Below are 144,179 nucleotides of genomic sequence, written 5' to 3' on the forward strand. Positions count from 1 at the left end.
ACTACTTTAATTGCATTATTTGAAGATATGTGACTACAATGTGTACATTTTATAACACTTATTTTTTGGACTTTTTATCTTTTTTTATAAACTTGTGAAAAAAATGTGTGACTCAATGTCAATTTCTACCTTAAGTATGTAGTTCTAAAATTTAAATTTCACTCAATAGAGCAAGCATGATTAAATTTCCTAAAATGTTAATTATCAATGTTTATTAAAAATTTTCAAAATAACAATGTAGGAAAAAATGAGATTAATTATTTTTGTACTCTACCAAAAATCTCCGGCCTCTTTCTTAGAATGAACCTGCAAAGTTATTTAATGAGCTAAAAAGAGGGGGGGTGGGGAAAGGGTAATGACTTGTATAATAATTTAATAAATTAGGGTAAGAAAATAAGTTTATGGAAAATGCAATGGCAAGATATCTATCGGCTATCACATTTTTGTGAATATATGTTGAAAACTATAGATTTATGATTTGGGTGATTTTATTTCCAACAGTTATTTTCATTATTCAAATTGTTTTCTCAAAATTGTTGTTAGGGATTGAGGATGGTCCAGAATACAAACACAAGCAACCAATCACAAGGAACGCCGAAGTTACGTGGTTCGGTCAAACTCAGTCTACGTCCATAGTCAAAACAATTATACAAATCAGATGTTTCGATCAATGGCAGACCAATCAACGAGAATTGAAAATCATTTAGAATACCTTTCTGAAATCAAAGAAAATAGTACTTATGAAGTTGGAGAATCCAGTAAAAAAAAACCCAAATTAGAAAACCTAATACCAATTGCTACCTTAGATAAGAGTTTAAAAGACTTTAAGTTTGAAAAGCAAAATGAATTACTTACTCAAAAAATTGACGAACTCATAAATACAACCACAAATTTGAAAATCAATATGCTATCAAAAGATGAAGCTATTAATGCTTTAGAATCCAACTTTAAGGACAACGAAGAATTTGAAATTAATAAAATCACAAATTGGAAAAATCAAAGTCAAAGAACTTATTACAAAATACCAACACCTCCAAGCCTCTAATTTGAAGAATCAAATGATATGTTACCACAAGAGATATTTCAAGAAAATGAAATTCATGAATGGAGAATTGATGGTCTAACAAAACATCAAATTCATGCACTACTACATCAAATGTCAGTCGTAGCAACAGCCTTTAGGCTACATTCTCCAAGAGTTAGTGAAAGTCAAATTGTTGCCCTTATAACACATGGTTTTGTCGGAACTCTTAAAGAATGGTGGGATCATTATCTCACTCCTCATGAAAAAGATCAAATAATGGAAGCAAAAAAGGTCAAAGAAGAAAATGGAGTTTAAACTCAATAAAGTGATGTTGTCGCAGCACTCATTTGGTCAATCTTTAGGCAATTCATTGGAGACTCAACAAGTCAACACGAAAAGAGTAGTGTCATACTCTTAAATCTTACATGTCCAAAGTTATCAGATTTTCAATGGTATAAAGATATTTTTATTGTAAAAATAATGAGTAGGCTAGATGGAAGATCTGGATTCTGAAAAGAAAAATTCATTAGTGGATTACCAAAATTATTTGCCCAAAGAGTCAAAGATCGAGTCAAAGAAACCTTAGGATCAAATTATGAATCAATTATCTATGGTCAAATTGTTTGTGTTAAAAATCATGAAGGACTTAAGCTCTACAATGAGTTAAAAATTCAATCCCAAATGAAAAGCGAGTTCAAAATAAATAAAGGAGAATTAGGTGATTTCTGTGCTCAATATGGTTATGAAAGAATCAAAACACATTCCAAAAAACATCATAAAAAACCTTCACATAAAAAATATAAATCATCAAAAGGATATTATGAGAAATACGATATAAATTATTATAAGAAAAGAAAGAAAAGAAATTACGATAAACCTTCAAAACCTCAAAACAAAAGAAAAGATCAAACCAGAAATAAGAATCAAAAGACCTGTTTTAAATGTGGAAAGAAAGGTCACTATGCAAGAGATTGTAGTGTTAAGCAAGAAATCAAAGAATTAAACATTGGAGAAAAACTCAAAAAACAAATATTAAATCTTATAATCAGCAATGAATCAGAAAGTTTTGAAGAAATCTCATCATTAGAAACAAAAAATGACTTGGTCAATGAAATTCAAACAAGTTTTAGTTTTGAAGGACAAAGTAGTTCTGAAAAATCATGTCAAGAAGATATTGGATTTTGCACTTGCAATAAATGTTTTAAATCAATCAATGTAATTTCAAAAGAAAATGAGATCATTTTTAAAATGATTGAACACATCAATGATCCAGAAATAAAAAATAGATATTTGCATCAACTAAAAAAGAATTTAGAAAAAGATAAAACTCCAAAAATCAATAAAGGATTTGATGTTAACGAAATTATTAATAGGTACAAGAATAAAGAATTCAAAACAAGTATTGAACCAAACATTCAAGACCTGCAAAGAGAGATAAATCAAACCAAAGAAGAAATTAAGTCATTAAAAGAACAAAATGAAAAATTTAAGCATAATATGTATCAATTACAAGCAAGAGTTGATAAAATTGATACAAAAGGAAAATCAAAGATTGAAGAGATCATTGATCCAAATGAAGAAGAATTTCAATATCAAATTAATCCAAAGGAAGAAATATTCCTTGGATTTTTATCAAGAATCAATATTCACAAATGGTATTCAGAAATAAAGGTTGTAATCAATAAATTATTTGTTCTTAAAGTTCGTGCCCTCTTAGACACAGAAGCCGATATGAACTGTATGCAAGAAGGACTCATACCAACTTACTATTACAAAAAAACAAAAAATGCAATTATATAGTGCAACAAATTCAACTTTAAAAATCCAATACAAAATCTCAAACATTCATGTGTGTAAACAAGATATTTGTCTCAAAACCACATTTGTACTTGTAAAAAATATGCAATAGGAAATCATATTAGGCACCCCATTTTTTATGATGATTTATCCTTTTAGAGTTGATGAAATTGGAATTCATACTTCAATCGGTGGACAAAATATTTCATTTGAATTCATTGATAAAATGCAAGAGAAAGAAGTCAACATGCTAAAAGACTTATCCATTAGTAGAGTCAATCTTATTCAAAATAAAAAGAGTAATATAAAATCTTTAACCAAAGAAATTCATCAAAAAAGGATAGAAGAACAAATTCAAAGTCCATAAATTAAAACTCAAATTGGTTTATTTAAAGAGAAACTTGAAAAAGAAGTTTGTTCAAATCTTCCAATGCCTTTTGGAATAGAAAAAAACATTTTGTCAAATTACTTTATACCAAAGACTTTACAAAAGACAAATACCCACTAAAGCAAGACCTATTCAAATGAACAAAGAATTACTTGAATACTGTAAAAAAGAAATACAAGAATTACTTGACAAAAAATTAATCCTGAAAAGTAAATCTCCTTTGAGCTGTGCAGCCTTCTATGTTCAAAATCAAGCTGAAACAGAAAGAGGTGCTCCACGGCTTGTTATAAACTACAAACCATTAAATAAAGCATTACAATGGATTAGGTATCCAATATCTAATAAAAGAGATTTACTCAATAGACTGAATACGACTTCAATATACTCAAAGTATGACACGAAATCAGGATTCTGGCAAATTCAAATTGCCAAAGAAGATAAATACAAAATAGCTTTTACGGTACCGTTCGGACACTACGAATGGAACGTAATGCCGTTTAGTTTAAAAAATGCACCAATTCAGGGATTCTCTAGAGAGGATCTAAGACGCCTTAAGCTCCACCTGAATTCTCTCCTCCCTCTCTTCACTCTCTCATTCATCTTTAGGATTTTTGTCAAAGTGTAAAATTAAGTAAGCTTTAATAAAAAAAGTTTTCTTTTATTTAAATATCTTGTATGAAATAAGTATGCTCTGTCGTTGCGTCCATCGGATGATCTTCTGCATCAGAAATTTGCTTTAATTTTATCAAAGTCACTTCATAACGGATACCTGTAACCTGCCGAGTCACGGTGCTAGCGCAAGGCAAACCTCAGGTTTAATGAAGTTATGATGGGATATTATTCAAATGCCTGATTGATTGCTTGTTTTTTATTCAAACTATTTGTTTTTGCATCTGAGATAGCGGCCTGGGTGAGAGTAGTATCAGAGCCATGTTTATTCATTGATCTTTCAAAATTTTTCAAAAATTGCATATTTGATTTCACTAAGAGTTGGTAAGCCAATGAAAATCCATTGGTCAACCCGCCAAGCCGAGAGAGCATTTAGGGTGGTCCCGGTGGTGTTCCCTTTTAGTTGAAAGAAAACCTGCAAGACTAGGAAAATTAAGAAAGGAGATGGATAAATTGGTTCAAAGTATAATGAACACCGGAAAACTATTTAAAGAAGTAAAAAACAAACAAAATGAATCTTCAAGCAAAAGATCAAACAAAAGGGAATTACAAATCTCTTTAGGAAAAATTGAAAGAAGACTTGCAAATTAGAATGGTAAAGATATACCTAATCAGGATTCAAACAAAATTTGGAAAATGTCTAAAATAGAGAGTCAAATTATCAAATAGAAAGGTTCAATAGAAAATAATGAAGAATATTTTATCAAGGTTATCAATAAATCAATCTCTTTAACTACAAATGAAACAAGACAACAAAAAAAACATTTAGATATTAAAGATCTTGAGTCACTAAGTTCAAAATATGATCGAATTCATATTAGAATGGTCCAAGTAGGATTATTTCCTCTTACAAGAGTAGGATTAAACAAACCAGTTTGTGTCATTCTTTGTGATGCTAGGCATCATGAATTCAATGATTCCCTATTCGGGATGAATAGGGAATAAAGACCCCCACGCGTGGTCACGTGACCCACTCGAACTCATCCGAGCTCTCTCCCCAACTCACTCCGGGACTCAGGTGAGTCAACCTCCTATGACCCACCGAGTTGAGGCGAGTCCACTCGTCTTCAACCTCAATCCCGTGACCATGCCTGTAACGACCTCAAAATTCGATTTTTTTATTTTTATTATTATTATTATTTTTTTATACAGTAAACATTCATACGCAGCGGAAACATATATCATGAAACCATTTATACATAAACTGTACAATACTAGACTCTAGAATATACAGACCATACAAAAATGCCACTCCAGTATCATCTATTCCAAAAACATACACAATTTTGCCAAAAACTCACCCTATAACCAGGGTGACCAAACACTCTCTCTATCCGCGAGCCTGATCTGCTCGCCTATCTGGCTCACCTGAAAAATGTTAGAATAAAGGGGTGAGTCGACGCTCAGTAAGTGGAAATATGTAATTACTAGTGTGTGACAACTAAGTTAAGGATACTTTTAAAATAATGACTGAACTGTAATGCAATAAATCATCTATAAATCATATCTTTCAAGCATATCTTTCTTTCTTTATTTAAAACATATTGTATCATCTGTTTTCTACTTTTCATACTGGTAATATCATACTATACTGTAAAAACTGTAAACATATAAATATCTGTACTTTATCCCTAGGACTCTGTACGTCATGATTTGACCCCTCATGACAGGGTTGTGCGGCCCGTAGACGGGACTCTATCTGGTCGGCCCTCCAGATAGGTCATCATACTCTACACTACCTCAGCCCGGCCAAATTGCATCCTCTCCTAAGCTCGGGACTGGCTACTACCTCGTCAAACCGGCCCCCTCAACCCAGTGTATTGGGGAGTTGCATACTCTCCGAGCACGGCTGACGATACCCACATACTATCTGAGCTATGTGGTTGCACTCTATCTGTATCTAGCAACGGTACCGTGCTCTGTAATCTGTATCTGTCTGTGTAACTTTCCTCAGGGATCTGATACTATATATATATATACACATATATATACTCTTTTACTGTTTTCATCGTGTTTCCAAAATTACCATAACTTTGTCTATCTATACTATAAATACTATATCTGTAGCATTTTGATGCTACCTCTGTATATCTATCTGTGTATTCTATATATATACTCTATCTGTGTTCTGTATGTTATGGTAATAGGAAAAACATGGCATGTTAAACTCTGTATTTACTGTTCTGTATAAGCTGTGATATAAATACTGTTCTGAATAACACTGTATACATGTATGTGTATGTATATTTCTCTGTGAATATAAATCTATATCTGTATATTCTGTGTAAGTCCACATACTAAAAAGCTTTATAAACTACATATACTGTTATTAACTATGCACTCAGTATAGTATGATACATCACAAAACTATATAAATTCTTTATCTCATGAAAATCTACTCAGGCCACACAAGCATTTAATTCATATTCTGTATAAACTAAATAATAATCTGGTATGAATCTATGTCTATAAAATCTCTGAATAATTTATAAAAAAATTCATGGCATAGCATATTTCCCTTACTTCAACTTTGAAAAGCCCCTATAAAAAATCTGGCTGTATACCCACAGGATTCCTAACCCGACATCCTGAAAACGCAATCCCCCAGAACAAAACTTCAGTATTTCCTAGTCTACATCATTTTCTATAACTGTCAGAAAGTCAAAAACTCAATAAAAGACCTTACCCAGAATTTGGGATGAAATCCAACTTTGTTTTCTCGACGATCCGCTCCAGCAAACTTGTAGGGAATTCCACCAGGAGCGTCGTGGTAGCCTCTTATCGTCGATTCGGTGACTATTGGGGCCAACAACGAAGAGAGAAGGGAGAGAAAGTTGTAGGGAGAGAGAGGAGAGAGAGAGAGAGACTTTTAAAATGAGATATTTCTCGAATTCCGCATATATATAAACCAGGGGATTTCGTTGACGAAACCTTGTGTTCGTCGACGAGTCCTTCACAGATTTCGTCGACGAGACCCTATATTCGTCGACGAAATTCAGGTTGCCTCAGAACCCCCTCTCGGTATTTTCTCGTCGACGAAACCCTGTGTTCGTCGACGAAATTATGAAGGCCTTCGTCGACGAGACCCTGTGTTCATCGACGAAGTTTGGCAATTTTTCTGAGATTATTTTTATTTAATATTATCTCCAAAATGCAATGTCGTCGACAAATGCAGAGCGTTCGTCGACAAAGTCTACGGCCTCCTTCTATTTCTGTATCTATTTTACTCTCTCTTTAATATTTGAATATGGATATTTTCTGGATCGTTACAATGCCCTAATCCCAATCAAAGTACCCGAAATCATTAAAACCAACAATCACACTCGAGTCATCGCCCAAGTAACAAGCAACATTTAGAATGACCAGTGTTCACCACACACGCCCATCCAATCAAAAATATATATATAGAAATGAAAGAAAAAAAAAAGAAAAAAAAAAGGGATTTAGAGGTACTTAGCTGCTACATCTTCAACCATCCAAGTAGACCCCGATTTGAACTTGAATCTAAATCACGAACTGCAGCTTCTTGGAGAAAGAAGGAAACTGTGAAAAAGGAGCCTGAAAGGATGTGTTTTAGAATCATAGGAAGAGAATCTCCAGGGGTGGTAAGGTAAAGTCGTAGGAAATCTGAGGAGCTGAAGGATATTAGAAGGATTAGAGGGTTCGAGATTTAGGGCTTCAAAGAGAGGTTTAGAAATCTAGGGTTCGTCGAAGGCTCGAGTTAGTGAGAGAGGTCCTGAGGGTGTTAGGCTTTGGATCCATGGATACAGAGGGAAAAGAGGAATGGAGAGTATAGCAAAAGAAGAAATAGGAGAGTTTAGAGACGAAGAGGATGAGAGAGGAAAAGGGAGAAAGAGAAAGGGCATTCGAGAGAATGAGAGGTGAAAAATGGGTAGAATGAAAAATGTTGGAATTAGTGTGATCCCAATAGAGGGGGTGAATTGATTTTTAAAACATTTTTCACTAGTTTAAAACATTTCGTTGATTCACCAAAATTCATATCCCATTCAACATATATACGTGTATGTAAAGCGAGTTTAACAATAAAAACAAACATACACGTGTGCAGTATCTTATTTAAATCAAATGTGTGCATGAGAATAATTTTGACATTAAATAAACATTTATACCCATGTTGAAATTAAAGTGCATGAATTTAAATAAGATAGAGCAAGCGACACCAGATTTGTTATCGAGGATCGGCCAAACCAGCCTACATCCTTGCCTTGAGCACACCTGCAAGCATTCCACTATACCTGCTCACTTAACCGGGCGAAGCAAAAGCCTTTTACATCCTCTCCTTTCGGAGCGAGGAAAACCCCAACTCAATTACAAGGCTGAGTCAAACTAGTCTCACTTACGGGGCTGAGACTCCCCAGTTCAATTTCGAGCTGAACCGAACCGATCTCATTTACGAGGCTGAGATTCCCTAATTCAATTAACGGGCTAAACCCAACCATTACAACAAAACCATTTTTGTACATGAAAATGATTCTGAAAAATACAAGCAGAAATGTACACAATAAGCTCAATAAAAATATGCACTCCAATGATATGAAATAATGCTCAGGGAAGTAAGGGTGCTTAACTATATTTAAACCCTAATAAAAAGTTTTTTTTCCAAAAAGGTATTTCAATAAAGATATAGGAGAACCTAGGGTTTTTTCTTTTTCAATGATTTTTACACAAATAAAATGTATATGAAAAATAAGTATTATGTTCTCCAACAAAGATTTATGTAAGTTAGAATTACTTGGAGAATCTAGGAGTAAAGCTCAATAAAATATTTGTGCAATGAATAACTTCCCCCAAAATATATTTATTAAGGAAATAATCTAGGAGAAAACCAAAGCTATACTCTCAAAACGATTTTCAAAGAATAAAGAATAAGTGAGAGTAAGCATGTAAAAATAAATACCCAACTATAAATTTGCTCTCTTCAAAAGTAATTTTGAAATGAAAGAGTGAAGAGAGTTTGAGAGTTTGTATAAAAATTTGGCCTCAAAATAATGATTTAAAATAATAAAAACATTTTGGGGGAACTTTGATTAACAATGGATTAGAGAGAAAATTTAAGTTAATCAAAGTTGCTAATCTGGAGTAATGAGGGGGTATTTATAGATTTACTAAGAATTTTGACCGTTGGGGACACGCTCGGTATTTTCAAAAAGTTTAATTAAATTTTAATGACGTTTTAAACACTTAAAAAATATTCCAAACCGAGAGCACCGGTCGACCAGGATGGGTTCGGTCGACCGAAGCTCTTAAGGCTCGGTTGACCAAGCCAAAAATGAACTTCAGGTTCGGTTGACCAGACAAGTATGTCTGAGGGTGATTTTCCACATTTGCGAGGTTCGGTCGAGCATGGTCATTTTGAACTAAACTGGTTGATCAACCAGACCGTTGGGTTCCCACACGTGGGAATTCGGTCGACCATGTTGGTGGTGTACAAATTGTGCTCAGTCGACCAAGAGGTTAAATAGTTGACTTGGATGGAGTTCGGTCAACTGGGAGATATATACTTAGCTGGGCTCGGTCGACCGAATTGTGGTCAAACTATTGACTTGGTTTGGGTTCGGTCGACCAGGGCATTTTGCACATGAGAGTTCGGTCAACCGAATGTGCACATTTTGTGCATTTTGGTCCTGTTTAAGCCACCGGTCACCCTATTTCAAATGGCCAAACATGTGTATGCATGAGTGAGTGTCCTAGGGTCATTTTTAGGTCTTTTCGAAGACACCGAAGTTTTTATAAACTTCGTTTAGCCTCGATTTTAATCCTAAAGCTATTCCAAAAGTTTTGTATGATTTTAGTCTATTTATAAAAAAGTTTTTGGTGAGATGTGTTGGTCCTTAGGGTCTATCTACGGTTGTTCTAAGCATTCAAACACGGCATGCTGATGCATGCATTATTATAGACCAAATATATAAAAATTAAATGCAATTACAACAAGTAAACGTCTTGTTCATCTTTTTGCTATTATGACTTCATGGAATGCGCTTGATCATATAGTGGATTAAAGCATACATCCTATGTTGATAGATGTTGTCATGACTTTGTACTATTATACAAAATTTTTTATACTTTGTCTATTATGTAATTCTTTGTTTGAATATCCAAGGTTAAGGATTTGTAGATTGAATTGTCCGTGCAATCTAACAGGTTATCAAGATAACAGTTGAAATATATAGGGTCATTTCCCATATTTGTTATTATTAGTCCTATTAAATAAGTTTTGAAGTCATGATGTCTTGCATCTCTTAAGCATAAACATATAGGTCGATCTAAGCCTTTCCGATGAAGGGCTACTTGAACTGCACTGTTGGAGATGTGGCTCATATTTGAGTGGAACACATACACTGGGGAAGCATAGTGTTGCGAAGAATAAAGAAGCTGGCTATAGGTTTCAGTCTCGGGAGATAACCATCCACGATTTCAGTCTGCAGAGGAATCAACTTTCGGTATTAAATCGTCGACGGTTTCATTCGGCGTAGATCACGGATTTTGAATTAGAGGATCAATAGATTGGGAGATTTTAGAGGATTTTCCTTTGGGGATTGCTACATAAGTGTTTTAGATGTAGTCTAAGTCTTATGTTTAGCATTTAATCAATATTTTGTAACCCTTTATGCAAACTTGAGGTAAGCTTCACATGAGATAGTGAAAATCCAGCCATTTGCTCTCGTGGACGTACGCAAATTGCCTAACCACATAAATTCTTGTATCGTGTGTTCTTATTGTTTGATTTTATTCTCTTTCTGGTTGATTGTTAACTTCCATATATTCATTGTTGAGTGCTTGCACTACTTGTTACAGATTGTTTCGAGTTTGTGAGGTTTCTACTGCGCATTCGCATCAACAATTGGTATCAAAGCTATTGGTTGTAATGGTTGGGATCTCTTCGGTGAAGTTCGACTTTGATAAGTTTAATGAAACAAAAAATTTTGGACTTTGGTAGAGAAGGGTTAAGGACTTGTTGGTGCAGCAAGGTATGGTGAAGGCACTATACCAAAAATAGTCGGAGGGCATGGACGACACGAGTTGGAAGTGAAAATTGTGTCTATTATCAAGCATTATCAGATGTGATATATCACGTCATGGATGAGGAATCACCGACAATGGTTTGACTGAAGCTAGAGAGTTGGTAAATGTTTAAGTCATTAATGAACAAGTTGTATCTTAAGCAAAAAACTATATTGGCTTAAGATGACAGAGGGTTCGGACCTGACTCAACACATCAATGTATTCAATCAGATCATTAGTGATATGAATCGAGTTGATATGAAGTTCGAGGAAGAAGACAAAGCATTGATGCTGCTTAATTCCCTACTTATGTCTCCTACGTACGAGAATCTAGTTACGACTCTAACATGGGGGAAAGAAACCCTAGATTTGGAGGATATCACAAGTGCATTATTGGGGTTCCATCAGAGGAAGAAGGTCCGTGATGAGAGTTCACAAGGTGAAGGACTAGTGACGAAGGGTAATCGGGATCATGAGAGAGGCAAGTTCTGGTGTGGATTGAGTGGTAAACAATCGCAGTCTAGGAGGAGGAAAGATGTTCATTATTTTAAGTGTAGGAAAAAAGGGCACCTAAAACTAGAGTGTCCAAAGTGGAAGAAGGGGAATCCAAAAAATCAAAAGGGCTTATCAAAATTTGCGAATGTAGTGAAAGAAGGAAACTTAGGGAGCAGTGATTGTGATATGCTTTCTATTTCATCGGGTTAAGAACACCTTATGGATTCTTGGATCCTATACTTGGGATCTTCTTTTCACATGACGCCCAACAAAGCCTGCTTAACCACTTACAGGTTGGTGAGTTATGGTTCCATTCTGATGGGAAACAATGTTTGTTTGCAAATTTATCAGAATGTGAATATCAGAATCAAGATGTATAAATACATGAATTTTTGCATATCATCATGTATAAACTACGACCCTTACGCCGGCATAGTAAAACATGAAAACCACAGCCCTTACGCCAGCATAACATATCATAAAACTCACGACCCTTATGCTGACATATCATATCATGTAAAATCACGGTCCTTACGTCAGCATATATTTTAACATACATAGTTTGAAATCTCTGTACTGTTTTAATACCATACTCTAAACATAGTTCCCGTATCGTTTTTAATATCTTCCTGAAAATAGTAATAACATGCAGATTCTAGAAACATAATATTCTGATAATACATAAAATCATATAATTCCATACTTAAGGCACATAAAAGTGAATATTGTTCTATTCATAAAATCTGCACAGAATCGTATTCCCTACTGAATTGTTTTAAAATAATTTTCCTATTAATAACAGTATTTCCAAACTCAGTTCTATTGCATACATAATTTCCTTGAAAATAAAAACTAAATATTAATAAAAAATTTCATGGAAATACTGACTTAGTTTATCCCCTTATCTGACTTATGGAAAAGCCCACAAATTACTCCAAAATTACACATGTGTGTTCCCCAACTCAACACCCTGAAATTGCATTTCCCCCAACAAAACTTCAGTATAAACCCATCTAATTTCTTTCCTCAACTCAGAAATACCAAATACCTTAATAAATATTAAAATAATAAACTTACCCAAATTTTGGGATGGTGCCCAAGTTGGCTTAGCCAATAAATCGCTCTAGCAGATTTGTAGAGAATCTTCCCAGAAGTAACGTGGCGGTTTCGGATCGTCGAACCAGCAAAAGACAGAGTCGAAATCAAAGAAAGAAGGAGAGGGAGCGTAGGGGAGAGAGAGAGAGAGAGAGAGAGAGAGAGAGGGTTTCTATAAGTTGTTTTTTTTTTTTTCACGGGAAAATGAGTTCTTGAGCTTACATAGAAAACTTGTCCACATGGCCTCGTCAACGAGTCGCATTTCCTCGTTGACGAGTCCAAGCGGTAGTCTCATGGACAAACACCTTCTTCTCGTCGACGAGTTTCAGGCTCTGAAATAAGTTCTTGTGGCAACTTCTTGTTGACAAGGCATGAGCTCCCGTTGATGAGCCAAAGAGCATTGCTCGTCGACGAGCACTTCTTCACTCGTCGATGAGACCCTGCTGAAACTCTTTTTGAAAAATCTTTTTCTCTCATTTCTTTTATTATTTAATTACTGTAATTTTTCGGATCTCTACATGACCGAACCTCGATAACATTTCTCGTGGTTGTTTTTAATTTCCGCATTTTAAATTTCAGTACTTGAATGTTTGTGTCTACTTTTTTTAATATTTGATTAGACTAATGATTATCTAGAAAGATCGTAAGTTTGTGCAATACTGTTTGAGGAATCTAAATTGACCTAGACAAATGTTTTAAAATTCAAATTCACCCCCCTATTGGGAATACACCAAAGTCAACAAAAACTTACAATGAGATTATACAATATTGAAACTTAAAAAGAGATTAAGGAAACAAATTCTTACTCTCAATTTGCACTTACTACTAATATCAACTGATACCCTTCCATTGAAACATCTTCCCCACTTATAAAGGTTGCCCCTTATAATAATTGGACGATACAATAATTGAAACTAAATTATTAAAGTAAAAGCTACAAACTGAATTATTTAAGTAAAAACTATTTTTATTCAAGTGGTTGAGACTGTCAACCATTAAAACATAGAATATTTCTTTTGAAAAGTTTATTAATTTTGCTTTTGAGAGATTTGACGGTCTTGTAGTATTGATGTGTCAGAGACTTCGGGAGCTTTGCTGACTCATTGATAGCTATCTATCTCCAAAAGATCCTAAGAGTCTTGGGAAACTTTAAAATCATCATACGATGGGTTATTTATTAATTATAAATAAAAAATATTAACAATAATAATTTAATATTTGTATTAAAATATATTAGTATATATTTACATTTAATGATGTTATAGTATGGATGTTATTTTTAAAATTTATGTGATCAAAATTGATATATATATATATATATAAATTTATGTGACCTAAATTAATATAGACGTACAAGCATATATAAATATATATATATATATATATATATTTATGTATTCATATTACAATGAGAGTAATAAATATTTTATTTTTAAAAGTTAGAGTTTGATTTTAAATTAAAAACAAAAATTAAAAAATAGATAAAAATAAAAAATTCCACTAGCATGAGAACCGGAATTAGACTATTTAAGATAGACTGGAAGAGTGAAAATTAATTGAATTTAAATACGTAAAGTAAAATTTAAATAAAAAACCAAAAAAAAAAAAAAAAAAACATTGACGCACGCAGCACCGTTTTCTGAGTTTTTTCCCGTTTAACTTTTTTTTAAAAAAATATATTAAATAATACCTCATTCTGGGAAGTATTTCCCAGAATGATTCTGACATAATCTCGCTAGTCCAAGTAGCGACTTTTAACAAAATCTCGCTACTTCAAGTAGCGATATTTACACGTGTCACTGGGGTTTATTTTTTCGTAAAGCACAAATCTCGCTACTCCAAGTAGCGATTTTTAACCAAATCTCGCTACTTGGAGTAGCGAGATTTACCACGTGTCACTGCAGATTATTTTTTGTAAAACACAAATCTAATTATGTGTTGTAAAAAAAATATTATTTAATATCTATATTTTAAAAAATGATAAAAAAGGAAAAAACTCGGTTCCTTGTGCTGTGGTGTTTTTTGGTTCGTTGAATGAATTGTCTCGGGTGGACAGCCCCAAAAATGATAAATAAAGATGCAGTCATCGATTCTCCCGAGAGGCCGCGAGTAAATATTGATGACAAATGACGCATTTTTTATACTAATACTTGTACTTGCTCCGCTATTCAGCCCAAGCCTGGCTGAGGAAGAGTTACGAGACGTAAAACAAAAAAAATATGCAGATTGGCCCGTGCATACTATATTGAATATAATGATTCCATCATTCATGATAAGATCAATAATAAGATAAATAAGTGTTGGAATATTGCTTCAAGAATTGAACAGTTGGAACTGAAATCCAAAGCTACGCAAGTTAAATTAGAAGAAGAGAAGATTAGCTAATTAGTTAGCCTGATTAGTTAGTTTTCTTTATTCTTGATTTTTGTATTATATAAATACAAACATATACTCTATATTTGAAGCAGATATAGAGAAGAATTTTTCAACTTATGTAAAAACTTCACATGGTATCAGAGCACTTGCTTCCCTTCCGCAATTTTTTTTAATTTTCAAAAAACCATGAAAGCTCTGTTTTTAGCCACACTGCGCCTCCAAATTCTGAGCAGTACGAATATTCAGAAAAATTCTGACGCTGATCAAAAGAAGCTGATAGATTAGTATTATGTATCGGCATTATTCTGGTATCAAATTGCAAAGCCTCAAGTGAATTGCTTTTATCTCTGGTCTTTACAAAGAAAAATTCATTGATCTGCAAATTTTTTATATTTCTTCGAGAAATTCCATATATGACTTCTACTGATAATTCTACCAGTTCTCAAAATTGTCATCGTATGATCAATCTTTATGATGATTCATCCAGTCCATATTACTTACATCCAAGTGATAATCCTGGTGCATTACTGGTTTCTGAAATTTTTAGTGGTGATAATTACATTGCATGGAGTCGGTCAATCACCATTGCTCTAACAGTTAAAAATAAGGTAGCATTCATTGATGGCTCGACTCTTGCTCCTTCTATAAATCAGTGTTCTCTCCATACTACATGGCTGCGTGCAAACAATCTAGTTTTTTCATGGTTAATAAATTCCATTTCCAAGGAAATAAGAAATAGTCTTCTCTATGTTACATCTGCTGTTGATCTTTGGAATGAGCTGAAAACAAGATACTTACGAAATGATGGTCCCAGAGTTTTTCATCTTGAAAAATCTCTTAGTTCTATTACTCAGGGTTGTTTATCAATTACTGAATATTTTAATTCATTCAAATCATTATGGGATGAATATATTAACTACCGACCATTCCCTACATGTAGTTGTGGTAAAATGGCAACTTGTACCTGCAACCTGTTTGATTTTTTGTTGGTTAGACAGCAATCTGATTATGTGTTGAAATTTTTGATTGGTCTGAATGATTTCTATGCTCCAATTCGAAGTCAATTGCTTATGATTTCGCCATTACCAAGTATGGCGAAAGTATTTTCTTTACTACTTCAAGAGGAAAGTCAAAGACAACTAAATAATGTTGTCAGCAGTGAAACTCATGCTTTGATTGCCAAACAAAATATTCAGCCATCTGGTTTTTTGAAATTCTCAAAGGATAAACAGAAGAGATTTTCTCTATACTGTACACATTGTGGATACAATGGGCATACAATAGAAAAATGTTTTCATCTTCATGGTTTTCCTCCTGGCTGGACTGGACCAAAAGGAAAAAGGAAGCCACCTACTGCACATGCTGCCATGACAACTCCTGAGCTTTCTCTTCAACAGAGTAATGAGGATCCAAAGTTTTCTTTTACTTCTGAGGAATTCAATAAATTGCTAGCACTTGCAAATTCTACTTCATCTCCTAATATCTCATCAAACATCTTCTCCGGCTGTTAACATTGTTACTTCTCAATTTTCTGGTAACCCTTCAAATTTTTGTTATTTAGTTTCTTCATCTCTGCAGAATGTACATTCATGGATTCTAGATACAGGTGCAACAGATCACATGATATGTTCACCTTTATTATATTCTTCTCCACCTACACCAATCAACACTTCCATAAATTTGCCAAATGGAAACTCTTTTCCAGCTTCACACATTGGCAGTATTTGCATTTCAAATATACTGTCTTCACATAATGTGTTGTGTGTTCCCAGTTTTTCATTCAATCTGTTGTCTGTTTCTAAACTAACAAAACAATCTAACATTTGTGTTTCTTTCTTTAACTCATATTGCCTTCTACAGGACCAATTAACAAAGAAGATGATTGGGACCAATTAACTCATACTGCCTTCTTTAACTCATATTGAGAAACATGGACTGTAGCATTTATCTCAAGTTCCTTCAAAGGCTGCTACTCACAATCAAGCCAAGTTTCATTCTTCATCTTTGGCTTCAACCATTACCCAAAATCAATTAGATACCTGGCACTACAGACTTGGTCATGTTTCCAACTCAAGGTTACCTTATCTTAAACAGCTGGAGTCATCCATATCTTTTAATACCACACATGTTTGTGATGTATGTCATTTAGCAAAACAAAGAAAACTCTCATTTCCTGTATCTTAGTCTAGTTCAAAGAACAAATTTGATTTGATCCATTGTGATATATGGGGCCCATTCAATGTTGTTTCCTATTCTGGTTTCAAGTATTTTCTTACTATTTATGCGGTTCGTGTGCTAAAGATATCTCGTCATACCTCGACAGATCTTTTAATGAAATAAAATTTCATCAACCCTATTCATCTTTGAATTCACCTAATTGGACTCTTTCCTTTTCTTCGGGGGCCGTTGGTGGACTTTCAATATTGTGTGAAATTAAAGTAAAAATAAAACCTAAGAAACATACATAGAGAGACTAAATTATATTTCAGAACGTTACATTCACGAGACTCGTAGACATTGAACTTGTCAAAATAGTAACCTAATTTCAGCAGAGTCTTCTGTTTAAAAAATTGAGCATATCCATCCACGCACCTGTGCAAATAAAACATTCTTCCAATACAGTTGATACTAGTATGTTCACAACATTACATTCACGAGACTCGTATACATTAAACCTATAAAAATAGTATACTCATTTCGGCAGAGTCCTGTTTAAAAATTGAGCATATCCATCCACGCACCTGTGCAAATAAAACATTCTTCCAATACAGTTGATACCAGTATGTTCACAATATTACATTCACGAGACTCGTATACATTAAACCTATAAAAATAGTATACCTCTTTCGGGCAGAGTCCTGTTTAAAAAATTGAGCATATCCATCCACGCACCTGTGCAAATAAAACATTCTTCCAATACAGTTGATACCAGTATGTTCACAATATTACATTCACGAGACTCGTATACATTAAACCTATGAAAATAGTATACTAATTTCGGCAGAGTCATGTTTAAAAATTGAGCATATCCATCCACGCACCTGTGCAAATAAAACATTCTTCCAATACAGTTGATACCAGTATGTTCACAACATTACATTCACGAGAATCGTATACATTAAACCTATCAAATTAGTACACTAAATTATACCTGCTTTTCACTTTACCTATTGCTGCTCTATAGATTCAGAATTAAGTAAATTACATTATGTACAAATGATACTCCAAACAATTACATTATGTACAAATGATACTCCAAACAAGTTGAAATAAAGGAGAAATGATATATTCTATACAAATAGATGCTGTACAAATGAAGTCATTAGTAAATACATTATGCCCAAATGAATAATGAATAAATACATTATGTACAAATGAAGCTGTAAACATATATCTGATGTACAAATCAAATTATGAACTAATTCACAACTGCATATATCGGCTACTCGGTACCGCATGGAGGTCGTCTCCGGTGTCGGGGTGGCTGCCGTCTGTGTCTGCCCTCACCTGGCTGCTCCTTCGCATCTGGTGTCCGGTCACGTCGAGGGGCTACATGTCTGTCGTCTCCGCCCACACGTACTGGAGAATCCCTCTCTAGGTGAAGCTGACGGTGAGCTATGTCGTATGTAGTCTCTGGACGAGTCCGAGCTGGCAAGCCGGGTGCGTCCACCTCCTCTGCATCGAGAGGGTCGTCTAGTAGGTACGACATCGACGGCGTCGCGGTAGAGTCAGATCGATAATCCGCCGGTCTACTAGAGGTTCCCGCAAAATCAGCAGCGGACGGCCCAAACACATACTCCTCATGTACAATGGGTGGTGAGAAGGTCGGACTCGATGGACGGTTGGAGGTAGCTGCTCGACCCCCTCGTACTGGAGCTGCTCGACCACCTCGTAGAGCCGGCGTCCGTCGTGGGGTAGGGATCTATCGCCCGTCCTCGTAGACAATGTCCAAACTAACTCTCGCTAAATCGCTCACAACGGGGTCTGATGATAGCGACTCGACCTGGTGTAATACGTCAGCCTGCATCATTCGAAAATAGTGTTTAAAACATTGAACTACTAATCATCACGGTAACAAATTAAGTAAACGTTTGAGTAAGCGTACGAGGCTCATGTAGACCGCCGCAGTCCTATCTACGAAGCAACGTGTGATCGACCTGTACCACGCGTAATATGGATCCTCCGGACGCATCGGGCCATCTACCCGGACTCCCTCGACAATGTAGTCGCGCCTATGTACCCACATACTCACGTACATGGCGTGCTCCGCTGCCCAATCTGTGTTCCCCCGACCGCGACCATCAATCTCGTGCAAGTCCTCCCCACGTACATCCACCCCTGAGGTACAGAAGCGACCGGGAATGCCCTGTCGAAAGCCAAACTGGCGCATCACTCGGTCTGGGAGATGCCACTCGACAATATGAAAACATATGAGTGGCACTCGGGCAACCCAGAGGTCCGACCCAACTGCATAACCAGGTGGTAGGTCGGCAACAATATCATCCGTGTAGGGCGCCCATACGAATTGCGTGTAGACATATAGTAAATGTCAGAGGTGGGACGGGAATATATGAAAATCTTGAAATAGCCCTAAATACACATAACAGAGACTACCTCGTGCTCTCGGTGCATGTCCAGCTCGAATCTGTACCAGGGCAGTGTGTGTTGCGCAACATTAGGCGCCAACAACTGATCCCTCCACCTGTACACAATAGAACGTACGTTAGCAAGGTCTAATCACTACTACGTACTACAACTGAAGCAAATTATTTTCAGTTTAGTTACTAACCTCCACGCGAGTGGAGCTGGGTCAATCGGTCGTCCGTCCTCATCCCTCTGAATAAGACGTCGAACACCGCGGCGCGTAGGAGCTAACGACGTGAATCTCTCCCACGCCCAAACCTGTAATAAGCGGAGTGCTCCTCCGATCTGTGAGTGCGACACGTTAGCAGCACGGCACATCTCCCGGTACAGCCAAGCTAACGTCGCAGCACCCCAACTATAATGGCTTATCTCTGCTCACTCCGCGAGCAATGGAAGGAACATCAAGTGTGCGTAACTCCCCGATAGGTCACAGAACAGCGTCCCACATATCAATCGCAGCATGTGGGCACGTGCGTGACACGCTATAGTCTGATCATCAGCATCAGCCGGAAGCTGGCGAAACATCTCCCCCTCTAGAAACCGCATGCGAATGCGGGCACCAACAAGCTCACTGTCTGGGGGCACTACTCCTAACAATCTCTCACACATGTGGCGAAGTCCTCCCCCCTGACCGACGCCTCCATCCTGTACTGGTCCAGCTGTACGACCAGTGACGAGCAACCCATCAATCGGTAGCCCGAACAACACCGCGACATCCTGTAATGTGATAGTCGCCTCCCCGTGCGGCAAGTGGAAAGTGTGTGTCTCTGGCCTCCATCGCTCGACCAACGCGGTCACAAGATGCCAATCCAACTGGATATGGCCAATCTGATATATCCCATAAAAACCCGCGTCACGTATCCAATCAATAATGCGAGGGTCTGCGCCTATCCTATCCTGTACGCTCTGACTGCCCCCTCGGCAATATAAGACGTCAGCATGCGAATAGGACCACGCCCGACTGGACCGGTGCCGATCGCCCATACATAGTACAGTAGTATCGGACGGCCCTGGATCGATCCTGCAAACAAGCCAGAATATTGAAAGCATTAACATAGAAAGCATAAGGATTGAGTATCTGTCTCAGGTGCTTTGTATGGTGGAAACGAACAAAAATCTCAAGGGTTATCCTATATGTGTACAAATGAAAATGTCTCACCAAGTTTTCATAAGGAATTAGCAGGTGAAAACTTGTCGTCACGCGAGGAGTAAGAGTACGCAAATCTCGAATCACCTATAAGTCATAGGTCAGTGCGAAGGTCCAGCTGCATCCCCAGGTTGGGTCCTTCTCGGACATCTTGTGCGGTTATGTCCTTTTTGACGGTATATGCTACACGTGATATGTTTCTGACCTTCCCGAGCATCCATCTCGTTATGTATATGTGAGCTCCTAGGCCGACCTTTATGTCTAGCGTATGTAGGATTTGCCTACAAGTTTGGCAACGAGCAAGTTGGCCAATATGCCTCATGCATGATTGGATAAAATTCTGCAGCATATGTTGCGTAGTGCTCGGCAGTGCTCCAATATGGCTCAACAAACTGGCTCACATTTAGTCGTGTCTCGGCACAAGCTGCAAGAAGGTGCGAGCAGGGATAGTGTAAAGATTGCCACTTCCCGCAGGAGCATTCGCGCCTCTGGATGCTCAAAGTTTGGACATTGTTTCCTTTATGGGATCCCCGCTGCGCGGTCGTGATGCTAAAAGTACCCCTAGATCGGTTGAACGTCATGACTCGTTGTCCGGTCGCCTTCAGCTTCCTTCTTTCCATCGCTAGCAATATATGCGGAGTTAACGTATTTCCTCCAGATATTGCGTTACGAGCAGACTCCCGTCGGCTATTAAAGTAATAGGCAACGCGATAAAATGTTAGTTGCACGAGAGCCGTAATGGGAAGGCTACGTGCGCCTTTTAGGACGGCGTTGAAACATTCGACGAGGTTGGTGGTCATGTTTCCATACCTCTTTCCACCGTCGTGGCACTGAGTCCACATATGAGGAAGGATCTGATCGAAGAACGACTTGGCTGGCTCTCCACCCTCGTCGAATATCCTCTCCATCCAGGTGTCAAATTTTCTCACCTGATGCTCCCTTCCGACTCGCTCAGCCATTCGCTTCATATTCACACTCCGCACTTTCGTATTAAAGTTGCTTACGACATGTCGAAGGCAAAATCAGTGGTGCGCACGTGGTGGTTGCCAATTAGGATTGTGCTGTACCGCAGCGATAATCCCTGGATGTCGATCTGATATGAGGCAAATGTCATCCCTGTCGGTAATCAAACGCAAAGAACACAGAAACCAATTCCATGTGTCGAGACTTTCCTCTTGCACAATAGCGAATGCAAGGGGAAATATTTGCCTATTTGCATCGGGGCACGTCGCAATAAGGAGTTTGCCCTTGTACTTACCGTACAAGTGTGTCCCGTCCACACATATAACGGGAGGGCAGTGACGAAAACCCTGAATAGATGCTGCAAATGACCAAAATACGGATACGAAGGTTGCGCTGTTAGTGCTACCTGGAACTGGAGTTGACCTCCACCTTACTGTACTCCCAGGATTGTACGCGCGCATCGCTTCCATCCACTTCGGTAACGTTTCATATGATTTCTCCCAATCACCGAAGACTTGGGCTATTGCCTTCTGTTTGCCCAACCAAACCTTCTTATAAGATATTGAATACCCGAATCGACGATCAATGAACTCCTTCAATGTAGCGATCGACGTCGACGCATCTCCCCTGATCATAGTCACTATCTCCCCAGCAATAAGGGACGACGTGATTTGGTTATGGTCCTGCGATATAAGTTCATTCAGACACGTATGCGGACCACTATATTGGGTGATTTCGAAAAAACGGTGTATCATCCGATACATGGCACGCAATCTCCATGTGCAATCGTGGTCCTTACACCTAGCAACCCACAACTCAGGAGTAGATCGCACGACGTGGAAGTCATGGTGGGTGCGAGTGTGATATATTCGCACTGCGGCGATCAACTGATCCTTCGAACCGAAGAGCATCCCCTTACTCAACTCAGAGGATTCTTCCCAACGAGTGACGCGTATGGGAAGCTCATCGACTGCAGTTAAATCTGCAGCAGCTAGGTCAATATGACCGTACATCGGAAGCTTGCCGATGAATTGCGTGTCAAACGTTGCGTCGTCCGTGTCATGGTGAGGTAAGTTCACATCATCGGGGACATCATTTAACCCTTCACCCATTTCCTGCTCGTGCATGTGGTCGTCTTTAATATGAACATCATTTGTAATGTTCATGCCCTCGTCAAATGCGTCGTTCGCAATGGCAAACAACGATGCTAGTACCGCACTTGGGACATCTTCGCAACCTCTCTGCGGAAACATCTGAGGAACAGGTGCTTCGTACTCCGACGGTTGGAATGACGATCCCTGATATTCATTAAAATCGACCGTGGACGTAGCACGAACCTCCCGACCAACATCGACCTGATGTGTTTGTTCGGTGTCTTCACCGACTTCACCCAATTGCTCCGCGGGCTCATCTGGTTGCCTAACTGCAATTACACCCACTTTAGGAATAGTCTCGACATACAATTGCATCGTCAAATATGTCTCACCGACACAGTGTGCGTCCAATACAATGCGCAACCCATAATCATCTGAAATCGGAACAGCCTCGTAGAACGCTATATTATTTAACTCTCGCGCAGGGTATCTTGTGGTCACCCGCAATGCATATTGATCTGGATCAATATGCAAATATTTATATATCTTCGTATATAATTTACTTAATTTACACTTACGGCCAATTCGAATTAGTCGAACTGGCCGACTACTATACCTAACACCATCTGTTGCGGTTATAATGTTCCCCCCTATATATAAAAATACCGTGACTGGATCACTACTTGAGCTTCCTGTCATTTGGATCGCGATCGGGAAATAAAACAAACCTACGCAATACAAAATTATATGTATAAGTGATGTGTAAATGAGACGAAATAAGTAATAACTATAAACCAAATAGATGTATACAAATTCTAATGAATGAATGAACTTATAGTTTGGACCTAACTTTCCCAGAAAGAATATAAATAGATGAATTCAGGGTCTATGAATAAACAACATGAATATGTATTGATTTTCCCCATATGACATATTCTTCAGATTTTCCCAAAATTTTAATTCAACTTAGAATCCAAAGAACTATGAAATGGTGCTCTTAAGAGTATTTTTTCCAAAATAGTACTTCGTACTCTGCCTCATTATGGGTTGGGTTGCCACTTAATTTGAAGTTCAATTTTGTTAAGTAGCCTTTTGAGGATTCATTGCTAATCCAAACACCCATACTCAAAGGAGTTGAAGGGATCTTTTGAAAAAATGTTACTTAGAACGCATAACATCCCGATTCATGAAATGGGAATGGGATTGTCTTATGGCAAGTGCTTTAAAATGTGAACACTGCATTTATATCGATATATTGGTGAAAAATACATAAATTCGGGGAGGAAAAAACTCATTACTACTCTCCTTTAATAATGTGACCTTTTAGCTATCATCTCTACAGTGTTCCCAGTCAGCGTCATCGACGGTGACTAGTTGAGGCCGATTTCGCCCTCGTACCGTTGGATCTTTAATGGTGCTCTGTCGACTGTGGCCTCCTCAGGCACCCCGCACCCTAGGATGTTATACATATGGGGCTTTTTTCATGGAATTTTTTATTTTAATTTGATCCCTAAGGAACCGCATTTTTTAGAACTACTGCACCTACCAAATAACTCGGATAATCCAACTAATTGTCTTCTGCTACTTCAAGATTCTAATGATGGTCAGCTGTTCAAGCACCTTTCTTTTTTGGCAGTTTATGTGCAGTGTAGGAGTTGCCTCTATTTTAATATTCGTTAAAGTCATTGTTCTATTACATAGGATGGACTAATGACAGAGGATGGGTGAGATAACCTTTCATAGCTAGCGCTGTGATTCTGTGAACATTGCCTCTGTGTATGTGATTTTGGGTGAATTAGAATTGAGTAGATTATTGGAAACCAAGTAGTACGCTTGTCAGTATTAGTGAACAAAATATAACATAAATTTAGGCTATGAGCTTGGAGAACTAAGAAAACTCTTCACTCGAAGAGAACTTGTCAAACCTTGCCCACATGATCATCTTAGTCTAGGAGAGGGAGAACTCATTGATGTCCAAACAGCAATTCACATTATAGCTGGATTCTTGAGTAGGCAGACAAAGAGGTAATAAATTTTATTTTATTTTCATAACCTACACACACACATTTCCAAAGCAACATTTTTTTCATAGCCTACACACACACATACATATATATAAGTATGGAAAAAATCCCACCCGAAATACTATTGTCAAAAACAAGTTTTAACATTCTTCTCGAGATGGGTTAAAATTGGAGTCTCATGTATGAGAGAGAGATTATTGGAATTATTGTGAAAGGTACTAATAATCAATTATTAAGTATTTGGAAAGATTTATCCTATGAGTTAGTTTTTGAAATTGAGAAGGCGTAGCATCCAACAATATATATATGAATCATTGTGCTGTGCTGGCCCTAATTTTTTTTTTTATTAGTTTTTTGAAGAACCAATTCATAAATCTAAAAATAAAATAAAACTATTTAGTTAAAGATTAGAAAAGTGAACAAGAAAACATATTATATAAATATGTTTCTTTATGTGGTCATTTTTTTGTTTTTATTTTCAATTTTTAAGATATATATATATATATATATATATAGATATATATATATATATATATATAAGCAATAATATAATATTTTTAACACATTTTCAATTGTCATATAAAAAAATATTTTATTATAAAATAAATTTGGATAGTACAACAATTAATTAAAATAATTATAATAAATTGTTTCTTCTTAATAATATTTTTATTATATATTATTTGTAATTTTATTTTTTAATTATATATTTAAAATATCAATTGATTTAAAAATAATACATAAATATTATTTAATTACAAAAATTAACTTATATTAATTTTCATAAATATTAACCAAACATATTGTCAAATTTTAATTTTTCAACTAGTCCTAAATTAACTGGTGAAAAGAAAAGAATAAAGGGAAGAGAAAAGCCTAAAGATGTGTTCAATGTTTAGAAAATAATTCTCAATTTTCAAATTCTTCTTTTGTACATTATAAAAATATCACATATTTTTTTTTTACTTCTTTAACATTAATATAAGAGTCAGAATTTTTTTTTTTAAATTTTCAACATAATTATTAATAACCGGAAAAATAAGGTATAAGATCCTAAGATCTTATATATATGACAATACAATTTATAATTAGAATGTGCACTCACATTAACTCAAAGTATCAATTAAAACCATACAATTTGCATGTTATGTTCACAACTTTAGTGGATGTGCCCAATTATATTAAAAACAGTAGAAGATAATTTAAGAATTGAATAACAAAATTTCACACTTTTAAAGTAAACCATATGATCTAATTATAATTAAAGTAAACAATTATATTCAAAAGACTAGAAGGAAATTCAACATATTTAGTGAGTAGGGGAAACATTTTACAATTTATAGGGCACGAAACATAATGCATTTTACAATGAAATAACAATCGTAAAAAAAATAAATAAATATTAAACAATAGTTTGAATGGAAAAAATAACATATTATCAGCAAAAAATTAAATTCAAATACCAAACCAATGAATGAAATACAAATAAAATATTATCAGCAAAAAAATTAAATTTAAATACCAAAACAATGAAATACAAACCTTCATAAATGTTTGTCCACCAATCTTTTAACACAAATCACACACTCTTTCTTGGATTATCAAAGCTTTCGATGAAATCAAAATAATGTAAAAATATAAGCACTGAATATGAAAAACATAACTTACCCCATTTCCTTATATAATTTTCGATTTGATAAAGCCTGCAACGGTCACTTGCTCCGGCTCTCTTCAACGGTCACCTGCTCCGGCTCCCTTCAACGGTCACTTGCTCGGCTTCTGCAACAGGTACTGTGTTTGCGCAAGAAAGGAGGAAGAACGGGCGAGGTTAAACTGAAGCAAATCTCGCTACTTGGAGTAGCGAGATTTGCCACGCGTCGAGAGCCGGGTGGAGGTAATTCAAAAGGCAGGTGGCAGAGCATTAATTATCCCATTAAAATCTCGCTACTTGGAGTAGCGAGATTTTCCACGCGTCAAATATTGGTTGGCAGAGATTTACCACGCGTCGAAAGCGGCTGGCAGAGCATTAATTCTCCCAATTAAATCTCGCTACTCCAAGTAGCGAGATTTGTGCTTTACGAAAAATATCCCCAATGACACATGTAAATATCGCTACTTGAAGTTGTGAGATTTGGTTAAAAATCGCTACTTGAACTAGCGAGATTACGTCAGAGTCATTCTGGAAATTACTTATCAGAATGAGTTATTATTTAATATATTTTTTTTAAAAAAAGTTAAAACGGGAAAAAACTCGCCGTTTTCTCGTAGCTCCGCCCAATGTTCTGTGCTCCGCTCAGTGCTCTTGCTCCGTGCCGCTTTGAGCAGCAGGTGCTCCCTCGTGAAAACATCCTTCTTATTTGAGTTTTTGTTGCTGTGAAATTTCTACAGATAGTCTGTTGGGGTCAGAAGCTGTTTCTCCGCCAAAATTCAAATTTTATTTCTGATTGATTACGCAAATCGCTAACAATCATCTACAAAGAGAAGAAAAGTTCTAATGATCTTTCATTTACCTATTATACGATTCTCCTGCGGTGCCTTTGATATCAACAATTTCAAAACCTATCCATGAGTTTGATTTCCGATTTTAGTGCAAAGACGTCTCCATCCCTCGCAGGTACGAACCACTATTTCGAAAAATTTTGAAACCCAGGCATCTAAAAATATACTCATTCATGGTGTATGGGATTCGATCTCCTGTAAAATTTGCGACGATGGTCGATGGTAGCTTTCTCCCAAATCAGAAGCATTTCTTTTTCCATCTTGGTCCTTGGTGCAGGTTTTTGCTAACACGTATGCGGGACACACTTCTTTGGATTTCGGTGGCACCCTTTGCTTTTGGTACCATTTTTTTTGGTTGCCGTGTTGTGACTTTTACTCTTTCAGGCTGCCAAACATAGCTTGCCAAGAAGGTGAGAAATATTATTCCCAACTGAGTAACTTGTGATCGAATTTTTTAGTCTAATTTCGTGATATTCCAAATTGCACGAAGTAATCTTTTTACCCCTGCATTTTTGATATCATGCCCAGTTCCTCCGGACAGGGAAGCAGTAGCTGCTGTTGATGCCTGATGGCAGCTGTTCCTCCTTCTCAGTTGTTCATTGCCCATCAAACACAACAGGTTGGATATCAGGGCTCACAAGATGTAGCAGCGAAACCTCCAGAAACAGAAACAACAGCCGTCTTATTGATTCGGCACCTTCCTGAAGCCATTCCTTATGACACCCTCTTTCGACTCTTCTCCCATTATGGTGCCACTGGGCTGCGTCCTTGTAGTAGTGGAAGGTATGGTTTTATTATGGTTCAGTGCACGTTCAGTACTTTACTAATCATATCAAACACTTTCTACCCATCTTATTTGCTGAGGGCAATCATAGTTTTAGTTGCACCTTTTGTGGCATCAAATCCATCAAGGCTGTTTAGCTAGGACATGATGGTAATTTGCTGCTCTTCATGGGGAGTCTGTCTCGTGTTGGACTCATGTACTATTTGAAGCAACTAACCTATGGCACTGCTGCACTTATCACTAATTGGTTTATCTATAAGGGGGAATTTGGTGTGGGAGGTCCTAAATGCCATGTTGGAATCACTTTCATATGTATCTTATGCTTGACAATGCGGTTACGGTAAAGAAGAATATATATTTGGTTCAATCATCATATTCCACTTACAGTGTTTGGCAAACCAAGGACATTTTAGTGTATTTCATTTAACATTACTAGAATGCCCTTGATAACATTAGAGCTGTACTGATAATAATATTACAGATATTCTTTTTATGTACACATGTACATGTCAATGTTTTAAAAGGCTCAATCAGGCTCTCCTTGAGGATCTCCTCAAGATGAGGCATGACTAAAATGCCTCGAGGCTCATTTTAAAATGGGATATCTTAAAAAGGCAATGACATTGCACATTGAGGCTTATGCATTTGTACAAAGGCACACCTTTTGCGCCTTTTTATTTGAGGCTTACATATTATAGGTGCGTGAATCTCAAGTAAGATTTGGCTAGAAAATTTTAAGTTTGTATGAAAGGAATGTCATAATATGACTTGATTTCTAGAACTCTTGAGCCTCAACCTTTCATAATAATTGGGAGTTGTATCTTTGATCATGAAAATATTTGAACTTTGTAATGCTATCACTATCTCTTGACATGATTTACTTAATGAATTCTGGTTAATATTAATTGAATGGCCAAAGAAATTTACAAAATTATATTTGATTATTTTTATATTTATTTGTAATTTTGTTAATTTTTTAATATATTTACATCTTCTTCAAATTTTCCCTCAGCTTGCATAATAAATCCAAGGTATTGAAATCTACTAATTCTATTGATTTCTTGACTATCAGGTTTAATCTTTTCTCCAATATTCCTCCTACTGTAACTGAAAGTACATTTCATATATATATATTTTCTTATTTCTACTTATCCTAAAACTTTTAGTTTCTAAAGCTTCAGCCTATAATTCTAACTCAAATTCTACTCCATCCCTAGTTTCATCAATCAAGATAATAACATCTGCAAACAATATACACCATGGAACCTCATTTTGGATACTCTGAGTAAGTTCATCCATCATCACTAAGGCAAAAAGATAAGAGTTCAAAGCAAATCCTTGATGTACGCCTATTGTGGTTGAAAATTCCCTAGCCTCTCCACCTGTAGTTCTCATATTAGTCATTACTCCATCGTATATATCTTTAATGACATCAGTATACCTATTATATATGTCATTTTTTTTTTTTAAAACCCACCATAAAACCTCCTTAGGTACCCTGACATACGCTTTCTCTAGGTCAATAAAAACCATATGCAAGTCTCTCTTATTTTCCTTGAACTTTTTTATTAATCTTCTTAAAAGATATATGACATCAATAGTAGATCTCCTAGACATAAACCAAATTGATTTTCTAAAACCCTCGTTTCTTACCTTAGGCTTTGTTCAACTACCCTTTTCCCATACCTTCATTGTTTTACTTATAAGTTTAATTCCACCATAATTATTATAATTTTGAATATTTCCTTTATTTTTGCATATAGGTAATAAGTGCTTTTCCTCCATTTGTCTAACATTTTGTTAGTGTCGTGTGATTATCGAATGCCCTTAAAATTAAAAGGAAAGTTCTATAAGACGGTTGTAAGACCAGCTATGTTATATTGATCAGATTGTTGGGAAACTAATAAACGACATATCCAAAGAGTAAAAGTAGGCGAGATGAGAATGTTAAGGTAGATGAGTGGTATAACGTTAAAAGATTAATTAAGAAATGAACATATTTGCGGTAAGTTATGCGTAGCTCTTATAGAAGATAAGATAAGGAAGGTGCGTCTTTGATGGTTTGGGCTTGTGCAATGTAGGCCAATAGTGCACTAGTAAGGAGGAGTGAGCTAGTTATTGTAAGGGGTTGTAGAAGAGGTAGGGGTAGACCTAGCATAACTTGGAATAAGATAGTAAGGATTTAATAGCTCTTAATTTGTTAGAGGAAATTGCCTATGATCGTGTAAAGTGGAGGAAAAAGGATTCATATAACTGACCCCACCTAGTGGGATTTAAGGCTTATTATTGTTGGTTTTTTTCTTTTTTAAAATCTAAAAATAAAATTCTCAAAAGTCTTATGCCTCGTCTCTTTAGTGTTAGAACACCTTGCTTTACACCTTTGCCTTTTAAAACAATGATTTTGATACAAATGAGTCCTAAACATCATTATCATTCAATGTTCTCTCCATGAATACTTAAAGGTGGATGTTTGGTCTTGCATTTTGGTTTAAATTGTGAGCATGTGACATAAACTTGGAACTTGGAGCTTGGAATTTTGAAACTGACTCAAGCATTTTTAGTAAATTTTGTGGGATCTTGAAAATGGAATTTTTGGTTTATAGCTTTGCCAACTTGAAATCTTTGGACTTAGGATTTGGAACTTGGAATGTTTTGTATTTTGTTGAATTTTTGTTGGATTGACAGGCGAAATGAATTAAGCACATTAGATTTGGTCAAATTAAGCAACATGCATCTCTTTTGTTGTACTTTGTTGAAAATGGAGTGTTAACCTTACAATTGTGTTTTTTAAATAATAGATTAGTTACTTTAAGGCTAAAAGGTCCAATTTCTAAAATTAATTTCTGTCATTAAGCCATTTTTAGCTTATGTTTTGAAAAATACAAAGCTTGGTTTCCCTGGGAGCCAAACCAAATCTAACAGAAACATTTTAGATCGGTCAAGTTCAGTTCCAAGGATGTCCCAAGAATGGTTTGTGTAGGTTTTAGTTCCAATTTTTTGAAACCAAAGTAGTTCCCTTGTAATGGAACTGAAATCTGAACCATTTATATAACCTTAATGTGAACCACATGACAATTTCCAATTGGCTTTCAAATGAATAGGCATAAGCATGACCAGAACTTCTCAATTAATTCATGTTTACTTGTTCAACTACATAGACATTCTGTAATTTGTCTTGTATTTTTGTGCAGACTGAGAAACTGTGCATTTGTGGATTTTAAGAATGAAGGTTTGGCTTCTCAAGCACAACGTCAGTTAAATGGGTATTTATCTCTGTTACTATTATGTTTTTAAATGGGTATTTTCCACATAGTCTGATGAGCTATTTGAAAAATTATTGAGTCATGAGGCCTGCCTTTTATGATGAAGGTTTTTGTGGGTGAGAGAGATCCAAAGTTCAAACTTTGCCAATCGATAAGAGAAAACTAATTTGAGAAGTTATTTTTCTATTTTGTTTTAGCATCATTTTATTTATTCTTGTTATTGTGTTATAATTCATTCTTGTTTAGTCAATATGTCAATGGATACATTAATAAATAACAAGTAAATAAGGACTCTGCGTTATTGATGTCTTATTGTGGTTTGTCAGGTTGCGGTTCCTTGGTAAAGTCTTGTCAGTGGAGAAAACAAGTAAGCCAATTTGTGTTAATAAAAATCAACAAGGGGAAGCTCCGGATAGAAAGGATTTTGCTCCACCCACTACTTTGTTGAAGCATGGTACTGTAACCAAAGATGTTAGTGAAAGTTCCAAATCAGGATCCCTGCCTGGCAGGGAACCCATCGCTGAAAGACTTGGTGTTGACTATCCATTTCCTCCTCACCTTGAGTAAGTTTCTTCTTTTCACCTTCTATGGGATTTGGTATTTTTTATGACTATGTGTAATGGTCTTGGCCCAACTCTGGTGATGTATTTTCCGCTGTGGGTCTGCGGCCCGATGGGCTTCACTGTTTTGTTATACAAAAGGCGTCTCAATTTTGAAGCCTAAACTATCCTTATACGCCCTTGCTGGAGTGGCCCATAACTCCAAATCCAACTCCAAGGAGGTATTGTCAGCTTTGACCCAATAAGCTTCACGATTTTGTGTTACAATGGCACGGTTGAAGCCTAAACCATAATTATATGCCCAAAATCTCCCTAGTAAGCGTCCGATGCGTGATCATGACATTATGATTATAGTATTCTTTGGAGATACCATCAATCTGCATGCCTTAGGTTCTGTATTCTGTACATTAGCAGTACCTGCTCGCATGCTTAGTTTCACATGTGAAGTTTAAGATCCAAAATCAAGATCATTTAGTGACATGAGCAAAAGAGGCAAGAATAACCGGAGCATTATTAGATGACACAAAATGTTAGACTTCCGCTGTTAAATATGTTGCATCTGGACTTGAATATTGTGCATGCTGCACCATCAGACCCAAAAGCATGTCTAAATTTTAGAAAGAGGGTGAAAGAGAGGGAGTGTCAATAATAATATAACCATTATTATGCCTTGTTCTCACTGTTTCTGTTTCAAGTTGGACAAAATTACACTTAGCTGCATCCTTCTCCGACTTTTTCTATTGATTGGTGCCAAATGGGACTTTTTCTCGAACACAGGTGTGGCTTATCATCAACCTTTGTATTAAAAGTTACATGATAATTCTCTATCTGATATTGATTGTGTAGTTGATAAAATTATTTTGATGTGAAGGGTAGAACCAGGATCATGGGATCTAGTAAAATTAAAGCAAATGGTCTGGGCTAAATGGGTTTTTACATGTGGCTGCCTACTGATTTGATAATGTACTTTTTCCCTCTGCTAATATATTTGGGCTATTCATTCTTTAAGAAAAAAAAAACTTTGCATCCATGCATGGATTATAACGGGATCTTACACGCAATCTGACAATGGGGGCTTTTTTCTGGTGACTTCGTGAGTTGAAGCTGCTGATCATGGGTTTGATTGATGTTGCAGCAATGGGATGAAGGGTAAGGACTACAGATTGGAGGAGGTGGAACGTGGCTGGGTGTAGCTTCTTGTATGGGAGAAGGAGAATAAGGAAGAGGAGGTAGAGGAGGCTGTTGGTGACAAGGTGTCCTCTCATTGCTGGAAACAATGGTGGTGACAGTTTCTGCAGTCTGCTAGTGGTTCCATGGTTATTAGTTGTGTCAATTTGGTTGAGGAGCATAAGAACAGAGGCTACATTGCAGATGCAAGAGTTGCGCATTTCCAGCACCCGACCATTGATTCTGGTGCTTCCTAGCTGGCGGAGAGAGAGGAGAGATTTATATGTGCATTAGGTGTGGGAAAGGGAAGGCAGTAAATTCTTTTTTATTTTTGAACCCGCAGTGATAATAAGCTGCAGAAAATAGTTTGTGGGTATTTTGTTTGATAGAAAAAGAATTTCATTGATAGATTAAGAATGTACAAGCAGGAGCAAAGACATCTACTTGACAAACTCTGGGATACCCCAGAGAAAACAAAACAGAAAAGCCAAAAGGCACAAAGAACAGTCCAGGAAAATCAGCACACCCTAACAAGTGAACAAAGTAGTTTGTGGGAATTTTTGTCCAATTAAATTTGGACTGAGTGATAAAATGCCATCATAGAGGGTCCACAATGCATATTATTGATTGCATAAAAGCTGGTTATGTGAATGAACACACACACGCATGCGTACCCGGTAAGCGTATGCAGATGTTCTGTGACCTTGTGATTTTAATAATCTATAGGTGTTCATCAAAACTAGTATTTTTTTGCTAGTGAAAGTTGAGGTGTAATCCCAAGAGGAGGGTGAATTGGGTATTTTAAAATTTTATGCGCGGAAGCTTAATCAATTTTAAAGCTGATTTTACACGTGCTCTAACTTCTTATCAACAAACTTCTCAAACGATAAACTTAGCAATTTATATATCGTTAAGTTCTAAAGAGCATGAGCTAAGATTTAAATATGAAACCAAACTACAAGATATTGACAATACTTGCAGCAGATTAATATTGATAAAAATATGCTCGGCCACACAAAAATTTATGCTATAACTTGAATGACTAATGAACCAATACAATAAAATTTTAGCAGATTAAATCAAACTTATATTCGCAACTACAGCAGAGTTTGATCAATAAGAGCATTCACAACATTCATGAAATACACAAATATGCTTTGAAAATAAAGGAGATAAGGGAAAGAGTGACACCAGAATTTTTTACAAGGTTCAGCAGCCGTGCCTACGTCCTTGCCTCAAGCAACCTGCTATGAGGATTCACTAATCCCTCCTTTAGTTGGTGGAGACATCTCTCTCCTTCAGTAGGCGGAGAAGTCTCTCAAGCGAAAACAATCCTTCCTCTTGTCAACAACTCAATCGCAAAGCCGTTAGTCTTTAACAAACAAATAAGAATGGATTTGTACAAAGATAACTCTCCAACCAGAGTGGATTTGTACACAATAAGCACTACAATACTCTCAGAAGATATTTGCTAAGAAGCTCAAAGAGTTTGGCTCAGTTTTGTGGGTTTTGAAAGCTTTGAACTTTGAAAGAATAACTTAGAAAATTAGTTTCAGCAAGAACGGCTCGCAGCTAAATTTTCAATGTAAATCGATGTGTTCTGGTTGCCCTAACATGATTAGGGTTGGCTATATATAGGTAGGTTTGAATTATAGCCGTTTGTGTGTGTTTTGGTAACATTATATTTGAAAATCGGAAATATTTCTTGCCGTTTGCGAAACTTATCACAGTGCTTCGGTCGACTGAACTGGCAGTTCAGTCGCCCGAACCAGTTAACTTATGAACTTTAAAATTGGCAGTAGCCATTCGGTCGGATTGAACCGGAAGTTCGGTTGCCCAAACCAACACTGTCTGGAACTTTAACAATGGCAGTAGCCATTTGGTCGACTAAACCTTTGGTTCGGTCACCCGAACTCTCTGATGCCAGACCAGTTTGTTCAGACTCCGACATTCGGTCGACTGAGCATTAGCCTCGGCCGCCCGAACATCCTGAAATTCAATATTCTTTATATTTTTGATTCCAAAATTGAATTTTATCCTTTTGAAATAACATTTGGACTTTGTAAAAATATTTTCCAAGTCTTTAAAAGGTATCTAGGTCTAAGTAATTAACCTAAGAGTTTTATAACAAATATCAATTGAAAAGTACTTACATGAAACCTATTTTACAATACACATGAGAAGCTAACTAGATCTTCATATCCTTAAGCTTGGTCTTCATCCAAGCTTATCTTCAATAGCCATCTTTCATTTACCTGTGTTCTTAATGGCTTTCCATTATGCATCTTGCATTGTGCTTTTATATTGAAATACCTGTAAACAACTTGATAGCACAATTAGATGCCTTGGTTTGTCATTATCAAAACGAGATTAACCCTTGTTAAGCCAACAGTTAGGTGAATCAAAACTTAATTTCCTTTGGTTGAAGACCATTTTTTTTAATCCTTGCTTAATTGTCTAAGCTTTTTCATTTTTATTTTATATATAACAAGTGCAGAGTTGTTATTTTAGGAAAAGTTCATGTTGTAAATGCTGCTATTGACTTTGACTTTGCTGATTTCCACTGCATTAAATGATGAACATTTCCTAAAATTTTGCCTGGGCCTCCACCAGCTGTTTTCCGGGTTCAACTAATAGGTTTTTAGGGGTTCTAGCCCCAGGAAAAATATAACCACCTATAGAAAAGTAGTAAAGTAGTAGACTTCGAATTTGCTGATTTCCACTGCATTAAATGATGATCGTTTCCTAAAATTGTAGCATAGAGATGGCATTTGGGCTTGGGCCTCCACCAGCTGTTTTTTGGGTTCAACTAATAGGTCTTTGGGGGTTCTAGGCCTGGAAAAAATAAAGCCACCTACAGGTAAATAGTAAAATGTGGGCTCCCATTTATGGGCTTAAAAATGAGGCCCACCCACAACTTAAAAGGGCTTCTAATTTTGTTGGCTAGAGTGGGCTTTGGGTTACAGGACCACCTTCTTTCGGACAAACCTTCTTGTTTGAGGGCTAGATTTTTTTGGGTTAGGAAAGGGTAGATGCTTAAGAGGCCCTTTCTGTAATTAAGAGAAGTACAAAATGTTGAAGAACAAGACAAGGGACAGAAGGTGGGAACATAGGAGTTCAAGAATGGCATAGTAGAAGGTACCACTAGCAGTATTTTCGAGAATGATACAGTGAAGAATGGTTCAGGGATACCAACCCAAACACTATGGAACTTATCGATTTTCTACAAATGGGTAAATAGGAAGATGGATGATGAAGGTTTAATTGACAAGAAAAAAGGGAAGGGAGTTTTGAAATCAGATTGTCAATCTGAAGAGTTTTTAAATTCCATAGATGATGAGGATGAATTACTGTCCTCTTATGATCTTAAAGCAGAAGAACTGTTCATTGAACAGCTGAGGAAGGTGGGAGATGGAGGAAGGGGTGATGAGAAGAGCTTGAAATTTATGGAGGTTTTTTGGGGGGGGGGGGGGGGGGTCAATGATGGCATAAGATCATAGGATTCTTTATCTGGCAAGGGCCGAATTAGCTCTGATTGGAGAATTCAGAGCTCAGAGTCTGGATGCCAATGGGAATTGATCTTTCCCTAGCAACTATAATTCTCGTCATTCTGATAATATCATGGTTCCAAAAAATCCTCCAAGTCCTAGCATAACGACAAAGGACCTTGGAATTGATTTTTTGGAAGCTCAGTAGGGGAACAATGCAAATCCTGAAGGTAACACTACTATGTTGTTTCTTTCAAGCTCTGAATTACCAAAATGCCATGGGGAGTTAGAACCTGAGGGGAACCTTAAGACTTTTGACCTCTTTGGGGATGAGAGAGAAAACTGGGCAGACCAGGAACTACTTGATGATTTGTGTTTCAGTATGGTGATTCTGGTTGGGGTAAGGTTAGGCTTAAAAAAGAGGGCATTTGTGAGAGAAAAAAGACCAACAAATTGAGTAGAGAGCTGGTAAGGTTAGCTTCATTAGTTAACTATGAAAAAGGGAGTAGGTTTCTGGGGGTCATTAGCAGGATTAAATGAAACTTCTTTCTTGGAATGTTGGAGGTGGGACGTGGGAGGTGGGGGGGGGGGGGGTAGTAAAGGCAGAATTGTGAAGGTTTTGGTCATTAGAGTCAGTCCAGCTATTTTGATTTATTTTGATTTTATAGGAGATCAAAGTAGGAGAGATTGATACTCTTTTCTTTAGGAGTGTTTGGGGTTGTAGATTTAAAGAATGGGTGTCTTTTCCTTCATTAGGAGCCTTGAGAGGCCAGATAATAGCTTGGGATACCAGACTTGCCCTTGATTAAAGACTGTATCTTGAGGTCTTTTTCTTTGACGGTCCTTATAGAGGTTAGGGGTGTTGACGAGTGGTGGCTCACATCCTTATGGTCCTACACAGTATTCGCAGTGTAATCATTTTTCTGAAGAGTTGGCCAATTTGTTTGGACTTTGTAGTTTGTAATAGTTTTTTTTGAAGAGTTGGCTAGTTTGTTGGATTTTGTAGTTCATGTTGGGTGGTGGGGGGCAATTTTAATGTTATTATAAACTTGAGAGAGAAGTTTTGGGGATCGAGGATGACTAGTAGCACAAGGAAGTTTGACTTTTTAATTTGGGATTATGGCCTCAGAAATGTCTTTGAATAATGGCTGTTTTACTTGGGTGGCTTTTGGGAATAGACAAGCTTAGTGTAGTCTTGATATATATATATGTATGTATATTTTCCAATGCTGGGGAAGACTTGTTTCTGAATATTGTGCAAGAGATGTTGGTTTGGCCCACTTCAAATCATTGTTTGCTATGTTAGGATTCCAATCCTATTTAGTGCGGCCTTACTCCTTTTAGGTTTGAGAGCATGTGGCTATTGCACCATTCGTTTCACGATGCATTGGGGATTGGTGGAAGCAATGCCGTGTCAAGGGGTCAGGGGTGAGGAGGTTTTAAAAAAAATTAAAATGATGATGAAATTGAAGTATGTTAAAATAAGCTAAAGGATTGTAATAAAGAGGTGTTTAGGAATATTAAGAAGAAATATAATATTCTTTTTGAAATTGCTCGTTTGGATCGAAGGAATGTGGTTTGCTGGGAGAGACACATATAGCTAGAAGGGTTCATCTTTACAATAAGTTGGAGGCGATTATGTTGAGGGAAGAGAGGAGTTGGCATCAAAGTCAAGGATTAGCTGGGTTAAAGAGGCTGGTCGTAATTCTAGGTTGTTTGACTTGTTTCATTGAATTGCTAGCGTGAGGTGGAGAAAACGTTTTCTTTAGAAGTTGGAGTTGAGACTTGGGGAAGGTAGTTACGGATCATACGCTAATTGGTGTTGAGATCACAAATTTCTATAAGTTGTTGTATATTGATGATTGTAAGGTTTGATTGATTGTGGAGGGGCTTGATTGGAGACCTATTTAGAAGGAGGCTGCAATTTGGTTGGAGAGGCCTTTCGAATTGGAGGAAGTTAGAGGGCTGTGTTTGACACGGATGGAGGCAAAGAAAGCACTAGGTTCAGATTCTTTTACAAATTCCTTTCTTTTAAAATATTTGGGATGTGTTGAAAGAAGAGGTTTTTTGAGTAGTTCCATTGTAATGAGTTGGTGTGCAAGTGTACTAACTCTACATTCATTACCCTCATTCCTAAAAGGGATTGGTCTAGGAGGGCAAAGGGTTTTAGGCCGATTAGCATAGTGATCAGCATTTATAAGGTGTTAATTGAAGTTCTGTAAAGAAGAAGTTGTTAGGAATTATAGTGTTGATGGCCCAGTATGTGTTTTTTAAAGATGGACAAATTTTAGTTGCATGATTGGAGTTACTGCTCTCGCGATGGTTTTCTCTCTCGTGAGAAGTCCTCTCATCACACATCTCTCTTTTGATTGATATCATGTTGCTAGAAAGAATTGATGGTTGGGGTTTGTTTAATATAGATAGAAGGGAAGTCCTTTGATCTAAGATTGGATAAGGTAGGGAAGGTTGGAGCTCTGTTTAAGTGCAACTGGTGGGTACGAATTTTTTCAATTGCAGCTTCATGGTTATCTCAGGGGTTCTCGTCTCCTGCTGATAGGTTGAGCATGGTTTTTGAAGATTATGAGTGGGCTATGTCGATTACTGGGTGGGGATTCGTGTGACTAGGACAGAGAAGTTTAGGGAAAGAGGGCATGGATGGAGGGGTAAAAGGTATTCCATTTTTGTTCTTGAAGGGCTGAAAGGGGATGGTGGGTCTTGATTTGGGGATGCTTTCTTTGCTTTAAGAAGATTTTGTCGGTTAGGCTCTAATGTAGGAGATAACAAGAAGAATGAAAATCTCTCATGGAGTCAGATTGTTTGTGGAAGCGTAGGTGATGGTGGAGGTCGATCGATCTCTAAGAGTGTTCAGGAGGTGGTCTGTGCTTGTTGTGCTGTAAGTACGCAAGAGAAGTTCATTTAGTCAGCTACGCACGATCAATTGAAGGTGGTTAGGGCATCGCTTCTGGTTGAGTAGTAGAGATCAGAGGTAGCTAAGGTTTCTTGCAGGGGTGATGGGTTGAGGGTTGGGCCTAGTTTGTCGATTAATATAGACTTGGGCTGGTTGCTCAAAAATAGAAAAAAATCTTTTAAATTCTTTGCTGGTATTGCTGGTTAAAGAGGCCCAAGGGCAATCTTTTGAACTATAACTAGGCTTGGGTAGTGAAAAAGCCTAGATGGGTCAAGTTAATGGGCAGGCCCAGAAGTCTTCACAGGTCCCTATCCATAAGGAAGCCCTTCTGCCCAAGTTAGGAGAGGTTACAAGGTACATGTTGTTCCGATCGTCCCTAAGTTGTGTTCCTTTTTGATCAACATCCTTGGCGGTCATCAGAAGGGATGTTTTGATAACAGTAAAGAGCAAGCGACAGAAGTAGGAAGTCTTGTTGCTCCTCCTCGGTAGGAGAAGAATGATAATAGGGGGATTTTTAGGGATGAAAAGGGGGATTCCGTTTCTAAGAATCTTAATTCTTGGGAGTTTGAAAACTCATTGCTAGGTTGGTTGAAAACCTAGTTGGTAAGGGAGTCAATTTGGATAGCTTGAGAAGTAGAAAGGTTTATGCCCTCCGCAAGGAAGTGCAAATGGGTTTTGAAGGCGGGAAACTTTATGGAGATAATCAAGATTTGTCAGGAGAGAAAGCACAAAATTATTAAGAGAGATTCCAAAGTTGTTCTAAATATAGTGGAGGAGCCAATTAGTGAGAGGGCCAAATTTTGCAAGGATAGTAAGAGATGGGGAGATGTTTCAGATGAGGACAGTGTAGGGAGTAGTCATTTTGAATGCGAAAAGGGTTTACTTTCGGATCATATTCGGGATCAATATGGATTTTCCTCCGATTCTTCTATTGATCGACTCGAGGATCTATCCTATGCGTGGCGTCCTCCTTTAGAAGGCTTAGAGGGAATTAATATGTTTGAGGATGAGATTATTAAAGATGAACACAGGCTTAGGGATGGAATTCTGTCTACTCCAGTCCAAGAAGTTTCTAGAAAAGATATTGAAGCTCAGATTTTGCTGGATGACTTGGGCCTTATGTTGTTTGATCAAGGAGGAAATGAAGGTAGGTTCGATGGCAACAAAACTAAGGTGAAGAAGGGTCAGAGGGAACTAGCTAATTTGAAGTGAAGTGTTCAGTGAACTATGATGGGAAGGGATAAAAGAGGGGTTTTCTTGGCTAATAATAGCAGATTTTTTGTTTTGCCTTTTTTATTATTTATTATTTATTATTTATTTTTTGAGTTTTTAACTTTGTTTTGTTTTGTTTTGTTTTTTTGTTTTTGTTTTCTTTTTGAGGATAGTATGCTTGATATGATTGAACATTCTCTTTCTAATATATTTTCTTTTATTATCCAAAAAAAAAAAAAACAAATTTTAGTTGCAGTTTTGCGAGCTAATGAGGTGGTTGAAGATGCGAGGAGGAGGGGGAAGAAGGGCATGGCTTTTAAATTTGATTCTAAGAAGGCCTGTGACATGGTTAATTGGGGCTTTGTAAACTGATGTGTATGGTTTGGGAACTTTATAGTGTAATTGGATTAGAGGATTTCTCAGCTGTGCTAACATGTCTATCAATGGTCAACTTAGGCATTTGGTTATGGTTTCTCTGAGTTTAAGAAAATGGGATTCATCATCACCCTTTTTGTTCACTTTGGTGGTGGATGGTTTGTGTAGGCTTGTTCTTCATGCCCAGGATTTTGGGGTGATTAGGGGTCTTTTTGTTGGAAGGGAGGAGGTGGAGGTGTCTTACCTTCAGTTCGCAGATGATATTATTTTTTTCCCTTGAGAAGTGCATTGAGAAGTTTTGAAGGTACTCACCTTATTGAGAATTTTTGAGAAGATTTTAAGGCTATTAATTTTTCAAGAGTGGTTTAGTGGGAATTAATTTTAGTAATGGGGAGTTAGAGAGCTTTAAGTCTTTAGCTGGCAGCAATTCCTTAGCTTGGCCTTTTCATATCTTGGCCTTCCTTTAGGGGCAATACTTAATTGGATGCTTTAATTAAGAGAGTAGGGAGGGGATTAGAAGGTGGAAGAGGGCTTTCCTTTCATTGGAGTTAGGATCACTCTCATTAGTGCTTCCCTCTCCAATATTCCCATTTACTTTTTATCCCTTCTTAGAATTCCTACCAGAGTGACAGGGACCTTAGAGAGAACTATGGGAGGTTTCTTGTGATTTGGTTTTGAGGAGTATTAGAGGGGCCAACTTGCTAGTTGGGAGGTGTTTAGGAGACCCAAATCCCTGCGCCCGGGGGGGGGGGGGGGGTGTGGGGTGCTGGGGATTATTGTGGTTTCGAAGAACATCTTTTAATGGGAAAATAATAATGGGGGTCCCCTTTAGAGTCTAGCTCCTTATGCCATCAGGTTATTAAAAGTAATGGGAATGGGTGGGATACCAAGGGGACTGGCAATGTTACCATGTGAGTCCTTGGAAGTTTGTTTTTCCCGTGTGGCTTGCCTTCTATTTCTTCTCGCTTTAAAATCAGCAATGGTAATAGAATCCAGTTTTGGGAGAATATTTGGGTGGGTGAGACTTTGTTGGAGCTGTTGATGCTGCATTTGTTTAGATTTTCTTCTTCTCATAGTTTCAGCTTTCTGCCATTATCAGGAGGGGGGAGGGGCATTTTCTTTAGATTTCCATTTCTTTAGGAGTCCTAATAAAAGAGAGGTTGATGAGCTAACTCTTTATGAGGTCTGCTGGATTTTGTTTTCCTATTTTGAGGGGGGGGGGATGTTAGGTTGTGGATTGGGGATTCTTCGATGTATTTTTCTCTTCAATGTCTTTTCTTAATCATCTTTTAAATTCTTCAATGCCACATTTATTATGGGATAGAGTGGTTTTCTTGGCTTCCTTTTGGGTTCACTCTCCTGGTTTCTTTTTGGGTTTGTTGCAGTCTGATTTTTGAAGGGATTGGAGGACAGCTCTTGTGCAATCTTTTGAACTTTGTTCATCATTCTATATGGACATCTTTCCTCAGACTTCTTGTACTTTCTCTTATCCCAAGATGGGAATCAGAGCTCTTTTTGGCTGAAAAGGCTGTTTAGAAAGCAAAAGTTTCCTTCAAGATCCGGGCTTTCATCTGGACTCTTGTTCTTAATAGGGTTAATATGAATGACTTGCTACAGAAAAGGACAACTCATAAAGCTTAGTCCAGATGTTTGTGTGCTGTACCATGAGGCAAACAGTACAAGTGTTTGCGATTTCCTTCACTGCTGCATGGCAACTTATCTGTGGATTCCCTCCTTACTGGTGAATTATTTGGCCTTCATTGCAAGTTGCCAAAGCATATAAATCGCGATTCCCTTATTTTATCTTCTAAGGTGCTATGCCTAGCTTACTGCAGAATCTTTACTTTATAGTGCAACATTCTCCTACCTGGAAAGAGGTTATTATTGCATTCATGCATTCTACTGTTATATTCATTTTTATCACTGTTCTTCCTGGTTCTGTCTTGTTTCGTCTTCCCAAACACTTTAGAAACCAAATCAGTACCTGCACCTGTATTTTCAAATGTAAAGAACTTATGGCTATGAATAGTTTCCAATTTCTTTTGAGTGTCAAAGCTTTAAAATTTTTAATAAATTTAAAAGCTATGTGATAAATTTTTAGGAAAATAGTCTCATTTTGGGAATTGAACATAACGGCGACAATCTGCTGCAGAGTAGGAGGCCTTCAATGGCTTTATCTCCTGATGTGCATTCTTATGATTTGATAGTTCGGAAACAGCTTCTCATATTTTTCTGCATTGTTCTTTTGATGGAGGGTTTGGGAGGAGTAAAGATGCCTTTGCTTTGTAGAGGCATGCAGTTTGCAGTATTTTGGTGAATTTTATTAGAACTGATTGTGCGCGTCTTTACAGGGAAAAGGGTGCTGTGTTCATTGCTGGGATAGGATTCATTGTTTGGCCCTACACGATCTACTGCAGGTCGTTCCTTTAAAGGAGTGTGTTTTTCGGATCTGCAGCAAGATTTGCAGGCTTTACGTTTTTTTTCATTGTATTTTCCTTTTATTGTTATCCTTCACAGGAGGATCTCTTATTTTCCTTGTTTTTTTTTTTTTGGGTACACTCTTCTTCTTTAGTGAATTCTCCTTTTTGTTTTGGTTTAAAAAGAGAACAAGAATAAAAAGATATAGATGTTCTGGCAACTACTAGATTACGAGCTCAAGCTAGATCTTTGATTTGGTATTAGAGCAGGAGTCCTAGGTTAAATCTCCAGTCACTTCACTTCCCAACTAAAACCAGAAGACCCATCCCAGGTATTAGGCCCCTAGGGGAGTTCGAATTTGAGGGGGGCTGTGAGACAGTTGATTTGTTGATAAATAAAATTACTGACTACCAACAAGCTTAATCTTTTTGGAATATGCTCTTGACTGTAAATTGACGGAAAATGATTCATGTAGCCAACCCTCCTAGTGGGACATAGGGCTTGGTTGTTGTTGTACCAACAAGTTCAATCTATTTGGGCCTAGTGTTGATTTAGCAGTTCTAGTGATGGTGGAAAGTTGAAAGGCATAGCTGTGTATAGCACAAGCACTTCCACGGGATGCCGCATTCTTGTCATGCCTAACAGTCCTTCGATGTGTTCATCACTTTTTTATAAACCTGTTCACTATTTTAAAATATATTTTAATTTTTGCATGCTTTCTGACGCTCACTGGACACTCCTTGAACACTTCTCTAATGTTTTCTCAGCACTTAATCACACATTATGACATGCCATTTTTCTTATTTATGAAAAAGCAGAATTATAAGAGAAGAAAAGACCCAATGTTGGTTTTTTTATTTTTAAAAATATAACGAACTTGTCCTATTTGCTGTTGAAGAAGTGAGATATTTCAATTTTTTTTTATCAAATGGCAAAAGAAAGAGATAGAGGCATATGCATTTCCATTGGATCTTTTGGTTCATATGTTTATATACTACATTTATATTATATTTTGTTAATTGTTATGTCCTGCCATATGCCCTTCATTACTATTTCCCAATTTCCATTTTCCTAAGTGTTATGTGACTTATGTCCCTGACTTGTGTTTTGCATACATGCTACGTGGCACTCTTACGAAGCTGGGATATTTGCAGCAATAAAACTTGCACTTTATTTCTCTGTCTGCCTGGATTTCTTGTGCAATTAGTTGATATAACATTTACGGTTCATTTGGTTTTGTAGAATAGTTATTCCTTAGAATAAGATGGAATATAGTTTAAATTTTGAGAATCAAGGGAATAGTTATTCCTTGTATACTCCTAATTATTTTATTCAATATGTAATAAGAAAGGAATAGACATCCCCGTGATAAAATTTAGGAATAGTTATTCCTTATTATGGACTCAAAATGTTTCACATTATTGTTTGCTTTATAGTAACAACATAATTCTTGTATAACTAATTGTAATTAACCTACTAAACTAATCTAATTCTGAGAATAGGCATTTCGCAAACCAAACGTAATCTTATACTTTCCCTTGATTCTCTCAATCCTCTATCTATATTCTTTTACCTTAATAAATTTATTTTTTCTATATAAAAAAATTGAATGATAATTATACCGGGGTATTTTTTTTAATAGAAAAAGAAATTCATTAGATAGAGAAAGAATGTACCATCAAGAGAGAAGACATCTCCTTAACGAAATCTGGGAATCCCTAGAAAAAAAAAACACACAATGTGAAAGACAGCAAAAGAAAATCAGCATGCCTTTATAAAGAGACTTCTAATTACGCTGAACGTATGAAATACACACCTCTTTGAAATTTCCATTGCCCACACACAATAAAGAAGCCATAAAAAGAACCTTTTCCCACACTAACCAATATGGTAACTTCTTCCCTGAAAATATACGCAAGTTATGTTCCTTCCACAGAAACACTGCAAATAAAGCACAATTTCATAATGCCATTCCTTCCTTCTTCCTACCAAACTCCACAAAGATATTGCCAAGAGTTCCTCCACTGTTCTAGGAAACCCAGCTTTCTCCAAAATAATTGAATAGCTTGTTCCAAACCTTCCATGCAAAATTGCAATGCAAGAAAAGATGTGAAACAGATTCTGAACAATCAAAACAAAACATGCGCGTATGTCAGGAGAGAGAGCCTTTAAAGATTTCCTCATCTGCAGCAAGTCATTAGTATTTATCCTTTAAGCACAACCAACCAAAGAAACACTTTGATTTTAGGTGGGGATTTTGACCTTCTAGATAACTTTGTACAGTGGAAAGGAGAAATTGGTACCAATCAAGAATTCACAAAAAGATTTACAAGAATAAACACCTAAAGAATCCAACAATCAAGATTGACTATCATCTTCAGAAGATACCCTACTATTACCAAGAAAGAAAATAACTCAATAGTTTTCCTATCATTCAAGGATCTCCTAAAGTGAAAAATCCCAAGAAGGTAAAGGACTGCCCAAGTCTACTCTAAAAGAAGAAATGGGGTAATTTTTCCCTGAGCTCAAGCTAAATAGGTGAGGAAAAGAGGTGGGCAAAACAACATTCCCCATCCAAAGGTCTTTCCAAGAATGGATATTACAACTAGGGGTGTACTCAGTTTTGTTCGGTTCGGTTCGGTTATTGCCAAAACCGAAAACCGAACCGATCTCCTTGGTTTTTAAAACTACTGAACTGAAGCCGAACCATAAACCATGGGTTTATAAAAATACCAAACCGCCAATTTTCTGGTTCAGTTCGGTTATTTTCGGTTTTATCAAAATTTGAACTATCAAGCAATGAAAGAAATTCTTGAAAGCCCAAGACTTTGGGTTAGGCTGCAACCATAGCCCTTCTTATAATTTTGAAATGGTTTCTAACTGGGCCAAGGCTTTGAATACAAATCCAGCACATGAGATAAAAGTGAAGGGAGGATACAGCTTGAATATATGATGTGGGGAAACTTGTTTCCTTCCTATTTCCAACTGATGTGGGATAGGGAAGTAGGAAATAGAATTATGGGCAGCACTACCCGTGTAGGATTCTGGAACTGGAAGGCAGGGCAGGCGGGCAAACTTTCCATTTTGCTTGAAAAAATTTGTTTGTTTCACTAGACAATCTTACAACTGGGGGCTGGGGCAGCCTCATATATAATCCCACTGCCACCCCAAGATTCTCATACTAATTATTGTAAATTGCTGGTGATGAAGTATTTCATTTTTAAGGGTATTAGCCATTTTTATTTGTAATTAAAATATTAAATAATAATAAATTGAGTAATGAGTGTACAACAACTCTAAATATTAGTATTATATAAAATTATGCAATTATAATTTATTAATTCGGTTTCGGTTATCTTGGTTCGGTTTTGGATCAAAACCGAAACCAACTGAAATTTTTTAACTTTCAAAACCGAAACTGAAGCCGCAAACCAAAAGACCGAACCGAGATGTGTTTCGGTTTGGTTTCGGTCCGATTTTTGGTTTTTCGGTAATTTTTTGTATGCCCCTAATTACAACCCTTACCCAAAAAATATTTAGCATGGGGAATAAAGAGAGAGTATGGGAAATTACTCTACACGGGCTTTCCAAAGAACATCTAGAACCTAAATTTGTATTCCACCCACTCCCATCAAGTCCAAATTTACTTTTGGTAACTTTATGCCATAAGGAAGAAACCTCTAGCGTGAACTGCCAAAGCCGTTTAGCCAGAAGAGCCGTATTCTTAGACACCAAATTTCCAAGATCCAAACTAGTCCTACAAACCACCTCCCAACTCACTAAATGATCCCTAAAACCCTCTATTCCCGAGCAAAGAAAATCTTTCATAATTCCCTCAGTGTCTAACTAGCGACTCCCATTGGAATTTTAAAAATAGAAAGAAAATACAACAAAATACTAGAAAGACAAGTCTGAATTAGAGAAATCCTCCCTCCCAAAGAAAAGGGATCCCTTCCACCCATCTAAACGCTTGGACACTCTCCACCACCAGATCCCAAAACTAGCTGATCTAGGATTACCCCTCAAAGGAACCCCTAGATAGGACAATGGTCACCTGAACGCAGCACACCCAAATTCCAAGGCTAATTCCCTTGCACTTTCTGCAGGCACGTTAATAGCCGCGATACCACTCTTTCCCATATTAATCTTAAGCCCCAAGACCCTTTAAAAAATTTGAAAAGCTTGGTATATTTAGGAAAGAAGGCTTATGATCCTCCAGGAAAAAGATATTACCATCCACAAACTGAAGGTGTGAAACCATGATCTCCTCCCTACCCACGCCTAGACCTTTCTCACCAAAACTCTCTCCGCCGCCCTATAAACCATCCTACTCAAAACATCAGCCACTAACACACACACACACACACACACACACACACACACACAAACGGAGAAAGGGGATCCCTTGTCTATCCCCACTCCTATCCCTAAACAAGATTTAGGCTTACCATTCACTATCACTGCAAAATTCACTAGACGTACAACCTTTCATCCATCCATGCCATCTCTCTCCAAACCCTTTATTTACAAAATCTTATCCTTAAGATTCCAGCTCACTCTATAATAAGCATTTTCAAAACCCAACTTAAAAACAAGCCCCTTCTTCCTCCTCCTCCTTGTATCCTCAATGGTTTCATTTGCTCCCCTCACAAATGCGCTCTGGGCATTAGAAATAGTCTCATCAGGCACCACACATAACCTATTATATAGCACTTTAGTGATTATTTTATAAACACTAGAAACTAGGCTAATCAGTCTATAATCAGAAATCTTGATATACCAACTTTTCTTTAGCACCAAAGTGATAAAAGTAGAACTAATACTCCTAAAACCCCATTCCAATAGAACTTTCATTAAATGTTTGTTTGTTTGTTTTTTTTTTGTTTTTTTGTTTTTTAATAATTTGGTTGCAAAATTTTTTATAGAATGGTTAACATTGTTAAACAATCTGCCCTTGTTATAGGTATGCGTATCCTCCACCCGATGGAAATATTCTGACCAATATTGTAAATGCTCTTATTGCTGTTCCTCGATTCTACACACAGGTTATCTTTGATCTCATGCAGAATCTTTGAAAATCTATTGGATGTTCTTTCTGCTTCTATAGTTTACATCTTTTGCTTGGTGTTAATCTAGTTCGGAACATGTGTGCGGCTTTTTATTTTCATTTTTTAAAATTGTTTTAGCTTCTCTATTGTAGGTATTGCACTTGATGAACAAAATGAATATACCGGCTCCATTTCGGATGGCACTGCCCACTCCACCTCTACCACCTCCTTCAGTGCCCAACCCCCTACCACCACCTCCCCCTCCTGTTCCTGCAGCTCCAGAACCTTGTCTGGCAGATTTATCTAGTGCAGAGTCAGAATTGGAATCTTCTGACGAGGTATTTGCCTGCTGCTAACTTGTTATAACCTGAGGTAATTGTCCTTTGCATACTTGTATGGAAGCATAAAATGATGTACATACATCAGTTTACAACTGTGTGAGCATGAAACAATATTGCTCTACCCAAATTCTGGGTTTTGAGTGCCAGTTGCACCAACTGTTTTTTGCCCCAATCAATAAAATCCAATGCCCACGTGGTATTCTTGTTTGGCCTATTCTTGGTACTTCATTGTACTCTTTTTTATATTAACCACTTCATCTAAAAGCTTATAGGTTGTGGGCCAGCTATGTATATCAAGCTTTAACACTTCCTCGCATTTGCTGGTTGATTGCACTTGGAGAGATAAACAAACGATAATAACACTCATTTCAAGGACTAAGATTTTTTTTAACCTCCACAAAATAAACATGGGCAACAAGACTAGTCAGGACCTCTTGGCAACTATAGCTCTTATACCATGTTAGATTACCAGTTCACCTAAAAGCTTAAGCTTTTAGGTTGTGGACCAGCGATGCATATCTAGTTTTAACACTCCTCACACTTAATATGTCTTACATATTTATTAAATGGCAGTCCATGAGGTTTTTTCCATTTTTGCCTTTTATTTTTTCAATATTTGTTGAACAATTGTATTTGACTTTTAATTGTTCTTGGAAAAATGTTTTTTAGGAGCCTCATGAAAAAGCTTATACCGTTGGAGATCAAAGAATAGAAAATCGTGGTCGAAAGCGTGCCAGGCGAGAAGCTATTGTTGGCCCTGCAGTTGATAAAGATGTGGCTCATGAAGCTGTTGGTTTAAAACCCGCTACCCTGGTCCCAAAGGAGATCCCAATGATAAAAAAGAAGAACTCTGTGCTACAGGTGATACATGCACACACATATTTTGGTCTTCTAGAAATGAGAAAATGAGAAGTAGGATAAATTGTTCATTTTCAGTTTATTTTAAAAATATATTTGGATCCTAATCTGGTTGCAGTTCAAAATTGCCCCCAAAGACATCCAAAATGAACAGAAAGATGATAGTGTCATGAAAGAATTAGGAGAGCCAGCGAAGGAGTCCATAGATCTCAATACTTATGCAACTCCAGAAGAATTGAAGAATGGGAAGTTGCCTCCTGAGGAAATCTTATCTCTTCCAATGTTCAAGGTATCAGAATTCAACAGTTTTAATTGAAAACTGTATACATGGTAAAAACATTGAAAATCAAGATTCGAATTGTGAATTGAAATCCCAATTTCATGAATTGAGAATCAAGAATCAAATGAGATCTTGAGATTCCACGCAAAATTTGAAAAATTGATTCTAAATGACATTGCATTTATGCCCAACAACAAACTAGTAAAATAAGTTAGAATTTCTACAAATATGGATTGATCGTGTTGCATGGATTGGTGCATGCCTTTAAAGTATGTTTTGGAGGTTTTAATCCCACCATAAAGAATAAAGTATAGAGTCTATGGACATGCATATTACATTGGTACGATATAATATTAAAATTTAAAAGCTTAGGTGTCAAAACTAAAAAGCTCTGAGAGTTTAAGATACAACAAAAAAAATTAAGAGAAGATTCAAGAAAAAATTTAAAGGACTGAACTTTATGTTTATGGTTAAGTGTTACATTTTTAACAACAAAAAATCATGTGTATGCTTTCATTGAACATAAAGAAGGGGAGGAATGTAGAAAAAATAATCAAAAATTGAACCTGGTGTTTAGGGAAGGAATAAAAAAATAAATAATTAAATAAATTTCTGACCCCCTTGGGGATTCATCTTATGTGCTGCTGCTTCCATTGGAAGAATTGGAGGGTATTAGCATTTTTGAAGATGATGGTTTAGTTAAAGAGCAAAAGGTTGGTGATGGAATATTGCCGACCTGAGTTCAATAGATTTCTAGAAAGTATCTTCAAGCTCAGATTTGATTGGATAACTTGGGCCTCCAATTGTCTGATTGTGGAGGAAATGAAGTTCGTCTTGATGGTTGTAAATCTAAGGTGAAGAAGGGTCAGAGGGAATTAGCTTTAGTTGAAGTGTTCGGTGAATTATGATGGGAAGGGCTTAAAGAGGGGTATTCTTGGTTAAATTTAATATGTTCCTCTCTCTCTCTCTCTCTTAAATATCTTTTTGTTCCTTTATTTTATTTTCTGTTCTCTTTATCCTCACATTGATTGTATATTCTCTCTCTCCTAGTACATCTTCTTTCTGTATAAAAAAAAAGTGAACTTTGTGGTGTTTAACCAAAAAAAAGAAAAAAAAAAATCATATTTAATACATATGCTTTCTCTAACAACTAAAACACCAAGCTTTTTGGTATTATGGGAGAGAGCTGGGTATGCCCTTCTTCGGTGGAAGACTTGTTAGCCATTTCTTTCACAGGCTTTGGTAGAAGGAAGGATAGGGCAGCACTATGGAAGTGTGTTATTTTCGCAGTTTCATGGGGAATATGGATGGAGCGTAATGCTCAGATTTTATTTGGGAAAAAATTAAATTGGGTGCTGTTTGGAAAAAAATTCAGTACTTTGCCTCACTGTGTTGTGTTGGTTATAGAATTCTCAGAGGGGCAAGTTTTCAGGAGTTGCAAAGAGATTGGAGGAACACGCTGACTTGTTGATCTCATCTCCTTTGATGTTTTTAAATTTTAATTGTTTATTTCTGGTTTGTCTAGTATTTCCTGGGAGTTGTCTTATTCTCCCTCTTGCAAATTCTCTCTATTAATGAAATCTTCTTTTGTTATCCAAAAAACAAAAAAGAAAAAGAAAAAACTACTAAAGGAACAACAAAAGCAGATAAAAACATGAAGAAAACTAATAAAAAATTTATTTTTTTTTGAAAAAATAACCTTTGAATCTTGAGGAGGCAACAAGTTTGTCCTCCCTAGCCAACCAATTTTCTTCTCAATGGCTAAAGCTACCTGCAGAATCCAATACACTGGTTTTTTCATTTATTTTACCCTTGATGGCAGACTCAGAAGTGCAGAATGAGAAGGCCAACACACTCTTTTGTTATCTTGTGCATGACACAACTTAGGTAATTTATTGTGCAGAAAAAAAGGCTTAATAGGTTTTTGGCTGGGTTTTAAAGCAGTCAGGTCCGATTTCATCCGGGATGCAACTGAATAGAAGCGAATCATGCAATTCGATTCAATTCTGCGATCCAGCAAGTGAATTGTTTGATTCACCTACGATTCAGAGCATCCTGCATTAGCTCATGAGGTTCAAATTGATTGGAGCCTTACTGGATATGAACTGTACGAATCATATCAAGAATCATACAATTCTAACAAGAAGGATGTTTAGTAATTGAAACCTAATGAATTTGTTGGTTCAGGAGAAAATTATGTGAGGTTCATTTTTCATATGGCAATACTCTAGTCTTCAATTTTAAAGCATTAAATCACTTTTAAAGAAGATAACTTTTAAATTCAGAACCAGAAAATATTGTGACATTCAAGTGCATGGGATGCTAGTCTTATATATATATATATATACATTCATTAGAAAATGGCAGTGAAAGGATATTGTAAGAAAACTACATATGGACCTTAAAAGTAAGTTAATAAGATTTAAAGATAAAATGATAAAGAAGGTGGTTGGGGAGGATTGCTTCAGCGGAGAAGGCCATACAATGATTTATCTTTTGATTTATGCCTGCATTGCTATTGGAGTGGGGAGACTTGTTTGCTTTTTTTATTTTTTCGCCCTCTCGTTGTTCTTTTTCTTGGAGTATATAGAGAATTCATTTTGGGTGGTTTCATTTGGCTTGTCCACCTTTTTTTTTTTGGAGAGTTTGTTACTTAGTATCTTCATTGTTTATGGGCTTTGGGAAGACAAAAGGGAGGACGTCATGTGAAAGTGTTGTTTTTTGTTGCCATCCAACTCATTTGGTATGTTTGGTTTTGGTTGGGTGCAGTGCTAGAATTTTTGAGGGGCCTTCTACTCTCTGGTTTGTTTTAGGTGGGGCGCTCTTTCTAGCTTTGCTTTGGTGGTCTGTAGATGGCTTTTTTGAGGGAATGTCTCCATGAGAATGGAGAGATTTGCTCCATTAATCTTGTTCTGTTGTTTCATTTCAATATCTATTTTTTATTTCTTCCTGTTTGCTTGGAGAATGCATTGTCAACCTTTCTGTATCTTCACATTTTCTTTTCTCATTTCATTATTTTTATAAAAAAAAGACATATTATTAAGATGGGAGAGGAGGACAAGAAGTCTTTCTGAAAAAGCAAAAATGAAAACCAAGACCAGGAAAAGGGCAAGTGATCATTAAGAAAGGCCTTCTAATCTTGTTGTACATCAATTATTGCATTCTAGAAAACAAACAAAATGCAGGACACCATAGTGATGCCCAAAAAAGAATTTTACTCCACACAAAAGTAGGACACAAAACCCATTCCTTGAAAATTCTGAGTTATTGTTTCAGTCAAATGTGCTACACCACAACGAAAGTAGCACAGCTCCGAAGAAATAAATTCTTTGTTTGTAAAAAAAGAAGAAGTTGATGGAGCAGTAGAGCATAATGTAGACACTATGGAATATGTGTTTGTTTCTATTGATCAAAATATAATTGGAGATCCTTTTCATTGAATTTGAAATTTTATTCCTTGGGCTTGGTGTGATGGTCGTGCTTGTGAAATTTATAACGGGCTATGTCGAAATACATCTTTGCAAGGATGAGATTTTTGTTATTTTATTCATCATTCTTGGCATGGACTATTTAGGGCAGAAGACATTCACCTCCCTTGAGGTTTGCTAAAACAACCGAGACCTTCCCTGAGGTTTCAAAAATGCCACAGACCTCCTATGAGGTTTCAAAGATGTCAGAGACCTCCCCTTAGGTTTGCCAAAAAGACAAAAACCTTCCCTCGAAAAACTTATCTTTTTGTAAAATATGAGAAGAGGTTTGTGTCTTTTTGACCAACCTCAGGGGAGGTCCTTGGAATTCTTGAAACCTCAGGGGAGGCTAGTGTCTTTTGCCCTACTATTTATTGTGTTTAAGCAATGTCATGTCTGTTGTTGTATCAAAGAATTTAATATGTGCATGGAGCTATTTCTGTGATGTTGGCTGCTGAGTTGGTTGAGCCAATACTAATGATCATCATCTTGATGTCATTAGTTTGAAATGATGCAAGACTGATAATTTCAAGATTCATATTGCCAAAAAAAAAAAAAAAAAAAAAAAAAAACTTTTTTTTGGTATGCATGCATGTCAGATAATTATTATGAAGCTTTCTTGGATTCTGCAGAATTACACAGCTGGGAATCCTGCTTCTGTCTTGTACGTAAAAAACTTGGCAAAAGATGTCGTAGCTGATGACTTTTACTTCCTATTTGGTGAGCCCAAAAACTGTGATGATTGTGCAACAACTTCTTGACTTTTCTCTCAATTACATTTTTTTTCTTTTTCTTTTCTTAAAAAAAAAGAGAGGATTTTAGCAAGTGAGAAAGAATCAAAAAGTGGAGGATGAGAAATATGTCAACAAAAACCAAAAACTATATATATATATGTGTGTGTGTGTGTGTGTGTGTGTTTGTGTGTGCGTACATATATTTTATAACAAAAGAAGAGATTTCATTGATAAGGGAAGAATTTACAAAAAGGAGAAAAATACTTCCCCCCATCAAAATTCTGGAATAATCCATAATTTTCTTTTGATAACAAAAGAAAATTATGGATTATTCCAGAATTTTGATGGGGGAAGTATTTTTCTATAGGAATGTACAAACATGAGAATAAGGCATTTCCTTTCAAAACTCTAGAAACAACCTGAAATAATCAGCATGCCCTATCAATTCAACAAGGAAAGCCAGTCATGCTGACTATCCAAAAAGCTCATCCCTGTGAATTTCCCATTACCCATACACCAAAGAGAAGCCAAACGGTGAATCTTTTCTCTTACCAGCAAAAATGACAACTTCTTCCCTGAAAAAAATTCATGTGTTTGGTTCCACCCCAAACCCCAATATACAGAAAAGAGGGAACAATTCTGTAACTCCTTACCCTCTTTTTCCTGCCAAAACCAACAAAATGAATTGCCCCTCCATTGTCTTTGAACAAACCCAGCAATCCCCAAAACAATTAAATAGCTTGTTTGAAATCCGCCGGGCGAAATCACATTGTAAGAAAAGATGCGGAGCAGTATCAGAGCAATTAAAATAAAGCACACATAGGTCTGGAGAGAGAGCCTTTAATGTTCTTTTGATCTGTAACAAGTTATTGGTGTTGATCCTATTAAAGCACAATCAGCCAGAGAAAAGCTTTGATTTTAGGGGGAACTTGGCCTTCCAGATAGTTTAAAAGACAGAGAGAAAAACCAGAGCTAGTCAAGAACTCACAAAAGATTTGCAGGAATAAAGCCCTGGGGGATCCAAAGAGCAAGAACGGCTAGCAGCTTCCAATGAGACTCAACTATTCAACAAGATTAACAAGGAGGATAACTTCTCCATCTGCCTGTCAGTCAAGGGTCTCCTAAAGTCATTCAAGGGTCTCCTATAGTGAGAATCCCAAGAAGGTAAAGGACCACCCGACTCCACAATGAAATAATAAATAGATCCATACTGTCCTGAGCTCAAATGAAATAGGTGAGGAAAAGAGGTGGGCAAGAAAACATTCCCTAACAATAGATCTTTCCAAAAGCGAATATTGCAACCCCTACCCAATAAAAATTTAGTTTGCGGAACAAAGAGGGAATAAATCTAAGAGATGGATTTCCATAGACTTTTTGAAGAACATGAGTCGAATTGGTATCCCACCCATTCATATCAAGTCCATTACTTTTTATAACTTTATGCCACAGGGAGGAGACCTCTAAAGGGAACCGCCAAAGCCATTTGGCCAAGAGAACTGTGTTTTTAGACACCAAATTACCAAGACCAAAGCTGCCCTACCGTTTAGGCCTACAGACCACCTCCCAGCTCACCAAATGACCCCTAACACCCCACATCCCTGACCGAAGGAAACTGGAATAATCCGAAAAAAAAACAAACAAAAAAAAAAAAAATCAGAGCAGAAGATTCCTCCATTCTCACTGAACCTCTGAAAAGCTAATTCCCTTAAAGCAACTGAAACCAACACAACGTAGAGAGGCCAAGTTAAGAAACTTCTCCCACACTAGCTGCCAATTGAATTTTCTCCCTGAAAAAATCCATGCATTATGCTCCGACCATAATCCCCACAACACTGCAAAAATACCACATTTCCAGAGTGCAACCTTCTCCTTCCTTTTACTAAACCCCTCAAAAGAAATAGAAAACAATTCCTCCACCGACACTGGGCAGACCCAAGATTCTCCATCACGCCAATTAAATTTTTCTTGATTCTCCAAGCATAATCAGAGTGTAAAATTAGATGAGGTGCTATTGCAGAATTCAAATAACATAGCACGCAAACGTTTAGAGATAACGCCTTCAAAGGTCCTGATCGGCAACAGATTATTAGTATTGATTTTATTAAGCACAATCAATCAAATGAAAGCCTTGATTTTTTGGGGAGCTTTCGCCTTCCAAATAAATGAATATAGGGGAAAGCAAGAGCAGTAACGGGTCCAAAACTCAAACCTAAATGATCCAATACCCAAGACTGAGTATCCATAGCTGAAGAAAGATGACAATTGTTCAATAATGACAACAAGGACAGAAGTTCCAGCAGCTCTCTGTTGTTAAAAAATCTTCTAAAATCAATGTTCAAAGAAACTAGAGGGCTGCCTAAGTCAACCACAAAGAAACAAATCATACTATCTTGCCCTGAGCTTAAATGAAAGAGGCGAGGAAAAGATGTGGCTAGAACATCATCCCCCAATCATGGATCTTTCCAAAATCGAATCCGAGAACCCTCCCCACTACAAATTTAATGTGAGGAGTAAACAAGGGATAAATTTGGGAAATAGCCATGGGCCCTCCAATGAATATTGCAAACTAACATTGGTAACCCACCCATTCTCACCTAAACCATACTTCTAATCACTTTGTGCCAAAGGGAGCGATCTTCTAGGGAAAAAACCATAACCACTTAGTTAAAAGGGCAATGTTTCCAAGACCTATCCCTCCCTCCAATTTAGACCTACAAACCTTTGTACACCTTACTAAACGATCCCTAAAACCTCTGTATCCCTCATGATTTTCTCACTCTTCTTAGCAATCCCCACTAGAATCCTACAAATAGACAAATAATATAACGGCAGACTAGATAAGTAAAGACTGAATATGGGTGATTCCACCCCCTAAGGGAAAAAATGCCCCCTTCTAACCGTTGAGCCTTTTAGTCACTCTCTCCACTATTGGATTCCTAAACTTAGCATATCTAGGATTGCCCCTCAAAAGGACCCCTCAATAAGTCAAAGCTACTCCAAAAGACCACACCCACAACAGAAGACCGCTCCCTAACTCGTTCAATAGAGAATTAATATTTGCTTTCCCCATACTTATTTTAAGCCCCGGTATTCTCTCAAAGACTTTGAGGATATCCATAACATTGCTGAAAGAAGGTTATGATCCTATAAAAAGAAAATAGTATCATCCGCAAGCTGAAGATGAGAGACCACCACTCCCTCTCTCCCCACTTCCAACCCTTTCACCATCCCCCTATCCACAACCTTATCCACCATTCTACTTAACAAATTGGCTACTAAAATGAATAGAAAAGGGGAAAGTGGATCACCTTGTATAATACCTCTCAAAGCCCTAAACTAGGACTTAGGTTCCCCATTCACTATAGAACCACATATCAGTCAAATAAACCCCTAACCACTTGCGCCAATGCTCACCAAAACCCTTCCTCACAAAAATTTTATTCAAAAAACTCCAACTCACTCTACCATATGCCTTCTTAAAACCCAATTTAAAGATGAAACCCATCTTCTTCCTCCTATGAATATCCTCATCCACCTCATTAGCCACCAAAAAATAGCATCTACTATTTGTCTTCCCCCCACAAAGGCACTTTGTGTTGTAGAAATATACTTGTCCAACACTGCACTTAGCCTATTAGCTAAAACTTTTGTGATGATCTTATAAACACTAGAAACTAGACTAATGGGTCTGAGGTCCTTTACCTTAGTGGATCTTGCTCAAACTCCCGTCCCCATAAAATTCAACAAAAACTTTAAACAATTCATCTTTAATAATATTCTAGTAGTCTTGAAAGAAAGCTAAATTAAAAGTTCTCTCTAACCTAGCATCTGATCACTAGAAATGGGAATCCACTCTAACCCCTCAACCATCAGTCTCCAAGTCGCCTCCTTAGAATAGAGATTTTCAAAGAAATTAGGGATCTTAGAAGCAATCCTATTAGGATTGTTAATAATTTTTGCTCCCCCACATCCATCTCCTTAATCAAAATTTTCCTCATCTTTCCATTATCAAGCCTATGGAAGAAGACAGTATTACAATCACCTTCTCTTATCCATTTGAATTTAGTTCTTTGCCACCAGATTCTCATTTCCTTAAAAATAACCTCTTCCGGCTCATTCTTTAGAGAGACCCTTCTATCATCCTCACTCTCCAAGAGGTTAGTCTCCTCGTCCTTTCCATGCAAAGATTCCAACTCACCTAGGATTCTGGATTTTCTAACGCGACATCACCAAACACCTACTTATTCCGAGGTTTCAGCTTCTCCATAAGTTGTTTCAACTTCTTCACCTTCCTAACCCTTTCCTAAGTCCTCTCCCCTATGAGATACTCAATAATGGCTTAAAAGAAGCATTGTCAACCACACATTCTCAAGCCTAAAAGGATTGGGACCCCTAGGTACCTACTTGATTCTAGCACAATGGGGAAATGATCAAAACAAGGTCTTGGAAGAATAGCCTGAGAGACATTAGAGGATTCATCTTCCCAATCACTACAAACATGAACCTATCCAATCTACCAGCCACTGCCCTAGCACCCCCCGACTTTGACCAAGTATAGATAGCATTGCTTAAAGGCAGATCTCTTAGACTACACTCCCTGATATGTTGCATAATGGTAGTAACTGCAACACCCCCCCCCCCCCCCCCCCCCCCCCCCCCCCCCCCCCCCCCCCCCCCCCCCCCCCCCCCCCCCCCCCCCCAAAAAAAAAAACAAAGAAAAAAGAACACTTCTTCCCTGGAAATCTCATTGCATTAAATCCCCAACCACTACCACTAGGTGGACCATACACTAAGTAAACCCACCATTGACCCCTCCCCTTCACTTCGACAAGAACAGAAGAGGAAGAGAAGCCCACTAAATTATCCACTTCAGAAATTGACCGAGAGTCCCATATGATAAGAACACCACCTGAAGCATCTCGAGATGGTAAGAAGTCCCACTCCCTACATCAACCACCCCAAATACTTCTATTGATCCCTCAATCAATCATCTCCTACTTAGTTTCCTAAATCATGACAATGTTCGGGAGTACTTGGACAAAACTTCCTTGATTAGACTCCTCTTCCTAACTCCCTTTAAACTTCTCACATTCCAGCTGATAATCTTCATAACTTAACACACTCATCACCCTTCCCAAGCCCCTTACCACCCTTATAATTAATAGAAGAGACCAAAATTTTTATTTCTTTATGAACTTTCATTGTCTCTCTCATATGTCTTAATGCTCAGTCCCAACCTCACCTCCTTACCTAAGGGATCCACTAGTCTCAGGCCTAAATCTTCTAGGGATTTTTTTGTGAGTCATTTAAGTTTTTGTCACCTTCCTTGTAGCTAAATCCACAGCCCTCTCCCCTACAAGGAACCTTCCTTTGGCATAAAGTTTAAGAAACATGAAAAGTTTGAGAGGGAAGGGGCCATTATTAGTTTCAGAGGAACATGGATCCCCTGAAGAAGCATCTATCTTTTCAATATGGCACCCCCCCCCCCCCCCCAATCCAAGGAAAGAGGATTCAAATAATCAACAGGGTTGGAAGGGAAAGAACCCTTTTCATTGAAGGCAATCAAATGGTCTGAAAAGTGATTGACAAAATCTTTACCTTCCTGTGTACACTCAGGATTCCAATGTTGACATTCTAGCTCCATTTGCTGAGAGGTGTTACTGCTGAGTTCACTCTGTCTCGAGCCATTCAAATCTGCATTTCCATACTCTCCTTCAAATAGTTGAAATAAAATGCTCTCCTCTGCATGATCAAACTCGGCTCTTAACTGATCAACTAATAGTTCCTTCTCAGATTCGCAAATGATGCTCATATCATCCTTCTCGCCATACAAAGAATCAAATTCTGTTTCCTCTTCGATATTAGGCTTCTGATTCTCCTTTGAATGTGATTTGTCAGGAGAAGATTGAAAATTCAAATTAAGATTGGGTTCCTGCTAGCCAGTCTGAGAGTTTCTGACTGAATCTGGGTTTTTCTCCCTACTATGAGAAGTACCAACAATATCTGAGCAATTCCCATTTATCCTGCCTACCCTATTGTTGGCTGCATCCTTCTGCCTGGCATTACAGATAAGCCCATTGAGACCCTGATTGCCTTTCTCTTCGCTCTCAGTTTTGATGAACTTCATTTTGTCAACTGACGCACACCTGCCAGCCTCATAAGGGGGGAAGAACCTCTTTTTATAGACCCACGTTAATTTTGATTTTTTAAGCCCATCTGACTTGGGTGTCAAAACATCAGGCCCACTCATTTCCAGCCCTTTAAACCCATTCTAATATTAGATTTGAAAAATCCCGCACAGCTTTTGGACTTTGTGATTCCCTTCCTTGGTCTCCTTCTTCGCTGGAGCAGCCCTGACTATGTCGGTGAAACGGGGGCTTGCCGGAGGTTCACCTTGCTTCCTGTCTGTTTCCCCTTCTCTTTTGTATGTTCTGTGATCCACAGCCTAGGCATCTTAGTCTCCCCTCGAAACTACTTGCTTCGGTCTTGCTAATCTTCAACAATTCCAGAAGAGCTATAAAAAAGGACTTACATCTCATAGGCTTTTCCCCATCTGGAATTCTAATGTTTGACCACCTCCCTCTACTAATGTTCTTTAGCAGGAGACAATTACCCCTCTCGTCCAAAAGAGGCCTTAAGCTGATTCCCCCTCCTTTCTCTGAAATGGATTGAACTCCTCTGCCCACCTCTACCCCTCCCAGCCCTTCGCATAGAATGCTCAGCACCTTTGTCACCCAGATAAAGTCTTCTTTCTTTAGCACAATGAGGGAAATATGCCACCCAGCATATTCAGTGATACGAAATGTCGAAGAGTCTGTCTGAATCACGCTGAATTCCTTCCTATGAATTTTAACATAGGAAAATTCTACCTTCTCTGAACCTCAGGCTTGATTTTGACTAATAACTGTGAAAGAAGAAAAGGGGCTCTGGTGTGAGGCGAGAAGGATGCGGGCATTGACTGAGGCTAAGTAATTAAAAAGATCTGGTGTCATTCGAGGGGATTCATGTGGGAGAGGAAAAAACTCTGGAAGTGACCGAGAAGTGCTGATGTCAATTAAATCGAGGTCGTCAATGTCTGAAGCAAACTAGAGAACAAGGGGAATCAATATTCTATCTTGATGACTGATTGAGTGGCAAGGAGCACTGGTGGAGAGTTATCAGTGAAAGACATGAAATTTTTGCTGGGCGATAGATGACTCACTGAAGGAATAGGCAAGAAAGGAGGTTGTTGAGGTTCAGCATTAGTGACTGAACGGTGTAGTGATGAAAACAGACAAAAACTATGACACAAACAAGGTGGAAATTAGTAAACCAAAGCTCTCCGGCCGTGGTGAATATGAGTTAGTGGAATTCCTGCAAAATCACAAACCTTTGAATTCCAAAGTGAGGCAAAAAAATGTTGCATGAATGTTTGCTATTATAAGGGAAAAAAAGGCCAAAGACACTGACCTCCCCTGAGGTTTACTAAAAAGACATTGATTTCCTCTGAGCTTCCAACTAAACATCGCTTGAAGTTTAGCAAAAGGAAGTGAGCCTCCGCTAAGGTTTCAAAAATCCCTCACCCCTACTTGACATTTGATTTTTTGGACACTTATACATCTCCTTGAGCTTGTCTTTTTATTAAATGTTAGGGGATGTCAGCATCTTTTATTTTGCAACCCTTAGGGAAGGTCCATGGAATTTATGAAACCTTGGGGGATGTTTGCATCTTTTTTACTAAATTTCAGAGAAGATCTCTAAAATTTTTGAAACCTCAAGAGGTTTGGGTCTTTTGCCAAACATCAAGGGTACCCCCCCCCCCTCTGGGGCCAAAAAAAATAATGATAATTGATAAATGCTGGATGAGTGTATTCCTAAGAAATTATTGTTACTATAAATTTTCTTATGGCTTCAATAAAACCTTAATGTTGAAGTGCCGCTTGCTGTGTGTGAATATTTTTTATAAAGTCAAATTTGGTTATTTTTTCTTTCTTATGTGCTTTAGGGTCATTATTTGGAAGTGCAGATGCAGCTAAATCTGGTCTTAGTGTGAAGTTAATGCAGGTAAGACCCATTAATGGTCGTTCTATATCAATCCCTTTTTATATATTTGTGTGTATGTTTCTTTTATTAACTTCAAATTTTAAATTTACATTTGGACAGTAGCTTTTGTAATTGATCTCTCAGGCATAAAACCAAACTGATTTTGGAAACCCTTGTTCTAACCTCAGTTTTTGTTCACTTACTTTTTTGATAAGAAGTATTTTAGATAGGGAGAAAGAAGGTACAACATGCAGGGACAAGGAGTCCACTAAAAAAAAAACAGAAAAGAGAAAAGAAAAAAGCAGAAAAAAAAACCAAAAAATCAAAGATCACTCCATGAAGCTAGATAAAATTAACCAAAAAAAATCCCCTTTCATACCCTGTCCATCATAATTTTAAAAAATACACTCCCTCCAAACCTTCCAACGGGGTAGGATGAACATAAGTTAAATCCCCTACTTCATTGAAAGAATAAAAAATGTACCCATATTGTTTTCGAATCCAAAACCACCCCCCCTCCCCCCAAAAAAAAAAGGCCCACTGCCAAATTCACTCAAATCACTTTCTGAATCTGAAAAATCCCCCCATTTCTTAACCTCCTCATCTTTCCTTTCACCATTGCTACACCCAACCTCCTCCTTTGCAAAAGAGTCTTCCACATGCTTAGTTCTCCTCTAGAGTCTCTCCTTAGAACTTTATCCTTGGGGAACTGGAATTTTCTCCCTTCTTATCTAACACCTTCCTCATCTCATCACCCACACGAGCTGCCTTCCAACGAGCATACACCTTACTACCCTCAAATCTGTCGAACTTCGTAGAAAAGATATCATCAATCTCCCCCATATTTGCTCCGGGTTTTTTTACATCTAACCTCCCCATTTTTTGAATTCTCTTCAAGGCTGGTTACATTTTTAATACCACAGTCTAATTCTAGCACCAAGCTATTATATTTTGGGTGTGTTCCAGAGTTTGATCAGCCCAATTCAAAGTTTAGAGTGCTGGAAGCTGAGTGTGAAGTCTAACCTCTTCCTTCCCATTGCTCATTTCCTGAGCTCTAAAGACTGAAGTCTGGTCCTTCCCATTCTTGAAATCTGGCACTGGCACTGACTTATCTGATTCCTCGTTTCCCCATCCAGCATCCTGTCCTCTGCCATTTTCCTTCTGAATAGAGCTCAAGGAATGAGGAGCCCCCTTAGACTCCTCATTGGAGCCAAACTCAGATAAAGCCAAATGTTGGGCTTGTTCAAGTAAATGGCCCAGTTTATATAAAAAAGAATTCCCTTCTCATCAATTAGTTGGGCCAGATCCAAGACTAGAAAGATACCTCCCTGCCTTTGCCTCTTCACATCCTCCCCTTTAAGTGCAGCCCTTGCAACCTTTGGGAAGAGCGTATCCTCCGTTGGAGCCTTAACTACCTTCTTAGGAAATTCCGATTGGTTCGCAATGATTGAAGTCTTCAAAAGTCCAGCATTTTCCATATGAAACGTAGCCTCCTTATACAATTACGGCTGATTAGTGGTGACTGCTAACTTCAAAAGCTCAGCCTTGTTCATTTGAACCTGACCACCACACCTACAGCATCCCTCTTCCTTTTTGGCCATCGTATCTCGATCTCCAGAGAGAGCTTGACAATTGCGATGCTTGCCTCCACCTTTATTGCCTTCCAGCACGACCTGTCTCCACAATTTTGAAACGTGGATGACCATCTGCAACTACACCACCCAAATCTTTCCGTAACTCCTTCTCTAGGTCATAAAAAACACTTGCAAAGCTTCGCCATCTGTCACCTTTTGAGCCACTAGGAATGAAGACAGATAAACTCCTACGTTTTTCAAGCAACCCTAACTCTAGGAACTTTCCCTCCTTCATCCACCTGGTCGACAACTAATAGTTTGTGATACCCTTGTGAAAGCTCTGAGAATCTCTCTCCATCTGACCAAAAACCAACAAACCATCAATGAACCACGATATAGCCCCTTCTAATAACCTTACTCATCTGTTACGAACAACATTATTCTCGACCACAAGCAAAGATGAACTCCCCTCGCCCTCATCCAAATGCAGATTGTAGGAGTTTCCTTCGATCTGAATCGCTTGGCTTATCATATCCTACGCTAGTTTTCATTGCAACGTAAGCATGAGAGGGGGAGAAGATCTATTTCGCAAGACGGAGAGAGAGAGGTGGATAGGGCCATCATTTTTTTGTAATATTTTTTATGTAAGTATTAAAGTGCTCTACCTCCATTCACCAAGTGTTTTCCTAGTTTTTATAATTTTGTTAAATGAATTAGTAACATATTATTTTGTTATCATTTGGTGTCATGTGCTGAACACTTATTGTGAAGGGTCGTGTGGTACTAGTTATAGGCTATAGCCCTCTTGCTTAACTAGTTAGCCGAAAGTATCCACTGTTTCACCACATGAACAAATTCTCAACCATCGAATATAGAGTTAAGCGGAAGTAGTAAACAAGCACGAAAGTAACGTGTGTTTATTGAGGGAGGTAAATCGGCTAAACATGTTTGTAATAGTTAGTGAGTTTTATAATGATTGATGAACGCCCACTCTCCCCTAAAGAGCTGTCTACACTATTTTAGTTCTACACTAGGAAGTATCAAAGTGATTGAAGAGTCACACTCCCATTTTGCACTAATGTGTGTTTATCGAGGGAGGTAAATAGGCTAAACATGTTTATAATAGTTACTGAGTTTTTTAATGATTAATGCACACTCACCCTCCCCTAAAGAGCTGTCTACACTATTTTAGCTCTACACTAGGAAGTATCAAACTGACTAAAGAGTCACACCCCCATTTTGCACTAAGGCATTATCCTACTCAAAGAACAAAACCTACACTACTATTTACATGGTAGTTACTCATCCCATGTGCACAAGACAAGCGGTTACAAACTTATAGGCAAGCATCATGCCTTGAACTAGTTTGGCTCGTGACATTTGGGCATTACCAAACTTTGGGATGTCAATAGGTCCTATAGCTTTTCCATTTTTTTTAATAGAAAAAGAAACTTCATTGAAAAGCATAGGGAGATACAAAAAAAGGAGAACAAGTAGTCCTCTGAATGACAAAAGAACACAAAAAAATACATCATCTTAATAAAGCATTCCAGTCTTTGACGACATCTTGAAAGTAGCAAACCTTAAAACTGCCTGCAATATAAGCCCAAGGAGAATCAAATCTTGCTCCTAAGAAATCGAGTTGATAATCTCTTTCTTGTAAAATTCTAGCATTTCTTTCTAGAGAGATTCTCGAAAACACAGCGTCAAAAGCACTCCTCCACAGCGTTTTAGCATCCTTATCTTTCCCAAAATCAGTGAAAGAAACAGTCAACATATCTTTCATATAGTTTGGACTGACCCATAATTCTCCAAACACCCCAAAAAGAGAGTTCCATTCCAAGCAAAAGAACAATGAGTAAACAAATGAGAAGAATCTTCTAAACTAATTCCACACATAGAACACGCATATCCGGGGACACAACTTTAGAAGGTCTCTCTGCAGCCAATTGTTTGAGTTAATTCTATTAAAGACAGCCAACCTAACAAAAGCCTTTATTTTAGAAGGGACTTCAGATTCCCAAATGCCCAAGAGGAAAGATTGCATTAATCTTAGTAAGATGAGAACAGAAAGGTTTACAAGAATAATCCCCTGAAGAATCCAAAGACCAAACTCTACCATCACTCCAGATATGGCTACCCTCTAGTAAAAATGAGTAAAAAAGACAGCTCCTTCACCTCTCCATCATTCAACCCCCTTCTAAGGTGAATTCCAGGGTCTGTTCGGTTTGTTAAAAACAATTTGCATTTTCCATTTTAAGTTTTCTAAAAAAAATTACAGAAAAATGACAGCTTATGTTTTGGCTATTCAACATTTGTATAAAAACTCTCGAAAAAAAAAAAAAAAAAAAGTTTTGGTATTGACCATTCGTGGAAAATCATTTTATTTATCATTTCCAATTTTTCAAATAATTACAAAGATGCCATCTTGTTTTCCAAATTTCTATATTTGTGTAAGAAAGCTGGAAAACAACATTTTATTGTTTTCTAGATTTCCAATTTTGTGTATAAATTTGGAAGATTAAAAAACAAAGTGACATTTTTGTTTGTAGTTGGAGATCTAGAAATGAGAAATGAGAAATGAGAAATGAGAAATGAGAAATGAGAAATGAAAACTATTTTCCACAACTAAAGAGACCCTTTATCTTCTACCTTTTTTAATGCAAATATTGGAAAAATTGGAAAACAAGGTGGCATTTTTTCAGTTTTTCTAGAAAACTAGTAATGGAGGGAAAAAACACCAGTTTTCCTCAAGCTATGGCTTTTCCATTTTCATCTTCTTTAATGCAGACTTAACTTCATTGACCCTATGTTGCTGCCAACACAGAGGCTTTTATTTCTATTTCCTTTTTAAAATTTATAGCATTTTTATCAGGCATTTTTATTAGGCTTAAATCTTCAAGATTCTCGGTTATTATCATTGACGAAATTGATATTTTGGCTTTTCCTTATCTTCCAAGTATTGTAAGCCTATAAAATACCCCCGTGTTTGTTTTTTAAGAGATTGGAATGGTTTTAAATGTCATGGACTAATTTTGGTTAATTAATTAATAATTCAAACCTAGTCTCTGGTCTCTCTCTCTCTCTCTCTCTCTCTCCTTCTTCTTTTTGGATGTCTTGCATCACCAGGTCAACTAGTCTGAGTTGGGTTGACCCAAGTATGTGTGATGTAGGACGGGAAAGGGTGGTCTGAATTTAGTTATCCAAACATAAACACAATAAATCATGCTATAGTTCACATGTTTAAGGATTTTGAAAAGGTGTATGATGCTGTTCAGAGATAAGTCTCAAGAGTTCTTTCACAAAGTAATCGAGTTAAATGCGGAAAACATGCTATTTCAATATTTCAAGAATAAAGTTCTATTGTTAGCAAACAATATTCCCACAATTGATTTTAAACTAGAAAGTATCATCAATATTGCAATGATTCAAAGGGCTTATCAAATATGGAATTTCAGATTTCCAGCAAAGGCTTCAATATAAGCAAGAGTTTGCAATATATAGTAAGGATTCCAACACAAGTACTAAAATTACCAAGATAATTGTTTGGATGACTTGACGTTGTTCAACACAAGTCTTAGACCATGCCAGAAAATTCCTTGGAACAAGCTTTAAAACACCGAGACAAACGCAGCAATGTAATGAAGGGGAAATGGAACTACTGTAAGTATGTAATGATCCAAATGAATGCTGAATTTACCAATCAAAATGGTGGTTGATTTGACGATATTCTACACAAGATAGAACTCTCTTGAAGTCCTTCGTGAAAACTTTAAAATTTAATATGTATGCTGCAATGGAATGGTGGATTGTTGGCCTTGGGTGTAACTTGGTGGTGGCCGTGTGGGTGATGGAGGGAAGTCGTGAAAGTGGGATAGGGATGGAGTCACTGGATAGAATAGTGGTCTCTCACCACCCGATCTCCGAGGAGAACGACGTAGCCTCTCACTACACAATCACAAGGATTGGACAAAGCTTAACAAGCTTCACAAAGGAAAACCTTTTTAATTCAATAACAATACTTTTCTCTCTCTACATAGTTCTTACAATAAAGGGGTGTAAATATAGCTAGCATGGGGGGACAAAACATTAATAAGCTTAGCTAGCATGGGGGGACAAAGACATTAAACAACTAACAATTTCAACACAAACATGGGAGACACAAATAATAAAGACACCAACTTACTAGACACATTAATTACTCTTACAAGTTACTAACAAAATAAATGCTCCAACTTTCTAGACACAATAAATACTAAGCACAACTTACTAACACTCCAACTCACTAGACATACTAACACAATTTCTTAACATACACATGTGTCACGAGCTAAGCTTGTTCAGGGCATTATGCCTGTCTGTGACCGCTTATCTCGTGTGCTTGGGATGGGTTTCCATCATGTAAATACTAGCGTAGGGTTATTTTCTGCTAGTAGAGTCTTTGTAAGCCAAATAAGGCAGTATGACTCCTTGGTCACTTTGATGTTTCCTAGTGCCAGGATGATAATTACATAAAAACCTCTTTAGGGGAGGGTGAGTATTCATCAGTCATTGTAAAACTCACTAGCAATTGTCAACGTGTTTAGCCTACTTGCCTCCCTCGCTAAGTACACCATGTCAACGGAGGATTTGTTAATGAATTACGTTTGCTTCAATGTTTACTGCTTGCTTGCCACGACTTTCATGAATTGATTACTATTTCCGCTGCTATCTGAATGAATGTTAATGAAAGTGCTTCGTGGATGAATGTTGGTAAACGATAGGCTAGCTAGTTAAACAAGAGTGCTTTAGCTAGCGCCGCACGACCCTTCACAAGGGTGTGAAAATAGTCAGACCGTGACATTTTGGTATCAGAGTCAAGTCGATGACACTTGGTGAGAGCCCAAGGTTGAGTTGCAATGTGAATTCGATTGCCTTCATTGTTGGATTTGGGAAGCTTTGGTAAGTGACCATGGCACCAAACAACACTGAAAGAATTAGTGCACTGGAAGCACAGGTTGAAGAGACAACCAACAATATGGCCAACGAGATGGCCCAACTGAGGGGACTTGTTGATGAAGTGATGGGATCACAGCAGCATCAAGCAAGTTTGACCAGTGAAATGTCAGAGGACTTTCACCACATTGTGGAAACTTTGCAAGCCCGGATGGTAGATCTGGATGCAAAGATGAATGTGATGGTTCTTGCTATGGGGAACTCCAACACTCCGGGAGTTAGCAAGACCAAGGTGCCAGAACCCAGGACGTATGGGGGTGCCCGAGATGCCAAGGAGTTAGAAAACTTCTTGTTTGATGTGGAGTAGTACTTTCGTGTTGTGAGGATGACCTCAGAACAGGCAAAGGTGGATACTGCGACCATGTACTTGGTTGGTGATGCCAAACTGTGGTGGCGTACCAAGTACAGAGAAATTGAAAATGGAAGCTGTGTAATTGATAGTTGGGCAGACTTGAAGAGAGAGCTCAAGGCCCAATTCTTTCCTGAGAATGTTAGAGTATAATGCAAGGAGAAAACTGAGAGATCTCAAGCATACGGGGTCGATTTGCGAATATGTGAAACAATTTTTTGCTTTAATGTTGGATATTCGGGATATGTCGGAGAAGGACAAGTTGTTCTATTTTCTAGAGGGGATGAAACCGTGGGTAAGAATTGAACTTTATAGACAAAGGGTTCAAGACTTGTCAATTGCACAAGCGGCTGCAGAACGCTTAGCTGACTACGCTGGTGACGATACCGTTTCGTCCAAACGGTTTGGCGGAGAGGGAAACGGTGGAAAGTCTTTCAAGAATGGCAAACACAAGAGTGGGGGAGCCGACTCTAAATCATCAACCTCAAAGGAAGCTTCGTCGTCTCAAGGGTTCAACACACCCAATGGAAAGGGGAAGAGTAAAATTTCATGCTACTTGTGTAGTGGACCTCATAGAGTTTTTGAGTGCCCTCACAAAGCATCACTTAATGCCTTACAGGCTTCCATTGTAGAGCAGGCAGTGGAAGACGATGAGGAAGAGGATGGTGCCCCGAGGGTGGGTTCAGTGCGGCTGGTGAACGCATTGGAAAAGTAGGCAAAAACACCGAAAGTTACACGGGCAAAAGGGTTAATGTTTGTGGACTTGAGGATAAATGGGAAGAGTACTCGCGCTATGGTGGATACGGGGGCTACTCATAATTTTGTTTCGCAGTTGGAAGCATGGAGACTCAACTTATCCTTAGAGAAGGATATAGGACGCATGAAAGCAGTTAACTCTATAGCCCAGCGTACTCTAGGAGTAGCCAAGCAAGTGGCCATAAAGCTTGGACAGTGGGAAGGTCATGCAAATTTCACAGCGGTGTCATTGGATGACTTTCCAGTCATTCTAGGAATGGAGTTCCTAAGGGGGACGAGGGCAGTGCTGATGCCTTCGGCTGGTTCCCTGTGTCTGATGGGAGATCACTCGTGCATGGTGCAAGTCGTTGCAACGAAAGGAGACGACGGGAAGTCCATTTCAGCCATACAAATCAATGAGGGGTTGGGTCAGGGTGAGCAGACACGTCTAGCCACAGTGGTGGTAGACAAAGAAGTAGGCCAAGAGCTGGAGCCTACGACCATCCAAACGGTGTTGGATGAGTACAAGGAGGTGTTGCCGGATAAGCTGCCTCACAATTTGCCTTCACGACGGACTGTAGAGTATAAGATCGAGTTGTTATCAGGAGTGAAACCACCTGCTAAATGGCTATGTTGGATTGCGCCTCAATAGATAGTAGAGTTAGGGAAACAACTTGATGAATAGGAAGCACTTTGTGTTCGCCCTTCCAAAACACCGTTGGGAGCATCGGTGTTGTTTCAGAGGAAACATGAAGAGCATCTACGGAAGGTGTTCGACAGGCTGAGGGGAAATAGTCTGGATGTGAAGAAGGAGAATTTCTCTTTTGCTCGGCGGAACAACAAATTCCTTGGTCAAGTGGTTGAACAAGGTTGTATCCGGAGGGGTATGGAGAAGGTAAGGATGATTTAAAGAACGGAAGATCCCCATGACAATGAAGGAGTTGCGTTCCTTTCTTGGCCTTACTAAATACTGCAGGAAGTTCGTTGAGGGGTATTCGCGGAGAATGACTCCAATGACAGAACTATTGGGAAGGTATTATTGGCCGCACACGCGGGATGATGTGGTTGATTATACCAAAACTTGTCTCACTTGCCAACAAGACAAGCGGGAGCGAAAGAAGTATGATACTTTCATGGCCGCACCAAAGTACTGTTCGGCAGAGGAGATGACACTATTGTTCCTTGTGACTATTGTGAAACATTGGGGTGTTCCCCAAGTTATTATTTGTGACCAAGACTTAATGTTCATTGACAACTTCTTGGCAGAATTTTTCAGGATATTCAGGTCACATATTGACATCTCTTCGAGTTCTCACCGACAGACAGACGGAAAGATGAAGAGATTCAGAGAGCTGCTAGATGAGTACTTGTGCCATTTTGTCAACGACAACCAGAAGAATGACGTGCAACTACTTGATGTGGCTCCATTCTGTGGCAATGCCCAAAGGCGCTCAACAACCAATAAGAGCCATTTTGAGCTTGTTACAGGCCAGCTGCCGTTGTTACCTCACACAGTGGGAGAGCCATACAGACGAAAGAGTCCCAGGGGTACATCTTCACCAGTGAAGGGAGACAGAATGCAGAGTTTGCCCAAGCCTATCTGGAGAAAGCTTCTGAGCAGATGAAGAAGTGGGCAGATAAGGGGAGATGACCACAGTTTCATGTCAGCTGCCTTAAGCCGTTCAACGCCAACACCAATGACTTGAGCAGAAGTCAGTTCAACAGAAACAGAGTTGAAGATAGTGCAACCTGACAGACATGACGTTGAAGAGATCCTTGTAGACAAAAAGTTCATATCCTCAAGGAAGAAGCGGCAGAAGTTCATAGTGAAGTGGAAATGCCTTGATGACAAAGAAATCAACCGGATTTTTGCGGGAGATATTCAACCGTTCGTGGACAAATTTGAAGTGTACCTACTGCCAAAAGTCTACAAGGACGTTGACCGCATAAGTGGGGGAGAATGTCACGAGCTAAGCTTGTTCAGGGCATTATGCCTGCCTGTGACCGCTTATCTCGTGTTCTTGTGATGGGCTTCCATCATGTAAATACTAGTGTAGGGTTATTTTCTGTTAGTAGAGTCTTTGTAAGCCAAATAAGGCAGTATGACTCCTCGGTCACTTTGATGTTTCCTAGTGCTAGGATGATAATTACATAAAAACCTCTTTAGGGGAGGGTGAGTGTTCATCAATCATTGTAAAACTCACTAGCAATTGTCAACGTGCTTAGCCTACTTGCCTCCCTCGCTAAGTACACCATGTCAACGGAGGATTTGTTAATGAATTACGTTTGCTTCAATGTGTACTGCTTGCTTGCCACAGCTTTCATGAATTGATTACTATTTCCGTTGCTATCTGAATGAATGTTAATGAAAGTGTTTCGTGGATGAATGTTGGTAAACGATAGGCTGGCTAGTTAAACAAGAGTGTTTTAGCTAGCGCTGCACGGCCCTTCACAAGGGTGTGAAAATAGTCGGACCGTGACACAAACATGGGGGGACAAAGACATTAAACAACAAACAATTTCCACACAAACATGGGAGACACAAATAATAAAGACACCAACTTACTAGACACATTAATTACTCTTACAAGTTACTAACAAAATAAATGCTCCAACTTTCTAGACGCAATAAATACTAAGCACAACTTACTAACACTCCAACTCACTAGACATACTCACACAATTTCTTAGCATATACATGCAAGACATGCAAGCAAGTTGTCTTGCATGTTTGCAAATTAAATACAAACAAAAGTCAAAGGGAGGCCCAATTCGTGTGGGCCCAATGGAGCCGTGTGGGGCCCACAAGGGTCTTGAGCTCGGACTTGCTTCGGCATCTCTACTCGGGTCTTTCTCACACTGAAAAGTCTTCAAAACAAGTTTTCAAATAATCCATTCAAAATCTACAAACAATTATGAACCGATGTAGACATCAGGAGGTCGTCCACGTGTCATCATGTCGGCAAAGGAAATGTGGACATCGGGTGGCTGTCCACGTGTCACAACATCTGAAAATGACATAGGTAGGGCATGCTGATCCCCATCAATGGGCTGATCCCAAGTTGACAAATTGCTGGTTTTCTTTTGTCACTTAATCCCATGAAATGGCCTGGACTGTTCTTAAGTTTCCAAACAAAGCTTGCAACCAAGGTTTAAATGCCAATTTTGTCTAGAATTTTGAAGCTTCAAAACTGAAATTTCAATATTGATGTTGATTTTGGGTTGAGAATTATGGAAATTAGTACTAAAGCATGGAAATTTCTCATGAAAATGTGGAAACTATTAGTATATTAATAAATGTAATAATGCATCATTTAGAAATATTATATTGTAAATAACCCATGAATGACCATCTGGCTGTGTAAATGGCAGTAACTATAAAGGGTCAAACATACTGAAGATCCTCAATATAAAAGAGATTAATAAATCAAACCTAATTCCACATTCAAATACAACTCATTTAGCCAAAAAAAAGAAAATCATATATAACCTTTTGGCTGGTTCATTTTATTAAATCAAGTTCTCAATGTGATATAATATCGTAATAGATGGCAGTGTTAATTTCTTAGCTTGTCCGACATTTGCAATCAAACCAAAGTACTGTAGTTGTCTGCATATGAACATTAAAGTAAGTTCAAACATTTTGGATTTCAGGAGGGAAGAATGAGGGGCCAAGCCTTTGTGACATTTCCCTCGGTTGAACTTGCCAATCATGCTTTGGTATGTCTTTAACTGTCTTCAATTTAATTTGCTCATTTCCAAATTTGATAATATGTTGACTTTTGTATATTTGTTGCAGTTGTCATTCTGCCCCTTCTTTTGTTCTTTTTTCTGCTATGCTGTCTTGAGAACACAATAGATTTGTGATGTGTCATTTAGTGTCTTTAAATAGAAGCCACATCGAACCATTATACTTCTAGAATGTTCTAGATTTGTTAAAAATGGCTATTATATCCTCTTACAGTCGATTCACTGTGGGTAAATTTGGGTTTCTTACTAATGAACTGACAACAATTTACTTATTTATTGCTATCCTCACGAAAACATGCAAAAAATTCTCCCATTCCTTTTGTCGCTCAACAAAAGTGGCTTTGGTGATGCCGTGAAGGCGCATGTTTGGTTAACAATGAATATGACAATTCTTGCTGGTGAAATGGAGGCGGCAAGTCTTTCTGGTGAAACTTGTGACAAAGCTTTTCATCAGTGCAGTTGTTTTTCTTATTAGGGTGATTATGAATGCCATTTGTTTGAACTTTTCTTTAGCTGGTAGGCAAATTTTCAAGATTGTGTAGGATAATGATTTCTTTGTTTGTAATTTCGAAGTTTGCAAGGGGAAACTTGTCTCACATAAAGTTGTTGAAGAAAGAATTTTCGTGGGTTTGGGAAAATCTGAAATCTTTCTGGTCTGCAGAATATGAGCATCCATGAGTTAAAACTTATCGGATTTCTGAAGTAATTTTAATGTGGAAGCTCCTGTCAAACATTTTGAGCCGTTCATCTCTATTGAATAGATTATAGATGCTGGTATGAGTTGTATAGTGAGGATTCAAGATGGCATCAGCCTGGTGTTCAATTTTCAAAATGTTGGAAGAATTGAATTCTGATAAGGTTCAGTGTTTACAAGGGGTCAACTCCAGAGAGCGTCAACTGTTGGGTGCTGTGCGTCTGTAAGGACTGCGTCTCCCGTAATATTGTTGAAGAGGATTCATCGGGAAAGCTAGGAAATAGAAAATCAGTGTTCAATCCTAAGCCAAACTTTGATGGAAATTGTGAAATCTGATATTTTCCATCCCTGGAAATAGAGGTTTTCCAACTATCCTGGTTGGAGCAAACAGGCTGGTAGGACTATTTGATTTGGTAAAGGTTGATTTGAAGGGAGTAATTTTAGGCCCAAAAGTAGGAATGAGTTTTCTTCTACATTTAATAGAATGGATCTTGGGATTGAACACTGGCATCATCGCGTGGGATTCAAGGCAATTTAAATCATCTTGGGACAAAAGGGGTTGGGCTGGAAATTAATGTGACAAATTCTTTTGGGCTGAATAATTTATTAGTTCAGCCTGCTTTTTCTTGTTAATAATGACGGGCTTTCAACGAATAGATTTGGGTAAGGAAATCTTCATCCAACTCTCAGGCTTCCAGACACACAAAAGCCAATCCCTTTGAAAATGTGGAAGAGAGAGGGAAAGGGGAAATCTAAAGGGAATGAGAGGGTTCGGGAACCAGAGTCTCTGTCAGTTCCTGAATATTGTATTGAAGAAGCCTGTTTTACTGATTGCAATGTGGGGCATCAATTCCTTGGACCCAGACTTCAGTTTGCTGACACAATCAACTCCTGGGATAGGTACTCCTATTGTGGTGCTTATGAAAGGTAGTATCTCTGCATCTTCTCTTCTGCATCCCTACCTCTTCCCCTATCATTCTTCCTTTTTTGTACCATTTCGAATCTGCTTGTAAACTCCTTTGCACTTGGTCTCTGTTTCTACTTCTCTTTTTTTATCCTCCTACCTATTATTCCCCAAGCTCTGTAACCTAGTGCATGGTTGATTATGGTTACTGGTTATTTGGTGTCAGTTATTTAGTATCACAGCAAGCATGAGTTAGTAATGGTATGATGGTCACTGTGATGCTGTGATTAGATTTTCCACTTCACTAAACTTTCTTAACATGGTATCAGAGCATGGTCCTGAGACCTAAAGCCTAAGTGCTGCAGCCACCACCAAACCGAGCCTTAAACATCACAACTCTATACATGTCTACCACCGTAAGAGGATTGTCCACACCATCATAGGTCTGAAACAACTCCAACAGTCACCAGAAAACACAGAGGTTGCCTGAAAAAATTGAGAAGATACTGCCAGGACAGAACCATAAAAACCCTGGACGTGCCATCACATGTTGCTTGAAGGCTGGGAGCTCTGACTCCATGTGCTAGTGTGCGAGCCAGGAGGCTTCATTAAACCTTGCTTTTTATCCTATTTTTTACCACATGTTTTGAATCCCTCTATAAACCATGATATCAAGTTTTGGGTCTTGGATTTTAGTCCAAAAAATTTCCAACCTTTTTAGTTCTTCACTTACGACACTCCATTAATGGCATCATAGGCAGTCACTGGTAGCTGAGTTCATTGGGGCTGTGATGGTGCTGTGTCAGTGTGCTTGTGATTTGTTGTGGTTTTTTATCTGATTTGTTTGTTCATTCTGTTTCTTGTTGGTCTTGTTTGTGGGTGTTGGAATTGAATCCCTTTTTTTTGATAGAAAAAGAAATTCATTAGATAGATAAAGAATATAAAATCAGGAGAGAAGATATCTTTAACAAAATCTGAGAAACCTCGGAGAAAAAATACTGTGAAGGGCAGCTAAAGAAAATCGGCACACCCTAAGAAGTGAATGCCAATCGTGCTGAACATCTGAAAAACACATCCACTTGAAGTTTCCATTGTCCACACACCATAAAAAGCCATAAATGAACCTTTACCTGCACCAGGAAATATGATAACTTCTTCCCTGAAAATATATGCAAGTTACTTTCCGTTCACAAACCCAAAACAATGCAAATAAAGCATAGTCCATAACGCAATTCCTTCCTTCTTCCGATCAAACCCAACAAAAGATGTTGCCAAAAACAACTCCACTATCCTTGGACAAACCCAACTTTCTCCAAAATAATTGAATAGCTTGCTCCAAACCTTCCATGCAAAATTGCAATGCAAGAAAATATTTGGGATAGATTCTGAACAATGAAAACAAAGCATGCATATATTTGGAGAGAGAGCCTTTAAAGGTTTCCTAGTCTGCAGCAAGTCATTAGTATTTATCCTATTAAGCACAACTAACCAAAGAAACATTTTGATTTTAGGGGAAATTTTGACCTTCAAAATAACTTTATGGAGTGGAAAGGAGAAATTGGTGCCAACCATAAATTCACAGAAAGATTTATACGAATAAACCCCGAAGGATCCAACAACCAGGATCAGCTATTATCTTCCGAAGAAACCCTACTATTATTCGACAAGACAAACAAAGAAGATAACTCAACTGTTTCCTCATCATTCAAGGATCTCCCAAAGTGAAAATCCAAAGAAAGTAAAGGACTGCTTGGATCTACACTCAAAGAAGAAATGGGATCATTCTGCTTTGAGCTCAAGCGAAATAGGCGAGGAAAAGAGGTGGATAAGACAACTTTCCCCAACCAAATGTCTATCCAAAAACAGATATTACAGCCCTTACCCAAAACTGGGAAATAACTTTCCACGGACTTTTTGAAGAACATCTAGAACCCAAATTACACACCCACTCCGATCAAGTGCAAGTATGCTTTTGATAACTTTTTTATGCCACAAGGAAGAATCCTCTAGCAGGAACTGCCAAAGCCATTCACCTTCCCTCTTGGTCCTACAATCCACCTCCCATCTCACCAAATGATCCCTAAAGCCCCCTACCCCTTACTAGAGAAAATCTCTCATAATTCTCTCAATCTTACTGGCAACTCGTGTTGGAATTTTAAAAATAGAAGGAGAATACAACAGAATGCTAGAAAGAAAAGCCTGAATTAGGGTAATCCTACCTCCCAAAGAAAAAAAAGCTCCCTTCCACCCATCTGGACACTCTCATCACTGGATCCCAAAAATTAACTGATCTAGGATTACCCCCTCCCCCTCCACCCCCCCCCCCCCCCCCCCCCCCCAAGAAAAAGGAAACCCTAGATAGGAAGCGGCCATTCTAACTCACTGCACCCTACTTCCGAAGCTAATTCCCTAATACTCTCTATAAGCACGTTCATAGCCGCGATACCACTCTTCCCCATATTAAATATTTAGCTTCGACACCCTTTCAAAATTTGGACAAGCCCCAATATATTTAAAAAGGAAGGCCTATAATCCTCTAGGAAAAAGATAGTATCATCCGCAAACTGAAGGTGTGACACCATGATCTCCTTCCTTCCCACTCCTAGACCTTTCACTAATCCTCTATTCATTGCCTTATTAACCATCCTACTCAATATATCAGCTAGACCTGGAAAAATAGATAAAAATCCGTTAATCCGAATCAAATTTGACCTGCTTTAATCGACTATAATCGAACCGTTTTGTTAAATGAGTCGAATATAGTTTTCCATTTTATATCCGCCCCCTTAACGGGTCAGGTTGGGTTTATCCGACGGATATCCGCCAACTCGCTTAAAAGCCCATTAATGATTAACCCATAAAGCCCAACACCCCCCAACCCACTTACCCACGACCAATTCTCAGCACAGGCCACAGACAGCACACAACACTCACGTGACTACGTCTCACTCATCTGAATCTTTTTATTCTTCTCTCATTCTCTATGTTCTCATTTCCCAGTTCCTATTCACTTTCGTTTAGGGTTTCATACTTTCATTTTTCGTCGCCGTCATCAATTGCCGCCCATCGCTTGCTCGCGGAGCCTTGTGAGTATGTGACAAGCCTCACCTCGTGGTGTTGCCGTACCTTCGCCAATTCGCTGTTTGCCCATCGCTCTCTCACTCGAGTCACTTGCCGTTACAGTATACACTCTTACTCTGTGTACACACTACACTGCACAGACAACACTCTATAATTTGAAATCTGAATCTTCTCTCATTCTCTGCACTCTCACTTCTGATTCACTTTCGTTTAGGGTTTCACTTTCGTCGTCGTCGCCGACTACCGCCCATCACTTGCTCGCTGCTTTAGCTTCACGAACCACGAAACCAGGTTCAACTCTCTTTTGGGGAAATTTGTCTTTTGAGTTCTGACTTTTGAGTCGTTTGTTGGTTTCTGATTTTTTTATTTTTATTTTTCTGATTTTTAATTTTTATTTTTGGTTTCGTTTTTGTAATTTTTGACAATAATACCAATTAGCCCATAAATTTTTTTTCTTAAAGTTGTATTTGAGGTAGTTGATTTCGAGCTTTGTACTTAGATGGTATTCAATATAATTTCACACTAAAAATACAAATTTGACATCCAAACTTTATGGTTCCAAACATGTGTTTAGAGTTACGTTATTGTAAACAAATAGTAAAATTATGTTTTGAAATTGGAAAATATATGGACAAAAAAAAGGAAAAGTCAAAAGATTTTACTTTTTTTATGTTTGGTTGTGATATTGTGTAGAAGAGGAATTAGCTATATAGTTTGGTTCTATTTTGAACTAGGGAAAAAATTTAAAAATGAAAGAAAATATGAAAGATTCTACTTTTTCGTATTTAATCACGGAGAAATTTGAGGAATATACAATAAAATTTTGAACAAATTTCTCATTTTATATTTTGTCTTAGTTTCTAATCTTATTTGAGTAATCTTTATTCTTAATAGTATTAATATAGAGAGAAAATATAATGAAAAAAATTATTTTCTTATTATTTTATTTTCTTTTCATGGAATCCATATGCTTTTTCAATTATTATTGTTTAATATATTGAACATCACAATATTTTCTATTGGTACAACTCTTTTAAGTCACTCATAACTCTCCTTTCTTCCATTAAAATTGAGCCTTGAGTTTCTATTTTGAGTTGGATTGGGACTAATTTATTATGTTTTAATGCTTACAGTTTTACTTACATGAATAAGGAGTTGTTAATTAGTATAAACGATTGAATGATTGATATAGTTACTAGAAAAGTTAATACACAAACAAATCGCAAGTTGTCGTATACAATTTAAATTATTATGACACAATGTAAATTATTAATAAAATTATATTTGAGAATGGCGGATTATCTGCCCATCCGCCATGAATTATCTGACCTAAAACTGCCTAACCCGTCACTTAAATGAGTCGAATATGGATTATGATTTGTTCACTCGATAATCCACCTTATCCGCCATGGATTATCCGACCCGATCCGCTTTGCCAAGTCTAACATCAGCCACTAAAACAAACAAACACAGGGAAAGAGGATCCCCTTGTCTAATCCTCCTCATGGCCCTAAACAAGATTTAAGCTCACCATTCACTATCACCAAAAAATTCACATTAGACATGCAAACTTTCTTCCATCTATTCCATCTCTCTCCAAAACTATTCCTCATAAAAATATTTTCCAAAAAGTTCCAACTCCAACTTTTTCAAAATCCAACTTAAAAATGAATCACTTCTTCTTCCTCTTAATATCCTCAATTTCATTTGCAATCAAGATGGTATCCACAATCGGTTCCCCCCCCCCCCCCCCCCAACCCAATAGAGGCACTTTGGGCCTTAGAAATAGTCTTGTCAAGCACCACACTTAACCTATTAGCTAGTACTACAGAGATTATTTTATAAACACTAGATACTAGACTAATAGGTCTATAATCAGAAATCTTAATAGACCTACTTTTATTCAGCACCAAAGTGATAAAAGTAGAATTAGTACTATTAAAGTCTCATTCCAATAGAATCCATTGAAAACCTTCATAAAGTCATTCTTTACTACCACCCAACAATATTGATAGAAAGCTAGACTAAAACCATCCGGCCCAAGAACTTTATCCCTTTCCATCCCAAAAACTGTAGCCCTCTCTTCCTCAAAAGGTATCTCTAACCCTGCTATGCTATCAATAGACAAAAGATCCCACTCCTATCCTTCCACCATTGTTCTACTCTCATCCTCCTCAGTATACGAATTATAATAAAAATTAGTGATCTCAAAGGCAATCCTGCTAGAGTCCGAGATAATAACCCCCCCAATCCACCTCCATCTCCCTCATCAAGTTCTGAGTTTCCCACTAGCAATCATATGAAAAAATCTACAATACAGTCACCATTTCTTACCTATTTAAACTTCGTCTTTTGCCTCTAGCTTCTCATTTCTTAAAGATCAGCTCTTCCAGTTCCTTTTTTTATGGAAACCCTTCTTGCCTCTTCCTCCCTTGAAAGGGTCATGCCTTCTTCCTTTCTATCTATCTTTTCCAATTCTTGTAAAATGATAGGCTTTTAAAACCTAGTATCTCCAAACATCTCCCGTTTTACACACCTAGTTTTTCTCTCAGCCTCTTCAATTTATTTACAAATCTAAACCCCTCTTAAACCCTTTTCACATCTTCACTCCAACAATCATTTACCATGGTCTGATAGGAGCCATGATCTAACTACGTATTTTTGAACCTTAAAAGAGTGAGACCCACGCACCTTCTTCCTCCCACTCGTTGGAGAACAAGTACCTATCAGTTCTACTACCACTTCCCTAGCTCCACCCACTTACCACATAAAATTAGCATTTTCCAAAGGAAATCCCTTAACCCACATTCCCTAATAACCAAACCAAACTTTTGCATAGATGCACTAACCCTTCCACCCCCCTTCTTTTCTTGAGGGAACTTTATTGCATTAAAATCACCACCCACAATCCACCTAGGCAAGCATAAGCTAGAAACTAAATAAAGCTCATCGCAAAAGGAGACCCTAAGAGTAGGCCTAGAAGGACGTACATAGAGGAAACCCACCATTGACCCCTATCTTTAATTTCTAGCAAGATAGAAAGAGAGAAAAAAACCCACTAAACTACCCACTTTGATAATTGGATTGAGTATCCACAACACAAGAATATTGGCCGCTGACCCCAGAGAGGGTACAAAACTCAATCCTTACACCACCTTAGCAAACCAAAAATAAAATCTTCTGTGCTAATCCAAGAAATCTCTTCTTAATCCCTTCCGATCATAGTTCACCAAACACATCAAATTAGCTAATTCCCTTTGACCCTTCTTCACGTTGGATTTGCCACCATCAAGCTTGATGTCGTTAGCTCCTTGATTAGACAACATAAGGCCTAAGTCATCCAACAACCTTTTGAGTTTCAGTGTCTTTCCCACGAATTTGACAAGAGCGCGTAGAATTCCATCCTTAACCTTTTTAACATCTTTGGGGACTTCATCATCAAACATATTAATACCCTCTAAACTTTCTAAAGGAGGAGTGACACATAAGATAAATCCTCGAGACAATCAATAGAAGAATCGAAGGAATATCCATAGTTTTCTTGAATATGGCTAAAAAATAGACCTTTTTCATATTCAAAATCACCAAAATAAACCTTTTAATGGAGGCTTGAAGTCAACCCTTTCATGGGAGAGTTGAAAACCCTCTGATTGTCAATCAAGGTTTTAATAGTTGATAGAGTCAACCCTTAAATGGGAGGTATAAAAATCTTTGATTATCAATCAAGGTTTTAATGGTTGATTGAGTCAACCCTTAAATGGAAGATTTGAAAATCATTAATTGCCAATAAGAGATTTTAATGGTTGATTGAGTCAACCCTTAAATGGAAGATTTGGAAATCATTGATTGTCAATAAGAGGTTTTAATGGTTGATTGAGTCAACTATTTAATAGGATTTGAAAATCATTGATTGTCAATTAGGGTTTTGATGGTTGATTGAGTCAATGTTTAAATGGGAGATTTGAAAATCTCTTGATTGTCAATCAAGGTTTTTAATGGTGGATAAAGTCTCTTTGATTGGACAATCAATTATTATGAGAGAGAGATTTGACTTTTGAAAAAAGGGAAAGTTTCTTTTTGATTTGGGATGCTTGGAAAAACCAGGAGGTTTTTGAAAATCCTTCAAAACTCATCATCGGCCATTGAAAGTAACAATTTGAATCTTTGAAAGAAAGGACATTTTGATGAGCGGAATTCCACATTTGCCCTCAGAATCTCAGTCCCATAGTGCAAGCACCGGTTTCCATTCACTCATATGGGCTTAAGGGAAAGCACGTGTCCCTGCCTAGGGTTGAGAAGGAAGAGGTCACCATATGGTGAGATCTCCCCTATCATCCCATCATTAGTTAGGTTGAGATATTCAAAGAAGCAAATAGAGACTAAGATGAATTAACCCAGAATATGAGCCAAATGAATATACTAATCATTAAACACACAAGAAGACCAACAAAAAGAAGACAAAAGGGAACAATGAGCAAGCAAATTCATGCTAAGATGGTAACTCCCTTGTTTTCCAAACATTGATACAAGGCTTAAAAGAGAACACAATAAGATTCACTATAAGATGATAAAGGAAAATCATTTAAACAAATAAAGAATGCATTCCAAGTGAGATTGGAATGCATAGGCTGGTCACATCCTATCCTAATGCTGATTCTTTTTGGGATCCTGTTTTAAGAGAGTGACTAGGAGATTGAATGGGTGGAAAGGAGCGTTCTTCACCTTAGGGGTCCGATTTCTCTTATCCATGCATGTTTATCTTCCATTTGTCATGTTATCTCTCTCTGTTTAGAATTCCTGCAAGAGTGATGCACAAGCTTGAGAAATTAATGAGCGATTTCTTGTGGTTGAGTAGGGGAGAGTCAAAGAGATCACTTGGTAGGTTGGGAGATTGTTTGTAGGTCTAAAAGGGAGGGAGGTCTAGGTCTTGGTAATTTGGTGTCCAAAAACATTTCTTTGGTGGGGAAATGGTTATGGCATTTTCCTTTGGAATCTAATCCTCGTAGGTAGGTAATTTGCAATTTACTTGGTCTACTATAGAATGGGTGGGATGCTAAAGTTGGGGTAGTATTATTCTTGCTAGTCCTTGGAAGGTCATAGCTCAGATTTATGATTGTTTCTTTCTTAAAAATCTAGTACATGGTGGGTAATGGGGAGCAAATTTGTTTCTGGGAAGACCTTTGGATTGGGGAGATGCTGTTGGCCTTTTCTTTTCCCCATCTTTATCGAGTCTCTATTCTCCATGATACCCCTATTTCTGATTTTTTTTCTTCTGCAAGGGGATAGTCTTTCTTGGAATCCCATTTCGGGAGAAAATCTCAATGATAGAGGAATTGATGAGTTTGCACTTTTAACCAAATTTCTTGATTCTTTTCATGTTCGTTTGGGGAATGATAAAAGGGTTTGGAGTTTGGATCCTTTTGGGGATATCTATTGTAAACCTTTTTCCTCTTATTTGACTCGCAACCCAATGGGTGATTTGTTGCCTAACCTAGGACAATACTGGAGACTTGTTAAAAAGTTGAATTATCTCACAATCGACCAAATATAGCTTTTGTAACAAGTGTCATGAATCAGTTTCTCGATTTTTCATGAACAAGTCATTGAAATACAGTAATTCACATTTTGAGATATCTCAATGGTGCACCATGAAGAGGTCTCTTATATCAGGATTGGGGTTTTACCCATATTCAGGGACATACAAATGCAGATTGCGCTGGGTAGCCTTCCAATTGAAGATCCACAACCGGGTACTATATTTTTGTTGGTGGTAATTTGGTTTTTTGGAAGAGTAAGAAATAAACTGTTGTGGCCAAGTCAAGTGCTGAGTCTCAGTATAGGGCTGCAGCTCATGCTACAAGTGAACTTGTTTGGTTGAAGAGCATGTTGGAAGAACTGGGTTTTCCATATTCTCAGCATATGGAGCTGATGTGTGATAATCGAGCTGTTATTCATTTTGCTTCCAACTTGGTCTTTCATGAGCAGACAAAGCACATTGAAGTTGATTGCCACTTTGTTCGGGATAAACATGTACAAAAGCTTATTATAACCAATCATGTGAAGTCTGATTTTCAGCTTGCTGATTTATTTGCTATAGCCTTGGAGGGTGCTTGTGTGAAATTCATTTTTAACAAGATAGGAGCATATATATGTTCTACGTTGAGGGGGATTGTTGATGGTTATTTGGCCATTTAGCATTATTAGTATGTATTAAGAGTTATGTTAGTAAATGTGAGTTGAGGGTTTTATGGTCATTGGATTTGTACTTGACATATATTATAAATAGAGGGAGAGACCTATCATTGATGTGAGCTCTTCAATTTTGCCCAATCTTTCAACAACTATGAAGTACTTAATTGCAAAATATCTTGGATTTAAAAGCTAGATTTTTTTAAAGATTTTTTTAAAAATATTATATTATATTTTATTTATTCATAATTACTCACATGCAATGCACACATTTGTTTACTAGTTAAATAAAAAGCATAAGGATTCATTATTTGAAATAAAACCCCATAACCCTATTTAATCATTTAAATTCACTCGATTTGCCTTAGGATACAACAATCCCTTGACCATAATCTTTGTAATCAGCATCCAAAGAGGCCCAAATTGGCTTCCTGTCCTATGCCAGTGGAACTTACGATGCTTCCCACTCCCCAATTTGTTTCTTCTCTAGTCTTTAATAATAGACACTTATGCTTGTATATTAGTTAGGCATCATTTGTTTATATGATCAATTTACCTATATTAACAAATGACTTTTCTTTGAATAAAAATGAACATATCCATCACGCTGACACACCTATACGCTTAATGTCTCCTACAGGAAGCCTCCCTCATTCATATTTTTTAATTCAGTTAAAAAGAAATTTCTTTCCTATAGTTTAAAAATTGAATTTTGAATTAAGTGGGGGATACTGTTTTTATTCAGATTTCATAATCCTATTCCTGTCTTAAAACTCTTGAAATTTTGGTTCTATTGCCTGTTTTTCTCATGGTAACATATTTCTGTACCATTCAATTCAATATCTTATACCAGTATAAGATAATTAATTATCCTGGAACTCATAACTAACTGTTTCTATGGCCTATTTTGCTCATAGTATCATATGTCTTTACAATTTAATTATCTTATACCAATATTCAAATTTAAAAGCATTTCCTCTTGATTTGTACAGAAGACAAACTCTTAGGTGTTCCAGACTTGTGCCATATTTTATCTTAAATAGCCCACATGCTCATCATACTGTCTCCAAGGCAAATGGTACCCTGTGCAGTGTCTCTGCATGCTTTTATGATCAGTGAACTGGGGAACATAGCTTTTCTGGGAGTGATAATGCTATTCTGTCTATCAATCTATGTTTTAAGGAAAACCAAAATAAAAAATATCAATGTGTATATGATGAAGCAGAGTGCTAAATGGTTTTGTTGGATCTTACATCACCTTTTCGCCTCCTTTTAGTTTGCTTTAGTTTTTCTTTTTAATAATTTTTTCAATGCCATCTCATGCAACTGTGCTAATGTTCTGGCATCTATTATCTGGCCTTTTGGTTTGGAAAGAAATATCTGGTCCGTCCCACCAATTGTTGACTGTTGGCTCCCACTTGCTGCCATTGATGGTTATAAAATGCTTTTCTTTTTTTCCCTTTCAAGTGGAAATATTCTTCTTGCACATGTATGGTACTCAAGCGAAGTGGAGATAATGTCTTCTTGGATTTCAAGGCCTTCCAAATAATATTAGCAGTTTCTATTGCACCTAAAACACTAAATTAATTATTTCTGTTTCTTAGCCACTGAATTAGATCTTTAATCCTTGCATTTTAGCATCTTTCTGATGAAGTGATGCGTAGCATACTGAAGTCTTATGTAATCGTAACTGTTGGTTGCAGAATCTAGTGAACGGATACCTGTTCAAAGGCAAGCCGATGATCATCCAGTTTGGACGGAATCCTGTAGCTGCCAAAGCAAAATAGGCAAGCTAATTTAACTGCAGAAGGAAGCTGTTTATTTATACTGCAACCATCTGAGTTCCTCATTGATTATTGGCTCATTTGTGATGGAGCTCCATTTAGCCTCCAGAAATAGGTCACATTATGTGTGAAATTGATGTGGCTTGCAAGGAAGGCACCTAGGATCCTGCTGCTTAAAAGGTTGAAAATGTGAGGACATGAGGCCCTAGGAAGCATGTGCTTCCCATCCAATAAAATTACACCACATGAGCAGTGCGAATCCAATAAGCTTCGCGCAGCAATATTTTGTAGGACTGGGGCACATTCCCCAGGATACATTAGTGTTTCCTTCCTCAGGGATCAAAATGAGGGGAAACTGCATCAACAAGAGTACTGCAGTCCTTGTGCAGGATGCTGAGTTGCCCTCATAGTTACAATCATGCCCCATTAGAATTGCAAAAGTAGTTGTATTGTTGTAAAGAAACCTTTTCTTAAATTGGATTGCTGATTTTCATCCTTATTTAATAGATACATTTGTGGAAACTATGGGGGAAAATGCCTATTGAATGTAAATAGGGCTGGAATGCTGTGTGACCTGCTGGGAGAAATATGTTGGTGCATGGTGCATGTCAAGTTTAGGGTATTGCTTTTTATTTGTTGCAAGTTACAGATAATGCACTATTACTAGAACTGGTATTTGTCTAATGTTTGGTACGGTCAAATGGAATGAGTTGAAGTGAAATGAACCGAAAAATTATACATGAAGTTATAAATCTCAATTTCATTCCATTCTATTTTTTCTTGCATACAAAACAAATCATGAATATTTTTGCAAATGAAATGAAGTGTGTTCAACATGTATAAATAGAAGTGACGAAATTGATCTTATTTTATTTTAATTTTATCTATCAATTATTGGGTTCACACTTTTTTCTTGGGTTGTGGGGAGAATTCTCAAAAAAAAAACAAAAAAAAAAGGGAGTTTCTTGCAGCACATATGTGATAGATGGGGGCAATCCATATAAGTCTACAGATTATTCCGCAATTGTTATTTTGTAAGAGTTCATAAATTATTCGATAGCATCAGACGGTTTGTCAATCATTCAAAAAATGCCTTCACTTTATGGGTTATATTGTTGTAACAATATTTGCTGGGGTGTCCCCTACGAATGCGATGCATTTGTACTATTTGGATGTAGCGAAAAGTGGGCGAGGGTGAGTTAAGTTGTCACCTCGAAGCGACGCATCATGTCAGCGCCTGGGTATGGTGTTAAATATCTGAGGGTTCCTGCATCATTTTGGACGTGAGCAGGTAAAGACGTTAGTTCGGTAAACTAAGATTAGATTAGCAACTTGAAATATAGGGACACGGGTAAAAACATGGAAATTATGGAGGAAATTGTGGATACAATGAGTAGAAGAAGAATTAATATAATTTGCATTCAAGAAATTTAGTGGGTGGAGGAGAAAGCTAGAGATATTGATAAATTCAGATTTAAACTTTGGTATACTGAAAAAGAAAAATATAAGAATAGAATAGGAATTATTATAGACAAAAGCTTAAAGGATACTGTTGTTGATGTAAATAGAGTAGGGGATAGAAATATAAAAATCAAGATGATATTAGGACAAGAGATAATAAATGCTTACGCCCCTCAAGTCGGTTTAGTAGAAAATCTTAAGAGACAATTTTGGGAAGAGATGAATAATATTATACAAGGCATACCAGGGATTGAGAAAATATTCATAGGAGGAGACCTGAATGGACATGTTGGAAGGTATAATAAAAATTATGAGAGGATACATAGATGTGACACCCCGATTTTCATACCATTTTTATTTTTATTTTTATATATCAACAATAAATATTCAAATCACACATCAGCCATGTCAGAATGCTTGATACCATTTCAACATAACCCTACTCGACCCGAAGTGGGATACCGGGTAATCAGTCAAACTTGTATAACAACCCTAATAACGGAAGTCAATATATATATATAAATCATCCAAAATACAAATAACTAGAGTACTAAACATCCACAAATATACACATATCAAACACATTCCAAAAACAAACAAAACTCTAGGGGAATCCTTCATTCCTAACTCAAAACACTCACCCTGTCTAATCAGGGTGTCAGCTCCCCTCTATCTTGGAGCTCTATCTCCAGGCCGGTCACGATTTTCTGAAATATTTAGATATTTGCGTGAGACACATCTTAATAAGACGAAATAAATTATTTACAGTGTGTAATAGTATAAGTTTCATTATATCATAACATACATATACATTTCAGTGATAATATCATATGAGAAAATACACCAATCTTTCTCATAATCATATAGATATAAAACACAAGTTTTTATAAGTTTTATTCGAATCTTTCATCTCATTCACATGTAACCCATATTTATTAGCGAAGGTCCCTGAGGATAGGGGAGATTACACGCCCATACATGTAGCTCCCCTATGCTCTGATATCGTTTATAACCCCACCCGATTAACTCGGGCACGATTACAATTGATACTTATTAGGGCACTCACCTTACTCAGAAAGCCCTCAGGTGAAAAGTTTTACATCGCCTTATTTATCTATGTTATTAAACTCACGCACTTTCTTTCCACTTTCAAATTCATTTCATCATCTAGCACACTGCCTTGAGAATATTCTTTCTATGCCATGCTTCACCCCATGGTCGAGGTTATGATACTCTGAAGATATTTATCACGCCATGATTCACCCTTTGGTCAAGGTTATACTATCCTGAAAATATTCTACATGCCGTGCTTCTCCCCATGGTCGAGGTTATGCTCACTTGAAAATATTCTCTACGCCATGCTTCTCCCTATGGTCGAGGTTATACTGCCCTGAAAATATTTTCCCACGCCATGTTTCACCCTATGGTCGAGGTTATACTGCCCTGAATATATTCTCTAAGCCATGCTTCACCCCATGGTCGAGGTTACAGTGCCCCTGAAAATATTCACTACGCCATGCTTCACCCCATTGTTGAGGTTATTTCTCTCCACATTTCATCATTTCACACTTCTCATTCACATTACAGTATTCACAATTGTAGTTTTCACATCACAAATTTTCACATCCCCATATTCACAATTCTAGTATTCACATTTCACCTTCATGTTGCAATATTCACATTCTCATATTCGCATTTTAGTATTCACATTTCAGCATTTTCATTGTAGTATTCACATTGCTATATTCATATTTTCATACTCACATTTCAGTATTCACATTGAAGAATTCTCCTTACAATTTTCACATTTCCAATATTCACAAATTCAGTATTCCCCATCTCAATATTCACATTTCGACATTTACATTGCAAAATTTTCATTTTTAGCATTCACAATTCATCCTATCACGTCAATGATATTTTCATCATTTCAACACACATTTCATTTCATAATATATATATATATATATATATATATATATATATATATATATATATATATCTCAGTAAAGCATTTCCATATTCCATATTTCATCATTTCTCAGAAGATACTCTTTAGTACATATCACTTTTCAATGTTTCTCAATAAAACTATTTTCATATTATCCGAGTTTAGTATATAAAACATAACTGGCTTCTTTTATTTCCATTTCTGCATAAAGCCTTTCAATATATATATATACTTATTATTCTCAGTGCAAAACACACACTCAATTTCAAGAACGTTTCCAAAACAAATCATATGCCACACATATTTTATCTAATATTCATAATATAATAATTCCAATCAAAATTCCATAGTCACATTTTCATATATCAATTCAACCAATAATTCTCAAAATACTGCTATAATTTATTCCCCTTACCTGACTTACTGAGATCTTGTTGAATTACTCAAATTCTATGCTCGGCGTTCACAGCTCAAAAGCTTGAAAATCACATTTTCCAAGTTCCATCAGTTCGACCTCAAAATTATAATTTCCTTAAGAGCACCTATAACGCCCCGACCAGCCACGTGGGCCCGTGGTGCTACTTTAGTGATGTCTGTGTATCTGATACCTTATTCATCATATATGAAACACACATATGCAACGGAAATAAAATACAAAATACTCAAATTACATTATCAGAGTTCTAACCATCTTTATACACAAATATCTTCATTTTCACATAATTACATCCCATAAAACTATACAAAAATAAAATCTCCATCCATACACACCACCTTCATAAATTTAAACCACTAGCTCGACTCCTCTAGCTTGCTAGATTCAATCCTTAGGATTTCTTGAAAAGATAGTTTGTAAAGTAGGGGTGAGACACAGTTCAATAAGGGAAAAACTAAGTTAATATCAGTGTGTGGCCAACATGCATTTAGTGTACAGGAAATAACTAGTTCACTAAGTAGATAAATACATTTATGATATCATTCTTATTTTACATTTACACACACAATTAGCCAAGGATGGGGAAGATTACCCGCCCATACAAGTAGCTTCCCTCTACTCTAATACCATTACTACTATAGGGCACTCACATTTCTCAACAAGCCCTCGAAGTTATCTTATTAATTATCCGTATTCACATAAATTAACAGATATGCATATAAGACACTCCTTGTGACAAACACACCATTTACTTCTCCTATGACATGAGTTGTGCGGCCCGAAGGCTAGACTAATGTCTTGGGGGATCTACCCAGACAATAGTCATCTATACTCTCTACTAACATACTCTGCAGGTATATGCAGCTCTAGCAACTGGTCCGACTGTCCTTACTCAAGGAGGGTACATTCACCTCACGTAGGCAAATCGGACAAGGCCACCCTACACCTCTTAGCACAGGTGTGGGCGCACACAGCCACATAACAAATCACTAGCAACGGTACTGTGCTCACAATACACTGGTCCCTAGGGTTCTTAAAGTATATCATGCAATTTAGATAATAGAAATTACCATTTAAAATATCAATTTACATATATTTTATGTTATTCCAAAAACCTGCCCCCCGGCCACAAATACAATCTGGCATATAACCGTCAATTAAAACCCGGCCCTCAGCCGTCAAATAATATTCCTGGTTCTTGGCCAATTAAACAATACCCGACCACTAGCCATTATTTCAAACTCTTGCATTTCATAAACAATTTCAATATTTTCACAAGCATTTCTAGTATTTCTCAAATAATCCAATATTTTATAATTTCCAACCCATTCAGATCATCTACGACACAATTTCACATTTAAATGCACTCATATATATATATATATATATATATATATATATATATATATATATATATTCAACTGTCCACCGTTCATTTTATACGAAATTACATATCATATATCCTAATTTTGTAAAATGAATCAATCCGAACGGGGTTTTCGAAAATAACCTTCAAATTCTCAAATCAAGTTATATATATAAACATAACAATTAAATTGATTCAAATTTCATAAAATTACTGACCTAACTTAATCCCCTTACTTGGTTCTCTAAAACTACGCCAATAGGGACGTTAAAATGATGCCTACGACGCTTACCCGAACCCTGATTCAATAATCCCTATTTAATCAAATCAACCCTAAATAAAATATTATTTTAACATTTCCTAGGCCTATAAATTTCAAACAACAATTAAACCCCTGAAAACAACCAATTTCCTTAATTCCCTAAATCCCACTCTCGTTTTGGAGTGGTGCCTAGGACCCCCAAATTGAATTCACTCCTGCCAAAATGTTGATGATCGCAGCTAGAACCCCATGGTGGTACCTGATCGTCAATTTACCCGAAGATTTAAGGAGAAATTAAGAGAAAAGAGAGAGTGTACCTTTCCCCAGGAGTGGGACTTGTAGAGAAATGCTCCTAGAACATCATGGTAGTTTCTGATCATCAGTTTGGCTAATGATTTAAGGAGAAATTGAGGAGAGAGAGAGAGAGAGAGGTTACCTTATCCCAGGAGTGGTACCTACATCGCTCCTAAGAAAAATAACGAGGAACAAATAGCTAAAAGAGGAAACTTGCAAACCATGGATTCTCATTCACAAAGTTCAGAAATTACACCTGCTCGACTTTCTTCTTCCATCTCTCTACCTCCCTCCATCAAGAAAACAACTTCTTCCAAAATTACCAACCTAGTAGAATATTCCTATATTCCTGACTCTGCTCAGATACAGGAAACCTCTCTTCCTCTTGTAAATCCCTACAATATTTTTAAAAGAAAAAGATCTCTTGCCAACCAAGTTCGCACACTTCTCATCGCTTATAACCGACCTCAAGTCAAGGAGTTCGTTCAGACTATAGCTCTTGACAAGTGTCTCATCCCAGCTTCTTCTAAAGAACAATATGTCGATCTTGAGCTTGATCAAGATCTCATCAACCAGTGGATCAGAGAAGGCTACACTCATCTCCATTTTGTTGCTGTCAGACACTCCATGGCCGTAAAGGACTTCTTGTCACAGCCAGGATCACTCTTCTCAACACAACCTACACCCAGTATGAGCATGCAGCAATTGGCACTTCGCTTACCACCCTCCAAGCTGGTAGCGTGTGTCTCACGTTCTTTCCCAATTTCAACATTCCTCTAAGGGACAAGAATCTGAGGAACTGCATAAAGGTCCAACTGCAGATTACTGGTGCTCCACAAGTCTCATCAGCCTATATGGCCACCCTGCACCATCAGCTCATTTACAGACTTCAAGATCATGCTGTTGATCTTCCCCTTTCGGGAAAGTTTGAGGATACAATCCTGATCACAGATGAATGAGAAGACGATGTTCTTATCATTCTCTAGATCCCATGACAAATCCCCAGAGAAGAACTGAAACAACTCATTCCTCTAGAGTGGATTTCCAGCTATGAACAGCTTCATCAGCAATCTTCACCCATCCATCTCTCAGATCCTAAGTTCTAGAGACTTCCAGATGGAACGGTAAAGACGGTGTTCAACCCGAAAGATACGGCTTCATCCAGCACTCCTCCGGTGTTCCAATCATTGATGATAAAGCCTGTTACTTTTGACGATGACATTCCAGTCAGCCACGTTGAAGCAGACGGATTCCCCATCTATACTGACAAAATTGAAGTACATTTCATATGGGATGTTGATCCAGCTATGTGCGATCCGGATTGCACTTGCCACCAATCTTACCAAAGAGAAACCAAACCATCCTATAAACCCTTTTCTCCTCACAGAAAACCTGATGACCCAAGCAGCCCATGGATAGGCATCCGACGTCCAGACCCAAAACCAAAGCCTTTATGGATCTACGACAGAGCCCTTGAAATTCTTCGTGAAGAAGGACTTCTTCCTCCAGAAGAACTTGAACCGGAACCTTACCTAAGTCCAGTTTCTAAACTACCACAATCTCAGCCTATACCCTGTTTCATGGCTTCCCCGTATAACAAACAGTTTCCACCCTTGGAACCAAGATCATACACAGAATCTAATCTTCATTCCAGGCCCTTCATCCAACCTTCTGAAGTTCAACCAGATGGTTCCAGAAAGCTTCCATCACAAGCGGAACAAGTTCTGAACTGGCAAACCCAGAATGCTCGAACCCAAAATACAACGTTGACTGCCATCGATCACAAAGTTGACAAACTCATCCATCATGGTGCTCAGATGAACCAACGTTTTGATAGCCTTGATTATAGAATTGAAGCTCTATATGTTGATCTCAAAAGAAGAATTGATTGTCTTGATACTGAACTCAGACAATTCATTTCTGCAGGATACTTTGGATCAATGTTTAATGAAAAAGAAGCAGAAATCAGAAGGCTCAAAGACGAAGTAACACAAATTGAACGAGAGTATCATCCAACTCCCTCACCAACCTATATACCTAAAGCCTTTCCATATGCTCCATCATACTCTTTCATTCCCCAGTCACCACCGGCTCCATCCTACCAACAGCCAGACTATTCCAAGCATTTCAAATCCACTGCTGAAATCCTTAAAAGGCATTCCCTTATTCCATCAACTCCCATTACTCGCAGATCTCCAATTCCAGCCAAACCTTTGTCCCCTGAACCTGTTGATCAAAAACTCAAAAGCCCGTTTGTATCACCTGATCAATCTCCATCTTTCCTTGCTGACCCTGTTCCTGAAATACCCATTGAAGACAACAGTGATGTTTCCACTGAAATTGAAACATCATCCTCCTCCTCAGATCAAGAGATTATTGATCTCACCAATATGATGATGGCATCTCCCACAGAACCAGGATCATCCAGAACTCAAGAATTCCATGAAGAGACCGATACCACAGTTCCCATTGTGGAAGAACCCTCTGAAGCCACTTCGGCTACTCCTCATTCGGTTCCACACCATTCAAACAATAATTCACGGTTCTCTTTTGATGGATTACCTCCAGCTAAGTGGAGAGATAGAATTGGTGAATTTGGTGCATGGATTCACCTCCAACTCTCAAAGCCTGGGATCACTTTACAATCAGTTCTTGTTGATTCACATCCAGATTTACTGGAACATTGAGAGACTGGTTTCAAAGTCTTGGTGAATTCAGACAAGTAACATTCATTAATTCCCAGATTCCCTCTTTTGCTTTGGGAACACTTTACAGAGAATTCGTCGGAGATCCAGATATTCATGCCAATGTTGTTCGACAAGAATATTTTAAAATGAGATGTTGTTCTTTAAAAAGAAAGGATCTTGATTTTCATTATCAAAGGATGTCTAAGCGGTACTCTCTTCTTGGTGGATTTCATGATGACAATCTCAGACAAGTTTACATTAATTCTCTGCCAAAAGATATCCAGCCAGATTTACAGAGAAAGATTGCTTCTCTTTCTCGACCACTCAAAGAAATTTTATTAGGAGAAATTCATCAACTGGCACTCACTGCTCTTGAAAAGTTATGTGATACTCATCAAATGTTTTCAAAGATGATCAAGTAGAATCATAAGTTCACAAAGCAATGCAAAAAGCCCTACTTACAGATCAAATGCAAAGAAAAGGATTGCATCTGTAGTCCCAAAAAGAAGAAGCATTTCAAAGATTATGGTTCTGACAAACTTTCTAAGAAAGACCACAGAAAGAAGAAAAAGTTCAGATTTTTCAAAAAGAAGAATCGACGAGGACATGACAAATCTACTCGATATTTCATTTGCAAAAAGAAAGGCCATTATGCAAAACAATGCCCGATGAACAGGACAAAATCTGCAAAGCTTGCCCAGCAATTACAGAATGAAGAACTTGATGCAGATGCAGAATTTGTTCTCTTAGAACAAGAAGAGATGATTGAAGAAACTATTCTCGTCCTTACTGATTCAGAAAATTCTGATTCAGAAGATGATTATCGTTCAGACGAAACTCTTCAAATCCAACCAGTCCAGCCTATTCTCTTCTCTCAAGATTCTCAGATTAGTCCTCATGTCCAGATTCAACTCCTTCCTGAAAAATATGGTAAACCCATTCCTGTTGTTGCATTCATTGATACAGAATCCCATAAGACCATGGTAAATCCAAAAGTCCTACCATCAGAATGTTGGTCTTCCCATACTCAATTTTTCAAAGCTACCAATGATCAAATTTTTACTACCACCTTGATTTCCAAAAGGAAAATTGGAATTAAACTCCTTCCTAATTGTATCATTTGGACTCAGGTTATCGACAGTCCACTTCCTCAAAAAGATGTCTTATTAGGATGGGATGTTTATTGTCTTTCAAAATCCTTAAGGATTCTTCCCATTGGAATTAAGTACAAAAGAGAATTCAAACCTTTTACCCAGACAAACAAAATCTATTCTCTTTTGTATTCTCCTCTAGACTTCCAGCTCATCCAAAATAAACTCCTGAAGTTATGTGCAGAAAGTCATGATCGGTTCATTCATGATCATCCACTCTGGAAAAACCCAGACTTTTTCATCCACATCCCCTTCAAGCTCAATGAAGATGTTAGTCCAACCAAAGCTACCCATCCGGGAATGACTCCATCAGACCTTAAGCTTGCCAGAGAAGAATGTTATTCTTTATTAAAACAAGGTCTCATTGAACCAACCAATTCCTCTTGGGCATGTCAAACATTTTATGTTGAAAAAAGATCAGAGGAAAAAAGAGATTAGTTATTGATTACAAGCCATTGAACGTGTTCATCAGGGATGATAGATTCCCTATTCCAAAGGCCAGAACACAATTCATCCATGTTGCTGAAGCAGAAATATTTTCAAAGTTTGATCTTAAAGGTGCCTTTTGGCAACTCGACATTCATCCAGATGACAGATATAAGACAGCGTTCTGTATTCCAAATGAACGGTTCCAATGGACTATTTTGCCCTTCTGCTTAAAGATCGCGCCATCACTGTTTCAAAAGGCAATGACCAGGATTTTTAATCCTATCTTGCATAGTACCCTGATTTACATTGATGATATATTATTGTTTTCAAAAAGTCTTGCAGATCACCATCACCTTCTTGAACATTTCCACTAGCTGGTATTACAGTACGGGATAATGCTATCAGAAAAGAAAAGTATGATTGGACAAAAAGAAATTGATTTTCTGAGAATAAAAATATCTCATGGAACCATCTGTCCAGGTCCACATCTTGCGAAACAATTATTGCAGTTTCTAGGTGCGAATCTTTCTGTCAAAGAAACTCAACAATTTCTTGGCATAATTAATTACATTAGAGACTTCATCCCGCATGCGAGTCATTTCACCAGCTCCCTGTCACAGCTGTTGAAAAAGAAACCACCCCCATAGAGCCCTGACCAGACAAATGCTGTCAAGTACTTGAAAAAAGCTGTAAAGGATCCACCGCCTTTGACTATTCCATCCATAGGAAATCTTATCCTCCAGTCAGATGCCAGTGACCATTATTGGGGTGCTTTACTGCTTGAAGATAAGGATAACAAAAGGTCCTATTGTGGACACGCCAGTGGAGAATTCAAAGATTCTCAAAAGCACTACCACACTGTGTTCAAGGAAATAATTGCAGTAAAAAATGGAATTCAGAAATTTGACTTCTACGTTAGATCAAAGCACTTCATAGTCGAAATGGACAATTTATCTTTCCCAAAGATGCTTGAATTCCGAAACAAGATTCTCCCTGATCCACAGATCCTCAGACTCAAAGACTGGTTTTCCCGATATGACTTCTCCGTGAAGCATATAAAAGGCGATCACAATGTCCTCGCAAATATGTTATCTCGTCCCCGGAAAACAACCTTCCTCATATCCAGACACCAAGCCATACCACTAATCCTCATGGCCTCATCCTCATCATTACCTCCAGATATTCTCTACCTTGGAGCCTCTACCCAGATTCATTTCCCACCAGAAATACCTCCAGAAACCACTGATGTCTCCAAAATCAAGTTCTATGCAAAACCCTTCGGTTACCACTGTGCTCAGACTATTGGCCATCACCATACCTTCCCAGCATATCCATTCCTCAATCCCTAGTCATCAAGCCGTCATCCTTCAATAATCATGTATTATGGTATCTATGGTATCTTTCTGTTTTGTAGGTACATGCTGTATTCCTCCCTCTACAGGAGACGTATGTCCATCTTCATGATCCAGCCAACCAGAAGTCCCTGTTCTGGACATTCCTCCAGCTGTTCGATCCACTGTCCACATGGAGAAAGAAGCTGACTACCCTTATGGGTAACCATAACCTCTGGAAGATGGACGCAACTGAAGCAGCCACCGTACACAGTATCTTCATACTTCATAGGCCGTATTTCTACAATCCGACCAGAAGCCTCTTATGGTCCCAGAATCAAGCCTACGAATGGGATACGCTGTACGACCTTTCTACATGGCCAAGATACAAGCCCTCACTATTGAATCATCTCTGCGAGATGAATGATCTGAAGTTCTGTTCCGAGCTCGTCACAGCTATTCCAGATGAGATTCCTACTCCCAAGCCGCCTGACAAAGTCCCTCATGATCCAGATCCTATGGATACAGATGATGAAGACAATCCATGGAAGCAGAGGACGTATTACCATCCGATTCATGGACAGATCACGGATGAAGACTACGTCAACCTCAACCTCTCGCCATCTCACCGAAGTCCATAATGGCAGGCTACTTTATGTATTATTGTTACTAAAGTCCACAATGGTGGGCTGTCCTATGTTTGCGTGTGTTGTAAGTTTTGTATTTGTTGGCTTAATTTGTCAAGAAGTCTTGCATAATTAAAGGTGGTGGGTCACTCCCACACAAATGCAGCCACCTATGTGCTGTCACCTTTATTTATGTCTGTTGTCAGTAGTTGAGTCGTCTTCGTCAGTTGTCAGTCGACGCCACAAAAGTCTTCACCGACTTTGCTTTATGTCGTCGTCCGTCTTTATGTCTCTTTCGTGTTTACTTTATGTCATTCTCGATGTTTGCTTATCATGTATGCTTCTAGGTCTCAGACCTCTATATAAAGGGACTGCCTTCCCTTTTGTAAGGCAGACTAGAACGAGACGGAGTTAGAAAGAAAATTCCTCCTTGTGTGTTCTTCCATGGCTTTCTAATTTCCTTCTTCCCCTAAAAGGTTATTTGTTCGAAGGACTTCTATTCTCTTACTTCTATGAGCTTGTAATGTCTCTATGATATTACGAGGGATATCTTTACAGTGGATACCCGTAAACTGCCAACAAGATTAAACATAAATGGATTAACAGAACTTAGTTAAGCAACATGAGAGGAAGTCGAAAAATAATCTACAACGCATGCTTGGGTAAACTTCTTGGCAACTAATCCATCTGTTCTTCATTTCATAGAGAATTATCATAATGTAGACTCAATGAATTAAATAATCTCTTTGCAAGGAAGCAAATCCCGTCACACTAGTATGGTTCTTTTAATCTCAGCATCAGCAGATATATATAGTCTGGTACAGAATCTCAATGCTCCATCATTTGAGATATTAAAATCACCTCCTTGTCCACTTTACATTTAATCCCTAATCAGTACTAATTATGTATCTTACATCTGAGCAATCTTAATTTTATCTAGTAGAGTTGGTTGAAGCACTAGATTGGAAATAAGTGTCTGGTGATTCCCTTTTACCAATTCCACACCCAGCCTTTCTAATCCATTTGAATTAGACACTGAGTCACCACTGTAGATATTACTGAACTCACTGATTTTCGGCTCAAAGCATCAGCTACCACATTAATTTTTCCTGGGTGGTAATTGATGGTGCAGTCATAATCTTTAATCAACTCCAACCATCTCCTCTACGTCATATTTAATTTTTTTTTGTGTGAAGAAGTACTTCAAGTTCTTATGATCTATGAAACTCTCACAACTACCCCCATACAAATAATGTCTCCAAATTTTCAACACATAGACTACTGCTACTGACTCTAGATCATGAGTAGGACAATTATTCTCATATTATTTCAACTATTGTGAGGCATATGTTATAAATCTCCCCTGCTACATTAGAACATAGCCAAGTCCTTTATGTGACGCATCATTGTAAATTATGAAACCCTCTTCACCTGAAGGAATCGTCAATATCGGTGCAATGATGAGCCATTGCTTCAACTCCTGGAAACTCCACTCACATTCATTGGTCCACTCAAATTTCACACCTTTCCTGGTCAATTTAGTCAATGGACCCGACAATTTAGAAAAACCCTCAACAAACTTGCGGTAGTACCCAGCCAATCCTAGGAAACTTTTGATTTCCTGCACATTCTTCGGTTGCACCAAATCTACTACCTCCTCAATCTTGCTCGGATATATTGAAATACCACCCTTGGATACCACGTGTCCAAGGAAGGTAACCTGCTTAAGCCAGAACTCGCACTTCTTGAGTTTCGCATACAATTTTATTTCTCTCAACACCTGGAGCACTATCCTCAGATATTCCTCGTGCTCCTCTAGGCTCTTTGAATACACCAGTATGTTGTCGATAAATACCACCACAAATTGATCTAAATACTGGTGAAAGACCCTATTCATTAGACCCATAAACACTGTAGGAGCATTTTTCAGTCAAAACGGCATAACCAAGAATTCATAATGGTTATACCGAGTTCTGAATGCTGTCTTTAGAACATCCTCTACTCTAACTTTCACTTGATGATACCCAGACCATAGGTCTATCTTCGAGAAAATCTGTGTCCCCTGTAGCTGGTCAAATAAATCATTAATGCGGGAAGTGGGTACTTATTCCTAATTGTCACTTTATTAATTTCTCTATAGTCGATGCACATTCTCATCGAACCATCCTTCTTTCTCACAAACAATTCTGGCACTCCCGAGAGTGACACACTGGGCCGAATAAACCCCTTATCTAACATTTCCTACAACTGTTCCTTCAAGTTTTTTAGTTCTGCCAATGCCATTCTGTACGGCGCTTTCGAAATTGACATTGTCCCTGAAACTAAGTCAATAGCAAACTCCACCTCTCGATTAGGAGGTAGTCCTGGTAACTCCTCGGGAAAATATCAGGAAAATCTTTCACTACTGGGATATCTTCCAACCTCAACTCCCCTTCTGATATCTCCTTCACACAGAACACATATCCCTGACAAGCCTCTAATAATAATTGTATCGCCTGAATGGCAGATGACAACTGTGGTGGGGTGTGCACACATGACCCCACGAATTTATACTCATGTTCTCTTGGAGGTCTGAACACTACCTCTCTCTGATTGCAATTGATACTGGCATAGTGGGCAGCTAACCAGTCTATTCCCAAAATTACCTCGAACCCATGCATCTTTAAAACCACTAGGTTAGCTAGTAAAAATCTCCCGTGAATATAAAATGGACAGTTCCTAAGTACCCTCTCACATATCCCTACAGTCCTTATCGACGTAGCCACTAACAAACTAACATCCAACTGCTGTGTTTCTAACCCACAAAATCTAATAAACTATTGGGCAATAAAAGAATGAGTCACCCTTGAATTAAACAAAGCAGTAGTTGAATATGACAGTATTGAAACAATACCTATCACCACATATCCTGCTACCTCAGCATCCCTCGATGTCAACACATAAACCCATGTTGGGACGGTATTCCTTTGTTGTCCGCCTCGAGGTGCCTGACGACCTCCTCGGTATGGTCTAGGAACACATGCAACAGCTGGTGGTGCTCAGCAATCTCTCACCATATGCCCAGGCTGATGGCATCAGTAACAAACAATCTCCCTGCCCTGACACTCCCCCAGGTATCTCCTGTAGCATATGGGATAAAGAGGGGCATCTGTCTGCCTTGTACTACCCGATCTTCCCCTTCCTATCTCCATCCTCCTCTTTAATCCTGTCTCCTCCAAGGCCCTCTGCTAGAGCCTGCTTGAAAATCTGGAGGCACGAGCCTTTTTCCTTGGCTCGACACTATTGTGCCTCTCTAAAGGCCACCCTCAATCACTGTAGAACTATCCACTACCTCTACAAAAATCTGGACCTAGAAGCCCACAACCTGCTCAAACAAGCTCAGTATAAGGTCCTCCTCGAACTTCCTCACCTTCCTCTCCTCATCCAGCACCAAATATGGGGCAAACTGGGATAGCTCAATAAATCTAGCTGTATACTACTATATCATCATCGGTCCCTGCGTCAAGTGCAAGAACTCTGCTGCCTTCGCACTTCTAACAGTAGCAGGGATGTATCTCTCGAAAAATATTTTCCTAAAGCGGCTCCACGTCACCGCTACAAGCTCAGATCTCTGCTCCTCTAATAGTCTCACTGATCTCCACTAGTGTTTAGCTTCCCTAGTCAATTTGAATGTTGCAAACAATACTTTCTACTCATCTGTACATGAGATAACTGTCAACATATCTTCTATATCCTGGACCCAATTCTCAACTACCAATGGGTCAGCCCCTCCAGAGAACTACGGGGGTCCTCATACGCGTGAACTGCTCAATTGTGCAGCTCCGCTCTACTGGACTCCTAGCCATCTCTGCCATCACCTGCTGAGCGATGCTATATAGTACTGCATCAGGGTCTCCTCTACCTATACTAGAAGGCCCTGCGTCGTCACCTCGAGCTTGTGCACTGGTACTCCCTAGGTCCATCCTGATAATGGTATAAAACAGTCTTAGAATTTTATCATCTCAACATCACTAACACACTCAACAAACCAAACTCATAAAATATTTCTCCACAATCATCCATCCCCAATATCATCAATCCCAATTTAGAATCCAGTCCTATCACTTAGAAACAAGAACCAGCGATAGTATCCACGGTTTTCTTGAAATTGTCACCCTAGGAAAATCACAGAAACAACCACAGAACTACCGTCTCCAGGTTGCAGGATAGAACCCCAAATTTCCAATTTCATCCTCTAATAATAACGAACTCATATCTCGATCTATCCATCCACTATTCTCATAGAAATCATTCTTATACTCTGGTATTGTATTCCGTTGTTTACTAAAGTCTGTAGAACCTAACAACCTAGGCTTTGATACCAAACTGTGACACCCCAATTTTCATACCATTTTTTTATATCAACAATAAATATTCAAATCACACATTGGCCACGTCAAAATCCCTGATACCATTTAAACATAACCCTACCCGACCCGAAGTGGGATACGGGGTAATCAGTCAAACTTGTATAACAACCCTAACAGCGGAAGTCAATATATATACAAATCATCTAGAATACAAATAAAAAGAGTACTAAACATCCATAAATATACACATATCAAACACATTCCCAAAACAAACAAAACTCTAGGGGAATCCTCCATCCCTAGCTCAAAACACTCACCATGTCTAATTAGGGTGCCAACTCCCCTCTATCTCGGAGCTCTATCTCCAGGCTTGTCATGGTTTCCTAAAATATTTAGATATTTGAGTGAGACACATCTTAGTAAGATGGAATAAATTATTTACTGTGCGTGGCAGTCTGATTTTCATTATATCATAACATGCATATACATTTTAGTGATAATATCATCTAAGAAAATACATCAATCTTTCTCATAATCATATAGATATAAAACACAATCTTTTATAAACTTTATTCCCATATTTCATCTCATTCACATGTAACCCATATTTATTAGCGAAGGTCCTTGAGGATAAAGGAGATTATATGCCTATACATGAAGCTCCCCTCTGCTCTGATATCGTTTATAACCCCGCTCGATTAACTCGGGTACGGCTACAACTAATACTTATCAGGGCACTCACCTTACTCAGTAAGCCCTCAGGCGGAGAGTTTTGCATCGTATTATTTATCTATGTTATTAAACTCATGCACTTTATTTTCACTTTCAAATTCATTTCATCATCTAGCACACTACCCTGAGAATACTCTTTCTACACCATGCATAACCCCATGGTCGAGATTATGCTACTCTGAAGATATTTATCACGCCATGATTCATCCCATGGTCAAGGTTATACTACCTTGAAAATATTCTATATGCCATGGTTCTCCCCATGGTCGAGGTTATGCTCACCTGAAAATATTCTTTACGCCATGCTTCTCCCTATGGTTGAGGTTATATTGCCCTGAAAATATTTTCCCACGCCATGCTTCACCCCATGGTCGAGGTTATACTGCCCTGAATATATTCTCTATGCCATGCTTCTCCTCATGGTCGAGGCTATGGTCCCTTAAAAATATTCTCTATGCCATGCTTCACACCATGGTCGAGTTTACACCCCCTTGAAAATATTCACTACGCCATGCTTCACCCCATGGTTGAGGTTATTTCTCTCCATATTTCATCATTTCACATTTCTCATTCACATTACAGTATTCACAATTTTAGTTTTAACATCACAATTTTCCACAACCTTATATTCACAATCCCAGTATTCACATTTCACATTCATATTACAGTATTCGCGTTGCAATATTCACATTCTCATATTTGCATTTCAGTATTCACATTTCAACATTTTCATTACAGTATTCACATTCCAATATTCACATTTCATACTCATATTTCAGTATTCACATTACAGAATTCTCCTTGCAATTTTCACATTTCCAGTATTCACAAATTCAGTATTCCCCATCTCAATATTCACATTTCGAGATTTACATAACAATATTTTCATTTTCAGCATTCACAATTCATCCTATCATGTCAATGATATTTTCATCATTTCAACACACATTTCATTTCATAATAACATATATATATATATATATATATATATATGTAAAGCATTTCCATATTTCATATTTCGTCATTTCTCAGAAGATACTCTTTAGTACATATCACTTTTCTATGTTTCTCAATAAAACTATTTTCATATTATCCGAGTTTAGTATATAAAACATAACTGGCTTCCTTTATTTCCATTTCTGCATAAAGCCTTTCAATAAATATATATATCATAGGCTTATTATTCTCAATGCAAAACACACACTCAATTTCAAGAACGTTTCCAGAACAAATCATATGCCACACAAATTTTATCTGATATTCATAATATAATAATTCTAGTCAAAATACCATACTCACATTTTCATATATCAATTCACCCAGTAATTCTCAAAATACTGCTATAATTTATCCTCCTTACCCGACTTACTGAGATCTCGCTAAATTACTCAAATTTCACGCTCCTCGGTGCTCATAGCTCAAAAGCTTGAAAATCACATTTTCCCAATTCCATCAGTTCAACCCAAAAATTATAATTTTCTTAATATTCCTAGGCTCACAAAATTCCCAATAACTATTTTAACATTTCATAAGCTTATAAACTCCAAATGAATAATTAAATTCCCAAAAACAACAAATTTGCTAAATTCCTTAAATTTTACCCTAGCCTTGGAGTGGTGCCTGGAAAGTCAAATTCAAAAATTTGCTCCACTAGACTTGTAGAGAAACGCTCCTAGAACATTGTGGTGGTTTTTGATTGTCAGTTTGGCTAAAGATTTAAGGAGAGAGAGAGAGAGAGAGAGAGAGAGAGAAGTTACCTTACCCCAAGAGTGGTGCCTACATTGCTCCTACAATAAATCCACTTCGATAGGAATGTTGATGGCGGAGAATGGAACCTAACAATATTTTTCATTTTTCGATTGGCGCCCGTTTGGTCGATGAAATCGAGGAGAGAGAGAGAAAATACGGAGGAGAGTTGCTCGTGGCCAAAGAGTAGAAAATGGGGGCGTTCTCTTTGATCTCAATCTTGAGATTTCAATCTCAGGACTGAATTTAGTTACTTTATATATATAATATCATTATTATATTATACTAATATTATATACATATTACTTTTATCCTTATATATATGTATATATATATATATATATCTATCATTTAATTAATTAATTTAATTTAATAATGTTTAATTAATTAATTTATTAATTCATTTAATTTAATTTTTTCCCAGGTTATTACAAAAGAGGATATAGATATGGAGATAAAAATGAGCCTAAGGAGATGATCTTAGACTTTGCTATGTCATATGATTTTAGTATAATGAATACTTGTTTTAAGAAGAGAGAAAAACACTTAATAACCTTTAAAAGTGGAAAAAAATAGAAGTCAAATAGATTTTTTTTTTTTAACTAGGAGGCTTGATTGTTTATCATGCAAGGATTGTAAAGTTATTTCAGGTGAAAGCCTAATCACACAAAATAGAGTCTTAGTATTAGATATATGTGTTGAATCGGGTGTAATTCCAAGAGGGGGGGTGAATTGGGTATTTTAATTTTTTTTTGACACTTATTTACCTCTTAAACCCTTCTTATATATTCACCAATGATTTCTTGTTACTCAAATACTCATGTGTAAGGCTATTCAACCTATACATGCAATATACACAATTTAAATGCAGTGCTGAAAATAAAGAGTAAAGAAAAGAGAGAAGACAAACATAGTTTTACGAGGTTCAGCCGACTTGGCCTACGTCCTCGCCTTGAGCAACCACTCAAGGATTCACTAAATCCCTACTCCTTAAATTGGGACGGAGCTTTTCATACAATCCGCTGCTTACAAGAGGCACAACTCCCTCCTACTCCGCTGCTTACAAGACATACAACTCTCTCCTCACACACCGGTTCACACACCGAACCGTGTATACAATAAGATCTGAAAAATAACACTCAAAACAATGCTTCTAACAAAAGCTTGTGAGTACAATTTAATTTCCTAATACATTAACATATGATATAACTTGAAGCTCATGAATGTATGAAAATGATACAATCGTTTTATGTATGATATGCTTCAACACACAAATCCCTATTTAACCAAAACTCCAAATTAAAGATATATTTAAAATGTTTTGGAGTATATTAGGGTTCTTGGTTCACTTTGTAAAAATGCACAAATATATTTGAAGTGAACTTGTTAACAAAAACTTTGTCTTGAAATATTAAACAATCAAAATCACAAAGTTTTATATCAAGTATTCAATCACGAACTGAGTATATTATTTTTCAGAAAATATCCCTCAATAGAATATATAGTTATAAGTACCAACGATATTTAATCAAACGTTAATATATCTAAAATATAGTTCTTTTAGAAAACACACACTTGAATCAAAACTTTCAATCAATCACACTACTTAAATCAAGTAATGATCTTATTTAGAATAACTATGTATATGTATAGGCACTTTCAAGATCAATCTTTTAATCAAAATGATTTTTTAATAATAAGCTCTATGAACAATACATAAGTATATTTATATACTCTTGAATAAAAAACCAATCAACCAAGCTAAATAAGCTTTCTCAAGTAATGATCTTTTCAAAAATCAATTTTTATACGAATATGCACACTCAAGATCAAAACTTTTCTAATGATGTTCAAGAATATGTAATGAGATGAGAAGTTCTTGAAAACTATAACTTGAATGATCAAACCTCAATACTAGATTGAAGTACAGTTGCATGAATGAATGCCCCTTGATTTTTGGAATAGCTTTGCCCAAAGACAACGAAAGTAAAATGAAGTGCAGACAATAAACTCAAGTTTCTCTACAATCTAGCAATATGATGTGTTCTTTTCTTGTTGTGTGTCTTAACTTCGTTCTAAGGTTTAGATATTCAGTATATATAGTATCTTACCCTTAGAATTGATCTTAGCCGTTGGATCAAAGAAATAGCTCGCAAGTTCTTTTAATAAAAATCTGATTTTTAAACTTTCCCGCGACTTCAGGCAATCGAAGTGGGGTTCAGGCTCCTGAAGTGGCAAATTCAGTTGCCTGAGGTTCCAAGGTCAGGTGACCGAAGTGCCTCTGCCAGGTTCTGTGATTCCCATTAATTCTTCAGGTTACTGAACTTAATCTTCAGGCTCCTGAAGAAATTCTTTAGGCTATTGAGGTGGAGTTCAGGCTACCAAAGTGATTACGCGTCAAAACTGCGTAATTGGGCATTGTTACCCGACCTTTACGGTTTATATTTTTAATTAAATGTCCAAAATTTTCTAATATTTTAATAAAGTGCCAAAATCATCATTCTTGAACTTTATTGCACTATTTATGAAGTTTTGGTAATTTTTTGTCGCAGGAAAAATTTCCGGGAATCAAAACCGACACCTGTTTGTATTTCATGAATAACTTTTCTGTCCGAGCTCCGATTGAGACGATTCAAATTTCTAGAGAAAGAGGAAAGGATCATCTACAACTTTTGTGTTTTGAGTTTTGTGAGATACGGGCTCCAGAAGAGCAGAATTTGTGACGAACAGAGAACAAAAAAATACAACAATTCGGGTCAAGTTGCCGGGTCAAGCTGGTTGGATCCGGGTCCTAGGGCAACTTCTTTCCTCCTTTAAATTTCTTTCTTTTCTTCCCCCTGTTCGGCAGGCAGCCCCGAGGGCTCTCCTCTCCTCTCCTCTCCTCTCCTCTCTTCTTGCTGTTCTTCTTCTTCTCCTTCTTCTTCTTATTTTAGTTTGTTTTTCTTTGTTTTCTTTTCAATTCTTTGCTCCTTGTTGTCTCTCCTTCAACTCTCCCTCTCGGTTCCCTCTCCCCTTATCTCCTTCTCGTCTCCCGCACCATCTTTCTCTGTCTCTCCCTTAGCCCTCTGCACAGCACCTCGGCAATTCTAGCAGCCCTTCTCGGACAACACCAGCCAGCAGCAGTCTTCTCTGCAACTACAGCTTCAACCCGGACCTGCTGCAACTCCCTGCAACTCCAGCTCCTCCACGGCCACAGCAGCACACAGCAGCGTCCCTATTCTAGAAAACAGCAGACTCCCGAGGCCAACACACAGCACAGCAGCTGCCACGCACCATACACAGCAGACCCGAGAGCACCAACACACAGCACAGCAGCTGCAACACAGCCGCAACCACCCTCTGTTTTACTCTCTCTTTCTCTCCTTCTCTATTCTTTTCTTTTACTTTATTTTATTTGGGTATTATGTTTTTGTTTTTTTTTTGAAGGTTAAGTGATCTATATTTAAATGCTTATTTAGTATCATTCAAGTGACTATTGTTTTTTTTTTTATTGAAGTTTTTGGAATGATGTACTTTTAAACTGCTGCAACTTGTTTATTTATTTAGTGATAGATTTAATTAACGCTTTAGTTTATTTAATTAATCTAGTGAAGTTTGGTTCAGTTCTAGTATAAAATAAAAAAAATAACATACAAAGTTCGTGTTTTTATTGTGTCCCGTTATCGTTTAGGTTGATTGATAATTTAATTTTAGTTCGCGTTCTTGATTCGTGTTAAAAGTTCAGTTTTTAGTCTGTGTTTGAATCTGATTGAGTTTCCATTCCTGCATATTTTAATTCCTTATTTGTAGTTGCCATCTTTAATAATGCGTGTTTAGGTATTTCCTTGAGTAGCTTAGGGTTTCCTTTATTGTTATTTAATTCCGTGCGTGCTAGTTTTAGGACTTTAATTTGTATTTTCATTTAAGTCTCCACAATCTTGAAAATCCCCGAATCTGAACTGAGTTCAGTACCTTTTTAATTTCAATTGGAAGAACGTAAAATCTGAGATTAAAACGCATTCCCTGAGGAGACGATCTAGCCCTTGGGCTTAATATTACACGACGTAACTCCTATACTTGGGATAGCTTTCGAGCTGCTAATTTCTCGAGTGAGTCAAGTTTTTGGCGCCGTTGCCGGGGAATGTCGGTTTTAGTCTCAAATTTGCGTTTTTCCCGTCATTTTTGTTAGTTTTTTGAAAAATAAAAAAAAATAGAAAACAAAAACAGAAAAAATTTTTGAGTTTTGAAACATAGCTGCACCTGCACCGCGCACGATAATGGATTTTTTGCAGCTTGAATATGCCACTGCATCCTCTTCCACTGTTTTGCCTTATGACGAGCTTAATTTCATGATGCAGTGCGGGGGAACGTCGTTGCTACCCGAGTTCTACGGGACGGAATCTGAGTGCCCTTATCAGCACCTAGCAGAGTTTGAGTTAACCTGCAACATGTTTTTCTCTCATGATAGAGCTGACGAATCTACTAGACTTAATTTATTTCTTGCTACTTTGCAGGATAGGGCACTGATCTGGTTTCATTCCTTGAGACCTCACTCTATCACTAATTGGACTGATATGGAGTGTGAATTTTTGCATGCGTTTTGTTCCTCATAGAAAACTCAATTTTTCCAAGAACATATTCTTAATTTCGTGCAGCAGGATGACGAGACATTTAGGGCTTGCCGGGAGCGATTCAAAGATTTACTATGCACTTGTCCACATCACGGGTTTGACTCATGGAGGTTAGCTGATTATTTTTATACTGCTCTTACCCCTGATTGCAAGTGTTTTGTCCAGATTATGTCTAATGGAGAGCCCGTCAGCGAGGATCCCGATCAGGTATTATCATTCTTTGATTACTTAGCTGACAATGTCCCACAGTGCAATACATGATACACTCAGGCACCCATGACTGCACATCCTATCAGCACAATTAGTGGTGGTGATGCATATGAACCACCAAACTGCCCAGATATTCCTCCGTCTCAATACCAGCCACCACAGTTCCCTCAGAGTTGTACGCCGTCGGAATTTTTGGAGGATAGCATAACTCAGATGGCGAACATGCTCCAGCAGTTCATGCAAACTCAAGTCGATCATAATAATGAATTGCGGGACACCATTAATGCGATAAGCACGCAATTGAACATCTTAAAAAATGAAGAATTGCCCGTGGAACTTCAGCCTAGTTCTCAAGAGTACCAGCAACCGCAACAACAAATACATGATGTTTCTCTTGAGACAGCAGAGGCCACCATCGCCTTCAATAGCGAGAAAGACGATCCCCAATCTGAAATGCTCATCGCCGAGCAAACAGTTGTCCCAGCACTGGAAGTTACGGCTGAAATAGATGAATTCAAAGAAAAATCAGAGGAAGCGAACCCAAAAGCGAAACAGTTAGTTGATGAGGATACTGACACTCATACGGAGTACCAACCTGTGGTACCTCATACTCCGAGTTCAGAAATCGTGAAATCGTCAACCCTGCCTGAATCAGATGTTAAGGAGCCTAGTGTGGAGGCAGACTCCTGCAGTGGTATGATGATATGTACACCCAATAAAGAGGGTGACCAGACTGGTGAGAGCCTAATTTTCAAAGAACCAGGTAAAACCTTTAATGTTAATGCTTCTGAAGAACTGCAGGTAATTATTCCGATCACTTCTCTCAACCGTTAGTTCGTAAAGAAGCACATTTCCTAGACACAATGTTGAATAAAGACCCTTTCTTATCCACACATGAGGGTCAACCTGCACACGTATTGTTTGGTATTTTGACATGCATTTATTCATTTAAGGTTGATTTTCGTGCAGGTATGAAGACTGATCCACTGTGGCGGCTTAAATTTGGAGACCCGCCGATGCAATTTATATACCTTCGGCCACCAGACGAAATTCCTCCAGAGCCTCTGCCAAGACAATTGTGATGTTTTTCTTTCCCTTATTTTCCTTTTATTTTATCTTATTTTATTTTTAGTTAGTTTTCAGGTCTATTTTCTCGTAGTTCGATCTTTGTTTTCCATTATTTCGCCACTCAGGTACGCCTTACTTTTCTCGTGCACAGTATTTTCTATTTCCCTATGCTTTCACATTGAGGACAATGTTCCACTTTAGTTGGGGGGGGGATGAGCATTCGCATGTGACACTATGCACGTACACGTACTGGGTTTAAAACAAAAAAAAAAATCAAAAAACAAAAAAAAGAAAAATCAAAAAGAGAGAGAAATAAAGGAGGAGCACTGATGAATTATATTGCATTATGCCATGATTAACACTGACTCATACCTTTTGCATACTTGCATATAACTTAAGAATGACACACTTGAGTAAATCATGCATAGTTTCTCTTTATATGACTTTATGACTCCATGAAGAATTGATTGGTAGTACATTCGTGTTAATTTGGTTATATAATTTCTTGTATTTACACAGCATCTCACGAGGCTGAATAAAAACATTTACGTGATTCATTGCACTTAGGGTTTCTTGTGAGCACTGAGAGAGCACCCGTGGCGACTATGACACCTTGTGAGATATCCTTGAGCTATTTATCGTCCTTTTGAGCGTTAATATCAAATCAGAGTTCATGGAACTCAATTCTTTTTTTCTGGATGATTCCTTTGTTCACTAGTCTTTGTTTTTGATTTGCTAGCCTAGAGGTGACACCTAGTGGGGAGATAGAAACCTAGGTCTTGTAGCCTACTCAAGATGTGAAGGCTGAGCCACCCCTAGAGATAGACTTAATTCATGAACTCCTATTCGAGTTCAATTCCCATTGATGGTATGAAGATTACAAAAGAAGCGTTAATATTGTCCTTATTGCTCAAGAAAAGACAGAAAATAAAGAATGAGCAGAAAAAAAGAATAAGTTACACATGCGCATGAAATGAAAAGTCAATGCCGGCCCAAATACATATCACAAAAAGTCAAGGACGACACATTTTTTCCACATATGAAGATGCTTCAACCGGTTAATGCCTCAGATGTATTCACGACAAGTTTGTGAGTAAGTTGCTCTAGGGTGGTTTCGATTGGATATGGCGAGTAGGTGAGAAGATGCTAGGGTGAAGGACCCGACACCTCATAGATAGGCTAGATCCTTTCCAGACTAGTCCACTCCATATACTTAGCGTTGTTCCTTTTAATATGTGGGATGTTTGATTGCGACACTCCTCCTCACATATGATGAGTGAACCCATTTTCTTTGAGTGATTTTGAGGGTATACCAGTTAGGCCGAGTCAAAGCGACCGTTCTGTAGGTGTCCACTGGCATCCTAGGTGTACTGAGTCACACATATCACACACACACCTCGAGAGTTTACCTGTTTATACTCGAACTTATATGATTGCATTAACTCTGAATGTGCCACTGATTAACTTCATGTGAGTATACTGCTCTCAAATCACATATAAACGATGAAACTTGCATGAGTGACGTGCCTTGGAGTCATGTGCATTGAATATGAATGAGCTTGTGTGAAATTCAGTTGTATTCTCGTATGTGAAATGGTATGCTTGCGTTGCATGTGCATTGATTTCATGATTACTGGAGTATGTAGTTGTAAACACAGCCTTGAAATTCATTCACGTCATTTGCTAGAGACTAGCAAAACGTTAGTTGGGGGGTGTGATTACGCGTCAAAACTGCGTAATTGGGCATTGTTACCCGAGCTTTACGGTTTATATTTTTAATTAAATATCCAAAATTGTCCAATATTTTAATACAGTGCCAAAATCATCATTCTTGAACTTTATTGCACTATTTATGAAGTTTTGGTAATTTTTTGTCGCAGGAAAAATTTTCGGGAATCAAAACCGACACTTGTTTGTATTTCATGAATAAATTTTCCGTCTGAGCTTTGATTGAGACGATTCAAATTTCTAAAGAAAGAGGAAAGGATCATCTACAACTTTCATGTTTTGAGTTTTGTGAGATATAGGCTCCAGAAGAGCATAATTTGCGACGAACATAGAACAAAAAAATACAACAATTCGGGTCAAGTTGCCGGGTCAAGTTGGTTGGATCCGGGTCCTAGGGCAGCTTCTTTCCTCCTTTAAATTTCTTTCTTTTCTCCCCCCTGTTCGGCAGGCAGCCCCGAGGGCTCTCCTCTCCTCTCCTCTCTTCTTGCTGTTCTTCTTCTTCTACTTCTTCTTCTTATTTTAGTTTGTTTTTCTTTGTTTTCTTTTCAATTCTTTGCTCCTTGTTGTCTCTCCTTCAACTCTCCCTCTCGGTTCCCTCTCCCCTTATCTCCTTCTCGTCTCCCTCACCATCTTTCTCTGTCTCTCCCTTAGCCCTCTGCACAGCACCTCGGCAATTCTAGCAGCCCTTCTCGGACAACACCAGCCAGCAGCAGTCTTCTCTGCAACTACAGCTTCAACCCGGACCTGCTGCAACTCCCTGCAACTCCAGCTCCTCCACGGCCACAGCAGCAACACAGCAGCGTCCCTATTCCAGAAAACAGCAGACTCCCGAGGCCAACACACAGCACAGCAGCTGCCACGCACCATACACAGCAGACCCGAGAGCACCAACACACAGCACAGCAGCTGCAACACAGCCGCAACCACCCTCTGTTTTACTCTCTCTTGCTCTCCTTCTCTATTCTTTTCTTTTACTTTATTTTATTTCGGTATTATGTTTTTGTTTTTTTTTTTGAAGGTTAAGTGATCTATATTTAAATGCTTATTTAGTATCATTCAAGTGACTATTGTTTTTTTTTTTTATTGAAGTTTTTGGAATGATGTACTTTTAAACTGCTGCAACTTGTTTATTTATTTAGTGATAGATTTAATTAACGCTTTAGTTTATTTAATTAATCTAGTGAAGTTTGGTTCAGTTCTAGTATAAAATAAAAAAAATAAAAAAAATAACATACAAAGTTCGTGTTTTTATTGTGCCCCGTTATCTTTTAGGTTGATTGATAATTTAATTTTAGTTCGCGTTCTTGATTCGTGTTAAAAGTTCAGTTTTTAGTCTGTGTTTGAATCTGATTGAGTTTCCATTCCTGCGTATTTTAATTCCTTATTTGTAGTTGCCATCTTTAATAATGCGTGTTTAGGTATTTCCTTGAGTAGCTTAGGGTTTCCTTTATTGTTATTTAATTCCGTGCGTGCTAGTTTTAGGACTTTAATTTGTATTTTCATTTAAGTCTCCAAAATCCTGAAAAACCTCGAATCTGAACTGAGTTCAGTACCCTTTTTGTTTTCGATTGGATGAACGTTAAATCTGAGATTAAAACGCATTTCCTGAGGAAATGATCTAGCCCTTGGGCTTAATATTACACGACGTAACTCCTATACTTGGGATAGCTTTCGAGCTGCTCATTTTTCGAGTGAGTCACAAAGTCCCTTTGTTTTATTTCCTTTTTCTAATTTTAAAAAAATGCTTTACGCTTTTTCTTGAGCCTTTTGTAAAACGTATATTCCATGATTTCAAAAATATTTCTAAGTCCATGAAGGTTCTCTAATGATGTATATGAAATGCATGAATCCTAAAATCATTCTAAGTTACGATGAGCCTCAAATTAAATCGTACGAAAATGTGAGTACATGAGTTCTAAATACCCATTCCCAAGTTGTTCTTGAACTTTGCCGCGTGCATCTTGATTCTTGTACTCTTTGATTTCCATGGATCTTGCCAAGATTTGTTAGCTTTACTTTGTAACTTCCATGACTCATTATCTTTCGGTGCATGCTTAATATGGTTCCTGTTCACAACCTCAATGCACAAATCAAATACCAAGTGATTTGTCATTATCAAAATAGGATTGGACTCGTAGAGTCAACAATATGTATTAAAAAAATGGAAGAAAAAGGATAAAATAAACTAATATAAGAGAATTAGGTGGTGGAACCTAAAAGTAGAAAATATAATAAAATTTAAAGATAAAATGATCAAAATGGGGATTGGACTGTAGAGGATGTGATGGATACAAATACTCTTTGGAGTAGATTAGTTCGCTCTATTAAAAAGATAGCAAAAGAAATTTTAGGTGAATCATGAGGAAGATTCTCGGATAGCAAAGAAAGTTGGTGGTGGGATAAAGATGTACAAAAGGTCATAAAGACAAAAAGAATTTAGTATAAAATGAGGTAAAAATATAGAAACATGGATAACTTTGAAAAGTATAAGGAGGTAAGAAAAGATGCAAAAAAGCCCGCTAGTGAAGCTAAATATAGATCATTTAATAATTTGTATGATAGATTAGATACGAAAGAAGGGCAAAGAGATATGTTTAAACTTGCTAAAGGTAGAGAAAGGAAGAGTAAGGACTTAGGAAATGTAAAAGGTATAAAAAGTGAGGATGATATGTCTTGGTTAAGGACAAAGACATTAAAGAAAGATGGCAAAGCTACTTTAGTAAGTTGTTTAATGAAAACCAAATAGAAGGCTTAAACTTAGAATTGTCAAATAAGGAAAATACTAAAAATATGAGATTTATTCGCAAAATTAGAGTTAACGAAGTTAAGTTTGCACTAAAAAAGATAAAAAAATAAAAAAAAATAGGAAAGCTATGGGACCAGATAACAACCTAATTGAAGTTTGGAAATACTTAGGTGATAACGAAATTATATAGCTAACTAATTTATTTAATACAATTATAAAAACTAAGAAAATGACAGATGAATGGAGGAAAAACATTTTAATACCTATATACAAAAATAAAGGAGATATTCAAAATTGTAATAACTAAAGCGGAATTAAACTTTTAAGTCATACGATGAAACTATGGGAAATGGTGGTTGAACAAAGATTAAGGTTAGAAACGAAAGTCTTAAAAAATCAATTTGGTTTTATGCCTAGGAGATCTACCACAAAAGCTGTATATATTTTAATAAGATTAATGGAAAAATTTAGGGAAAAGAAGAGGGACTTGCATATGATAATTATTGACCTTGAGAAATCATATGATAGGATACATATGGAAGTTCTATGGTGGGTTTTAGATAAAAAAAGGGTGTATGTAGTAGGTATACTGATGTCATTAAGGATATGTACGATGGAGTAATGATTAGTGTAAGGACTATAGATGGAGAAACTAGAGAATTTCCAATCACCATAGGTGTGCTTCAAGGATCTGCTTTAAGTCCTTATATTTTTACTTTAGTGATGGACCAATTAACTAAGAGTATTCAAAAGGAGGTTCCATGGTGTATGTTGTTTGTAGATGGTATTGTATTAATTGATGAAACTAGAGATGGAGTAGAGGCTGAGTTAGAATTATGGAGAGAAGCTTTGGAATATAGAGGCTTTAGGATAAGCAGAAATAAGACATAATATATGAAATGTAATTTTAGTAATGATAGGAGGAATATTGGAGACAAAGTTAAACTTGATGATGAAGAAATAAATAACACTTGTAGGTTTCAATACCTTGGATCTATTATGCAAGGTAAAGGAGAAATTGAAGATGATGTTATGCATCGAGTTAAAGCAGGTTGGGTAAAATGGAGAAGTGCTTCAAGTGTGCTCTATGATCATAGTACCCTTAAAATTGAAAGAGAAGTTTTATAGGGTAGCTATAAGACCGGATTGGAATGTTGGGCGATGAAGAAACATAATATCCAAAAAGTAAAAGTTGCCAAGATGAGAATGCTTAGATGGATGGATGGTATAACATTGAAAGATAAATTAAGGATTAAATATATTCGAGATAAGTTAGATGTAGCTCCTATAGAAGATAAGATAAGGAAGGGACGACTCAGATGGTACGAACACTTGCAACATAGGCCACATATTGCACCAGTGAGGAAGAGTGAGTTAGTTACTGTGGGGGGCCGTAGAAGGGGTAAAGGTATGCCTAAAATAACTTGGGAGGAGATAGAAAGCAATGGTTTAATATCCATGAACCTGTCAAAAGAAATGGTCCATGATCGCATAAATTGGCAGAAAAAGATTCGTATAGCCAACCCCACCTAGTGGGACTTAAGGTTTGGTTTTGTTGTTATTGTTGTATAAACGATATTCACCTCCCCTAAAGTTTGGTGAAAAGAGACAAAATTTTTTCCTGATATTTAAAAAATACACAAACCTCCCTTGAGGTTTTAAAACTACCACATATATCTTATGAGGTTTGCCAAAAAGATGTATATATGTCTTTAAAATATGAGTCTTTTTACAAAATATAATGAGAGATTTATACCTTTTTGGCAAAATTTATTGGGGGTTCCTTGAATTCTTGAAACATCATAGTAGGAACTTGAAAATTTTGAAATATCAAGGGAGGTCATTGTCTTTTTGTTAAACCTCAAGGGAGGTTATTGTCTGTGCCTATAAGATATAAGAAATATAATGCATGGAGAGTGTACTACAACTGATATTATTTATACTATTAATTGAGAAAAGTGTAGGAATTTATAATCATAATTTTTTCTTCAATCAGTTTTTCAAAAATAACCCTAAATTTATAAGTCAATCTCATAATCATTACATTTACAACTATCCATATATAAATACTTTAATAAATGTTTTTTTTATTTTATTATTTAAATTGTTTTATAACTTTCCATTTTTTTTTAAATAGTAAGGAACATGACGGTTTTTAATCTGCATATTTTGTCCATTATGTCTTTAAAAAATCATTTTATGTCTTCTATAGGATATTATAATGGTCAAAACTTAAGATATTCTTATTGGAAATGTCGAATTTAAATCCTTCGAGGGATGGGCGATGAGTTATCTCCTCTTGTATAATCCAAGCCCAATATGAACTTTCAATTACCCAAAAAAAAAAAAAAAAAAAATCCTATTTTTACAAACTTTTATTGAGAATAAATATTTTACTAAATCAGTAACTTAATGAATATAAATCCTGCCTATAAGTGTGTAAGTACAAATGACCATCCACAATTCATAAATTTTTGTACATATACTACACATATTATTCATGACAACAACAACAACAACAACAACCCTTAAGTCCCACTAAGTGGGGTCGACTAAATGAATCTTTTTGTGTCAATTCACCCGATCAAGAGTGGTTTCCTTTATTAGATTAAAGGCTATTAAATGCTTACTCACTACCTCATTCTAAGATATTTTAGGTCTATCCCTACCTCTTTTCATGTCAGACACAATAACTAACTCACTTCTTCTTATAGGTGCTCTACTAGGTATGCATTTAAAATGCCTAAATCATCTAAGTTGCCGCTCCTTTATCTTGTTTTCAACCTATTCTATGCCTAAATTATTACTTATATGTTCATTTCTTACTTTATCTTTTAATGTTAAACCACTCATTTATTTTAACATTCACATCCCAACAAATTTTATTTTTTGTACATTTTGTTTCTTAGTTGCCCAACATTCTAAACTGTAAAGCATAGCTGGCCTTATAGTCGTCTTATAAAACTTTCCTTTTAATTTTGAGGGTATTCTACAATCACACAACACACTTGATGCACTCCTCCATTGTACCCAATATGTTTTAATTCTATGTACTACATCTTCTTCAATTTTCCCTTTAGCTTGCATAATAGATCCAACATATCTAAATATATCAATGCTATTATCTCTTAATTATCAAGTTTAATCCTATCTATTGCTACTCCTTACATGATTGAAATTACATTTCATGTATTCTATCTTATTCATACTTATCATGAATCCTTTAAATTCTACTGTGACTCTTCAAAGTTCTAGCTTAGATTCCACTCTGCTTCTACTATCAACAATCAATATGATATCATCCAAGTTTAATCTTTCATTTTGGTTTTCATTAAATAACTTATCAAAGTATCTCCACCACCTCTATTTTATGCTTTATTCTTTAATTAAGACATTATCATTCTCGTCCTTTATACATTTTACATCACCTAAATCTTTACATTTTCTTTCTCTAACTCTTAACAAGTTTATAAATGTCTTTTCCTCTCTTTTGTATCTAGTTTAGTATATAAAGTCTCACAAGCTCCATGTTTAGCTTCACTAATAGTCTTTTTTGCATTTCTTTTTCTTGCTTCTTTATATTTTCCAATATTTTTTTATATTTCTACAATTTTCTCATATTTTATACCAATTTCTTTTTGTCTTAATGGCTTTTTGGACTTCTTGATCCTTCCAAAAACTTTCTTTATTCCTCGAGTATCTTCCTTTGGACTCACCTAAAACCTTTTTGTTATCCTTACGATAGAATTTCTCATTCTATTCCAAACAGTATTTGCATCAACCTTATCCTCTACTATCCAATCACACTTTTTGCTCATTTTATCTTTAAATTTTACTATATTTTCTTCCTTCAAGTTCCACCATCTAGTTCTCTTGTGTTAATTTATGCTACTCCTTCTTATATATTTTTTAATGTGTGTATATATATATATATATATATATAATACTAAGACTCTATGCTCTGTAGCCAAGCTCACACTTGGAATAACTTTATAATTCTTACAAGATAGACGATCCCCGTTCTTAGTTAAGAAGAAATATATTTGACTTTTATTATACCCACTCTTGAAGGTTATTGAATGTTCTTCTCTTTTTATAAAATAAGTATTCAATATAACCAAATTGTAAGACATGAAAAAATCTAAGATTGTATCACCGACCTAATTTTATCTCCATATCCATGGCCTCCATGTATCCTCTCATATCCTATATTTTCCTTTCCAATGTGACCATTCAACCCAACTCCTATGAATGTCTTTTCAAACATTGGTATCCTTTGTAAAATACTATCCATATCCTCCAAAAATTTTCTTTTAAGATTTTTTGCTAATCCTATTTGGGGAGTATATGCATTAATGGTGTTCACTATGTCCAAGCCTAAAGTTATTCTAATTTTAATGATCCTATCCACTATTTTCTAACATATACTATGTTATTTTTTTAGGTCTTTGTCTACAATAATATCCACCTCATTTTTAGGTTTCTCTATACCAGTTTGCCAAAGTTTAAATCCTGATTTTTCAATATCTCTAGTTTTCTCTCCTACTCATTTTGTCTCTTGAAGGCGAATCAAGTTAATTTTCCTCTTAAGCATTATTTTATCTATTTCTATACTATCTCCTGTAAAAGTTCATATATTTCAAGTTGTTAATCTAATATTAGTTTCTTGTGCTAATTTATTTATCCTGTCCCTTTTATATTGACCCGATCGATCCCCTTGACCTAAGTGAATTTGGTAAGAATTCATGATAATAAGATCTGACAAAGTTTTACGGTGGTTGTCAACTACTTAATACAACCCTACTCCTTTATCCGGGGCTTGAGATTTGTTGTGTGCATAAATAATATGTGTTATATAGGTGAAGTATACGTTTACATTTTTTATATTTTATTTTTTTTTCACATAGACAAATTTCTAATCACACTCTGCAACTAGTGGAAACCACACACAAAATTTTTAATACAAATGAATTTTAAAAAAAGTTAAAGCATACAATTTAGACTGTGAATCAAGCTAGAATACAACTAAAAAACCATGCAATAGTACTTTGAAAAATTTTGTATATTACAAAACTTGCAAATTTGTTATGCAATGTAACGTGTGTAGGACAAATGTGCAGTGCCAAAATAATGAAAGCAATAAACAAAACAGGGATTTAACGTGGTTCAGCAGAACGCCTATGTCCACGGGAGCAAGCAACGGCTAAAATTCACTATCAATCAAAACCAGGGTTTCATCATTGTATTTATACTAACCCCTAGAAGTATAGGGGTATTAGGAAATCCCTCAAATACCCCTGCATCAATCCGCAAAGGATTTGCCTCCGTATCCCCAACCTCTTGATCTTCCCATTTAAAATTTCAAAAATGGCGTTGAACAAAACCATCGACGATTTCATCAAAACGTAAACGATTTTCTTCCTTATTAGTTTCTACCTGAAACCGTCGATGTACTATGCAAACCATCAACTATTTTCTTCCTAATTTGGCTTTTGCCTAAAATTGTCAATGTAACCATCAACATACTATACAAACCGTCGACGATTTTGCTTTAGACCAGCTTCCTTGTTTTTTTTAGCCTACTTTCTCTATACATGTGTTCCACTTGATATGAGCCGTATACTACAACAATATCTACCTTGTTGAATATTCACCCCTTAGGAGAAAAGAAAAGATAACCTTGAGCTCCACCTGGGACAATAGGTTGGGCCGCCTCCCATCTAGCATCTGGAGACGTTAATCAAGTCCAAGGAGTGCTTGAACTTGCCTGTGGTATCAAGATTTGTCAACATGTCTGCTGCATTCTCAAAAGTGTGAACTTTCTCAAGTAGTAGTTCACCAAAAGAAACCAATTCCTTGATCCTGTGGAACCTTACATCTATGTGCTTGGTTCTCGCATGATACACTTGGTTCTTTGCCAAATAAATGGCACTTTGACTATCACAATGCAACTAAACTCCACCTTATTGAATACCTAGCCTTGACCAATCCTGTAAGCCACAAAGCTTCCTTGGCAGCCTTAGCCACTACCATATACTTTGATTCAATAGTAGATAGTGTAATTGGAGACTGAACCATGAACCTCTAACAAATACTCCCCCCACAAGAGTGAATACATACCCTATGGTAGACCTCCTGTCATCAAAGTCCCTTGCATAGTTGGTATCCACATATCCCACAACTAAAGGATCACCTTGTTGTATGCCAAACATGATGCCATAGTCTATAGTACCCCTTAAATATATAAAAATCCACTCGACTGCATCCCAATGCTGTCATCCTGAATTTTATAGAAACTTGCTCAGCACATTGATAGCTTGTGCCAGATTTGATTTTGTACATACCATAGCATACATCAAGCACCCGACTGCATTAGCATATGGAACCTTTGATATGTCTTGAACTTCATTATCTTTCTTCAGGCACTGGGCGGTAGACAATATCAAATGATTCGCCAAAGGTGTACTCATTGGTTTTGCATTATCCATGCTAAACCTCTCCAACACCCTCTCAACATAGCTACGCTGAGATAACCACAATCTCTAAGAAGCTCTATCCCTGCGAGTCTCCATCCCAAAAATCTTCTTGGCCGCACCCAAATCCTTCATGTCAAATTCTTTACTCAATATAGTATTCAACTTGTGACCTCACTCATACTCTTCGCAGCAATTAACAAATCGTCCACATAAAGCAACAAAAAAAATAAATAAATATATGAATCATCATCAAGGCTCCTCATATAAACACAGCAATCATACTCATATTTCTTGTAGCCAATTTGGATCATGTAGGAGTCAAATCATTCGTATCACTGCCTCGGAGACTGCTTCAGCCCATAAAGTGAATTCTTCAATTTACAAATCAAGTGTTCCTGTCTAGGCTGACTAAACCCTTCTAGTTATACCATGTAAATTAGTTCATCCAAATCATCATAAAGAAACGCTGTCTTTACATCCATCTACTTCAAATGCATATCAAAATGCGCTACTAGACCCTTTCACCGCTTTCTAATACCCTAGAAAGATACACTCTCTAGACTTTGCATCAAGCTTTGATCTCTCCTCACTAAAAACATGCACGTAGGCTGGACATCCAAACACTTTTAAACCATAGTGGTATACGACAATGCCTGTCCACACCTCCTCTGCTACTTTTCCATCTACTACTACCCTTGGTGATTTGTTGATCAAGAAATGTGTTATACTCACTACTTCTACCCAGAAGTTCTTTGCAAGCCTTGCATTCAATTTGAGACACCAAGCTCTTTCAGCTATTGTTCTGCTCATCCTTTCTGCCACACCATTCTATTGTGGTGTCTTGCGTATTGTGAAGTGTCTATTAATGTCATATTGTTCATATAACTTTGTGAACTTTGAATATGTGTACTCAGTACTATTGTCGTACCTGAGGCATTTGATCTTCTTCCTTTTTAAGTTTTCCACTTTAACTCTCCATAACTTGAACTTGGCAAACGTTTCTAACTTGTGCCGCATGAAGTACACTCAGACCTTTCATGAGCAACCATTAATAAAATTTATGAAATACATATGTCCTCCATGTGATGCCATCATTACTGGCCCCTAAACATCTGTATGAACATAGTCAAGAATTCCCTCCATCTTATGTGTGGTTGTCTTGAACTGTACCCTATTATGTTTCCCAAGAACACAATACCTACAAAAATTCAGTTTGCATGTTTTGATACCCTTCAATAGATTTCTATTATAAAGCTTCATCATCCCACACTCACCCATATAACTAAACCGCATATGCTACACAACTGTACTATCTGACTCAGACTCTACAGTTGCAGCTCCACCTACAACTGTGGTACCTAGCAGTGTATAGATATTTCCTACTATTTTTTGCCCTTCCATCACTGTTAAGACACCTTTACTCACCTTTATTACTCTACTTGCGGAATTATAATTAAACCCATTACAATCTAAAGTGCCCAATGAAATCAGATTCTTCCTTAAATTCAGTATATGCCTAAGATCACACAACGTTCCAACAACACCATCAAACATTTTAATTTTGATATTCCCTATTCCAATAGTTTTGCATAACGCATCATTACTCATCAGAATAGAACTAGAATTTACTAACCTGTAGGTGTTGAACCAATCTTTAGTGTGTATTATGTGATAAGAGCATGTCGAATCCAGAATCCAATAATCTGTGAGGTGATCTGAATAAGATGAAATAGAAAGCATATCCCCATCACCACTCTCTGAGTCTACTTATTCCATTACATTTGACGATTTTGATGGACCCTCTTTATTCTCTATATTCCCCTTCTTTTTCTATGGGCATCTTATTTTACGTGCCCTTTCCCACACTTAAAACACCATACGTCCTTCCTCTTCTTGGAATTGGATGGAGATTAATTGTTTCTCAGTCCTCTCTGGAACTTACTTCTCCCATGTTCCTAGTTACTCCTCACCACAAGCCCTTCACCTTGTAAATTCTCATCGCTGACTTTCTTCCTTTGATGAAAACCTAAAAGAGTACTTGTGATCTCCTCCAATTTGAGAGTTTTATTAGAGTTGTAACCAAATTTTCATGCATAGGAGAAGCAGGTAGGGAATTTTCAGCAACATCAACGCCTTGTCTTCGTCTTCGAACTTCACATAAACTCACTTCAAATCACTACTGCACTAACAAATCCTTGACCCTCCTCTGCCATAATCCTAAATTTATAGTTTCATTGAATTTGACCATGTCGAACTTTGTAGAAGAAATCCCAGCCATCACAACCTATGACTTTGATACCAATTTGTTGTGCAATGTAAGGTGTGTGAAATGATCGTGTAGTGCATCAATCACGAAAAATAATACGAAAACATGTAGAAATAATGAAAGCAATAAACAACACAAGGATTTAACGTGATTCGGCAAAATGCCTATGTTCACGGGAGCAAGTGGTGGTTGAAATTCATTATTAATCAAAACCATGGTTACAACATTGTATTTGTACTAACCCCTAGATATACAGGGGTATTAGAGAATCCCTCAAATACCCTTGTAACAATTTTTGAAGGATTTGCCTCCGTATCCCTAACTTATTGATCTTCCCAGTTTAAATTTCAAAAATGGCGTCGAACAAAACTGTTGGAATTGGTGTATTCCCAAGAGAGCGGGGGGGGGGGGGGGGGGAATTGGAATTTAAAATTTTTCTCCTAGGTTCAATTATATCAGCAACAGTAATACACAACTTAGGGTCTTCCTAAACAAATACCAATTGCGTAGATAAATATAATATGCAGTAATTAAATTGAGATGCCCTGATTTTCATATCATTTTTTTCTTCATTTTCGTCTCCAATAATAATCAATCAATCATCTGCCATGTGTAATGACCCAGAAATTAAAATTATTAAAATAATTGGGAAGTATAATAAATGAAATGGATTAATGGATAGTAAGGGGGAAAGGAAAGAAATTGGAGAAGGAATAGTAGACCTCGTCGATGAATGTCCTATCTTCGTCGATGAGTGTCCTTCTAGAGATCGTCGATGAACTCCAGTCCCTCATCGACGAAGGAATCCAGAGAGAGTAAATTTAGAACCCTGAATTTCGTGGACGAAAGCACCTTCTCGTTGACAAAGTCTTTTCAGTGGCTCGTCGACAAACCCACGTGTCTTGTCGACGAAGCCCTGCCTATAAATTGAATTTTTCTTATTTTTCAGCGAGGAATTTGGGAATTTACTCTCTCTCTCTCTCTCTCTCTCTCTTTCTCTAAAAACGATCTCCCAACCTTCTTTCTTCGATTTCAGGCCGAATTTTACCCGGTTCGACGATCTGGAACCACCATAAGGTTTGTAGGAACGTTCTCTGCAAGGCTATAGGAGTTGATCGTTGGTTTGATAGGTTTGGAAAACATCCCAAAATCAGGGTAAGTGAGTTATTTTAGGAATTTTCTTAACGAATATTGTTATTTGGAGCCTAGGAAGTATTAAATAAGTATTTTTTCCTAAGATTTGAGTTAGTTGGAGTTTATTTCAATTAAACTAGGATTTTTGATTTAGGGTCCAAGTGAACGTTGTGGGTATCGGTTCGGGGATCCTGCCAGCGTAGTTCAGAAGTTAGGTAAAGGGAAATTGTATATTAAGTCAGATTTTATGAAATTAAAGGTAATAAATCAAGTTATATTTATATATGTGTTTTAGTGTGGATTATTAAAATGCCAACCATGTAAACTATGTTTTTTGAGCTTAGGACCATTTATTTAGCTATGTATATGTAGAAATGAACTATGGAAAGTGAAAGGAAATTTCTGGGTAATTATGTAAGAAATGGAAATTGTATTTTCAGTAAATAAACGCTAAATGTGGGTTGGCTTATTTTTCAAGGAATATGTATGAATTTTATTGTTAAATTATGTGGCATGAGTAAATGTAAATTCTGTGCAAATATATGTTAAATGTATGAGATGCAGGCTAAGTAAGTAAATTATTAAGAATTAAATATGATATGAACCATGCTGCTTGTGTATGTTAAATGCAACCATGTAAATGAATTACAGCTGAGAGTAGTATTAGCAGATTTTAATGCATTTCTATGTGGACTAACTGATGATAGTTAAAAGGAGTCGTGTTAGCAGATTCTAACACATTTCTATATGGACTAATTGATGATGGCTAAAGAGCGGCTGTAGTACGAATAAAGAAATGAAATGAAATGATAATGGAATGAAATGACAAATGTGAACGATGTAATGTTGAAGGTTACGTAAAGTTAAATGCAATGCAATGTTTAAGCTATGAACATGAACATATGTGAATGATTGAATAATGATAGAAAGAATAATGTATTATGTTATTGGAAGTATTTATGCTATTAGAACTTGTTACAATTGGGTGAGGTGAATTCTTCGCCTGAGGGGTTGTTAAGAAAAGCAAGTGCATTAGCAACTTCAGATGTGGCAGTAGCTGCATAACGTACTAGGGTAGAAGGAACCTACTTATATGGGCGGGTAGATTTCCCTATCCTTGGGGCCTTTGCTGGTAAACTTTTGTTGAACTGTGTGAGTACGAGATCAATCTAATACTTGAGAGCTTACTGAGTAAGGTGAGTGCTCTGGTATACTTTAGTTGTGACCTTAGGGTTGCCTAAGTATCAGAGCAGAGGAGTGCTACTTGTATGGGCGGGTAATCACCCCTATCCTTAGGTAATCTTGAGGGTTAAATCTTTGCATGTGATTGATTAGGTTTAGAGAATGATTTTAGTGTTTATGATAACATTTTGCAAATGTTATTAAAATGATATTTTTTATCTCATGTTAGCCACACGTTGTTTTTAATATATCGTTTCTTCCCTTACTAAGATGTGTCTCACTCGAATATGAATATTTCTTTTTCAAAACATCCTCAAGGTCGGGTTTAGAGAGCTCGAGGGTTTTTAGCTTTTTTGAGGATTGTAAAGAGAAAGTATATATATATATATATATATATATATATATATATATATATATATATATATATATTTTTTTTTATAATAGTTGGGGATATAAATATTTTATATTTTATTTCTTTAAGTTTTAAGTTTGTTGAGAAAGGAATGATTGTGAAAATACTGAAATGTTATGAGAGTTAGGTAGATTTGTGAATACAGGTGATGGGTGAATAATATGGATTTTAGATAGGAGTAGTAAACTTTGGTATTATAGTATGATGTTTATAAAGATTATGTTTATGTTTTCCGATGCGTATGTGTTAATTTAAGGATAATCAGGATTTTATCAGGTATAACACATTGGACCCGGGTTTAAGGGTTCGGGGCATTACATTTTGGTATCAAAACAATGATTTTGGGATTCTATATTTTGAGGATTTTGGGAATGATCTATACCAGAGTATAGGGAAGATTTAGGATGAAGAATAGGAAATGGGTAGGTTAGGTATTGAGAAATAGGTTTGGTGTAAGGAAGTATAGGATTTTGTTTTGTAATTTAGAGGCAAAAATATGTCAACGATTTCCTGTGATTTTTAAGAAGCAGTCGACGGCCTCAGAAAAGCCATGGTAAACCTTAGATGTTTTTGTTTCTGAATTGTGAGATTGGTCCTTATATGGAGATTTTGGATTTTTATTGGATTTAATTTAATGATTATGTTGTTTGAGATTATAATATGGAATTCTTATCTCTTCTCTATCCTATTTTCAAGATGGATTATGGAGATGAGAATGTAGAGGCTGAAGGAAGAGAGGATTCAGTGACTTCTAGTGAAGAAGAAATAGGTATCTCTATGGTGCTGCGAGGTTAAGGTAGAAATGAAGAAGGAACCTAAGGAACAGAACTGTTCACCTGTAGGACAGGGCTGTAGCATAATAGAGTTTATGAGGATGAACCCTCTGACCTTTACAGGAGGGTCTGATCCAGTGGTTGTAGAGAATTGGGTACATGAAATAGAGGAGGTCATGGCTGTACTCAACTGCACAGACGAGCAGAAGGTCCGTTATGCCGCTTTCAAGTTGACTGGAGAGGCGAAGTGCTGGTGGCATTCTGTGAAGCCGCTAGAGGATCAAAGGATAGTGAAGATTGCTCTTACCTGGGAGAGATTCAAGGAGCTGTTCTTCGATAGGTATTTTCCTTCATCTATCAGAGAGGAAAAGATTGAGGAGTTCACTAATCTGGGGATATGACAGTTGCAGAGTATGCAGCTAAATTTGTGGAATTGTCGCATTTCGCTCCATTTCTTGTCCCAAATGAAGTAAGGAAAGTTAGGAAATTTGAGAAATTCCTGAGGCGCAAAATTTACGAGCTGGTGGTTGTGTTTCAGGTCCATAGTTTTTCAGAATTAGTTTATAAGGCCTCGGTGTTGGAGAAGAGTATCCAAAGTAGCACAAAGTCTTTAGAGTAGAAGAAGACACCTGCACCATCTAGTTTTCAGTCTGAGGCTAGTCAAGGATCAGGGAAGAAAGGAAAAGAGATAGTGGGCTCTGCATGCCGGAGGTGTAATAAGAGCATCGGGGCGAATGCTGGTTTGGTACTCTGAATTGTTTTTGGTATGGTAAGTCAGGGCATATCAAGAAGAGCTGTTGGGAACCATTGCCTATGGTATTTGTTCGGAATCGGGATCGGGGAAAACAATAGGTACCACTTGGAAGAGGTGCTCCACCCCGACTATATACACTTCAAGCTGAGGTGGATGCCATAAGGGATGCAGGTATGGGATTATATTTAAGATAATGATGATTTAATTTAATGAAGAATGACTGAATGATTTATATGATGATATATATGTTGAGCTCTTAGAATGATAGTTAGCAAATGAATTTAAGTCATGTAAAAGGATGATTAGATAGTAAAATTTCGAGGACGAAATTTCTTAAGGAGGGGAGAATGTAATGACCTGGATATTAAAATTGTTAAAATAATTGGGAATTATAATAAATGAAATTTATTAATGGATCATAAGGGGGAAAGGAAAGAAATTGGAGAAGGAATAGTAAGCTTCGTTGACGAATGTCCTGTCTTCATTGATGAGTGTCCTTTTAGAGATAGTTGACGAACTCCAGTCCCTTGTCGACGAAGGAATCCCGAGAGAGTAAATTTAGAACCCTGAATTTCGTGGATGAAAGCACCTTCTCATTGACGAAGTCTCTTCAGTGGCTCGTCGACGAACCCACGTGTTTCGTCGACGAAGCCCTGCCTATAAATTGAATTTTTCTCATTTTTAGCGAGGACTTCGGGAATTTACTCTCTCTCTCTCTCTCTCTCTCTCTCTCTAAAAATGATCTCCCAGCCTTCTTTTTTCGATTTTGGGCCGGATTTTACCTGGTTCGATGATCCGGAACCACCACGAGGTTCGTAGGATCGTTTTCTGTAAGGATGTAGGAGCTGATCATTGGTTTAGAGGTTTGGGAAACATCCCAAAATCAGGGTAAGTGAGTTATTTTAGGAATTTCCTTGACGAATATTATTATTTGGAGGCTAGGAAGTATTAAATAAGAATTTTTTCTAAGATTTGAGTTAGTTGGAGTTTATTTTAATTAAATTAGGATTTTCGATTTAGGGTCCAAGTGAATGCTGTGGGTATCGGTTCGGTGATCCTGCCAACGTAGTTCAGAAGTCAGGTAAGGGGAAATTGTATATTAAATCAAATTTTATGAAATTAAAGGTAATAAATCAAGTTATATTTATATATATGTTTTGGTGCAGATTATTAAAATGCCAAACATGTAAACTATGTTTTTTGAGCCTAGGACCATTTATTTAGCTATGTATATGTGGAAATGAATTAAGGAAAGTGAAAGGAATTTTTTGGGTAATTATGTAAGAAATGGAAATTGTATTTTCAAGAATTAAACGCTAAATGTGGGTTGGCTTATTTTTCAAGGAATATGTATGAATTTTATTGTTAAATTATGTGGCATGAGTAATTGTAAATTCTATGCAAATATACGTTAAATGTATGAGATGCAGGCTAAGTAAGTAAATTATTGAGAATAAAATATGATATGAACCATGTTGCTTGTGTATGTTAAATGCAACCATGTAAATGTATTACAGTTGAAAGCCGTGTTAGCAAATTCTAGTGCATTTCTATATGGACCAACTGATGACAGCTAAAAGGAGCTGTGTTAGTAGATTCTAGCACATTTCTATGTGGACTAATCAATGACGGTTAAAGAGTGGCTGTAGTACGAATGAATGAAATGAAATGACAAATGTGAACAATGTAATGTTGAAGGTTACGTAAAGTGAAATGCAATGCAATGTTTAAGTTATGAACATGAATATATGTGAATGATTGAATAATGATAGAAAGAACAATGTATTATTTATTAGAAGTAATTATTCTTTTAGAACATGTTATGATTAGGTGAGACGTACTCTTCACCTGAGGGCTTGCTGAGAAAGGCGAGTGCAATAGTAACTTCAGATGTGGTAGTAGCTGCATAATGTACTAAGGCAGAAGGAACCTACTTATATGGGCGGGTAGATTTCCCTATCCTTGGGGCCTTCTCCAGTAAACTTTTGTTGAACTATGTGAGTACGAGATCAATCTAATTCTTGAGGGCTTAATAAGTAAGGTGAGTGCTATGGTATGCTTTAGTTGTGACCTTAGGGTTGCCTAAGTGTCAGAGTAGAGGGGTGCTACTTGTATGGGTAGGTAATCACCCCTATCCTTAGGTAATCTCATGGGTTAAATCTTTGCATGTGATTGATTAGGTTCAGAGAATGATTTTAGTGTTTATGATAATATTTTGCAAATGTTATTAAAATGATATTTTTTATCTTATGTTAGCCACACACTGTTTTTAATATATCGTTTCTTCCCTTACTGAGATGTGTCTCACTCGAATATAATTATTTCTTTTTCAAGACAACCTCAAGGTCGGGCTTAGAGAGCTCGAGAGTTTTTAGATTTTTTGAGGATTGTAAAGAGAAAGGGTATATTTTTTATAATAGTTGGGGATGTAAATATTTTATGTTTTATGTCTTTATGTTTTAAGTCTATTGAAAAAGGAATGATTGTAAAAAAATTGAAATGTTATGGGAGTAATGTAGATTTGTGAATATAGGTGATGGATGGATAATATGGATTCTAGATAGGAGTAGTAAACTCTGGTATTATAGTATTATGTTTATGGAGATTATGTTTATGTTTTCGCTGCATATGTATTGATTTAAGGATAATTAGGATTTTATCAGGTATAACGCATTAGACCCGGGTTTAAGGGTTCAGGGCGTTACATTTTGGCATCAGAGCAATGATTTTGGGATTATATATTTTGAAGATTTTGGGAATGATCTATACTAGAGTATAAGAATGAGTTAGGATGAAGAATAGGAAACGGGTAGGTTAGGTATTGAGAAATAGGTTTGGTGTAGGGAAGTATAGGATTTTGTTTTGTAATTTAGAGGCGAAAATACGTCGACGATTTCCTATGATTTTTCAGAAGCAGTCGACAGCCTCAGAAAAGCCACGGTAAACCTTAGATGTTTTTGTTTCCGAATTGTGAGACTGGTCCTTATATGGAGATTTTGGATTTTTATTGGATTTAATTTAATGATTATGTTGTTTGGGATTATAATATGTAATTTTTATCTCTTCTCTGTCCTATTTTCAGGATGGATTATGGAGATGAGAATGTAGAGGCTGAAGGAAGAGAGGATTCAGTGACTTCTAGTGAAGAAGAAATAGATATCTCGAAGGTGCTGCGGGGTATTGTCCGTCAGGTTAAGGGAGAAATGAAGAAGGAACCTAAGGAACAAAACATTCCACCTCTAGGATAGGGCTGCAGCATAAAATAATTTATGAGGATGAACCCTCCGGCCTTTACAGGAGGATCTGATCCAGTGATTGCAGAGAATTGGGTACATGAAATAGAGGAGGTCATGGTTGTACTCGACTGCATAGACGAGCAGAAGGTCCGTTATGCCGCTTTCAAGTTGACTGAAGAGGCGACGTGCTAGTGGCATTCTGTGAAGCTGTTAGAGGATCAGAGGATAGTGAAGATTGCTCTTACCTGGGAGAGATTCAAGGACCTGTTCTTTGATAGGTATTTTCCTTTATCTATCAGAGAGGAAAAGATTGAGGAGTTCACTAATCTGGGGATATGACAGTTGCGGAGTATGCGGCTAAATTTGTGGAATTGTCGCGTTTTGCTCCATTTCTTGTCCCAAATGAAGTAAGGAAAGCTAGAAAATTTGAGAAAGGCTTGAGGCGCAAAATTTACAAGCTGGTGGTTGGGTTTCAAGTACAGAGTTTTTCAGAATTAGTTTATAAGGTCTCGGTGTTGGAGAAGAGTATCCAAAGTAGCACTAAGTCTTTAGAGTAGAAGAAGAGACCTGCACCATCTAGTTTTCAGTCTGAGGCCAGTCAAGGATCAGGGAAGAGAGGAAAAGAGATAGTGGACTCTATATGCTGGAAGTGTAATAAGAGCATAGGGGCGAATGTTGGTTTAGCACTCCGAATTGTTTTCGGTGCGGTAAGTTAGGGCATATCAAGAAGAACTGTTAGGAACCATTGCCTATGGTATTTGTTCAGAATCGGGATCGGGGAAAACAATAGGTACCACTTGGAAGAGGTGCTCCACCCCGACTGTATACACTTTAGGCTGAGGTGGATGCTCTCAGGGATGCAGGTATGGGATTATATTTAAGATAATGATGATTTAATTTAATGAAGAATGACTGAAAGATTTATATGATGATATATATGTTGAGCTTTTAGGATGATAGTTAACAAATGAATTTAAGTCGTGTAAAAGGATGATTAGATAGTAAAATTTCGAGGATGAAATTTCTTAAGGAGGGGAAAATGTAATGACCCGGAAATTAAAATTTTTAAAATAATTGGGAATTATAATAAATGAAATTTATTAATGGATCATAAGGGGGAAAGGAAAGAAATTGGAGAAGGAATAGTAGGCCTCGTTGACAAATGTCCTGTCTTCGTCGATGAGTGTCCTTTTAGAGATAGTCGACGAACTCTAGTCCCTCGTCGACGAAGGAATCCTGAGAGAGTAAATTTTGAACCCTGAATTTCGTGGATGAAAGCACTTTCTCGTTGACGAAGTCTCTTCAGTGGCTCGTTGAAGAACCCACGTGTTTCGTTGATGAAGTCATGCCTATAAATTGAATTTTTCTCATTTTTAGCGAGGACTTCGGGAATTTGCTTTTTTTTTTTTTTTTCCCTCTTTCTCTCTAAAAATAATCTCTCAGCCTTCTTTCTTCAATTTTGGGCTGGATTTTACCCGGTTTAACGATTCGAAACCACCACGAGGTTCGTAGGATCGGTCTCTGCAAGGATGTAGGAGCTGATCATTGGTTTAGAGGTTTGGGAAACATCCCAAAATCAGGGTAAGTGAGTTATTTTAGGAATTTCCTTGACGAATATTGTTATTTGGAGGCTAGGAAGTATTAAATAAGTATTTTTCCTAAGATTTGAGTTAGTTAGAGTTTATTTTAATTAAACTAGGATTTTTGATTTAGGATCCAAGTGAATGCTATGGGTATCAGTTCGGTGATCCTGCCAGCGTAGTTCTGAAGTTAGGTAAGGGGAAATTGTATATTAAATCAGATTTTATGAAATTAAAGGTTATAAATCAAGTAATATTTATATATATGTTTTGGTGCAGATTATTAAAATGCCAACCATGTAAACTATGTTTTTTTGAGCCTATGACCATTTATTTAACTATGTATATGTGGAAATGAATTAAAGAAAGTGAAAGGAATTTTCTGGGTAATTATGTAAGAAATGGAAATTATATTTTTATTATTAAACGCTAAATGTGGGTTGGCTTATTTTTCAAGGAATATGTATGAATTTTATTGTTAAATTATGTGGCATGAGTAATTGTAAATTCTATGCAAATATATGTTAAATGTATGAGATACAAGCTAAGTAAGTAAATTATTGAGAATAAAATATGATATGAACCATGCTGCTTGTGTATGTTATTGAGAAAAGCCACAGTAAACCTTAGATGTTTTTATTTCTAAATTGTGAGACTGGTCCTTATATGGAGATTTTGGATTTTTATTGGATTTAATTTAATGATTATGTTGTTTGGGATTATAATATGGAATTCTTATCTCTTCTCTATCCTATTTTCAGGATGGATTATGGAGATGAGAATGTAGAGGCTGAAGGAAGAGAGGATTCAGTGACTTATAGTCAAGAAGAAATAGATACTTCTAAGGTGCTGCAGGATATCGTCCGTCAGGTTAAGGCAGAAATAAAGAGGGAACCTAAGGAACAGAACTGTCCACCTGCAGAAGAAGGCTGCATCATAAAAGAGTTTATGAGGATGAACCCTCTAGCCTTTACAGAAGGACCTGATCCAGTGGCTTCAGAGAATTGGGTACATGAAATAGAGGAGGTCATAGCTGTACTTGACTGCACAGACAAGTAGAAGGTCCGTTATGCCGCTTTCAAGTTGACTGGAGAAGCGAAGTGCTAGTGGCTTTCTGTGAAGCTGCTAGAGGATCAGAGGATAGTAAAGATAGCTCTTACCTGGGAGAGATTCAAGGAGCTGTTCTTTGACATGTATTTTCCTTCATCTGTCAAAGAGGAAATGATTGAGGAATTCACTGATCTGACCCAAAGGGATATGACGGTTGTGGAGTATGCGACTAAATTTGTTGAATTGTCATGTTTCACTCTATTTCTGGTTCCAAATGAAGTAAGGAAAGTTAGGAAATTTGAGAAAGGCTCAAGGCACATAATTTACGAGCTGGTGGTTGAGTTTCTGGTCCAGAGTTTTTCAGAATTAGTTGATAGGGCCTCTGTGTTGGAGAAGAGTATCTAGAGCAACATTGAGTCTTTAGAGCAGAAGAAGAGACCTGCACCATCTAGTTTTCAGTATGAGGCTAGTCAGGGATCGGAAAAGAAAGGAAAATAGATAGTGGACTCTATATGCCCGAGGTGTAATAAGAGGCATAGGGGCGATTGTTGGTTTGACTCTCCGAATTGTTTCAAGCGCGATAAGTCAGGGCATATCAAGAAGAATTTTCGGGAACCATTGCCTATAGTATCTCTTCAGAATCAGGATCGGGGAAAACAATAGGTACCACTTGGAAGAGGTGCTCCACCCTGACTATATACACTTTAGGTTGATGAGGATGCCATAAGGGATGTAGGTATGAGATTATATAAGATAATGATGATTTAATTTAATGAAGAATGACTAAATAATTTAAATGATGATATATATGTTGATCTCGTAGGATGATAGTTAGCAAATGAATTTAAGTCATGTAAAAGGATGATTTGATAGTAAAATTTCGAGGACGAAATTTCTTAAGGAGGGGAGAATGTAATGACCCGAAAATTAAAATTGTTAAAATAATTGGGAAGTATAATAAATGAAATTTATTAATGGATAATAAGGGGGAAAGGAAACAAATTGGAGAAGGAATAGTAGGCCTCGTTGACGAATGTCCTGTCTTCGTCGATGAGTGTCCTTTTAGAGATCGTCGATGAACTCCAGTCTCTCGTCGACGAAGGAATCCCGAGAGAGTAAATTTAGAACCCTGAATTTCGTGGACGAAGGCGCCTTCTCATCGACGAAGTCTCTTTAGTGGCTCGTCGACAAACTCACGTGTCTCATCGACGAAGCCCTGCCTATAAATTGAATTTTTCTTATTTTCAGCGAGGAATTCAGGAATTTACTTTCTCTCTCTCTCTCTCTCTCTCTCTCTCTCTCTCTCTCTAAAAACGATCTCCCAACCTTCTTTCTTCAATTTCGAGCTGGATTTTACCCAGTTCGACGATCCGGAACCACCACGAGGTTCGTCAGATCGTTCTCTGCAAGGCTGTAGGAGCTAATTGTTGGTTTGAGAGGTTTGGGAAACATCCCAAAATCAGGGTAAGTGAGTTATTTTAGGGATTTCCTTAACAAATATTGTTATTTCGAGCCTAGGAAGTATTAAATAAGTATTTTTCCTAAGATTTGAGTTAGTTGGAATTTATTTTAATTAAACTAGGATTTTTGATTTGGGGTCCAAGTGAACGCTGTGGGTATCAGTTCAGGGATCCTACCAGCATATTTCAGAAATCAGGTAAGGGGAAATTGTATATTAAATCATATTTTATTGACTACGTATATAATCAACACACTTTTAAGATATGTTGTTGCACTCTATACTGTATAGCTATGGTACCGTGCTCTGTAATATGATCTATTCCATCAGGGTCTATACTATATAATACTATTATATATCTTACTGATTTACCATGATTGTATACAACTGTAATAACCATGATTTTATAAAGTTGTATTAACCATAACGTTGTAATAAACTGATCTGTATAAGCTGTAATAACTATATGTTATGGTTCTCTAATAACTATATATCGTGGTTCTGTAATCTGTATATTATGGTGTTGAAATCTGTATATCTGAATAAAACTGTATATTTGAATGAAACTGTATATCTGAGTAAAACTGTATATCTGAATAAAACTGTATATCTGTGAAACATAATTCTATAAAACTATATAATCGTAATTCTGTAAAAAACTATGTAGGATACTGTACTATACCAATATTTCTCATGCCACACAAGTAAATAATACTCATTAACTATAATCTGTAAAACTATATAATTTCTTACTCTAGAATCCCATAAACAAATGCTATAATTTTCTAGTAAAAATATTGGATTTACTGGTATAGCATATTTCCCTTACCTAACTAACTGGAGGGGTTTGACCTCAACTTTATCCTCACGCCCACGGCGTACCAAACTCAAAACCCTAAAATAATTTACATTTCCTAATTCATTCAACCCAAATTCACAATAATAAATATACTCGCTTTTTTGCCCCAGGCTCACATATATCTTTATCCATGAAATTCTAAACTACTAGTTAATTATCAACATTACCTGGGTTCTTGAGAAACACCCACTGGAATCCTCAACCCATTCCTGTGGTGTTTGAAAACCCAACCCCTGAAATCACAACACCCTAGTTTAATCAACTCAAACTTCAGTATATTTTCATCTAACCCAATATTTGGGTTTAGAAAAGCCTGATAACCATGAAAACCCTAAAATAACCTATCCCGATTTTGTAATGGTGCTTGAACTACTCAAACCAAAATTTTGCTCTGGCTAAGTTGTAGAAAATTTCTCTGGGATCATCGTGGTAACTTCTGATTGTCGAAACGGAGAAAGACGGGGCCTGATCTTAGAGAGAAGGTAAAGAAATCGAATTTTAGAGAGATAAATAGGGAAAAGAAGAATTTCTCATAGAAAAATGAATTTCCGGTTATAAATAGGAAGTTGTTCAACGTGGCTTCGTTGACGAGACACGTGGACTTGTCGACGAACTTATGAAGGGAGTTCGTTGATGAGGATGATGAGTTCATAGACGAACCAAAGGGTCTGAATTTCCCTCTTTTAATATCTTTTTGTCAACAAGGCACTAAAGCTCGTCCACGAAATGTATAAGGGATTTCATCGACGAAACTAGGGCGTTCGTCGACGAACCCTACTTTGTCCCCTATTAATTTTCCTTTCTCTCTATTATTTAATTGTTATTATTTTCCGGATCTTTACGTTTTCCCCTGCTTATAAAATTTCGTCCTCAAAATTTGTTATTTGTGCTATACACCATCCTTTGAGAAAAAAAATCTGTTATTTATTTTATTAATTACCCTCACTTATGATGGAGGAATACTGTGGTTACAATTATGGTTCTAGGAGATTACGAATATACACATAAAAGAAAATTCTCCCCAAAGCCGAAAATACTACCTATTCTATAGTCTAAAATATAACTTATACATACATAATCTTGTTCTGTATATGATAACACCATACTATATTTACTTTACCTGAATTGTTACTGTTCCTTTTCTTATCTAATGCTGGTCTTCACTAAACAAATGTGGGTGTTTCTGTCGTATTTCCTCCTCTAGCTCCCACGAGGCCTTCTCCATTGCATGATTCCTCCATAAGACATTTACTAGTGGAATTTTCTTGGTGCATAACTCCTGTTCTTTTCTATCTAGAATTTGCACTGGTGTTTCCTCATATGCTAAAGTATCTCTAAGCTCTATCTCTTCGTAACTAATCATGTGCGAAGGATCTGGGACGTATTTCCTCAGCATGGAAACATGGACTACGTCATGAATCCTGGATAGAGTTGGTCGTAAAGCTAGCCTGTAGGTGACTGGACCCACTTTCTCAAGTATCTTGAATGGGCCAATAAACCTAGGGCTCAACTTACCTGAAACGACCTGTTTAATTTCCATATATATATATATATATATATATATATTTATATACTATCACATATAACGTGCTCTGATACCATTCTGGGAGTAAACCCAATCATTAGCCGAAGCAGCGAGAAGTAGGAATCACATAGACATAACCATATAAAAATATATATACAATACCAATACTTGAGTACTAACATGTCCCCAAAATATACACATATCATTGTTCCCCCAACATCCTCAACCGGTGAGGGCTATAAAAAAATACTCTCAAAATATACTCATTCTCTTTGACAGGGAAGTACCGTGACCTCTCTATCTTCGAGCCTGGTCCGCTCGCCCAACCGGCTCACCTGAAAAATAATTCAACACTGGGATTAGCCACAACTCAGTAAGACGAAATATGCTATTACTAGTGTGTGGCAAATGAGCTACAATATAATGCAAATATGTTTTCATATAATCATATATCACTGAATCTATAAAGCACAATACTAGAAATATAGTTTTCATCTTTTACCTGTTGCTTAACATTTCTGTACTTTAGGTTTCTATTCAAAATACTGCTAATATATGTATATAGTTTCTGTTTCTATAAAGCTGTATAAACATAATATTGACTGTAAACTTCCCTGCGGATAACTGTGTGTCATGATTTAACCCCTCATGACAGGGTTGTGCGGCCCGTAGGCGGGATTTACCCTGGCTGGCCAACTAGGAATAAATCACTATACTCTAGGTCTGATTAGCCCTCCTCAACCCATATCTGAAGGGGAGCCTGTCCATTCGTGGGCTCTATGCGATCGACCTTTATACCACGTATTATCCAAATAGGTGGTTGCACTCTATAAACTGTATGTAGCTACGGTACTGTGCTCTGTAAACTATATGGTCCAACAGGGTTTGATACTATATAATACATCTCTATAATACAACTATCTGTCTTACCATGATTCTGTAATAACTATATAAACCATAACACTATAGAAAACTATATCTATATCAACCGTGTCTCTGTAATTAATTGTAAATGTATATGTCATAGTACTGTAAAACTGTATAATCATGGTATTTCTGTAATTGCTGTAAAATACATTCACTGTCTATATATTCTGTAGAACACATCCCTGAAAATACTATAAAGCATGTTTCTATCCTATATACATATTCTCAAGCCACACAGTAATTTTAAAACATATTAATCACATTTGGCAAACTATATAAATCTCTGTTGTAAACAATTCTTTGGTAGAACATTTATAATTTCATACTAAAAACATATTTATATAGCCTAGCATAGCATATTTCCCTTACCTGTTCCTGCTAAAATTCCCCTACTATAACGGGTCCAATACCTGCAGGGATCTCCACTCAACACCCTAAAAATCATAAATCCCAGAACAAAACATCAATATTTTTTAGCCTACATCATTTCCTATAACTATCAGGAAGCGAAAAATGGGCTAAAAGGCCTTACCCTGAATTTGGGATGAATTCCAACTTCGTTTTCCCAATGATCTGCTCCGACAGACTTGCAAAGAACTTTTCTAGGAGCATCGTGGTAGCCTCAGATCTTCGATCTGGTGAAAAATAGGCCTGGAAATGAAGAAAGAAGTGAGAGAGAGACGTAGGGAGAGAGGGGAGAGAGCGAGCGACATTAAAAATGGATAAAAATATGAGTTTTAGCTATTTATAGGGCTGGATTCGTCGACGAGACAAGTCACTTCGTCGATGAATCCTTCAGTAAATTCGTTGACGAAACTCTGCATTCGTCGATGAAATTTAGAGCAGCCCGAATCGTCTCTCGGTATTTTCTCGTCGATGAAGCCCTGTGTTCATCGACAAAATCTTGAAGACCTTCGTCGACGAAGTTTACTGCCTCCTTCTGTTCCTGTTTCCATTTTCCTCCCTCTTTATTATTAAAATAATATTATTCTTCGGGTCACTACATTCTCCCCTCCTTATAAAATTTCATTCTCGAAATTTACTATCTGTATCTTTATTTATACTCTCCATCATTCAATAAAGGAAAAGGGTCTACTTATTTTATTACCTGCCCTCACTTGTGGCGGAGGAATGCCGTGGTTACATGGGTAGTTCTGGGAGATTACAACCATAAAAGAAAATTTCCCCCAAAACCAAAATACTACTTATCCTATACACTATATTACAATTACACTGGACTCAAAAAAATAAAATTACTATGACTTTAATTATACATCCTTGCTATGACCCACTAAACAAGTGGGGATATTTCTGTCTAATCTCGCTTTCAAGCTCCCACGAAGCTTCTTCTATAGCGTGATTTCTCCATAGGACTTTTACCAACTGTATTTTCTTATTGCGCAATTCCTGATCTTTTCTGTCTAAAATCTGAACTGGAGTTTCCTCATATGCAAGATCATCCCTGAACTCCAAGTATGCATAGCTGATGATATGGGAAGGATCGGGGACATATTTCTTCAACATAGAAACATGAAACACGTCATGAATCCTAGATAAAGATGGTGGTAAAGCTAGCTGATAGGCTACTGACCCATTCTTCTCAAGTATCTCAAATGGGCCAATGAATCTAGGGCTCAACTTACCCTTTTTCCTAAACCTCATGATTCCCTTTAATGGTACAATTTTCAGAAATACATGATCACCTACTTCAAATTTCAGTTCCTGACGGCGAGTATCCGCGTAACTTTTTTGCCGACTCTGCGCTGCATTGATCTTGTCTCGAATAAGTCGGACTTTATCGTATGCCTGCTGTACTATTTCTAGTCCCACAACTCACCTCTCGCCCAGCTCACTCCAGTATAAAGGGGAACACACTTCCTACCATAAAGTGCCTCATAAGGAGCCATACCTATACTTGCCTGATAGCTATTGTTGTAAGCAAACTCCACTAATGGTATATACTGAGTCCAGCTACCCCCAAAATCCAAAACACATGCCCATAACATATCCTCGAGTATTTGAATGGTCCTCTTTGTCTGACCGTCAGTCTGAGGATGGAAAGCGACGCTGAATTCTAGCTGAGTCCCTAGTGCCTCCTGCAAACTCCTCCAAAACCGCGATGTAAAACGTGGATCACAGTCCGAGACTAAGGATACTGGAACTCCATGGGGTCGAACAATCTTCTACATGTAAATCTCTGCTAACTGGTTCATAGGGTAGCTGACTTTAATGGACAAAAAGTGCGTTGTCTTCGTCATTCTATCAACTATCACCCAGATGGCATTCTGACCATGCGGTGCTAGTGGCAGCTCAGTAACAAAATCCATGGACACGTGGTCCTACTTCCACTCAGGAATGAAAAGTGGTTGCAACTAACCAGCCGGCCTCTGGTGCTCAGCCTTAACCTGTTGGCACATCAGACACTGCTGCACAAACTCTGCTATTTCCCTCTTCATGCCACTCGACCAGAAATACTCTTACAGATCCCTATACATTTTCGTACTTCCAGGATGAACAGTGTATAGAGATCTGTGTGCCTCCTCTAGAATTGTCCTCCTGATACTTTCTTCTGCAGGCACACACAATCTGGTGCGAAATCTCAGAGCCCCATCGTCAGGAATGCTGAACTCCTCCCCCTGACCATTTTGTACTCTGGCTATCACCTTCACTAACTCTGGATCATCTCTCTGAGCAGCTTTAATCTTCTCATACAATGTGGGCTATACAACCAAACTGGCAATAAGCACTTGGGGGTCATCTTCCACTAATTCCACACCGAGTCTCTCTAAGTCCAGCTAAATCGGATGCTGAACTATCGTTGCTAATTGTGTTGTGTCTCCTGATTTATGGCTCAGTGCATCGGCTACCATATTTGCCTTTCCTGGGTGGTAACTGATGGTACAGTCATAATCTTTAATGAGTTCCAACCACCTCCTCTACCGCATATTCAACTCTTTCTGTGTAAAGAAGTATTTTAGGCTCTTATGATAAAAAAATATCTTATATCTCTCACCGTATAAATAATGTCTCCAGATCTTCAGTGCATGTACAACCGCAGCCAATTCCAGATCTTGAGTAGGGTAGTTCTTTTCATATTCTTTCAACTGTCTGATCGCATATGCCACCACCCTACCATGCTGCATCAGCACACAACCAAGTCCTTTCAAGGACGTGTCACTGTAGATAACATAACCATCGCCTCCCAATGGAATTGTCAAACTAGTGTAGTGATGAGCCGCTGCTTTAATTCTTGGAAACTCTGCTCGCATTCTTCATCCCACACAAATCTGGCATTTTTCTTAGTCAAACGCATGAGTGGTCCTAACAAAGCTGAAAATCCCTCAACGAAATGGCAGTAATAACCTGCCAGTCCTAAAAAGCTTCTAACTTCCTTCACATTTCTCGGCCTAGCCCAATCTACCACCGCATAAATCTTGCTGGGATCCATTGAAATACCATCCCCTGAGATCACATGGCCTAAAAATGTCACCTTCTCAAGCCAGAACTCACACTTGCTAAACTTAGCATAAAGCTTCTCCTCCCTGAGAGTTTGCAGCACCTGCCTTAAATGCACCTCATGCTCCTCAAAACTCCTCGAATACACCAGTATATCATTAATGAAAACTACTACAAACTAATCTAGATACTGGCCAAAAACTCTGTTCATCAAGTCCATGAACACAGTCGGGGCATTCGTCAGACCAAACGCATAACGAGAAATTCATAGTGCCCATACCTGGTCCTGAAGGTTGTCTTCGCGACGTCCTCCACTTTTACTCTCACTTGATGATACCTGGATCTTAGGTCAATCTTAAAATATACCCGTGTACCGTGGAGCTGATCAAACAAATCGTCTATGCGGGGTAGAGGATATTTATTCTTAATAGTAACCTTGTTTATCTCCCTGTAATCAATACACATCCTCATGGACCCGTTTTTCTTCTTTACGAACAACACTGAAGCTCCCCACAGCGATACACTGGGTCGTATAAACCCCTTGTTCAAAAAATCCTGCAACTGCTCCTTTAATTCTCCTAATTCACCTGGAGCCATACGATATAGGACCTTAGAGATTGGCGCAATCCTTGGAGGTAAATCTATAGGAAAATCTACCTCGCGCACAGGAGGCAACCCTGGCAGCCCCTCTGTAAAAACATCTAGAAATTCTCGTACTACTGGAGTGCTGTCAATCTTGAATTCATTTTTAGATACTTCTTTCACAAATGTTATAAACCCTTGACCTCCATCCAGGAGTAATTTGCCTGCCTGTACAACGGACACCAGCTGTGTTGAAGCACGTACCCATGAACCAACGAATCTAAATTCCTACTCTTTAGGAGGTTTGAAAATTACTTCTTTCTGGAAACAATCAGTGCTAGCGTGATTGACAGCCAACCAGTCCATTCCCAGTATTATATCGAACCCACACATATCAAACACAATCAGATGTGCCAGCAGTACCTTTCCCTGAATTTCTATCTGATAGCCTTTAAGTACCCTCTGACATCTGATCACTGATCCTAATGGCGCAGTGACTCACTCAAAAAATGAGCAGCTCGGAAGCTATCCCAAGTATAGGAGTTCTGTCGTGTAATATTAAGCCCAAGGGCTAGATCGTCTCCTCAGGAAATGCGTTTTAATCTCAATTTCATGTTCTCCCAATCGAAAATAAAAATGTATTGAACTCAGTTCAGATTCGGGGAATTCAAGATTGCTGAGATTTATTCTGACCAATTGAAATAACAGACAATTTAAAAACTTAAAACTAACAAGTACTAAATTAACGAACTAAGATGGAAACCCTAATATACTCAAGAAACATTGGGACATGCGCTAATTAAAGATGGCAACTTTGAACACGTAATTAAACGTGCAGGAATGGAAACTCAATCAACACATACGTGCGCAATAAAAATTGGATCTTTAACATGAATCAAGAATGCGAATTAAAATTAAGCTACCAATCGACGTAATCGATAACAAAACACAATAAAGACTCAAACTTCAATCAGATAAACCCTAACTAAAAAAAAACCTTTTTTTCTTCTTCTTTTTTTTTTTATTTTATATTTTCCCTTTTTTATTTATTATATATTTTTTTTACTTTTTTTTTAAAAAAAATAGAATTTAATTTAAGAGAATGAT

The 144,179-nt window shown here is 37.3% G+C and overlaps 1 protein-coding gene across 2 annotated transcripts; it reads left to right on the forward strand.

Annotated features, from left to right (window-relative positions):
* The first annotated feature begins 27,003 nt into the window (after positions 1 to 27,003).
* LOC131157264 (U11/U12 small nuclear ribonucleoprotein 65 kDa protein) lies at positions 27,004 to 86,850 on the forward strand. Of its 2 annotated transcripts, none has more exons than XM_058111266.1 (13): positions 27,004 to 27,353; positions 27,516 to 27,648; positions 27,767 to 28,021; positions 31,214 to 31,285; positions 31,612 to 31,848; positions 48,377 to 48,458; positions 48,614 to 48,799; positions 49,472 to 49,663; positions 49,779 to 49,949; positions 54,040 to 54,127; positions 62,126 to 62,184; positions 73,471 to 73,536; positions 86,138 to 86,850. In XM_058111266.1, the coding sequence occupies exons 3-13, from the start codon at positions 27,807 to 27,809 to the stop codon at positions 86,219 to 86,221; spliced, it is 1,452 nt and encodes a 483-aa protein (XP_057967249.1). In that variant the 5' UTR covers positions 27,004 to 27,353; positions 27,516 to 27,648; positions 27,767 to 27,806; the 3' UTR covers positions 86,222 to 86,850. The 2 variants fall into 2 exon arrangements, with proteins under 2 accessions (XP_057967249.1, XP_057967250.1); XM_058111267.1 differs by having other exon boundaries at positions 27,026 to 27,353; positions 27,481 to 27,648.
* Positions 86,851 to 144,179: the final 57,329 nt, after the last annotated feature.

Source organism: Malania oleifera, chromosome 6, assembly GCF_029873635.1.
Source record: "Malania oleifera isolate guangnan ecotype guangnan chromosome 6, ASM2987363v1, whole genome shotgun sequence".
In the NCBI taxonomy this organism is placed as follows: domain Eukaryota; kingdom Viridiplantae; phylum Streptophyta; class Magnoliopsida; order Santalales; family Ximeniaceae; genus Malania; species Malania oleifera.

Bases quoted from the DNA above. Each gene is read 5' to 3' on its own strand.
- LOC131157264 (XM_058111266.1), top strand. From the start codon at position 27,807: ATGGCAGCTGTTCCTCCTTCTCAGTTGTTCATTGCCCATCAAACACAA. The intron at 31,849-48,376 runs GTAAGTTTCTTC...CCCTTGTTATAG, and splicing joins CCATTTCCTCCTCACCTTGA to GTATGCGTATCCTCCACCCG. The intron at 49,950-54,039 runs GTATCAGAATTC...TGGATTCTGCAG, and splicing joins TATCTCTTCCAATGTTCAAG to AATTACACAGCTGGGAATCC.